This window comes from the organism of the source record quoted next, unplaced genomic scaffold (genome assembly GCF_019419815.1).
Source record: "Pyrus x bretschneideri cultivar Hongxiangsu unplaced genomic scaffold, Pyrus_bretschneideri_v1 Contig2, whole genome shotgun sequence".
NCBI lineage: Eukaryota > Viridiplantae > Streptophyta > Magnoliopsida > Rosales > Rosaceae > Pyrus > Pyrus x bretschneideri.
The window spans coordinates 14,217,499-14,359,705 of record NW_025999501.1 but is presented as its reverse complement, the minus strand read 5'-3'; the positions used below and the strand labels follow the sequence as shown (position 1 = coordinate 14,359,705).

Below are 142,207 nucleotides of genomic sequence, written 5' to 3'. Positions count from 1 at the left end.
AGGTATAACATTGGACCAAATTCTAAAGATGAGGTATGACATTGTCAATTTTAAAATATGAGGTATGATAGTGTCATAAGACCAATAGTTGAGGTAGTTTTTTGTAATTTACCTTATAATATTATATTTTGTTAATTATTCTGTTTCTTAGTCCGACACTACACTGAACACTTCACTAAGTCAGTCTAACTTAGTCTATTCTAAGTTAGTCCAGCTTAATCCCTGAAATCAGTTCAGTCCGAAATAGTCTAGTGGACCATACGACCATACTCACAAAATTAAGGTGGGATTAGGAATTAGTCAATTTTGTGAGTATGGTCTATGGTCTTGTTAATTTCTAATCTTAATTCTAAGACCATACAACCATACTCACAAAATTAAGGGCCCCTGTTTATTCCGCTCAACCTAATTGTGATATATAAGACGTACATGACCACCTATTGTTGGATGTGATATCAAATGTGAAAATTATATGCATGTTTTTTTTTTAATGTTTTGATCTCAAACATTAGTATCAAGTTTGCTGTTGGATGACCATGTATTCCTAGTCACCAAATCACCAAAAAAGGGACTTATACATTTATATATGTTGTGCATGTATCTATGGTTGCAATCATCTCAATGGTATTAATGTTCTAATCATCACACAAAATTAACTAAGCTTTAAAGGGTAAACAACTAAGAAGCAGACAAATTTGTCTACTGAATTGCCTCTACCAATCGAGCCAATTTTTACCTATGCAGCACAATTGAAAATATGAAGGCAATTGGAATCTGCCCAGCTGCTCCAAGTAAGCATAGAGGTTAAAGTCCAAAAACCTCCATGTGTTTTGCCAATGAGCGTAGGAATATTGTCCAGGTGCCCTTGCAAGCCCTAATATATTGAGCTCAAAAGTTTGTGACATCTGGAAAATTCTAGAGGACCCTTGTCATTCATCCAAAGAAGCATAATAACACAAACAACATATCCGGTCCGAAGAAATGTTGACGTTGTGTACCACACACTTTACAGCTTACACTAATTTGGGAAACTGCAACATCTTTATTAATAATTTTAACTGTTGCTAAAACAAATCAATGTATATATATAATTGGAACTTTCTAACATCGGATTAGGTTAAGCAATTATCAGTATATATAGTACTCTTCCTGAAACTGCAACATCTTTTCTATAATTTTAAATTTTGCTAAAACAAATCAATATATATATATATAATTGGAACGTTCTAATCCTCGGATTATGTTAAGCAATTATCAATATATATAGTACTCATTCTGAAACTCCAACATCTTTTCTATAGCAATTATCAGTATATATGGTACTCTTTCTGTCGGCTTAATACCTTTCGGCTTCTTCTTCTTCTCCCCCATATTTGCGAACACTTTGCGCCATATTTAGCCATCCTACAAGGCTACAAGATTGCACGCCAAATTGAAAATTCTTCTGAATATTCCATGGCTGTGAAAATTAGGTTACGGCCGGACTAGACTTAGCATGGTCAACGGCAGATATATATGTGGCAAGTCTCAAACCCTTGTTTTAATCGTGTTGTGTCGCTTCAATTATATTCAAATTGTATTAAAAAAGATTATAAGAATGGATTAAACGAGTTATATAAATCTGACACGAAACATTCATGATTTTAATTAAATATTGTGACTTTTTACTAATTTCTTGTGTAAAGTGTACTTTATCTTAATAGTTGCATGCTAGCGTCACGTAATTTGGAAGGATTGTGAAATATACATGTCACTGAGGCAAATACCCCAACAGTTTCGTCATACTAATGACCAGAAAATCTGGATTATGGAAGATTCTATAAGGATAAACACTCGACCGGCCTTGAAGACTTGCTACTGCGCTCGTCAAATGAATATAATATTACGTGTGTTGCATTAAGACAGGCCCTAATATTTTTACGTTCTTAATCAAAGATTGCTTCGGATTATGTACACAGAGGACGAAAATAATGGATGGTTACTTTAATATATTACTAATGACTGCTTTAGAAGTACCAGCAAAAAAAAATAAAGGCCATGACAGCTTTTGAAGTTAAAACTACATGAAAAAAGTGAGCTATCCTGACTGGAAAAACCATTACGAAGGCAACATAGAGTGGAGCTTTTACAAAGTTTCTTATGGATTGAAGTAGTTATTGTTATTTCAGATATGTTAGGCCTTAATGTGACATATATGTATCGTGTTTATTAATAACATTAGTAATCATATTTTTCAAATGGGCAAGACCAATTTGATATATATAGTCATTTGAATTCTCCTCTCATTTATTAAAAAAATTTGATCAGTGCATAGTCATTTGAAGTTTTGTAGTATAACATTATATTTCTAATCACTAATTTCAAGTACATTGTATGTGAAAAAATAAAAAATACATAAACTCTATCTAAGGAGACAAACTTAATTCATATTTTTTTCAAACTTGATTTATTAAAATTTAACATTGTATGCGAAAAAATAAACAATACATAAACTGTATCTAAGGAGACAAACTTGATTCATATTTTTCTAACTTGATTTATTAAAATTTATCTTCATTCTACATGGGTACAAAGCAAGCTTGTTTAATTTAAGAATGGCACCGATTATGGAAGAAACAATCAAGGTGATGCCATCAGAGTTCCTATTGATGTACACTCTCTTTGACCATTTTCCTCTTACACTCCATTTTTTTATTTCTCCAGATAAATAAATCCAAAAACCTCCAGTGCACCATGCTTCCCATCTAATACAATTTTTAAATTAAATCATCTTCCAGCGTATTAAGTTAGGTTGCGGGCAGATTTTATCGAATATATCTAGCCACAGAGTGCAGGCCACACAACCTAGGCTTTCAACTCAGTCGGGACACCTTGCTCACAAGCATTGGCTTTTATTCTACCTTTTTATTTCAACAAATAATATATAACTTTAAACTAATCCATAGCGTGTTAATTCAGCGGATTAGTGCGGATCTTATTGCATAATCTTCTACCAGTTTTATCATGCTAATATTGACCAAAGCATTAGGAGTGGCACGTGTTCGAACCCATTTAAATTGGTTACTGAGGTAGCTGTTGCTGATTACCTATTGTCGCTGTGGTAATTTGCTAGTCAAATGGTATGAAACGCCACAAATGTGTCTTATTTTATAAGATAATGGTAGATACTATTTGATGAGCTGGACAAGTACGAGTCACTACACTTGGCAACAAGAGGAACTGGCCAAGTGTTGGGTCAGTAGAGGCTGCTGCTCCCACCTGAATTGTAGAGGGAATCGATCTAACAATTTTTGTTAAATAGTTAATTTAGTAGATAATGATGTAGTCGTTTTGCAATTAGAAGTCCTTTTAGATCAAGACTTAAAGATTTAAATTTTTAAGTTTTTTTTGCAATTCTAACTTAAATTAGAAGTCATTTTGTAAAATTAAAGGTTTAAGTTTGTACTATTAAAAAAAATTTTAAGTTAGAATTGATTCAATCAATAATCCGAACTGAAATTAGAATTGACTATACCAAAAATAAATTTAAATGACGTGTAAGTTGAGCTTGAGTTAGAGCATCAATTCAATCAAATTTGGGTTGAGGTATGAATTTTTGTATTACATTTATTTTATTTTATATATAAACGATAGCGTTAGTGGGTTAAATAATTATTTGTTTGGGGTAGGTATATCGTTCGGAAACACGCACCAAGGTGCATATGTATAATTGCTTTGCACCGCTGCTATAAAATGGGATATGCAATTAGGTCTATTTTTAAGGGATATTTTGATATGGGCGCCTCAGTTTTGAATTTTTTTATATCAAACATCCATACCTTTTAGTGATTTGATTAAACTTTTTTGTCATAATTTTGGTGCTATGTGCACATTATATTGTAACAAATTTCCTATAATCTAGCCTTTTGATTACGCTTTCCACCGTTAGAGATAATTGTTGAAAAATAAAAATAAAAAATAAAAAAAAAGTTAGATTCAATTTATTTTCACAATAATGCTACAATTTAACAATAATTATCTACGATTAAAATATTTTCTTTTCAAAATAGTTTAAAATATTTTTCAATCCCCCAAAATCAAACGTACCGAAATAAGTTTTTCTTTTGGTACGTTAAGTAAAAATAGGATTGAGAATAATATAAATGTACCGATACACAATGTGTACAAAATAAAACATACCAAAATAAAAATAATGTACCAATTAATGATTTTTGTAAATTCAGACGTACCCGCAGATAATATATGTCACATCCCGACCAAGACCCCCACCACATCCCGGGTTCGACTCCAGCATAACACGATATTGTCAGCTTTGGGCCCTTACCACGCCCTCACAGTTTTGTTTCTGGGAACTCACACGAGAACTTCCCAATGGGTCACCCATCATGGGATTGCTCTCACGCGCACTCACTTAACTTCGGAGTTTCTACGGAATCCGAAGCCAGTGAGCTCCCAAAAACTCTTGTGCTAGGTACAGATGAGAATATACATATAAGGCTTACATGATCTACTCTCCTGGGCGATGTGGGATGTCACAATCCACCCCCCCTTAGGGGCCCGATGTCCTCGTTGGCACACATCCGCCCAAGGATTGGCTTTGATACCAAATTCTCACATCCCGGGCCCCCACCACATCCTGGGCCCGACTCCATCGTAGCACGATATTGTCTGCTTTGGGCCCCTACCACGCCCTCACGATTTTGTTTCTGGGAACTCACGAGAACTTCCCAGTGGGTCACCCATCATGGGATTGCTCTTGCACGCACTCGCTTAACTTCGGAGTTCCTACAGAATCCGAAGCCAGTGAGCTCCCAAAAGGCCTCATGCTAGGTAGAGATGGAAATATACATATAAGGCTTATATGATCCACTCCCCTAGGCAATGTGGGATGTCACAATATATACGTAATGTATTGTACCTAATAATAATTCATCAAGCTCCCAAAAGGCCTCATGCTAGGTAGAGATGGAAATATACATATAAGGCTTATATGATCCACTCCCCTAGGCAATGTGGGATGTCACAATATATACGTAATGTATTGTACCTAATAATAATTCATCAACAACTATACTTAAAAAAAAAAACAAAAAAAATATAATTTCACAAAAAAATTGAAAAAATTACACGGAGCTTTTATGTTGATCACCAACTATTTGGAAAAAAAAAAAAAAAAAAAAAAACCATTTGGAAAAAAAAATAATATTAAATGTTTGCATAACAAAAAAAAACATATTTGGAAGAAGAGAAAATATAGTTTAATTACTAATATCTCCACTAAATAAGAAAAAGTGCATCATGCAGACAAAAAGATAAATTCAAATATTATTTTAATTTTCAAAAATAGAGGTGACTATTGGTCAAAGCACTTTAATCAAATTTTAAAAAGGTAAAGATGTTTAATCTAAATTATATAAAAAAATTGTGAGGGATTCTAATTTTCCTTTTTCTTTTTTTAAAAAAAAAAAGTAATTTATTTTTGTTCATGTTGAATTTGTGGCTAAACTCTCGGGTTACACGAGTTAATAAATTATTTAAGTCTAACCTGATTAATCTGGACAATTCAAACTCAATCCAATTATGAGGTTAACCCCTATTATCTAACCAACAAATAAAAATTGAATATGTTAAGTTTGATTTCATTTCTTGTTACATGGTGGGAATTGAACCTGTCCAAACCTGATTCGAATTCATTTCACTATACACTCTAACTTCTGAAGCTTGACTCTATAATTTAGCCTACCTTTGGAATTTAGCTACAAAACTTATATGTATATAGTACAACCACTTTCTTGACAGCCAAATTTTGATTGTATTAAATAGATCAATTCATATGAATTATTTCTGACAATCATATGGTAATTGTATTAAAAATATGTAACTATTGCAGTCAATCTCTTAAGTTTAAGGCTGGTTTATTGACTCGACCAAATTGAACTAGGGTTCTATCGATTGACTCATGCTAGTTAATCTCCCAACCTGTCTTATTTGCACCCTACAAACACGGAAAAGGATTCTTGCCAGATCCTTTTTCTGGGTTCCAGGAATCCTGTGTTCATAATAGTTCATCGTGCGATCATTTTTCGTTAGGTACTATTTATATTTAATTTTAAATTTTAAATAATTTCTGACCGCATAATGTACGATGAACGATCATGATTACAGGATTTCTCGGATTCCAAGAAAAATGATCCTTTTCCTATAAACACTATCATTTTCTGTACTATGTGCCTAACGTATGTTTCACCAGAAATGAACAATTAAACAGACTTAATGCGCAATCATGCATGAATATTGATATTGAACTTCACTATCGTACAGCTGTCCTTTTCATTTATTCCAGTTTTTAGAATTGAAAAAAAACTAGGGTTTGCTGGTTCATGGTTGGATCCTAATTGCGTGCACCAGTGCATTACTGCTGGTTAGAAAGCTGCTGCAGCTACTCCCTTCATGAAAGTACTTGTCAATTTGACCGAAAGACATAAGTACTTATTATTAGATCTATACTGCTTGGCAGGCTAAATTTGATGCGTAGTGACTTATCTACTAAGTGTCACATCAATATATATATCTCGGAGTTGTAGAGGCCTGCAGCCATAATTTTATTTAATTAAAATGTAAAGCTCCTGCAGCTACAGAGTTCTATGTCAGTGTCTTGATCATTCTTCTTCCTCTTCCCGCGCTCCTCCTCGTCGAGTTTACTATGACCTAGACTTACGATCATTTTCCTTTCACGGGTTCGATTTGGATTAATTACCTGGAGTGAACCCATTCGTCATCTGAAATCATTTTTTCTACATGCAGCAAATTTGAATTGAACTGTGAACAATGCTTGTCTCCTAAAAAATGAAAAGGAATAACTTCTCCAATATTTGATTATTTATTTATAGAATTTTGTGTTTATAAGTAAAACTGTTCATAGTATAAATAACTTGTTTCAAATCAAATAAAATCAAGGTCATTTAAGCAACTTGTAGCTAATAGATTAAAAATTTGTAATGCTTTTACCAATTTTAATCACTTGTTTGTATATGATTCGATAACTAAACGATCTTTTATTTTATTGATTTTTTGTAGAAATAATCTTTACATAATATTTATAATATGAAGGTTAAAGTTCTGTAAGTCAGCCATAAAAATGTTTTGAGTAAGAGTTATTTCTCATATTTTAAGGATGCAAGTTAATTTCTTATGTAGATTATTGATAACTGGATTTTCTTGTATATATGAACTTTTAACTGAAAATTATTTGGTCATTGATCGGGGCATAATAATATTTTCAATCAATAATTTAATTTATTTATGAAAAACAAAAAATTACTTGAATTGTATTCACTGAGATTATGTTTTGTTATGCAATTAATGGATTATGGATGACATGTGCTCAGTGAACATACGAATTTTATTTTTTTCAATCAAGGATGACCTATGGTTATTTGAATAATCATTTTGAGTTGCATTTTATTTTGTCGATTAATATGATAACATCATCAATTATTCTTTCTTTAGACTCTCTCCAACCCTGAGCTAAATACTAAATTTCTCCTCTATTCTCCCCCACCCCAAACCCAACCCAACACAACCCAAGCTAAATCTTTGGGCTAAAAGTCAAATGTCAAATAAGGGTCAAATTCCCCCCAAGAAATAGCCCAAAAACACATGGACTTTCCCTTTCGCAGCCCACTCTCGCCCCGGTCACTCGCGCCACTTGCCCCATCCGGGCGTTAGCCTTCAGCGCCCGACAAGGTGGGACCCACTGTCAGGACCGCTGTCGGAAGCAATTATGAGCCCAACAGCTCTTTTGTTCATCGGACGGTTGGCATTATTGGATCGTTGGTTGATCCAACGGTCCAAATTCAAATTTTTTTTTAAATGTTATTTTAAAATACATTGAATCCAACGGCTAAAATAATTATAAAAAAAAAATTGAAGGCTTGATTTGTGGAAAGATTTAGTGATTTTTCAATATTTAGTGGAATTTAAATATTTTTAGATTAAAATGTTCATAAAATTAATTTGCAATAGTTTACATAATTATTTTGTTTAAAAAAAAGTTAATTTAAGAAAAAAAAATTAGCCTAAGTTCATTCTTCAATAATCTTGAGCTAAAATTTTAAGCTAGAAGGATTAGAGAAAAAAAGCTATTTATAAGCTAAAAGCTAAATTTTCTAAATTAAAACATTTAGCTTTTAGTCTAAAAGTTGAAGATGATCTTAAAGCCCTGCTAGCACCTGAGGCACACATATCAATGGCGAGTCTCATTCTGTGTCTAATACTTTTTTTTTAATGTCAAGCCTGTGTCTAATACTTGACTATTGCTTTATTTTCAACGTATTTTATTACTGGTTTTATCAACAATTTTCGCTAAAACACTGTGACAACAAATGAAGCTTACATCCTGCATACGATTTCCACCAACTGGGGGAAGACAGGCAATGCATTTGGATTTGACAAGGGCAAAAAAATTACTAGCAGTTAAAAAAGTCAGCAATAATATTTTTCAATTCAAAAGTTAAATCTGATGTGGCTTGATATAGATTTGTAATTTTCAACTTCAAATATGCTTTTAATTAATTATTAAATACATTATTATTATTATTATTATTATTATTATTATTATTATAGTTTAATGTAGTAAAATAATAGTTTAATTTGACATATTGTATGAAGAGTAAAAACTTAAAAGATATTAAAGTGTCACACATACGCTGTTAAATTTAAATTTTATGTTTAAAATTTGATATTTTCTCTATAAATGCCCGGATTGGTGAGTAAAGAAGGCGAAAAAAGTAGGTACCACGCATTTAAAATAGGATCATGTTTAGGCATTTTTATATATGATTAACGTATCTTTGTAGTATAAACCTTATAAAACCGTTAAATCTCTTAACCTTCATTTGGAGCTTATCTCTATAAATAAAAAAAAAAAAAAAAAAATAAATAAAAACAAGACAAAACAAAAAAACAAAAAAAAACAAAAACAAAACAAAAACAAAACAAAAAAAACAAAAAAAAACAAAAACAAAACAAAAACAAAACAAAAAAAACAAAAACAAAAACAAAACAAAAAAAAAAACAAAAATCATTTGAATAAAAAATCTTTTAGTCATCCAAATGTATCAAATAAATAGACAATTCATCACAAATATATACGTTAGTTGTTATCCACACCATCAATTTGTTTTACAACACTTGGATGCATAAATGATATTCGATTGTAGATGGCACTTTACAGCAGCAACAGAAAGCAATAATGCGTATGTACTTTGGTGCGTGTTCAATCCACACCGACTCCCCTCACCTTAACAATTAACAATTAAACCAACACTATCATTTGTCCAAAAAAAGATATATGATTCAAATAATTTTTTGTATGAATGATCTTCAAGAAAGATTATGAACTTAAATAGTTCTGATTTTAAAATTATACGATAAAGATAAAATATTTGTAGGAAGTGATATATTTGCATGCATTTCCTTCATCGGGGGATACGAGTATTTATCATTCTTATATTCTTTCAATTACAGTTAATATGTGAACAATTTTTTTGAGAATTGTTATTAGCACTCCAAAAATCTTATTCTACACTCCAAACTTTCTATATTAGGAAAGAAAAATACACTTGTGAAGAGTGTAAAATGAAATTTTTGGAGCGTCAATAACACTTCCCATTTTTTTTTTTCTCTTCATGTATGTTTTAAGAAATAAATTGACACTTCATTCGTAAAAAAGACTAAAGATTACAATTTGATGAAGATCATGACTTCAAGAGGAGAAATGCAAGCAAAAATCTGAATATAATTGTAGCAAAACTCTGACGGAGGAGGAATATCTATAGAAACTAATACATTCAATGTTGCAAGATTATGTTAGAGATGAAAACTTTCAAAACAGTTAATCATAGAATAGATAAAAACTATGCTTCTATCAAGACACTGTTAAAAAGGACATCACAGCTCCATGGGAGGTTTCTTGCTTGTATACTGCAATCATTTCGCAGTTTGGTTAATACTTTGACTCCTGACAAGGCTGAAATTTCTACTCTTTGCCGATGGAAGGTTTAAAGTTTGACTTTCATGAATCATAGGTCTTAAATTCAACTCTTATTAAATTATAAGTTTACATGTAAATTTACTATTAATTCATTATGTGACTTAATTCAACCTTAAATCTTGATATGATTGTGAAAAAAAAAAATACTCAACAATTTATTTGCTCAAACTCTTCTTTATTTCTTGACGTGACTAAAAAACCTCGATCGATCTTCTTTACAATTCATCGTTTTGCACATACCTTCCCTTGTCCAAGTTACATATCATGGCTTGATGACACGGGGGGTGCAATCTTCCTCCTTGTGGGATGATATATTTCATAGGGTTTGGACTGGGGTGGGACCCAAGAGTGGGTACTATATGTAATTCACAATGGTTGGGTTCTTGGCTTCATGCACCCGAGCCAGGGGCACCAGACTGAGCTCTGGAGAGAGGTACGACAGACTCTTAACGGATTTGACCATCCAACAGTTTTTAATTTTTAAAATTTTAATCCTTAAATAAGATGAAGTGTAGAAAAATATCTTATATAAGATTAAAAATTGATTTTGGTCCCTAGACTTTATGTAATGCAAGTATAATAAATCTTTTTTATTTATAATTTAATGGTGTTCATAAATTAAATTTTATGAAAATATTATAAATTTTAATTCTCATTATGGTAAGTATCTTATATAAGAAAATATTTTCGTAAAGATTTTTCGGTACACATGTTTTTGCATATTTTCTTATGTGTCATTCATGACAATATATTTAGGTACAAACATGTATCATATATTTAGGTACGAACTTTTTTGGTACACTTATGTTTTTGCATATTTTCTTATGTGCCACTAATTCACTACAATATATTTAGATATAAACATTTCGGTACATTAATTTAGTAAAATATATTATGATACGAAAGTTTAGGTACACTAATTAGAGGGAGTAAAATAAATATAATAAATTAAAATGTGTATAATAAAAAAAAAATTAACTTTAGTATCATGACATTAAATAAGATATCTATTAAATATTAAAACAAAAATATGATATAAATTTGAATTAAGTACACATTCGAGGACTAAAATCAATATCCAATCTAACACCATATTTTTATTTTATTTTAATCTTCTTAAGGGATTATAGTTCAAAAGCCCCTTTAATTTTTTGGATGCATTTTCCCAAATATATGATCTCTTTATTTTAATTTGCTCATTTTGCTGCCACCAAGTACCAACCAAGCATGCATGTTTCTTAAATCTTATGATCTCATCATCTATTATCTATGCGTGCTGCTGCACAATGTTTCTGGTCTGCTGCATTTTATTTTTATGGAGTTTTTACTCAAATATATACACACACTTACATAAGCAACTGTATGATTTTGAATTCTGGATCTCTCTTGCATCGATTGTGACATTATATAATGATCAATGCGTTTAAAACTAAATTCCATCCTTTTATTTTATTATTAAAAAAAGCTGGGGATATTGGACTCAATTTGTGAAGGAATAATACATCATAAGTTTAACTTCATTTCCTGTGCCCTATTCACTCTCTTCCTTCTCATTCATTGATCTAAGACAACTCTTGCTTGATTGATACTATATCATCATTTATTCCTTTATATTTCGTCTTCTGTTCAAAGTATAAAAATAATTCATAAAAATAGAAATATAAAGATGATATAATTTTGGATAAGAGTTGCATGATTCTTGCTTATCTTAAATCTTATTTCAAGTGCCACCTTTTTATTTAGGAAAAACTAATGAAAAGGGTTTGAAAACTTTGAGTTTTAACGAAAATAACAAAATAAAGGGTAAAGTGAATCGTACCAAGATTGACTTTTTAGAGTTAAAATGTGGTTTTTCGTTAGAGTGAACAATACCGGGAATTTTTCATTAAAGTTCCCTTTTATTTATACATGATGTATTTTGCACTATGAGATGATGTAATATATTAGTATAAAACTCAATATTCGACCATAAATTCTACCACTTATAAAGTTATAAATAAAATAATATTCCATTAGATTATAGTACTAAGTTTTATTTTCTATTGTCAAAAAACAAGTGATATAGTAAAGTGAAAAAAATTATGAAGGGAAGTTTACCGGTGCCTGGAGGAGCCTTCTGTTTTGGGCATGCAAACGCATATTCACTTAAAAAGCTTATCTTGAAGAAGAAAAAAAAATTACTCTAAAATCTTTTTTGAATCTTTGACTACTATGAATCACATGATTGAATCTTTTTTTACACAATGGCCACTCTAAGTAGAATTAGGTTCCACTAACCTCTTACCACACCCTCACGTATGTGTGACAATTTACTCTTTTACATGTTATTCCATACTTGTAATTTTATTTCTTTTATTTTTGTTTTAAATATTTTTTTATATTTTTATTTTTAAAAACTAAATAGAATCTTAATTTGGGAGGAGTACTTTTGAGATTAGGAATGATTCTTTTTATTTTTTTTTTTTTCCCTTCTGGCTTCATATATAGATTATTTTAAAATCTTAATTAGAGAAGGGTATATTTTAAATTGTGAACGACATTTTTTTTTTTGCCTTTTGACTTTATATATCAATCAATAATTCAAATCCCATGTTATTGACACCGTATAAAGTTATTAACTAGTTGGTGTTTCTTATTAAGTTCAATTCCAACATTTGGTTGACTTTTGATCCTCACGTTGGCAAATCTAGCAAAAATCATGAAAAATTAACCCCTCACAAGATTTACTTAATTTTAATTTATTATTCGGGCCATATGATAAAAGATTCCTTAGTGCCATCTCATGTGAACGTCTTGTCTGACATAATTTTAAAGTAAAAAATGGACAGAGGAAATAATTAAGAAGAGCACCCAAAATTCAATTCCCGTGAAAAAAATCCCATGTCCCAAGCTTATCCTATTGATTCAGTTTGTGATTAGATCTTCATTTCCCATCATGCACATTACGTCTCAAAGGCAAAATTCTTCGTGGAGGGAAAATAAAAATAAAGACGAAAGAAATGAAAGTTCAAAACTCAATTTGAATGGATAAATTTACAATTATTAAAGAATTTTAAAATGATGAAAATTGAAATGACGGAATTATATTTTTTGAATTTTTTTGTTTAGTTAATTTAAAAGAGTAATGAAATTTAAATACGTAATTTTACTATTTTTAAGCTCTCACGCATAAAAATGATATCTATTTACATATAATTTAAACTTAGGAATGAAGATCCTAAATTCCAGGTTTTTTTTCACATGAAAGTTCTAAATTTCTATGCTTATAAATCCAAACAAGGGAATTTGCGCATATCAATTTATAAATTCTAGTTTTTGCAAAAATTTCAAGTTTATTTCCTTCATCCAAACATAGTGTAATTGTTACAGTAATTACTGGATAAATTGCGACGATGCCGATGAGGTCTTGTGTTTGAATTCCTTCGTTCAATATGTTTGTCAATCTTTGTTAGAAATTCCATTAAAAGTTATCAGGTGTTACACACGTGACCATTTTCATTCGTGTTTTGATCACTCCTTGACCTCTAAATGCTTGGGGCTAAGTCATTGGCTACAATTTGTATTTGTGAAAATGAAAAATATGTCCCACAAGCTTTAGTTAACTAAATTCTTATTTAGAGTTATATGGAGTTTTAAGTGTAAAAAATACATTCGAAAAAAATGAAAAAAAATAGAGTATTCACACAGTTATCAATTTACATGAGAAATTGACGATTTGGAGTTTTGGTGGTAGGTTAGGACAATACTTGGTACTTACTAGAGAATATTTTATGTAGTCACTTTCTGATTTCATCCAATAAAAAAATGACACGTGTTATTTGTTTTCAAAAACTGAAAAAATTTAATAACATGTCCATTATTTTTTAGAACAATAACATGTGTTAGAAAAGCATGGGACAAAATAAAAAGGTAAGTACTAGTTTACCCAAGTAGAGGAGGAACCTCTTCAAATTCGGGGATCAACAAATCCTCATCGTTCAAAAATGATCTTACAGTCAGAAATTTTCTCTACTTTTTCACACGGCACACTTTCACATCCCAGAATTATCTCCCCTTCTCGCCTACGGTGGTGTCCAGCATGCCACCACCGACCAAGTTCGCAGCGGCAAGGAGTTCGACGGCCAAATTGGGCTTCCTCAATCTTTCTCATTCACTTTCACAACTTCACCAGTCACCCACCTCCATGATTGTTGTCATTCCACCCAATCCACTCCTCCTTCCTCTCCCACCATTATGACTGCCATCTTCACACCCCAATCCCCTCTGGTCATCTCACCCCCATCCCCTCCTCCTTCGTCTTCCATCGCCTGCACCTTTTCCCTCTGGTTTTATGGCCGCACGATTAAATTTAATGACCAGTATTGATGGATTCATTGGGTCTGCAGGCAAAGCTCTGGAGATGATCTTAGTCGGTCCCCAATAATTATTTTTTTTTTAACTAACGATATTATCGATGATGGAATAGGTGTAGCCTCACAATAGACTAACAATAAGCTAATTAAAACTCACTTTTAGCAAACTTATAGCATCTCCAATTGAGATCTTAAATAGAGTCCCTAAATATAAGGACAAATGACTTCTAATGGGCCGGAATTGAAGTTTTAAAACATTTTAATACATAAAGACTCATCAAATACCTCAAAAAAAAATATCAAATATAAGGACTATATATAAAGACTCAAATAGAAAACTCTATATTAATTTTGAGTGGGAAATGATGCTGCTCTTTATGCTTTTTTTCCTATTTTTTTTAACAAGGCAACTTCTCATTTGCCTTTTTTTTTTTTAATTCTTGAAAAATCAATGATAGAGATAGTATTTTTATTTTTATCAATGGTTACAATATTTCAATAAAATGAATAATAATTTTTTAATATTTAATCTCTATATTTAAGGATTATTTTATAAGAAATTTTCATTATAGACTATTCTTTTAAGGACTCAAATATTCCTTTAAAACTCCTAAATAAGTCATTAAAAGTGGTCGTGTGAGTTCTTAAGTAGAGACTTTCATTAGAAATGCTCTTAAAACATTTTATTTATAAATGAATAGTAATACTGTACTAAGTCGGTAGTAAAGTATTAACTAAACATAATAATTGCACTCCTCATGTTTTAACAAAATGACTAAAATACCCATAATGGAATGTGTGTGCTTTTTAAAAGTTGGACTTCAACGTTGAAGACCTTCGTCTAGTCTCACTCTCACACTTCTTTGCGAGCACCTTTTCCCTCTCTCTCTCTCTCACCTTTTTATTTTTACGAGGAAAGCCTCTTGATGTCTATAAATTTGAGAAGCCATCGTGTTGCCATTTTGCTTTTACGAGGAAACGCCCACAAATTCCTCTGCATTCTTTCTTCTCTCCTCCTCCAAGCCAACCAAAACAAGCAACACATCAGGCCTCGGCTTCTCTGACTTGTCTCTCAACCTTCTTTGCCTGATCAACAACGAAAGCTCCACAAAAGAACTAGGGCTCTCCTTTCAAGTTTTCAACCTCCCTCAATTTTGCCATCATCTCCTTTGGATTCATTACTGTAAGCATTCTATTTCCCCAGTAATTCCTCTGCATTCTTTCTGTAATTGTTGTGTCTTGCTTGTTTTAGTCATTGATTTGTGATGTAAATCCATTTTTTATCAGCAATGCGATTGACAGTACGTCCCACAGTTCTTATGTATCTCTCTCCTCTCTCTCTCTCTCTCTATCTCTCTGTTTCATTGTCCCACTATTTCTGTGAATCTCTGTTTATCTCAAATCACCAAGATCTGGTGACTCCTTCCCCATATTTACAAAATCCAAATCCCAAATTTCCCAGATAAACAAAAGATTCCGGTCCCAATCATTTCTCATCATTCTTCCATATTTTGGTTCTCAAAGTCCAAATCTTTTTTTTTTTTTTTTAATGTAAAACCCAGCTCCAAACTTCGACAAAATATAATCTTTTGTGACATATTTATTTAGATTTGATCCGTTGATAAAGATCTCAAACCCAAAAGGGCCAACCCTTTTGGTCACTATTCTTTTTTTTGTTTAAGGCCTCCCTCTCTGTAAAGGCTACCTCCCTTGCTTGTAAAGAAATATTCCTCCTCCCAAAAGGATGAACCTGGCCTACTCTCTCTCTCTCTCTCTCTCCCTCCCCCGCTTATTTATTAATTACCCCAAAAACCATTTTCTCCAAATATTGTAATTTTTTTAATTTTAATTTAATTTCTTCAAGCTTACGTTGATTCCGAAGCTGTCTCCATATTTCCTGCTACTGGGTTTTTTATTTTCGGTTGAATGCTCCAGTTGACACTGATTTAATCTCCGTTTTCGCCTTCTTTTTTCTCTTGCCGTAAAAAATAAAAAATAAAAAATATTTTTTTTCCTTTGATTCAGCACCCATTTTGTTTTTCTTGACGACTTTCACTTCTCTAGTCATATTTGTTTTCTTAATTAAGTAATTATTAATGTGTTTTTGGATTGGATTTATCTTAACCCACCTACTACACTCGCCTTCCTCTCCGTTCAGATTTTAGAGTTGTGGACTGGATTTCGGTCCGGTGATCGGACGGCAGAGCAATGAGGACCAACGGTGGGAAGATATCCAAGGTACCCAATTCATCTTTTGGCCATTAAATTTTCGTTTGTCGTAAATTTGTAGTAGATCGGGTTCTCGAAACCGAAACAGAAATTAAATCCAATATCCGAACTGTTTGGCTACAGCCTTCGTGGCCGAAAGTGGTGGCGAGGAAATGGCTCAACATACCAATCAAGGGTGATGAGTTTCATTCCGATTACTCTCCGAAATGTAAGATTTCGGGTTTTTTCCGGTTTATTCATTTTTGGCGGTGTATCGTTTCGTATCGGATGCGTTCGGTGTTTCGGCGATTCCAATCTGAAGTTGTTTGTTTGCTTGTTTGCTTGTTTGCTGTGTCAGATGAGACTGGGAGAAGGAAGAGCTGCTCGGACCAAGACCGCTACGTCGTCGTACCGGACGATTTTTCAGGTAATATTACCATGCAGCTGCACTGTACTTGTACTTGGTTCACCTTTGGCTCTTTATCCTCCAGCTGGAACGGGCACTCTGATATCCTCTGAGCCGTCCGATCCACGGCTTTTGTTTTTAACTTTGATTACACACGAACTGGGTCACGATGGGCTCCCTTGATTCTAGATGGGACCCCCTTGGGATGGTTTAGTGCGAGGATTGTTTTAATTTATCGGAAACACGAACTAGGATGTCATGATAAAGTGGTTGGATATTTATAAAAAAAAAAAAAAAAAAAAAAAACTGCCAAACCAATTTTACCGTGATATTTTTGTACCGGAGCGTATTTTAGACACACTAAAAAATCCTTAGAGGTTATTCTGGTTGTGCCACGTGGACGGGGAGGATCTTAGGCTGATGAACTTGAGCTATTGTAATTTGTGCTACAGTAACATAGGTGTCCTTTGCTATATTCTTTCTCAAGTACTTGAGCTTTTTTCAGTTTTGGGTATTAATTTTATTTTATTTTGTGTTTATTTTTTCAAGATGGATGCAAGTTGATGGGGGAAACAACCCAGAGACAAAGTTGTGGAATGGAGCCGGCGACTGTCACTGATGATCTCAATCTCAAGTAAGTCTATATCACGATTGTGTAAGCGATGTTTATAGGGCATAATTACCTGTTAAGTGCGAATACCTACAAATAATTAGCACACCATTGTATGTGTTACTTAGTGTTATTCAATGAGCCGTATTTTCATGTGTTTCTATTGTAGCCGGATTTGCTTATGTAAATAATTGCCAGCCAATTACAACAATCAAGTACTTAGTTCGATAAATACGCGGCCGTAACTTTTCTTATATTGTGTTGTGTGATTTTGACTTTACTAATGTATTATTCAATTTTGGATAATTTTCTTGAGAATAATCTGACTAGGTCTTGGCCTTTGAAACAATGCTTCTTTTCACACAAGTTTTTCTAAACGAAGTCGTTTTGTCTATGTTTAGTATGTTCGTAGGGACATGGAACGTTGGAGGCAAATCACCCCAGGACGACTTGAACTTGAGGGAATGGCTGAAATCTCCTACTCCTGCAGACGTCTATGTTCTTGGGTAACGGTCTTTGCTTTGCATCTCTCTCTCTCCTTCTCTCTCCTTTCTTCTCTCTCTCTCTCTCTCTCTCTCTCTCTCTCTCCAGGAATTTGCATACCAAGGTTGACTCCTTTCTTGTTTTTTGCTTTGTCTTGAAAATGGTAGTAGTCTAAACATCGAAAATAAGACTTTGTGCCAATGAGTGGTTCTCCAACCTATAATTTACACTTTATTAGATCCAATCCAATATTCCTTTTACATTAGGGTTCTTGTTTAATTCGATGTTTGTTCTGTATGCACGTTTTAATTATGTAAAAGGATACTGGTAATATTTTATTATCAGACAATCTAACGTGTTATGTTGGTGAAGTATAAATTAGTTGATCAGTGATTTTCTTGTCAAACAGTCTAACTGGTTATGTCGTCATAAGTTAATTAACTAGTGATTCAGATTAACAATCTGACAATGTTTTATGTAAAAGTTATCTGACAAGAGAACTTTTATTTGTCATGCTTTCATCAAGTTACTTGAAATTTATTTGAATTTGGAACTTTTTTCTTAATTAGGTTCCAGGAAATTGTCCCTTTGAACGCCGGGAACGTATTGGGCGCGGAAGATAAGGGCCCAGCTGCCAAGTGGCTGTCCCTGATTCGCGAGGCACTGAGCAAGAATGACCCTGGACAGCTTGACAAGCAAGGCAAGCCTAGGCTCAGCTTCTCCGACTTGCTTTCTTTAGAAGATGAGCTGAGCAGTGCAGATTTTGAGAGGCTTCTCAATTTGAATCCGGCGTCGACTTCAAGTGGAGAAAACTCACCGACCTCGCCGGTGATGTGTCAGTGCAAAGGCAATAGTCCAACGGAAGGAAATCGTTACTGCCTATCAGCAAGCAAGCAGATGGTTGGAATTTTCATGTGCGTGTGGGTTCGTGCGGATCTTTGTAGACACATTAGCAACACGAAGGTCTCGTGTGTTGGTAGAGGCATAATGGGATACCTTGGAAACAAGGTTAGTTACTTTAAATTTCAAAACATAAAATTTATACCACACGAGAATAAAACTATTTGTATGATGACGTTGTTGTTTAGATGGTTGCTCTAAGCTATATGATTTTTCATGTGACAGGGTTCAATATCAATCAGCATGACATTGCATGGAACAACGTTTTGTTTCGTGTGTGCACATTTAACCTCTGGGGAGAAAGAAGGGGATGAGATGAGAAGGAACTCAGATGTCATGGAAATCTTAAAGAAAACAAGATTTTCTCATTCATGTAGAACAAAGGGACAACGGCTTCCTCCCAATAGCATTTTAGACCATGAGTAATTCATTGAAACTAAACCTCTTATTTTTGTTCATTTAATTGCCATTGAGTACACACTATACATTATGGTTGTTTTAATCCTACAACTAAGACAATTTTGCCTGTTTTTAATCTAATGCAGCAAGGTTATTTGGCTCGGGGATTTAAATTATCGGCTAGCAGTTGCTTGCTGCGGCGACACAGATGAACTATTAAAGAAGCATGATTGGCAGGCACTTCTACAGAAAGATCAGGTAAGATACTGATGTAAGAACTGTTTTTCCCCCAAACATAGGGGAATAGGTGTACTGGCCCGAATCGAAATGGTATCTTTGGTATTTCGCATCTTACGCTCGGATTTGTTGTTTCTTGGCAGCTAAGGATAGAACAACAAGCAGGTCGAGTTTTTAAAGGGTGGGAGGAAGGGAGGATATATTTTGCTCCAACCTACAAATACCTAGCTAATTCTGATCATTATGTTGCCCAAAGTTCTAAATCTAGAGATAAGAGACGCACTCCAGCCTGGTAAGATTCCAATCAGTTTCCCTATGAGCTTATGAATAATTGCATCAAATTTCATCACGCATTCATCGAGTTTATTGAAACGAGGAACAACTAGTGATCACCATCATTACACAGACATAATGTAATTATATGTTTCGTAATCTTCATTATGAATTTTTAATTACATACGGTGAGACCTGTTTTAACCTATATTAGAGATATTATCATTGATTAGCAATGTGGTCAGTAAATGTAGTACATCAAGTAATAGCGTCTCATCGTTAAAAAAAATTTCTAGACTACGCGTTGAGGTGGACCCAAACTGTTGCTAGTTAAGGACAATCAACTTTATCAAGCCTCCATATTCAATTAGGGTAATCGTCCTCCTACTCCAATAACCGACCTGTCAACTTTATTGAATCTGTGTTGACTCCAGGCTGCAGTTCCGGATTTGTTTAAAATATTTTTAAAATTGTTTGTAATTAGTACCGACCTTTTTCACGTTTTTATTAAACTGAATTAATCCAAATAAAGCTTAACTTTTACTTGCTACACTAATCTTTTTTAATTGGTGTTGTGGGTGGTGGGATTTAACTATTTAAGCATCATAAAGCAGGGACCATAATTATTATTTTTGTCCACATGAAATCAAAATATTATTTTTTGGTCATCATTTATGTTTTACGTTAATTGATGGTTTAATTTAGGAGTTGGCAGGGGAAACAAAGAACTCTTTCCTTCGTCTAATTTTTAAAAAATGAACATGTGACATGTACAGACTGTCATGTCTGTATTATCATATTTAAAACAAGTTGCTTGTGTTTAAACCTTTGCTACTGCGGTCCTGCGGGCGTGGGCATAGCCACATTGGTGAGCAACGATGCTCTTTATTATGCACCCGAGTTCAAATATCTATTTCCGTTGTTTACATAAGTTTAAGGTATAACATCTGCATTGTTCTAGTTTCTCGCTTTCATAGGCTGAGTTTATGTTTGTCGTAGATGCATTTATATTCAGTAAATGTGGTTCAAATAGTTTTCATCGATGTTACTTTAGTTCGGAAAAGAGACTAATGTGGTTTGATATATATGGCAGGTGTGACAGGATTTTATGGAAGGGGGAAGGGCTTAAACAAATGTCTTATGTGAGAGGGGAGTCAAAATTCTCAGACCACAGACCGGTTTCTTCGTTGTTTTCAGTCCAGTTAGACTTGGCTGCCAAGAAAAAGCTCAACTCTTGCATGCTCAAGTCATCAGCCAAAGTGCAGGCGGAAGAGCTTTTGCTGCTCACGGAACCAAAAGCTGCTTAGACACCACCTCAAGGTTCTGATTTAATTACTGCCGAACACAGCCCACATTTTTGAAGACCAAAAGCTGAAGCAGCCAGCCAATGTTCAAATTTACAGCTAAGTGCTGTGTAAATTGGTTTGGTTTTGACCGACTGACAAAATCAGAAGCTGGTGTCCCTGGCTTTTTTTGACAGTTGTTGGGACTAAAATTTTAAGCTCTCAAAGGCGTGCTTAAATTTTTGAAGGCATGATGATGATGAAATGGTGTCGTTGGTGGAGCAGAGAAGTGAAGCAGAAGCATATAAGCTGCTGGGGACTGGGAAAGTTGGGATGGAGAGTGAAAGCAGCTTCTGTGAAAAGTTGAATTGTAAATGGTTAATCAGCTTTTGGCAGAAGAATATATCTTTGTTTGAGATTAAGTTAGGGGGAGAGGGGACACAGAGAGAGGTTGATTAAAAAGTTGAAATGTGTAGAAAAAAAGGACAGTTTTGATTGAAAGTTTTCTGTTAAGGGAACTGGGGGAGATGGTGCCTGTCGTTTGCTTTTACAATTTACTAATGAAATTCTTTTATATTTCCAACCAGGTATAAAGATGGTCTTACGACACCTACAATGCCGTTACGGATTCACTTAAATACGTTTATTTATTCACATTATATACCTCCCAAAGTTAAACTAGCTTTTTGTCACGAGTTATAATTTGAGTAAACTTGCAACATTAAACAATAAATGAATGGTTTTGGAATTTTGATTCCAGCGTCTGGAACAAGATTGAAATCAATTCCCATCCAATGTTTGGCAAACCCCAGGAATGAAACAAATGCAATCCTTATTCACTGAAGTGAAAATCCTAAATTTCAAAACATGTTAAAAATTGATTTGAAGTTATATATGTTTTAATTATAAAGTAATTACTGACTATGTCAACGACATAATAAAAGTTGTGTTAGTCCAGCCGTATTTGAATTCATCAACTTGTAGCTATATCCCTATCCAAGTTGACAAACACCACAATCTGCTTTATCAAGAAAACATTGTACCGCTATGACTTCAAATTCGGATCTCCGTGCGCATGATAAAAGACTATTGAGAAAACTCCACGTTTGTTAAAAGTAACTCATAAAATTTCTCTTATGTTGACACATAACATTGTCTCGTGCTATAATTTCAAGTGAATCACTTTCAATACTAGCACACCCAATGGCAAATAGAAGAGAACAAGACAAATGCCCACTAAAACACAAATGGAAACACTTTGAACCAAATTTTTTCACCCAATTTTGTTAGCAAGTCCATTATACTTTGGGCCATACCCCTTTAAAATACAGTTTTCCTTTAAATATATTGAAAACAGAAAAGAAAAAAAAAGCTTCCCCCACTTTTTCCCCAAACACTCCAAAGAGTCTGACTAATTTCCAGTTTCTAATCCTCCAATCTACCAACAAAAGAATTATACCATTTGATCCCTTTATCAGCTAAAACGTTAAAAAAAAAAAAAGCATCATGTAAGGATTTTACCATGAATTTTTTTATTTTTTTATTTTTTTTTACTTCACAAATTTTACAAAAGGGCATGCTTGCTGGATCATGCATCTATGTTTTATATATATATATATATATATATATATATATATATATATATATATATGTAAGTGTTATTGGCACTTCAAAAATCTCATTCTACACTCCTCACAAGTGTATTTTTCTTTCCTAATATAGAAAGTTTAAAGTGTAGAATGAGATTTTTGGAGTACTAATAACAATTCCCTGCATATATATATATATTTATATATATAACAGATAGACCTATAGATTCACATCCGATATCTTTCTATAGATAGCAATGGTATCAATTCACATGTCTATGTGTATATGGGGTGGAACAAAAATAAAATAGAAATGATATTTCAGAAAGATGGCTAAGTGGTTGATAGCTCCTGTAAGATCCCACATCGTCCATGGGTGTGGATCCTGTAAGCGTTATATGTATATTCTCATCTCTATCTAGCACGAGGTCTTTTGGGAGCTCACTGGCTTCGGATTCCATAGGAACTCTGAAGTTAAGCAAGTTCGCGCGAGAGCAATCCCAGGATGGATGACCCACTAGGAAGTCCCAGAAACAAAATCGTGAGGGCGTGGTCGAGGTCCAAAGTAGACAATATCGATGGAGTTGAACCCGGGATGTGGTGGGGGTCCGAGCCGAGATGTGACAATTTGGTATCAAAGCCAATCCCTGCTCAGAAGTGTGCCGATGAGGACATCAGGCCTCTAAGAGGGGTGATAATCCTGTAAGTCTTATATGTATATTCCCATCTCTACCTAGTACGAGGCCTTTTGGGAGCTCACTGGCTTCGGATTCCGTAGGAACTCCGAAGTTAAGCGAGTTTGCGCGAGAGCAATCCCAGGATGAGTGACCCACTGGGAAATTCTCGTGTGAGTTCCCAGAAACAAAACTATAAGGGCATGGTTAGGGCCCAAAGCGGACAATATCATGCTACGGTAGAGTCGAGCCTGGGATGTGGTGGGGGCCTGGGTCAGGATGTGACAACTCCGGTCTTGAAAACCAGTATAGTTCGAAACAAAGAACAATTGAGGGTTCAAATCCCTCTCTCTCCTTTATACTCAGTGAACAGATTTGTTGCTTTTCTTTATTTTATTGGTTTTGCCCGGCTCAGTTGCGTAGCATAAAAGGAAATGGCTTGGCTAAGTGGGATAATCGAGCCATACAAAAAAAAAAAAAAAGATTAGAAGATATAAATGAGTTGAAAAGAATGAACTTGATCCATCTTACATATTAAGTTTGGTGGAATCAATTTGATTTCTACTTCAAGCCGGGCACGAGATGCTAAAGGTATTTTAGCTCACTTTTGTTCAGTTAAATAGAACCCGTGTGAAATCCTATTCCTGGAGTTTCACTATTCTTTACGTATCTCATCATTAAAATTTGGATTTCACGTTTACATTATTTTTATTAGTTAATTTTAATTCCGTTAATTTTAGGAATTGAATCGTTTAGTTATTGAGTTTGAATTTTCGTAATTAATCTTTAAAATTTCTTGACCTTTCGAGGTCACAATTAATGTTTTTGAATACATTTCGAAACCACGTGCGCATAGGCGCAAGCCGTGTGCGAATGAGGATTATAAAGAAAAATTTATAGACATTCGAAGTTGTTTTCCTAATTTTTTTATTTAAACCTTAATTCTTTAGTTAAAAGAATTTGTTCGGCCCAATCACATAAAGGAAAGCTAAGGGAACCAATCAGAAGGGGGAACTAATGACCAACCAAATTAAAAGGACCAATTAGGAGAGGGAGGACTAGGGATGGGCAAAATAACCATGGGTTTGGGTAACTATAGTTACCCGCCTATTTAAAGTTCACGGTTACGATTATGGGTAATCGTTTAGATGAACAAACGATTATGGGTATAACCGTTTATCCGTGAAATTTAAATGGGCGGTTTTGGGTATTACTCGCGGTTATAACGGGCATCCATTTACCCATTTATTTTTGTTTTTTACTTTGGAGTTATTGGTGATACTAATTAAATTTATGCATATGGGTGTGTGAAAAATCATGGAATTTAAACCTTTTATTTATGCATATTGATGGATGGTGATACTAACTCAATTGATTTGGTACTCCGCTTTTGTTTGCTTTTTTTTTTTCTTTCTTTTTTTTTTTTTGCCTTCTAATAACCGAGTGTACAATGTAAACCTTCTGTGATCACTTACCTCTGTTGGATTCATACTAATTGGTGTCGGTGTTCCTAAATGGGATACTAATTCAATTTATACATTTATTTTGTGGGTCTCTTTTGGTGACAACAAGTCGATGAGACTTTGTGATTGAACGTGCTAAATCATTAGTGTTCGAAAGTGTTTAGTTTCAGAATATTTTGAAGTTTTGAATCATCTAGTATTCAAGATAATGAATACTTTTTGTTTTTAAAAGCTTTACTTTGTCATCATATGCATTATAATTAAAGACTTGTTTGGGTGTAGCAAAAAAAGATCGTTCATAAACTATTATTTCAATTATTAGAATTGTATGAGGACTTAAATGATTAACATAGGGAAATGCTGTTGGAAGTATGCCCACAAAGCCACTCATTTGATGTAATAGCTTTTTGGAATACTTATTGTGTTAAACTTTTATATGTTTAATAGAAGGGCAAAGCTTATTGTTAATCACTATTTATAGTATCTTGTGTTTAAGCAATAAGGGAATCCAAGGAATGTATTTGATCTAAGAGACAAGTGATTTAAGTTAGTTAAATTAACGAGACCTTTCTCTTATGTTCATTCCTAAAACGTTCCTAGCCATAGGATTGCCAATTGGGCATTGACAATCTGCTAAGGTTAGTATGTGTTATGTCGACTCAAGCGTGAGTATGAACTAGTCTCAAGTCATTTGGTGTTGGACACTAAGGCAAACACATAGGTGCTCGAAAGAGTAATCGAGTACACTGAACAACGATCAAACAAGAGTTCGAACATACATGTCATGTGAGAACTCAATAGTTGCAATATGCAAAGTAGTCCTTTGACCTGAGGCATCATTGATGTCTAATGGTTAGGTCCTTGATCTTTGATTATGTCAACGGCATTCCATTGGAGTGTCCACGACATTGTTGGGGTCAAGCTATCTAGTCATGTAGGCATATGAATGTACAACAAGGGATCTCTAACCTTCCATGATGGAAGGAGAATACTCTAAGATATGATTCGAGAGTCTTTGGCCAAAGCATATGAATATGACTAAGGAAGATGTTCCAAATCTTATTCAATTGGATCATATAGAGAAGTATCACATTGGATATTAGACATGAAACAAACTATCACTTAAACAATGTGATTAAGAGTATTGTATTAGAGAAGGACCGTATTGCATTGTAGTTGTAACTGGATAGGTTCTCCAACCACTTCTATTTAGCTTGGGTAACCATGACATGCTGCTAGGCGTCACCCATGGTTTGTGGAAGCCCTAAAGATTAGCAAACACTAATTTAAGGGAGAATTGAAATGTGGTTTCAATTCACAATCGATCGTTAAGAGTAACATCGCCCACTACCTCGCTAATTGGAACCTAATGGATCGTACACCGAGTAAAGATATAAGTGAAGAAATTATATGAAATGGATAAGCAATTAAATGGTTTAATTGAAGAATGGTCAAGATTAATTAAATAGTTAATTAATTATACGAAACGTTCGTATTGGGCGTTTAAGTTAGTTTTGGGCTTCGGGGCACAAAAACGTTTTGGTCCACAAGGCCCATTATGTTTAAGTTGTATGACAACTAAAACAAAATGGGCAATTAAGCCCAAATACATTATATGGCCGGCCATAACCTTAAGGGTAGTGAACTTGGCTTAATTGCAAGTTTGCCACTCCATTGTGAGGTGGTATAAAGACATCTTTATAGCCATTTCACCCTAAGGGGTTTTCTAATTGAATTTGGGTGAAACCTATTCTCTCATTACCTTAGGTGAGGAACATCTAGCAATCTTTCTTCCCTAAGTCATCCATTTCATCTTCACACAACATCTTTGGTGTGGAGACTTAGAGACACCAAACTTTTGGTGTTTTGGAGAACAAATCCTCAAATCCTCAAAGAAGAAAAAGGAGCACTAAAAGGGAGAAAATCACAAGGAAGATCCAAGGAGCAAGGAGGTGACTTGAAGGCCCTCCACTTGGGTGAATCCCTTGTGCAATCAAGGATGAGCTTCAAGGGTAAAGAATCTCTAAAATTCTTATTCTCTTTAATATTGTTAAAGAGTCTTATGGTTCACCATATACTAGGCTTTGAAAGTCATGGGTTTTATGAATTGTTTTTGAATGCATGCCTACTTTAAAGAGTTATTAGTTTGCATATGTATTCAAATGTTCTTACATGTTCTTAGCTAGGACAAAATTTTTCCTTCAAATGCATGCTAAAATGGACCTATAACGATGTTTAATTGTCAGAAAACGAAAATTATGACAAATTTTTCTTTTGTAATTTTCAAGTTGTTAAAAAAAAAAAACATGTAGACGGGTGAAAAATGGGTAAATGGGTTAAAAAAAAGGATAAACGAGGTTCAAAAATGGGTAAATGGTTATGATTAAATGGGTAAACAATTATTGTTAAATGGGTACACAGTTATAGATATGGTTAACCGTTTATAAACGGTTATGGGTATGGGTATGGGTATAGCCATTTATGCAATTACCCAACAGGTAAACGGTTATGCTGGTATGAATATAAACGGTTATGGGTAAATACCTGCGGTTACCCGTCCGCCATAACCGTTGCCCATCCCTAGGGAGGACCAATTAGTGGAGGGGAAGGAAACTAATTTCCCATCCCGTACACCGACACACCTAACCCATTTGACCCAGTTAGATTCTAATGGTTCCTAGCCATTTTTCAGGCGAATTGCACCCAACCATCACTTGCAATCACCACCACACTTCTTCTCCACCATTGTTCATTCAAGATTGGATGGAAATTGGGCCAATTTGTGGCGTTTTGTGACGGGACACCTAAAGGTTTCATCGGCGGAGATCCGCAATTTTTGAATGTAATCCCGTCAATCTCCTCCACCGTTAGACTCCCTTGAGCCCTTGAACAAAGCCCAATCAGTTTTAGGGGTGGCAGAACACCGAGGAATGAGAATCGAAGCACACCCATTTCTAGGGTTCTGGTGGATCGAGGAGGTTTTCAGGCGTTTCCCAGTCAAATTGGACTTTGGCCCAGGTACAAAAGTTGTTCCTCTCATTGAGATCTTCATTCTTGTAAAATTTGAGAATTTTTAGAGTTAGTCAGGTTTCTGTTCGCTGGAAACTGCCACCCGCAGAGGCGCTTGGCTAGTGGGCCGACGTTGCCTTTATAAGTTAAACTTAATGTTCTATTTTCATATTTTATATCTGTTTGATGTGGTTCAATAGTTTGAATCTAGTATTGAATATTACGCCACTTGATCATTATGTGATCCGACGATTCGACCGTTGGATCGTCACCAAACCTTAATACATTATAGTACATGATACTTGAGGACCATAGGAACTAACAGATTGGGAATCCAACCTATGGATGTTCCCAAATTGATTTTCTAAGTTTGTAAAACCAAACGTTGATAGCAACCTAATTCCAACAATTAGCGGAAATTCAATCGTTGGATCGTTCTGAAATTTTAGAATATTGTTTTAGAAGCATAAGGAGACTCTTGGGAAGCTACGGATTTGATTGGCGGATCTTCCATATTAGGTTACTAGGGTTGTGGACCTTACCCTTGATCTTGATTGACAGTTGACTTTTTAGTCAAATAGCCCTAGTTCTTCTAGCATGCCGTTGAGCTTAGAGTGTTGCTGAGATTCCATAGAGCTTATTAGGCTAAGCATGATGACGTGTCTTCCTCAATTTATGTGCACCTCGATTTACGTACTGATGGCATCGCATTGTGTTATGCTTGTTGATTTTATGTGATTTAACTTGTGTATTGAACTTGTTGTGGAGTGTGGTTGATTTATATGTTTGGCCTGATGTGATGAAATGTGAGGGCTAATAGTACACCATGAAACCATTGTCATGGGGTTTGTTGCTTCGAGACTTGTTTCACATATCGTATCATTATTTTATTTCTCGTTTCGTTGAGCCGTTCTAATTGTGTACCTTGTGCTTTGTTCCATTTCTTGTTTCGTTGAACTTTTGTATTTTGAGTACTTGGTTCATGTATTGTTTCCTCGAGCTGTTGTCATATTCTTGTTGGAAATGTGCCCTAAAACCAATCATATGATGATACTTTATGGACATTTCACATGTTAAACTAATCTAGTTTAATATTAAGGGCAAACATTATTGTTTGAGCCGTCTCATATAAATGTTATATGCTTAAATGATAAGTCCAAGGAATATGTGATTGGAAGAATGCGATCTAAAGAAGTTAGATTCATGAGACCATTCTTTCGTTGACACATCCTAAACGTTCCTGATCATAGGATTGTCAATTGGGCATTGACAGTCCGTTAAGATCAGTACGTGCTATGTCTTCTCTCAGGGAGAGTGACTAGTCTCGAGTCATTGGTGTGTGTGACATCAAGACAAGTACGTAGGTGCTCAATAGAGAATGAGTTCACTGAACACGGTCAACGAAGAGTTCTCATATTCATGTCACATGAGAACTCATGGTTGGGATAATGCAAATTAGTCTTTTGACCTGAGGCATCACAGTTGTCTTGTGGTTAGGTCCTTAATCTTTGATTATGTCAAAGTCACTCCATCAGGAGGGTGTCCATGGCATCGTTGGGGTTAAGCCACTTAGCCATGGAGGTAAGTGAATGCGCAACAAGGGATCTCTAACCTTCAAACTGTTTGAGGGAGAATACTCTATGATATGATTAAGAATCTTTGGCCAAAGTATGAATGAGATTTAGGAATGTGTTCCAAATCACATTCAAGGTAATCATATAAGCACAAGACTCACATTGGATAGTAGACATGAATAAACTATCAAACCAAACAATGTGGTCAAGAGTATTGTATTAGAGAAAGACCGTATTGCATTTGTAATCCTAAAACTGAATAGGTTCTCCACCTCTTCTGATTAGCTTGGGTAACCATGACATGCTGTTAGGCGTCAACCATGGTTTGTGGAAGCCCTAAAAGTGTATTATCACTAACGGGAGAATTGAAAGTAAGTTTCAATTCACAATCGATTAGAAAGAGTTTTAATCGCCCACTGCCTCGCTAAAAGGAACCTAATGGATTGTTCACCGAGTAAGGTAGAGTTTGAAGAAACAACGGAGATGAGTAAGAATAATTAAATGGTTTAATTGTTTATCTAAGGCTAGGATTAATTAATATGTTAATTAATCAAACGAATAAGTTCATTAAAGACCTCGGGTTAGTTTTGGGCCGCAAGGCCCAATGGGATTTGAATGTCAAGCCCATTAACTCAAGTTGTATGACAACTTGAATAAACAAAGGGCTTGAAAGCCCAATAAACCCTATAGGCTTGCCATGTTAGAAGAATAGGGCTTTTGGTCCATTAGGTCACTTATTTGAAGGGACTATATAAAGGACTTTATAGCCTAAAATTTACATATGGTAATTTTTGGGGAAAGGATGAGAACACAAGCTCTCATTTCTCTCTAAAATTTAGGCCACCTTGGAGGGATCATCTAGCAATCAAACTCCTCCAAGGTCACTCATTTCTTCTTCATTATGCCTTGGTGATGAATCATTGGAGGTTCTCAATTTTGGGAACTTTGGAGAAACCTTTTCATCCATCCAAATCCATGGATCTAAGATGCAAGGAATGAAGGCCCTCTCTTTGGGTGATTAGCCTTTGCTTATGCAAAGAGGAATCTACAAAGGTATTGATTTCTCAACTCACTTTGTTTTGAGTTGAGTCTTGGTTCACCTATCTACTAGGCTTTGAATTTCATGGGTAAATGTTTTGTTTTTAAGTGTATACAAGCATGATTCCGCCTTTAATTGTTAATTGCATGCTATTGATGTTGCTTAAATGAACATGTTTTTCACAAATCTTCCTTCAATTCTTGGACTTCTGCTCAGTTCCGTTGAGGGATCCGAAACTGAGTTCAACTGGGGTTCCTTTGAGTGGTCTGGTTCCTTGCTCCGTCTGGATTCCGTTGAGAGGTCCGGAATCCCTCATGCTCCGCGATTCCATTGAGTGGTCTGGAATCCTATCTAGCTTAGATTTTGTTGAGTGGTCCGATATCCATTGTACTCCACGATTCCGTTAAGTGGTCTGGAATTATATCCACTCGGATTCCGTTGAGAGGTCTGAAATCCAGTTTAGTATTATGGTTTCGTTGAGAGGTCCGAAACCTGATTAATTGCTTTGTTGATTCTTCAGATTGAGTTTGGATTAAGATAGCTTCAGATGTGTAGGCTTCGGCTGAACTGTATTGCTCTAGCCCTGCATTTCGATGTATTGTATGTGTTATTGATTGGGGTGATTATTGGATGGTGTTGGAAAACATATGTGTGTGAATGACAAGATGACTAGAGAATATTATTGTGCTTCGTCGAATGTTCCTTGAGATGTTGCATGCCTAAATCGTGGTATTATGTTGGGACATAGTTGTTTATGTAATGAATGTTCGAGTATAGTGAATGACGAACTACGAATTGCTTAATCCTTGTTTAGGGTACATAGGCAGTCTAACGAGGTGGTTAGATGCAGCCATAAAACATACAAAAAATTACTATGCGATTTGATTCGATTCTTGAGTTGTGCTTTGCCCATATCCCGAATGAGGGGTATGTTAGATACGAATTTTTGGTGACGTCACGTGTCAATATTGGACGTATGTCGAGATCAGGATATGACAACTCGTCTCTCAAAATTCTCAACCAGGGAATTATCCGTATTTTTACTAGTTTTGTACCTCGAACCCAAATACAGAGAGCAAACCTGACTTGAAATTTTACCGTACTTCTGTTGGACCACTTGTCTTAGTTAAAATGTTTCTTCTAGATCTAATTCTTTTGGATGACAAGTCCAAGTTGTGGTTTTCTCACCCTTTACATATTTCACTTTAAGAGGAGACATTTTTATTGGTTGAAATTGAAAAAGTTAACGGAGTATCACAGACATATTGTGAAATACTCTAGCTAAAAAAATGGATTTAATCATAAACCCTAATATAGTAAGTAGAGTTTGATGTTTCAACTAAGGTTGGACGTTCTCTTCATCAATTCGAATCTCGAGACTCAAAAAAAAAGAGTAAGCAGAACCAAGTCAAGATGATATTCATCAACAATTACCTATAGGAATAGAGGAGATGCTTCCAATTGCATCAACCATAGAGTTTCAGATAATACTAATTCAAATGCCATAAACCTAAGTCCCAACAAATCAAAGCTCCAATGTCTATTTTAAGGTGCATGGTGATAGTGTTACTACTCAACAAAGTGTTTTTTTCCCGTTAAAGTAAATTTAAATAAATATAACGACTATATATAATTTAAGTGGGACAACCTTTTGCTTATAAATCCAATAAGATACGGACACATGTCCCTGAGTCAAGCCACCTTCGTGACATGGCACGTATATTATTACCATGGCGTATTGTGGTAATAATACAATGTTATGAAATTTGATGCCCATGTTAGTATTCAACACCTAGCATGCCAACTCTTTTTAGTTGCTTGTAGCTAGAAATTTGATGTTTGCATCTCTATTGTATTGTATGTCTCGTGATATTAATCAGGTCATATGTCTTCTTTTAAAATTGTTACTTTAATTTCTAATATTCATGTTTGGGTATGGATAGTTTTCTGCTATCCTCTATACTATCTATGTTGTTTAATAAATCACCCAATTAAAAAAAAATACGAAGGCCTTGTTTGGCACGTCGTATTAAGCGTCAGATAGGATTAATAATAAGGTAATAGTTGTTTGGTGCACTATCGTACTAAATAAGAACCCACTTAATTATATGATCCATGAAATTTAATACGATTGACACCAGACAATTAATACAACCCAAAAGCTCAGTATTATTAGTTGGGGGCGCTAACCAAAAACACCCTCACTTCTCCTCTTTGGTTTCACGCATCTGCTCCTTGGCGAATCCTCTCCATCTTCAAGAGTAGTTCCTCGACGAGTTCTCGACCCTAACCGCCATTCCTCTATAATCGGTCGCCAAACAATTTCCCATATCGTCTACCACTTCCTGCTCTATCATGTTTCAGTCGTTGACGTCAAAGCACGACGATGTGGACGAAAAGGAAGTTGAGATCAGGAAGCCCGATCAATGTCAACAATAATAGACTCAACAGCTCAATGATCTTCCGTTGCCGACAATGTTGGATTTAGCTCTGATGGCTCTGGTTAACTCGGACCTTTGTCATGAATTGATTTCTTTTCTTCATCAATTTGGATTTTCAATTTAATTAGTAGTTGTTTTGGTTGGTGAATTGATGTGGGTTCTGGGAGACTGAAGAAATGAGGAAGTGGGATCATATGGGAGGGTGGGATTTGAAGCATGGAGAAGATGGTGAAGAAAGAAAAAAACACTGTTCTAAAAATCCCCGACTAGCGCCGCCTAGGCGCTAGGCGGCTGGTCATTGCCCCGATTAATGCCTAGGTGTTTGAAAATTAAGAAATGGTGCCTAGACCTGCTGAGGCACCCGCCTAGACCACCTAGGCATCCACCTAGCCTGCCCAAACCCGCCTAAGCAGCTACCTAGGTTGTGGCTCACTTAGACAGAAAATAGATAACTTTTATTTTACATTTTTTTTCCTTCAATAAATTGTAAAAGACTAGTTGTAGACTTAAATGAACACACATTATATGCTTGTTCTCTATGTTTTCACTATATTCCAATATTTCAAAATATATATATATATATATATATCATTCTATTTTGTAGTTTATGATGAAATTGTTTATATTTTAAGTATAAACTGGCACTTATTTACACGAAATATTATAAATTTACATAAATCCGTCTAGTCTGCCTAGGCACCCGCCTAGCCACTAGGCCCCAACCCGCCGTCCGACTAACGCCTAGCGTCTTTTAGAACCTTGAGAAAAAGCTACTGGGAAGAGACCTAGGTTTTTCACCTTTTTTTTTATTTAATTTTGTTTGTAATGATGTTTAATTACTTTTTTTTTCCTTTCTGTTTTTCTTTGTTTTTCTCCCTTTTTATCATTTTAATAATTATTATGTGAATTTAAAAAAATTTACTATAGTCCGACGTGTTATACGATGAATAAATTAATTCAATACAGCACCAAACGTTTGACTAATTTAATTAATATTATATGAAGACTATTTATCATATCCAACTTAAATAATCATTACAGTCCGAACTGCCAAACAAGATCTAAAAGGCTAGAAGAGGTGAGAACAATAATATACTCATTTAATATAAGTTGTTCTTGTTCAAACGCTTTCAACTTCCGATCTCCAACTGAAGCTCAGTCCAACCGGTTTCAGAACAGTTCGAGTCCCAATGCCACGTGTACGGCCGCGATGCAATTTCCACGCAAAGAGAACGTGCAGGGCACCCACATCATCTTATATCTTTTTTCGCTCGACTTCAAAATCCAAGTCGCTCTCACACTGTCAGATCTCACCACGATCTCCATCCGTACATTATCCGGCTTGTTTTCCGGCCGACGCCGGAAACTTCATTGATCATCGTCTACGGATCCCACAGTCAGGTTTGCATTGAAAATACCGCTGCTTTTGATGATACGTTACAGAGTAGGGTCTTAGGGTTAAGAGTCTCTCTTCCTATTTAGCTGATTAAGTCCCTTTTTGGTTGCACTGCTATTCAATAAGTGATTTTCAATCCTGGATTTTCAGAAAGTGGTATTCTTTGCATGACAAGTTCGATTTTCGCTTCGTTTTTCAACATTTTCTCGGTTGCCAGACAAAGCATGACTCATGTATTTTTGGTGGATCATCATTGTTTAGTACTTTAATTAATTATGTTTATTGATGTATTTATTTGTTTAATTTTGTCTGGCAGATAAGTGCTTAAAGTTTTGAGCTTGAGCAGTTTGGTATTTATAAAATTGGACTATCAATGTGCGTTGTTGGTGGAAGGAGACTTGTATATAGGAGTGTAAATAGTTGTGCAACCAGGTCCCCGGCAAGTGTAACAGCCTCGGCGGAGTGGAGTTCGAAGTGAAGCGGCAGAAATGGTATGTTTGAATCAAGTTTCATGTCTCTTTAATGGCGTTTTGCTTTCGAAATTGGCTTTTTTCATGTGTTTTTAGCAATGTGGTTTCAGTGATGCCTTGGTTTGTATCTTTTTGTTATTGGTTCGGTTGTTAGGTTTTCGTATGCAAATGTGTTCGAAGTTTTGGCTCTCATAACTGATTGACGTGTTTCGTTGTCGATTTAAGGTTTCTAGTTTTAGCTTGTTATTTATTTACAACCACCATAGAGCTTTAAATTTTCTTATTTTCGTATATGTAAATTAGTTATGCAGTGAAGACGTCTTCCTGAGTAGTATTTGTGACAGTCTTTTCAGAATCACGGCCTTTGGATGGCAAAGGGTACTGGGTGTCTAAACGAAGGTGAGGCACTGTATGATAATTCTTCTCGAATTGAGCCTAAGCGTTCTCATCAGTGGTTCATGGATGGTCCTGAGGTAGGGATATCCCCCAACAAGAAACAGGTTGTTGAAGTTCCAAACAACAATCTGTATTCAGAAATGTTAAATGCAAATGTTTCTCCGTGGGGAAATGTTCCTGGTTTTCACTCATTCTCTGGCCAATTTGCTGAAAGGTTATTTGATTGTGAAATAGACCGGGCTGTGAAATTTGATGACACGAACATTCCGTCTGTTGGAACGGAAAAGATGAATTTGGCTAGAAAAGTTAATGAGGATCTATTTGGGAATGACTCCTCATTTGGTCTATCTATGTCCAATACACTAGAAGATCCTAGATCCAGTCCTAATTACGGTGGATTTAGAAAAGTCAAAGTGAGTGAGGTAAAGGACTCTGAGAATGGCATGCCCTTTTCAATAGGACAAACTTATATTCGGGCAGATAATGATGCCATGTTGGCGTCTCACGCTTACAAGGCCAAAGACAACTCAGCTTCCACGGGTCCCATTTATAAGAAAGGGGATGACAACTTCATATCCATGAGTGATACCTACAGCAGGGCAGATAACAGCTTCATATCAATGGGGCAACCCTTTAACAAAGGGGATGACAGCATATCGTTTGGTCAATCGTACAAGGAGAGCAATAACACCCTGTTAATGGGTCAGACATGCAATAAGAGTGACAATAATATCATTTCTATCGGCCAAACCTATAAGGTAGAGGAAAATACCATATCAACAGATAATTTCTACAATAAAGGGGAAGAGGGTACCATATCCGTTGGTCATGCGACTCATGCCTACAGCAAGGGTGACAACAATATGTTGTCAGTTGGGCACTCTTATAATAAGCGAGAGGGTACTATCATATCCTTTGGCGGATGTGATGATGATGATGTGAATACCTCTGCAGTCTTTGGTTATGAACTTCTGATGGGTCAACCTTTTGTGAAAACAGAAACCGTGAATGAGAAAGAGTTGGGAAAATCAAATTCCGGTGCATTTGTTAATGTACCTCATATAACTGCTGGAAACGAAAATGCCCTGAAAAAGATAGTTGAACAGAAAACGTCTAAGAAGGTTCCTCCGAACAACTTCCCTTCAAATGTGCGAAGTTTGCTGTCAACAGGTATCCTGGATGGAGTTCCTGTAAAGTATACAGCCTGGTCGCGGGAGGTAAAATCCTAGTACTCATGCTTTCATTTTCAGATTAGATTATGTTCGGTGATACATATGTCCTTCATATGCATTTCAGAAGGAGCTGCAGGGTGTTATCAAAGGTTGTGGGTATCTATGTGGCTGTCAGTCGTGTGACTTCTCAAAGGTGAGTTTGTTCAGTTTTTGCTTTTAACATATTGAAGCCTGGTTTGATGTCAATTGGACTCGACATGCTTATCAGGTAATCAATGCATATGAATTTGAGCGTCACGCTGGTTGCAAAACGAAACACCCAAATAATCACATATATTTTGAGAATGGTAAAACCATATATGGGACCGTTCAAGAGCTCAGGAGCACACCACAGAATATGCTGTTTGAAGTTATTCAGACTATTACTGGTTCGCCTATCAATCAGAAATCCTTCCGCCTTTGGAAAGGTGATGCACATGATCTCTTTATTACTGCTGGACCCTTGACTTGTCCGTACACCGTTTGACACTCCAAATTTCCCATTTTATTTCTGGTATACCCGCTTTATGTTACGAACACTGTCTTCTCATGCGTGCTCCTTTCTCCTTTTCAGAATCCTTTTTGGCAGCAACACGTGAACTTCAGCGTATATATGGCAAGGAAGAGGGGAAACAACTTAAATGAAGCAAGCTTGTCCGGAGGCAGGACCATCTTTTGTTTTGTGAATACAAGTAATCGTTTTTTGGCTGTACATTGGTACTCATTTGACGGTGACTTCATCACTAACGCAATGGCTCGGCATGGTTATGTGAAGGACAAGGTGTTCTTGTAAATCTTTGAGACAAACCTTATGTCAGAATAGAACCTCCGTTTTTAGTCGTCGGACATACGATGACGGGTTGTAGTTTGTATTTAGTAAGAGTCTTGAAGGAAATGAAATTTTAAGATAATTTGGCACTAAAAACAACACTACAAGAAAATTGATCTTTGGCGTGACCATTATACACTAGTCACAAGCAGGGCCTGAATTAGCGACCAATTTTGCCAACCGATCACAAATGTTCACGTTGCTCAGTGAAATTTGTTTAGGCTATGTTCGGGTGAAGGATATATACATTTTGGATTCCTTTTATCATTTGTTCTTTTCGATTTCTCCTCGCTTTTCATTTGCAAGATGCGATTGTGATGGCCTCAAGATTGAGATTTTCTTTTACATCGCGTGCTTGCTTCGTTGGCGTTAATTCATCTTCGATTGCTTTGTCCGCGGACTCATAATCTTTCGCTTTTACCCCATACAACAAGATATAGGCCGGCGATTATGACCACAGCACCCAGCAGCCTGTAAAAAGATAAAGTTAGAGTTGTTTAGAGTATCGCTTTGTCAAAACAAAAATTACACATAAAGCATGCAAGAGTGAGGGAGCTTATGCAGAATGAAGGAGCTCATGACAGCAAAAATAACCATGCTTAGGGGACTGAATGCTGTCAAAAATACGGGACCTCTCTTTCATTACTACTCCTTGAATGTAATAAGCTAGTCCTGAACAGAATATTTCCTGCATGGATGTTGTATAAATTATTATATATAAAGAGGTGAATTATAGACGGAAATATGCACAAATACAACGCTTATGAACTATTTAATAAAATAAAAAAAGCTAGAAGAACACTAGACATACAACTAACGGACTTTAAACCATAGTTTATATACGGTTTATTATTTGAAGGTCTAGTGATTAGGCCTTGGGCAAGATTTATAATGTGGACCCTCATTAAAATACAACTTTGCATGTATAAACACCACTTTGATCTCTTATTTCGGAGGTTATCTTGATGCAAGTAAAAGGCGGAAAAGAAGAAAATTGCTATTTACACTTACAAAAGTAACCATACACTCTTTCCTCTAACTACTTGTGCCAATAACAGCTCCGGAAAAAGGAAGATAAAACCATCACTTGCAGTCTTGCATCATATCTTCTCGGTCCTCCTCTACTCCAAGAACAAAAGCTCATGCCCATTTTTTTTTGGTCGATTCATGTCCTCATCTTGTCGAACTAAATATGAATGGTTTAATCGGTGGAATACATATCCCCTTAAGTATCAGCAATTTCATCTTATGGTCAAATTTCTTAAAAAATAAATAATGCAGCTTTTTGGTGTAGCTCTATGGGCAGCCGCAACATCAGGAGGTATACCCCAACGTCCTCAGAAATCCAAGCAAAGTTGATTCGATCCCTGTTTCGCAGACAGGACTTGTGCCAAACAGCGTCAGGAGATTACATATGTGTGATTCATGCCAAATGCACCAACAAAAGTCTTAACACCACCCGCGAGGCGAACAAAATACGGCCGTGTTTCGGAGCACCTAAACTACTTGCGTCCGGAACAAAAACAAACTACCGTAAGTATGATGAGATATGCTAGCGTTAGTTGTTAGTTGTCCATGCTCGTACGTGACCATAAACCATTGATTAGCATCGCCTTCACTTCCACAGCAATCAATGGTTACCACCACGAGCAGCAAACCCAAACGGATCGTAAACGTATGATAGTTGTCCGCATAGTCTAATAACTTAACACAAAAAAGTTTAAAACAAAGGGTAGGGAATTTCACATATTTTCTCCAGGAAAATGAAGGAATGCGCGGGAAAGGAGAAAGAGAATGCTCAAGAAGATAAGCCTAAATGAAAAATCAACTTATATATAATTGACTTCCCAAAATATGAGGATCTACCATTCACACCCAAATCACAAGTACTTATAAAATAATGATAATAGAAAGCGATGCAAGCACAAGTAACATAGTTGTGACAAATCAGTTTTTCTCCCCAGCGTATTCGTTGCGTTTGCCTTAAACATTTACCCATCACATCATGTTCGACACAGTTTTCTTAAGAACCGCAACACGCTGAATTTTGGGCAGCTTGAGCAGCCCCAGCTCCCTGGTCTGGTTGGTTAATCTTGATTGTCTGAGGCTGCCAAAATCCAACAAAAGTAACCTCAGTATATCATCAGAGCACGAGATGAAAGATTGGGTTTAATCAAACGATCGCCAACCAGCTCTAGTTGGTAGCAAAGACTTGATAATGAAAAAAACAATTCAGCACTATAGAGGGTGACCGACTTCCAACTGATATATGCGCCCACTACGCACTTTCATTTAATTATTGAACAGAAAGAGTTTCTTTAAGCCTGAAAAGGCACTCTGTTCCGTTTAATTATTAAAAAGAAAGCGTTTCTAGAGCTTAAAAATGGATACCATATATTTCAAGTGTTAAGTTAAAAAGATCAGATAAGTACCAATAATTTAGTTATAGAAAGGAAAGCAAGCTATGTATGTATCAGAAGGAATGTAGTAATATCAGTGACATGGACATTATACCTCAGCCCTCGAGTCAGTATCAGCGAGTCTTTGCTTGATATCCCTAGCTATTGAAAAGAAGACCTCTTCCACATTCAAATTTGTCTTTGCACTCTGTAATTCACAATATCTTTTCAGCAAAATGGGAAAAAACCGAACTACATTGTAAGTAAGAAGACATCATGGGAAACTCACGGTCTCAAAGAATTTGATGCCATATTCATCAGCAAGGGCTTGACCCTTCGATGTGGGGACAGCCTGAAAGAGGTCACTCTTGTCAATACAAGATTGAAGAACACTGAATCACACTCAAGAAACATACAAAGAAGGGACTGGAACAAACCCTTTTGCTTTCATCCATGTCAGCCTTGTTACCCACAAGGATCTTGTTGACATTGTCAGAAGCATGCTGTTCTATGTTACGAATCCAATTCCTAATGTCTGAATACAGGTAGAAATATAGCTTGATTACCATGTATATGTAATAACCAAAAAATGTAAAAAAAAAAAAAAAAAAAAAAAAAAGACCCTAAAAAAATCACATATAATTCCAACAGTCCAAGTGTACAACCCTCATATCAGGAAAAACATAGCCTTTTTTTCATATTTTTTGGAAAAGGAGAAATATACTGTAATCAAGTTAACAATACATAGATCAATAAAGATCTACAAATCTAGGGAGCAGACAAATGATGAATATAAGCATAGGGTGATGTAAGTGATGAAGAAGTTACTGTTAAACGATGACTCGTCAGTGACATCATACACGAGCAAAATACCCATGGCTCCACGGTAGTAAGCTGCAGAGACAGAATACTTGACAAGGTTATCAAAATTCTTAGGAAATGAAGGCAAGAGTCCAAAAACTATCAATCTAAAAGATAATATGAGATCTCAGCACAATTAACAGCTTTGATGTATTTTGGAGCCACTCAAAAAGGCAACCAAATATTATGACTCATAAGACAAGGTAAGAGTTACTGCATAAACTAAATGTGCTGAACCCAGTTCCAGCTCTGACCATTCACTGTGCCCACCGGCCTGACCCACAAAAGTTGAAAAATGAGATAAAAATAAGGCATGCAACCAACATACTGAACTGGCCCTAATCATTAGGTTTACATAATTCTTCCATGCATGTCTCACAATTGTAGCAAGAAGGCAACAGAGAAGCCCTGGAATTGTACAAGACCCTCGACATTCAGATTGCCACAAGCCAGCAATATAGAAAATATGGAAATATCTTAAATTTGGACCAACAACCCGCTTATCCAGAGTATTAAGTTTCTTGCTAGTGGTCTTGCTGACAGATTGGTGAACACCTAACAAAACTGATCCCAGTGGACTAGTGGAGTCAAACCAAACATAGTATCAATACAAACATACAACACTACAGCAACACCATGCCACTTTTTTGACAGGAGACACTAGTAGTAACAGCTTCCAACCTACTCTTTAATGCTCCACTTGATCAAATTTACAGCTCCAAATTGAATTTCGGAACCGAATACAAGCCCTGCTGAGCTTGAAGATATTGGGTTCTTCTAACTTAAAAACATTTAAGATCCAATTTCGGTTAATACATGCTCCTTCATGAAGATGCATAATTGATAAACAAGCTTGCAAACACAGCTGTAAGCAGCACACAATCAAAATTATATTTAGGAGAAAGTTGGACTTGGACATGGTTACACATTCAAGTTCAAAGGGAAAACAACGCGAAGCCACAGAACTAACCAGTTGTAATTGTTCGAAACCGTTCTTGACCAGCAGTATCCCAAATTTGCAATTTAATTCTTTTCCCATCAAGCTCTATGGTCCTTATCTTGAAATCAATACTGTCAAAGAATTACAACCTAGCAAGATTCAGAAACCATTGCAGAAAAAAGAGATAACAAAACCTTAACACATTCAAGCACAAAAAATTCCTACCCAATGGTTGTAATGAAACTAGTTGTAAAGGACCCATCAGAGAAACGCAGTAGAAGGCAACTCTTACCCACACCTGTAAAGTCACACAACAAAGAAAACAAAAGGGAATTAAACTCAAACTAATGGTTGTGGTACATACAAGGAAACATAAACCATAACTGTGAACATGCTTGACATCCTTAATCAATAAAGATACGTCATCTGATCCTAGTAACCCTTGAAAGGCATTTGAAAACAATAAAATCATTGGTAGCCTGATGGTATTAAATAGAACTAACCAACCCAATGCAACAAACATTCCCTTAAATTTGGAAAAAGTTCAAGGTGTTAGATTGAACGAGAACTTCAGAAATATCAATGAACTAGCAAATACATGTTTACGAAACTGCTTCACACAGCTAGTGCGTTTAGGCTCAACCATTACTTTATGTTTTTAGATTGAAGAGGTGTCTCAAATATGCATATCTTGGCCTATTGGAAACTCCCAAGGTGTGGGCCCCTATAAGTAGTCACCCATTAGAAAAGTTCAATCTTGCAACACTTGCCAAAAGTAATGCACTAATGACAATTTCCTTACCACCGGGAACACATTATCAAAGAAATTATGCTAAGTGACTCCTAAGAAAGTAGAATTCACTATATAGATTGACCTGAACATGTGCTTCAAACTCCAATAGTCCCCGAACCACAACAGGATTACTTTGAAATGCATAAGGACTATACCTCAAAAATACAGATACCACCTGAAATTCTGACTCAAAGGAAGCTTACTTAGAACTTCAATGAACTAAATCAATCACAAATCTAACAACTCAGACCACCTATTCGGAACATACATCATCTGATCTTAGTAAACCTTGAAAGTCATTTGAAACAATCCAATCATTGGTTTCCAGATGATGGAAAATAGAACTACCCAACCGAATACAACAAACATGCCCTTAAATGTGGAAAAGTCCAAGGACTTCAACGGAACGACACCTTGGGAAAATCAATGAACCAACATACACATGCTTAAGGCACCACATCAAACAGCTAACAGGTTTAGGCTCAACTATTGCAGACTCCCCAATGGTGAAGTTCAAGCTAGCAACACTTGCTGAGAATAATCCACTGGTGAAAATCTCATTATCAAATAAATAAATTATGCTTAGCACAGTCCTTCAATAGCGCCATTCGTTTAACACAATCACCCGAACATATGCTCCAAACTCTTATAGTCCCCGAAAACAATGAAACTATTTATTTTGAAAATGCATACAAAATATACCTGAAATACACATACCACATGAAATGCTGCTCAAAGGAAGCTAAACTAGAACTTCAACTAACTACATCAATCACAAATCTAACAATTCCAACCGCCTACTCGAACGAAGAGGCTAACCAAACCGCAACCTAAAACTTTCACCTCCAATAAATTACGCACATCAATCACGTACCTGGAATTAACAGCAACAAAAATACGATCTACCAAACAAAAATCGAAATCACGTATATCCTAAGTATGCACGTCATTAGCCCTAAATCAACCCTCACATTAGAACCTAAAATTCCCAAACAACATACGATCAAACGACGCAATAGCAGATTTCAGTCCAGGGGATCAGAAATTTCCTAGAGATGTAAAATCGTACCGCTGTCGCCGATCAGGAGGAGTTTTATGAGGTAATCGTAATCAGCTCGAGCTCTGGCAGGTGGAGCAGCCATGGCAAGAATCCCAAAGCCACAGAAAAATTACCAGTGACGATAAAACCCTAGAGAGGAAACCGATGATTGGTGAATAAATTACAGAGAAATTGAAACCAAATTTCAGACCAGAAAAATTAGAGAAAATAATAAAAAATAAAAAGGAGAAATTTGATTCGAGGAAAGAGAGAATTACCAGATCAGGAGAGAGAGAGAGAGAGAGAGAGAGAGAGAGTGAGATCTAAGGAGATGTGAGAGAAAAGAGGAGGGAAGCGGAAGCAGAGTCCCTGTTACGTCAGCAGCACCAGTCGGGCGTTGATTTTCTGTTTTTTGTTTTTATTTGTTTCGGTTTTATTAGAGAGAGAAGTATTGTGGTGGGGTACGAGAGTTCCTGGCTGTTGGATTGTAAGGGTCATGTTCAACCGAAGATTGGTCAAATGGGTAGTTTTAAAGGTTATCCAAGAAATTAATATTTTAATAAATAGTACATGATCATATTTGCTTCTATCTTCAACCGAGGGTCAAATGATCATAAAGCTCGTTTCAGCTTAGTCATAAAAAACCATCTCCAACCGAAGATCAAAGGGTCATAGGACCAAACTTAATTTATTATTTAAATTTAAAAACTACAACAACTTAAATATTAAAACAACAACTTAAATTTAAAAACTACAACTTAAATTTAAAAACGACAAATTAAATTTAAAAACTACAAATTAAATTTAAAACCAACATTAACTTAAATTTAAAAACTACAACAACTTAAATTTAATATCCATAATCAACATCATCTTTATCATCCGTTATTGTAGAAGTATAGTTAGAGGTAAACAAATGCGGTTGGGTCATAATTTCTTCTTTTTTTTTTTCTATCAAAATAGGCCTTACTCATTGGAGTGTAATTCGAAGTGTTCTTTTCCATGTTCTTATTATCCATCTCTTCTTGTATTTGTTTAGCCCGTTCTTCATGCCTACGATTCCCTTCTTTAGCCTCAAGGGCAGTTTGCTCTACCATTAATCGTAATGAGGTCACCATTTCCTGTTGAGCGGCGTAATCATCATTTGCCTTGCCCTTTTCCTTCAACCTTCGTGCCTTGTTTCGTCCCATAGCCCTAGGTATGGAACCTTCACCCGAAGACCGATTTTCTACCCTTGTTTGTTGAATGGTAAGAGATCCATCTTCATCCATATCTATCATGCCCTGATCCCAACATATGTCTAGGATCGACACGTGACGTCATCAAATACTCGTCTCTAACATACCTTGCCTCCGAAAAAAGGGAAAACATAACTTAAGATCTGACTGTACAATTATTCTTCGTAGACTTTATGGCTGCATCTAACATCCTCGTTAGACCGCCTACGTATCCTAAATAGGAATCAAGCCATTCGTAGTTCATTACTTCAATACATTCGAATATTCATCACATAAGTCGTTATGTCCTAACAAAATATCACAATGAATATCATGCAATCTTTCAAAGAACAAACGACGAAGCACAATCATATTCTCTCGCTGTATTTATCAACAAGTCAGTCATAACAATAACAATGAAATCCAACATAATAATCCCACAAGACGAATAACATTTCCACTTCATCTATCACATAAATCATCACGTTCCCACATAAAATCACATTTCATAGCGCGTAACATATTCAAGAATTAACAAAGCACAACATTATTCTCCAGAAATATTAATCAACTAAAATAATCATAATAACAATACTCATATCCAACGTCACTCCACAATCCCGTCAATTAATCAATTCATGAATCAAGATGTACAATCTTAGCATTTAATCACATTCATCAAGCAATGCGATAACAAAACATTTCACGAATTAACCAAGAAACTCTATATAATTCCCCACTTGGATTATGGGTAATTAACATGGTAATTCTAATTTATTTTCACAATATCTATTGTGGGTAATTCCCATCCACTCGAATTTAGGATTCTAAGATCACCTTACGGAATAAACAAGAGCAAGGATTACAGACCACTCAATGAAATCCAACAACATCAGATTCTGGACCACTCAACGGAACCAAAATATCAAGCAATTTCTCGTAATCTACCCAAACTTTTCATATGTAAAGTCAATGCCTACATTATGGGATTGATGCACTGGAAAATCAGGCATTCAAATAAGCTGCGAGGCTCGGGTGAGTGACAATAATATAAGCATGTGATACAATAATTAAACCAGCCATCAATCACAATTTATAAACCTTGAATATAAATCATTCATAAGAAATCAATACCAAACTTTTGAAAACTCCGAAGGAGTCACCTAGACATCCAACGGTTTGCCTGGAACAATCACAACATCTCACAACCATATTATCACACACAATGAAAAATAGGGTTAGAGCAATACAGTTCGACCGAAGCCTACATCTTTGAAGCTATCTCAATCCAAACTCAATGAACCCAAGGTGGATACGATCTCGGACCATCACTCAACGAAATTGTGGAGTAAGAGAGATTCCGGACCATCACTTAACAGAATCCTAATAGATACGATTCTGGACCATCACTCAACGGAATCACAGAGTGGAGTAGGAAGGATTCCAGACCATCACTCAACGAAATCCAAGTGAATACGATTCCAGACCATCACTCGACGAAATCCAAACTAGGATACGATTCTGGACCATCACTCAATGGAGTCACCCAGACATCCAACGGTTTGCCTGGAACAATCACAACATCTCACAACCATATTATCACACACAATGAAAAATAGGGTTAGAGCAATACAGTTCGACCAAAGCCTACATCTTTGAAGCTATCTCAATCCAAACTCAATGAACCCAAGGTGGATACGATCTCGGACCATCACTCAACGGAATTGCGGAGTAAGAGAGATTCCAGACTATCACTTAACGGAATCCTAATAGATACGATTCTGGACCATCACTCAACGGAATCACAGAGTGGAGTAGGAAGGATTCCAGACCATCACTCAACGAAATCCAAGTAAATACGATTCCAGACCATCACTCGACGAAATCCAAACTAGGATACAATTCTGGACCATCACTCAATGGAATCGTGAAGTACAATGCATAACAACCAATCAATGAAACAACACATGAATCAAGTTACTCAAGTTATAAAGGCTCAACGAAACAAGAAATGAAATAATGAAACGAGGGATGAAACACGTTTCGAAGCAACAAACCCCATGACAATGGGTTAACGGTCCATCACTAGCCCTCACCTTTCCTCAAATCAAGCCAATCATACAAAACAAACCATATTTCCAATATGCATGTCAAATCTCACTTCATAAAACTACCTCAATGGCTAAATATAAAAATAAACAATTTATAGGAAACATAATTATAAAACCAATTCATATTCATATATATTAAAGTCACTCACATTTTATCATATCATACCATCTATGCAAATCAACCACCTTTCAAATATGCATGTCAAAACACATATCACGATCATCATCAGTAGACAAACCAAATCATGTTTAATAAACATAGGTCTATGGCTAAATATATATGTGTATATATATATATATATATATATATCTATATATAAATATAATCACATTATAAAACCAAGTCATATTCACAGATGATACCAATATAAGAAATCAATGTAATAACATATCACATATGTTCTAGTCACTCTCTAACCAATGTAGGCCACTAGACTTCACTTAAGTCTCCCATGGTACTAATTTTATTATTTAGAACGTAACGAGACATGTTGACAACAATTCAACTCTCCGTCAACGATAGGGTCCATCATTCTACGTAATTCGATCTTGAAGATCCACACATCGGATTTATGATCCATAACTTCCCAAAGTCCACATTATGTTTCTAGAATAACATATTAAAATTTCATTATGATCCAACGGTCGGATTGTCGTCAATCACACAAACAAGTGGCGGTCCAAATTGATCACCACACCAAACATTTGAATTTTGGGAAACCGAGCTAGGCATAGGTTCACAGGGTCACTAAAAGGTATTTGGAACCTAGACAACACTCATGAACGATCCCACATACCGCCACACGTAGTGGTAGTCAAGATGGATGGTTTAGAAACCCCGAAATTTTCAACATTAACTAGATGAACTCAAATTTACGTGGTAACTAGAGCTCAACAAGGGAAAACTTTTCACAATTAGGCTGACGGTAATTCTAACCGGAAACCGTCCAAATTCATCGGAGAAAAATCGGATTTCTAGGGTTCTAAACACCCAACTCTAAAATGAATACGAAAGCACAAACTAAGCATACCAACTTGAAGATTATGAAGAGTAGATGAAGTTTCATACCTTACTCGAAGGAAAGGATTGCTAGAATCATCGGAAAAATGATAAAACCGCCGGAAAAGTCGCGGGCTTTATGGCTTCGAACTACAAAGATGGAAAAGAAATTGGAAAATATAACACCACAGAGATGCAAGGTTCGTCAAGAGCTTTCCATGGACACCAAGATCACCCAAAACGGAGCTCAGATGAAGAAGATAAAAGCAGGTCAAGTTTGTGGGTTAATGGGTCCAAATATCCCCTAAAACGGTTAGTAGCAGCTATCCCTTTCCATTTTAGAAACCTCTCCCTTTTCTGGAGGTTTCACTCTCATTTATAGCATTTTGGTAAAATTACCAAAATGCCACCAACTACAAACGACTCTAACTTCTCCGTTCTGACTCGGAAATAAGATCCGTTTATGCCTACGCGCTCATGGAATCGAACTCTACCTAACGAATTCAAGAGCTGACCAAAAAGGTCGAGAAATTTGAAATGACTAAAGTACCCTCACTTTGTTTTTCTCAAATTTGAAGAATTAACAAACTAGTTCCAAGCAAATCTTCGAAATACATCAAGAATAAAATAAAAAAATAATTTTAAGGACGGGATATCACAATATCTGCAGCTGAGGATGCAGTTCTGAACACCAGCATAGGACCTACTCTATGTTGAGGTGGATATTTAAATAACACCCACCCTTTACAAATTTCCCAACAACTGTGAAACTGAAAGGGTTTCGAGCCGTCCTCCATATACAATTCCTCCGCTTGGTGTACTTAGAAAATATAATTACAAAAATTAAAGGAAATTAAATTATGAAATTAAATGTAATATAATTAAATGTATTTACAAAAACTAAAGGAAAGCAATTCATGAAATTAAATGTAATATAATTAAATATTTAATTTAAATTGTGAAAACACTTACTTCGTCGTAGTAATTAGCGCCACTTTCATGTCTACTTGTAGCTACTAACAATGCTTGATGCCATTTGTTCAAACTTGGGTGAACATGTTTCTTCCATCTTGAAGAACAACTCTCGTGGTTTCGAACATTCAGTGAAGTGGCACCTTCGTAGAACTCTAAGTATTTTTTGGACACACGAGTCCAAACACCTTCACTTGTTTGAGAACTCCCCCTCACACTATCTTCTGACACCCATCTATAAGCCTTGCAAAGAGCTTCATCTTCTTTTCGGGTCCAAGCCCTACCTTTATTGCAGACAAGGCCATTTGAAAATTATTGAAATAATTGAAGGAAATATTTTTGAAAGAGGTAAGAAAATATGAGAATTGAAATGGTGTATGAATGGTGAAAATTTTGTGAGGAATGGTGAATAAATGATTTAGATATTTATAGAAAAAAAATTAGAATTTTTAAGAATTAAAAAAAAATGGCCCAAAAAAAGAAAAGAAAAAAGAATCCAATGGTAACTGGCGTCCACGTTGGATTCAAAGATTTGTTTAAGAATTCATGTCGGATATAACCGACAGGATTAATAACAATGATGTTGGTTATATCCGACAAGAATTCTTAAATTCCTGGCCCAACCTGAGGCTAGCTGACTGGCTCCTTTGGGCCAATCGGTTGGCCCTTTCAGATTTCATGGGGCCCACGAGCCCTTTGGCTTAGCCTTCGGCTGGAGACGATTTTTGGGCTATTTTTGGCCCTCTGACCCTTTAGACCATTTGGTTGGAGATGGCCTAAGGGGAACGAGATATGAGCAGATGAAAAACGCATCATTGTACTCGTGAAGAATGTCGGAGATGTTATGAAACTTAACAAGAAGTTATTTTGAATGTGCATGATTTGGCTGAATATCAACGACATGGTAAGGACATTGATATCAAGTAAATATTACATTGATATTTGATTGATACATATGACGTAAATACTTAGTATCAAAACGTTAATATGACGTTGAGATGATATTGATATCGGTTGTTATATTGATAGTTGCGTCATCCACGTCGGGTTATCCTAGGTCCATGTGAGCAAATAAATCATGCATATGCATTATGGTACATGATCAATCTCCACCAATCTCTCTCCCTCCTACATAACAACTAACAATATAACTCACTAAACGCTAACGTTTGTCAAGAAAAAAATGTTCTATATAGAAAATTATGGTAATACCAAACTAATCCCTAAACTAAAAAGTTCCCTTCATCTTATTAATCAAAAAGCAAGATGGTGTTTCACAAACCTATGGAAGGCCGACCTACCAAAACTAGTTTTGATTATTTGCGAATTTGAATCATATTATTGCTAACTCATTATGAGGCTTAGTCCACTGTTCTACCCTCTTAAAATAGATAATATCTTGTTCAAAAAAAAAAAATCACAATTTGTTGAAACAAAGCTTCCTCCTAATCCGAACTTGAGGGCCATAGGTTTAGGGTTTAAGGGCTCATAGTTTAGGCCTTTCAATTAGTTGGGTTCATCATCTTTTTTTGGAGTCCATGGGCCTTTGACAAAAAGGCTTCAATCGGGTGGCCTGCTCTTGCTTTTTGGACCAGACACCCTTAACAAAATAACTTCAATTTTAAGTTTTTCTTTTTATTTCTATATAATTTAATCGTGAACTTCAATTTTAAGTTGTTTTATTATTATTATTATTATTATTAATTTTTTTTTTTTTTTTTTTTTTTGTGCAAAGATCGAGTTGTCATGTATGCAGTATGCCTCCTACCAACTAAGAGTGTGATTTGCACATTCTAAGAAGATTTCAGATCAAAATCAACATTATAATATAAAATATGCCAACTAACTAATAATTTAAAAACAGCCTAAAAATCAATCTCAGGTACCCTTCCACTTGAATTCCAAGACTTCTGCACACCTTCCAACCTTATTAAAATACCAACTATAAAAATTAGACCTGGATTGTTTACCATCCTCATCCCATACCCTTCTCATCTCCTCTTATTTTTGTGGTCACGGTTAAATCACATCAACATTTTATATTCCTATTGCTTTTTGTCTTATTATTTCTATAAAAAAAAAATTCAATTTAAAATGTTGACGTAGCTTAACTGTGACCACAAAAATAAAAGGGGATGGGAAGGGTATGAGATGGAGAGGGCAGACAATCTAGTTCCATAAAAATTGGCCACCTATGTATTCAGACAATATGTCACTTTATATACATACATACATACACATACATACACATACATACATACATACATATACATATATATATATATATATATATATATTTCTTAAATGCCTTAAATTGGAAAGTGAGGAATTATTTTTTATTTTTTAACAAACAATGTTTATCTATACTAAGAGATAAGGGGATAGGCTTAGCTCCACAATGGACTAGCAATAATGTGGTTCAAATTCGCTTCTGGCAAACATCAAATCTAAGACTTTTCATTTACAAGTGAATGGGAAAGTGAGGATTTAAACGTAAAGTTATATTGCTACTTAGTACTACGGTTTAGTGATATTTTTTTCACTTGTAAGTTAGTGGTCTTAGGTTCAATTATCGCCAAAAGCGAATTTGAGCCACATTATTATGACTAGCCGAGTGTGAGGCTTAGCCTCCCTCCCCTCACTCCTTTATCGTAAATACTGTTGTTTATTAAAAAAGAAGGTATTCATACATAAATATTGAACTCATCATCTATACAAAGCAAACTTTAGACATTTACTTACAAATAAAATAAGAATACTAACAAACTATAAGAAGAAAAAAAAATATAAGAGTACCAACAAAATATAAATTATAAAATTAGCAGTTTTTTAATTATAAATATTTGATACTTGGAACCACTCTTCTAAAAATTCCCGTCTAGCACCGCCTAGGCTTTAGGCGGCTGGCCATCGCCCCAATTAATGCCTAGGCGTTTGAAAATTAAGAAATGACGTTTAGACCTACTGAGGTGCCCACCTAGACCGTCCAGACCCGCATAGACACCCGCTTAGGTTGCAACTCACTTAGATAGAAAATAGATAATTTTCCTTTTGCATTTTATTGTTTCCAATAAATTGAAAAAGATTTATTGAACACTTAAATAAACGCATATTATATGTTTGCTCCCCATGTTTTCATTATGTTCTAATATTTCATAATATATATGTTATTCTATTTTATAGTTTATGATGAAATTATATATATTTTAAATATAAAAAAGCACTTATTTACATGAAATACAATATATTTACTTAAATCCGCCTAGTCTGCCTAGGCGCCCGACTTGCACCTAACATCTTTTAGAACCTTAATTAGAATTAGAAGATGATGGGGGTGCCATGTGTCAATCCTAATTCTGCTAAATATCTTAAAGCCATCTTCTTTCTTATTGTTTTTATTTTTTTTATTTTTTTTTGTAAAAACTAGGAATTCACATTCCAAGGGCAAAGAAGTCAAACAGGACAAGAGAGCCTACCTAGAGGCAAAGAAGCCATCTTTTCTTTTTGAACAAATCTGAAAGGCTGAAAGCCATCTCTCTTAATGGCACTTCCACAAGTGGAAGTTTGTTTTCATGTGGGAATTGTGATGGATGGTCGGTCGGTTTTCCTACCAGTCAATTTGCTGTGTCGGCTGGCTGGATCCTTCCAATCATACTTTTTCTTCCGCATAAAGACCTAAATGCAGGTTTCCAAACAAATAAAAATAAAAATAAAAATGCAATTCAAGACGCATCTGCCAATTTATGGAACAATTATCACTTCATCAAACGGACAATAATTAGAATTGTAGTTTAGAAGTTTAGCTGTGGTAAGGTTAGTTGTTTATGCAATTTTTTTACCGTTGATGCATGTGAGGTTTGCAGTATATTAATAGTCTGAATTCATCTACATTATCAATATATAACTGACTAGGTTTACTCGTGCACAAGTAGACCACTGAAATTACAATTTTCCTTTAGATTTCAATACATGACAAATACGTATTTATGTCGCTTTTTTTTTTTTTTTTTTTTTTGCATGAATACAATTGATGTTACACATGTAAAACAAGATTCTTAGTGCAATATTTGTTGCTATATGAGAAAGATTCGAGCAAATTTTAAATTTTCTGATTTAAAAAACAAATGAAGAAAAAACGATATGAAATTGGTCAGCATATTTAAAAGCATAAAATTAAAGTGGAATATTGCATGGCGTAGGAATTCCGAAGTATTGATTCTCTAGATGAGGATAAATCAAAGTTAGAAATTTGCAAGTAAGATTCCTCACCAAATTCCGATCCCTTTGTTTTTGTATTGCTGCAGGCCTGTTCAAGTTAAGTTTTTCAAGGAATCCTTCTTTAGAAAAATTTGAAATTTCTAATTGGATAGATGTCTCAACAGATAACAACTTACATGGAATCAATTTATTATATTTGTGGTGTCTCTAATAATGCATTGTCATGTAGAAAAAAACTTACACATGACAATGAAGTATTGAACTTGAAGACGCCATCTAATAGTAAATTCATTTCATTTAAGTGTATCACACCAGCATGGCCACCAGGGCCAGTTTAGAGATTTTTGAGGCCTGGGGCAATGCCGAAAAATGTGCCTTCACTTCATATAAAAAAATTATTTGTTTTTACATGTAAGACATCGATAAAATTATATTTAGAAAAACACTTTAAACTCAGTAATTTAGAAACGTGAAAAACTAATTTATTTTGTATCGAGAGAAAGAAACAAAAAAACTTCAAGCTTACAAGCAGATAGATTATGAGTTTTGTATTCCATCTGAACTTTTAAAGTGTTTTTGTATAAATCCTGAAGTATTTTTTCTTATATATTAACCTCGTCAATATAAGACTAAAAAAATAATGATATTTTCAAGTTTTTAAGGATATGTATAAGTAATGAATGGGCACCAAATTAAACCTTTTAATGACATGTCATATGATTTGCAAATTTGGTCTAAAAATTTAGTCTACGCATTGTTGAAGATTAAACTTGAGGGACGAATGTTTAAAAATAGCAACCCACATAGTTATTAGCTAGTAATTAAAAATAAATTAACAAAAAAACAAAAATTCTTAAAAATTGAAAAAAAAAAAAACATGCACATAGCATTTTGAACTTAGGACCTCTTGTTAATTTTAAATCCAAAAAGCATTGCTTCTAATTAAAGTTCTAATTATTTGGCCAAATTTTATAAATTTATACTGTTATGAAAAAAAATTTGTAAAAATTTAAATTTAAATAAGCACACATGGTGTTTTGAACCCAAAACCTCCTCATTAATTTCAAACAACAAAAACACTGGTTCTAGTTAAATTTCTTTGTCATTAAACCAAATTTTATAAATTTATACTTTTATGAAAACGTATATAAATATGCCACACTAATATTTTTGATGGTCCTAATTTTTTTGGATCCCAAACGGTCGCCCTACCTGCACTGAGCTTAGACGGGCCTGATGGTCACCATTTAGTAATATCATTTTCAGGTAAAAGTCTAATGCTATATATGGATCTTCACATCGCTTTCATGGTAACTTTACTACATCAATAAAAATGTCATCTTGACCTAAAGCATGCGATGTGTCGTAGTGTCTGATAAGTAATAAGAGAGCATTTTTCATTTGGTCACATATTTTGTACCACCATTTGTATTATCTCTAGTAGACGTAGAGGACTTACCAACACATCTCTATCAAAGAAACAATACAAAGGATGATACAATAAAAAATTTCCCCTTGCTCGTCCACTTGACCTACAAACAACTTTTCTTTAAGTTATCTCTTATACCATTTTCTTCCATATGAATGAAGCTTCATTTGGACAAATGAAAAGATATTTGAGACGGACATTTGTTGAAGTTAAACGACATCCTAGAAGCTGTGAGTTCGATATTCTAAATTGACATTTGTAGTTTGAGTCCAAATCGATAAAATACAAAAGTTCATGCATAATCAAAACAATATTTAAAAGAGAAAAACTTATATAGATAACATAACGGCGCACTCGGCCGCGTAAGTGTTTCTCAAACCAAAGTGAAGAAGAAGAAATAAAAAAAAAGACAAATGAACAAACTGGGTGCGTAATGGCTGGCCACGAAGAAGTCCTTGAGATTGACACTGTCTGTGTTTGATCTTTCCTAAAATCTACTTCTTGAACCATTCGCCAGCAGGTCAATTAAAATGACCTAATTTCAAGAGCCCAAATCTTATGTACCGAAATTTAACCATCGTGTCCTCGACCGAATCTATAACGTAAATTTTGACTGTGTCCACGAAACAGTGGCAATAAAAATATCTGAAAACTATCCCAAGTTACGAATAAAGAAAGAAGAGTGGTTGGTATTAGTAAAATCAAAAGTCAAACCTAACAAAAATGTGGCGTCGGAGCTTTTGGAGAAATGGATAGGCATTCCCAGTCATCTCTTACGCACCACCCACATGCCTAAGATAGAGGAAACGATGATCCCCCATTGGCTATAGTTGCTTCAACGTCACCTCTTTCATAAATGACTTTTAACATTTGACTGTCTCACTGATACGTAGTGTTATCAATCAAATTGTACATGTATATTTTATTATTTTATGTGTGACTATTGTATCGTTACTGCTGTTATTATGATGTGATATGTTAAGCATTCAAGTAGCATACATTCATATTTGATGAGATTAAAATTAAAATTATATAGCGGTTACAATCACTTGTCATATTATGTACTACATAAGGATATGAAAATGTTAGGAATACCATATTTTTGTATCATATTAGTGTATCATTTGGTGTGACAGTGACATATACATGTCACGTCAATTAATGAGTTAATTTCATTCAATGTTAGTTGTATGCATCACTTGCATATGTGATAGCACACTAAATATGTACAAATGTGTGGTCTCTCTAGCAAAACTCATAAAAATATGTACAAATGGCTAAATTACACTCAGTGTTCAAAATATTGGCATGCGTGAAAATATTGATTTGAAATTTGTGAAAATAGCGACAGATATATCGAATATCAAATATTGGTTTGGACGAAATATAATTTTTTTAATATTTAACAGATGTGTTAGAAATATCGACGATATATGTCGATTTTAACCTAAACATAAAATTTTCTCTGATATAAGACTTCACCCTCCATTTCCATATCTTTCTTTAATTTTTTAACAATATTGACCATATCAAAGAAATTTTAAACACTAATTACACGTGAAGATATAAACTTTATTTATTTATACCTTATACTAGATTCATAATATATTAACCATGCTGCCCATATCCTTAATATATAAAAGTAAATTATAATCACGCACTATTTTTCTATTTTTGCACGCTCTTGTGTATTTGGATTGTCATATTGAATAAATTAAATAAAAACAATATTAAATAAGAGTATATAGAAAAATCATCTAATTGCAATTATATTGTTTGTATTTAGATCTTATCTTTTTATCATTTTATTTCCTTTCACGATCTTGCAATGTTATCTGATCATCAAAATTATCTACTTTTACCGTTAAAGATCATTTTTAAAAGTAATCAAATAAAATTTATTTAAGTGCTGAATTAGACATTTTCTATAACTTTTAACGTTTATGATTCTTCTATTCACACGTAGAACATCTCCTTTTCCACCAATCCAATTCTCCTGGGATGGTCGTAAAACGACGTGGCAACAAACTTCGTTGTCGCAAATGGCCACACGGGATTAGCGTAATCCGTCAGCTAGACCATCCCCACCCACCTAAAAAGCATTTTCCCGGATACGTTTTGTCTCATGGAGACTACTCACCGTCCGATTCACGATGTCGCGGCGAACCCAGAAAAAAAGCCCTCACGACCGTTTGGAATACCGTCTCTGTCCGTCTGTGGGACCAAATACCACCAATAAGCACCCGCCACGTAGCACATCGATGCCAGCTGGAAACACTTTAATTTCGGTTGGACAGAATATCCGGATTCCATGATCACCAAAACTTGGGAAATTTTTCACTTTAATATTTCATTTATTTTATTTTATTTATTTATTTCCTTTAAATGGGAAAGCACAAAGAGAGCGGGAACACGTACAGCTATTTATTCCTTTCCTATTCTGCTTGAGCCCCATTCACTCCTCCTCCTTCCGCTCTTTCAATTTTTGAGATCTACGCTCTCTTCCTCTCGAAGCTTCCTCCTCGCTCCGCCGACGGATTTGCAGCTCCGTTCCTCCGCCGGTACGTTCTCTCCTAGCTTTTCCGACTCCGTAACCGTCGTTTCGTTCAATTTACGCAGCGTTTCTCGCTGTTTTTGGCGTCCTTTTGGTCAACCTTACTGTCGTTCTAGCTGATTTTATCGTCGTTTTGGTCAACCTTACTGTCCTTCTAGCTGATTTTATCGTCGTTTTTGTTGTGTTTGTGGATATGGTTTTCTTCTCTTCGGTTTTCGGAGGCAGAATCCGTCGACTTGGTCAAATTAATAATGCATTCGTAGCTTTTTTTTGCCGTCGTTTGGTCAACTGTGCATTGTAGCTGATTTTGGCATCGTTTTTTTTTTTCTATTCGCGGATCTGATTTTTTCTCTTCGCTTTCGTTATGCTGCTCGTATGCGTTTTCTTTCGCTGCGCGCGCTCCATGTTTGCGTTTTAATCACTGTTAATCGCCATTTAAAATGAATTATTGTGCTGAATTTATGTAAATTTCAGAGATCAATCTTTCTAGTTGTTAATATCTAAAATTGCTATTTGTTATCGCCCTGAATTGTTCATGTTCTCTGGCTTCTGGATTACTTGCAATTTTCTTAATTTTTCAGCAAAGTTAGAGTTACTGTTTGGCAGATCTAGACGCGGATTTTCGGTATATTTAGGTCAAAACGTTTTCCGTTCCGTTTCCCTTGCTTTTTGAAATAAAACGCTTTGCTAACGCGTTTCTGGAAACGTTTTCCTTCACAGTCAATTTTGCGAGGCTATTTTTGGATTATTTTGTTGAATTTTAGCCTCCTGAATTGAAGAGAAAATTGAGCTTTTACAAAATTTTAGAGCTTTGGGCATTTTTGGATTTGTTGTGAGAAAGTAATTCTTTTACTTAGTGCCTTTTGTCATTTGGATGATTGGAATCTCATAGTTTCGGACCTTTAAATTGTGAAATGTTGCATTAGTTTCATGTGATCTTGGTCTTTAATTTCGAAGGAAAAAGTTTCAATTTGTTTTAATAATTTAGAGCATGTTTGATATTTTATTTGAATTTAATTTTTTAATCTCAACAATAATTTTTAAATTTTAAACTTTAAAAACTGGTTTGGTATGACTGTTTTTAAAAGCTAAACTCAAGATTAACTAAAAAATATAGTATATTATCTAAAAACACAAAAAATGAGTTTTTAAATTTAAATTCACTCATGTTTTTTTCTCTCTTCTCCCTTCTCACTCCAAAACTATTCTTTCTTTTCTTCTTTCTCTCTACCTTTCTCCTTTTTTTTTTTTTTTTTTTACTTTTTTCGTCTCTCCTTTGATACGCAATCATTATTTTCTCGGTTTTTTTTTATTACTCATCTTCCTTTCTATCTCATTCGATCCTCTCACTTCTTTTTATTTTCTCCAATCATCTATTACTTTATTTCCTTCTCTCCCAACCCTCTATTTTTATATCTCTTTGTCCAGTTTAAGTTGTAAAATTTAAAATTTTTAAATCGCATACCAAACAAGTTTTTGAGTTTTAAAAAAAAAAAATTTCAAGAAAAATTCTTAAGAAATATTTTGAGAAATTATAAAAAATTTCAAATAGAATACCAAATAAACCCTTAGATTTTCAATCATAACTTATAATCGTTATCGTACCTGACGGTCCTCAACATCATGTTTTGATATAAATGATTATTCTAGATCTTAGCTTTTGAGACTTGTGTTTAGTGCCTGTGTGGCACACTCCATGAAACATTATCGAAAAATCGCATTCAAAATCTTTTGTTTTGCTGACTTCGTGTGGCTTTTGTACCTTGTAGATATGGCTCCACCAATTGAGACGGTTCAGAAAGTTGAGCCTCCTCAAAAAGTTGTTGAACCCCATGTCACCTATCATCATGATCATTCCTCACATCCGCCTCTAAATGAGAGGATACTTTCATCCATGACCAGGAGGTCTATCGCTGCTCACCCGTGGCATGACCTTGAAATCGGTAAGCAGTGTCTCTCGCGGCCATCTTCGTCGTGCTACATTTCTTTTATTGTTCTTATAACCTGTGTCTAACCTTTTCTTCTTTCTTTTTCCATTTCAATGCAGGACCTGGAGCTCCTAAGATTTTCAACTGTGTAAGTATATTGAACCATAATAACTATATGATGCTTTAAATTTTTTGATGATTTATCTATATGGCTTTGCTCAAATTTTGGATTCTCTGTAGTCTGTACTTAAGTTGAACTTATAGTGATTATATCTTGAACTGAATGACTGCCCAATTGAAAAAGGTAACTTAGGAAGTCATATTAGATTAAGTTGAGTTGATCAGCTATCCAGAATCTGGAGACATTCTTGACATTTACTCATATTTAATTTATCTTCCGGAAAATTATTGTTAACATTATTCTCTAAATAATCAGTTTCCATGTTACAATTCTAATAGTTATGGCATCAATAGTACTTATTCACAAGAGTGTTCAATTGTATTTGTCATTCTACTGACCATTGTTCTTGTGGAAATCATCCAGGTTATCGAAATCCCAAAAGGAAGCAAGGTGAAATATGAGCTTGACAAGAAAACTGGACTCATCAAGGTAAATATCTGTGCCAAGCTAATCTTCCTGGTAACTTCAGTACGTTAAGTGTGACTGCTAACGGGTGTTTTTTCTATGTGTAGGTTGACCGAATATTGTACTCATCTGTTGTCTACCCCCACAACTATGGCTTCATCCCCCGTACCCTTTGTGAGGACAATGATCCCTTGGATGTCTTGATTATTATGCAGGTATTTTTATGCTTCTTTCTGCTGCAAATGCTATATTGGAACTTTATTTCGTGAATATCGGGCAATGAAAACCTGAATATGATATCAACCTGTTGGGCACATACTACCCATGTCCTATCATTCACTCTGAGACAATCATATGCATGTCTCATTAAATAAATAATAATCATATAAAAAATTTGGGCTTAATTTTCCATATTTGTAAGGAATCGTGTTTTTGAAAGTATTGCGTTATATTTGTACGTAACTTTACACAGCTTCCAAATCCATTTGGTTTATTTTAAAGCTGAACCTCTAATCTGATTTGTTTTGACACTTGAAAAATCTTACAGGAGCCAGTTGTTCCTGGGTGCTTTCTTCGTGCCAAAGCTATTGGCCTGATGCCTATGATTGATCAGGGTGAGAAAGATGACAAGATCATTGCTGTTTGTGCTGATGATCCTGAGTACCGACACTACAATGACATCAAGGATCTCCCACCTCACCGTTTGGCTGAGATCCGGCGCTTCTTTGAGGACTACAAGAAAAATGAGAACAAAGAAGTTGCAGTTGACGACTTTCTCCCTGCAGCTACTGCCTTTGACGCAATCCAGCATTCCATGTAAGTGTCAATGCTCTCTGACCTTCGCACACTCATATGATTACCTCTTTGTCTGTGAATTAAACTGTCGATAGTCTTACAAGAATGTCGTGGATACAAGTTATGACTCCGTCTAAATTTCTTTTGATGTCAACCAGTGTCCATGTGCATAACATTACTCATTCTCGTTGGTTTGTTTAGTTCTACGAATGGAGTATAATCTTAATCTCTCTCTTTGTTTCGTTGTGATAGGAACCTCTATGCGGACTACATTGTGGAGAGCCTCAGGCGGTAGTTGTTCGTGCAAGTGATGAAACATGGTGCTATCACTACTCTTATATAGGGAACGTTATATATTCGTTTCTCTGTTATGAAAAATAACTGTATTATTTTGTTGTTAATGCAGACATTTATGCCTTATGCTCTATACTCTAGTTGGGATTGTGTCTTAAACCTTTTATATAGTGATGATCTTGACGAAAATGATAGGAAAAAGGAGCAAGGAAAATAGTCTGGGTTGATATATATTGGTTTATGCCTTTATTTTTTCATTTGGTATGTGACTCTTGAGTTGAGTAGCCTTTCTGTTTTTGTTGGAGAAACATTTTTTTTTACTTTCTTTGTGTCCATGTAACGGAGCAATTCATTTTGTAAAATGCTTAATTTCAAATGTATCATTTGTTACCAATTTCAAATTATGATTTTCCGATGAAATAATCGGTTCAAGGAAAGGCTTAAACTCTTTTGCCGAGATTGCATCTCAACATTGACCCTTTCATGTGATCCCCATCAGTGTCTTACTTGCCAACCGTGCAGGTTGAATTTGAAACCTTCCATTTGTAAGTAAAGTGGAATATTGAGGAATATCTAGTTAGTGGTCAAATGTCTCATGCCGAATGAATTCACTCAAGTTTAGATTTTATCTAAAAAAAGGGTGATTCTATTAACAACAAAACACCTACTTGTCTTCTTCAAGAGAAAAAGACAAAAAAAAAAAAAAAAAAAATCCCACTTGTAGTATGACGTGGAATCAAGTCTACCCAGATCCGTTACTTGTATCAATCCACACAACCGCAACTAGTACATCCAAGCTGTCTACAAGTTGTCTCCGTTCAACACCCTTACTCTCACCATACTAACAATGTTGTGCAAATGCACAAATTGGACGGTATAACTTTGTATGTAATCATCACGCTGTCATTGTTTTTTTTTTTTTACCCTCACGAGGGATCCAAATCACACTATCATTGTGGTATCATCCATTCATTGCAACATCCATTCATTTGTTGCAACACATTTTAGTTGGAGCGGTATCATGTCCACTCACATGAAAAAATAATACAGAGTGGACATAACAGTACTATTATATTCGTATTAATATTCATGTCCTAATTGTGAATTTATCTACTTAAATTATAACACGTGGGATGGTAGAATCGCATGTAAAGATTTGAGGTTTGGAATCTAAAACTTAAGTCGGTGATAAAACATTTTGGACTTGATACCAAATTAAGTTGCTCATTGTACGGTTTATCTGAACTTTTCATCTCCTAATGTGAAAGTATCGACGTATGAAAAAAAAAAAAAAAACCAAAAAACCATTTTTGAACTTCGATTCCAACGCCAAAGAAGGCTTGAGCCAAATTGATCAGACCTATTCTAATCACAGTCAGAGCCCACAGGTTGATATTGTGATAAACGTCCAGGTCACAGCCACGAATGTGCTTATCAACGAACTCCACGTGCTTCCATCGGAACTCTACACGTGGCAGAAACCCATCTTCAATCGTCAACATAATAAAATAAATAAAATCCTTTAAATATTCCAAACTCCAAGCTTAAAGGCATAAACCCTTCCGTTCCCATCCCGCGAAAACCCAAAACCCAAAACCCCTTTCCTTCCAAAGGGCGATGTCCTAAAACCCTAATTTCCCCAGTCCGAACCCAAATCCAAACGCCATGAGCTCCTTCACCAACACCACCAATTTCGACAACCTCATGCTCCAAACCCTAATGGGCAGGCTCCAAATCCGACCCCCCACCAACAACTCCTTCCTCTCCCAAACCCTCGAGGAGCTCCTCTTCGACGCCGCCAATCTCTCCGACGACGACGACGATGAGAACAAGACCCAGCTCGCCAAGGAAGAATCCCGCCTTGAGAAGGAGATCATCCGGGTTGTTCTCAGCGGCAAGACCGATTCCCTCAAGCCCAATTCGGGTCAGGCCGTCACGATCGGGGAGCACCACATTTGCGTTGGGTTTCATGAGGAATCGGGTTCGGAATATCGGGTTTGGGAGTGGCATGGGCATATCATGCTCTTTGATGAAGAGAACGGGTACACCCCTGAGTATATATATGGGAATTACTTTGAGAGGCTGATTGGTAAGGCTCGTGGAAATGGCGGCGGCGGAAGTGGTGGTGTTCGTGAAGAGGAGACCAAGGAGGAAGAGGAGGAAGATAAAGAGAAGGTGACCACTTTGGGGCTCAGGGAGTTGATTGATGGTGTGGATTCGGGTCAGGGTCGGATTCTTCATCGGAATATCAATGCGGGTTCTACAAGGTTGATATGAATTACCTCCTTTATTTTTCTTGTGTGTTTTCATATGATGTGCTTGTCATTGCATTGCTTTCACATTTGTTGGTGCTTTGGGTTTTTAAAGTAGTTGTGATTTCAGAAATGGTATATTGCAATGTGATTACGCTACATTTTGTGTTGGAACTTATATTTGGAGAGACTTCGGGGCTGCATAAATTGCACTTTTGTGCTCATTACCCAAATTGTTTAGCTAACTTCTCACATTGATGTTCGGAGTGAGCACAATCCTTCCTTCGAATATTAGGGTAAAGACTTTATGCCTACTGTATTTTGGAAAGATGGCACATGGGAGGGGCACATCTATTTTGTTGTTAGAAATGTTAATAATTTTGATTTTTGTTGGTTTAAAGTTTATTGTAATTTTACCAAATCAAGTTGGAAGCTCAAAAATAGATTTCACCGGCACTGTAATGAACATTTATGCTGTGGTTGGAAGAACATAGCCGTTGGTGGCTTTGCTTTCTGATAGACAATTCTAGTGATGAGAAAACGTTTGTGATAGGACTGTTCAAGATGTTGACTTAAAAGCTTAAGAAGTTTTGCATATCTTACCAGATAGGCTGAAAAAAAAAAGAAAAAAAAAAAATATGGCCAAGCCTTGATTATTTCGCGTATTATCTTGAAATTGGTTATGATATGGCTACTAGCAGCTATATGAGGAAGGCCGGCATCTCACAAGGAAGTAGAGAATGATTCTGCTACCACTTACTCATACCATCAATTCTTCACCTTATTGGAAGTCGATGTAAATCCCAACATCACACAAGGACCTAGAGGAGCTACTGCTACTCACTCTTACCATCGATTTGTTATCATGCTTGTAGTCTTAACGATATCCTGCCAGCCACCTTGAATGTGGACCCTTATGCTTGTTGAAACCAATCTGGCATAGGCTGATTTAAGACGAGGTTTAAAGTTCTCTTAGAATATAAATGTTCTCTGTCTAGATCTAGGAGACTAGGATCTTGTTTCAACTTGGGTGCTCTCCCCCTAAATACTGTTTTCTTCATCCCGTTGTCTGTAATGGATTTGAGACACATCACGTGAAAAAAAAAAGGAGTTATAGAAGTAGAGTTTAATTCTTTAGAAAATTTTGAATGATTTTTCTGAAGTCTTTCTCCGATTCCTTCACAAAGCGTTATGTAAGTCTACCTTGCATGTGCTTTTTTCCGTGTAATAAGTTTCTAACCGCATCTTCATGTTTCACTGATGTTTATAGTAAGTTGTGATTCAGAACTCCGAAATGACGGGATTTTTCTTAGGATTCTACATTCATGTCTAGCTGGGATTTAACTTTCAACCTCAGTATTTAATACCTATACGTATAAACCCAAATAAAGATATGGTAGTATGTGCTTTTGTGTATAGGATCCTGCCGATCGTGTCATTTGCAATGATCTACATGTTTAACCTGATTATCCTTCTTCTTACAGGATTAATTAAAAGAAAGACTTTTGGTTCTTAAGAAGTTTCTGATGTTAAAGAAGGAGCTGCGTTGAACTTTTCTTTTCTTTGGTACTTGGTGTGGGAATTCAGGACTGCTTATCACTTTACATGGTTGTAAGCTGTTTTCTTTTTGTTGGTTTTCGTTTGAATTTCCACTACGTAAGACGGTACAGAAGAAGGAATGTATTGTGAGACATCATTCTGTTAAAAGTAGTTTTTGATTAACTTATCAATGGACTAAAAATGGTGCATCGACTCTTTTATATTACTTGGTTGTAAATTTTAGTTATGCCTGTAAGCTGGCTGGTACAAATAATTGAGTTTCAAAGTTTCTTCATCAATGGACTTACAAATTTTGTGGGGATTTTGTGCCGTTTACTTCATCATTCTTGTATTCCGATTCGAGGTTTATCAAAACAAGGGAACTAGGCATATTTGACGTTTGGGATGGCTTGGCTTGGACAACTTACTAAACTCAAAGAATAGATGTTGAATGAAATTTGAATGTTGATGTACGTATTTTGTTCAAGTACACGTAGAAGATGGAGAAGTCATAAAGAAAACTATATCTATCATAACTCCCGTAGAAATGGCAAGATTGAGAGGGATAAGTGCTTTTGTAACTTCTCCATTTTCCACCTTCACATGAACAAGATATATGAAATCTACAAAGCTATTATTCTTCTCATTTCTTGAAATTTCATGCATATTGTCATATACCAAAATTCAAATTTATTCAACAAAACAACACAGAATTTGTAAATTCTCTCCTATTCTCTATAATTTTTTTTTTATTGTTTGGAATTTTCAATCGATTCTCCCTATATAATTTAATAGTACGTATAAATGATGAGGTTTCCATGCAACGGTTTATGAATAGACAAATGATCAACGCTTAAGTTTATTATGATGTTTTGGTTTTATTTTGCCTCACATTAATCTTGACTCCACCACTGTTCAAGTACCTGTTATATTATCTACATTATGGGATGATGAGTGAGTTAAGCTTGATAATGGGCTAATCATAATAATTTGGTTCGAATTCACTTTTAGCGATAATCAAACCTAAGATTTTACTTACAAGTGAAAATGAATATCAATAGACCGTAATACTAAGTGGTAAAAGGTAACAAAATTTTTTAAGAGGTCTTAGGTTTCAATCTCATGGATGGCAGGTTCTTAACCAATTTATTCTCTTACCCCTTAGTGTAAATATGTTGTTGCATAAAAAAAAAAGTTAGCAAATTCAAAGGTATTCAACCAAAATTCTAAATAAATTCATGAAACTCTATGGATACTCACCCAATGTGTTGAAAGAGTTTATAAAACTCCACACAAATCTAAGTGTATTTAGCGGAGTAGGATTCTCTCTCCTCCTATTTCCATCATATTCTTCCCCCTCCTCTCACAAATTGTTTTTTGTCTTCTTCTGACTATTAAAAATTAACACAACACGTTAACGTGGCTTAACTGTAACCGTTCAAATAAGAGGGGAAGGATAGGGAGGAAGACTAGGAAGGGAAAGAATCTTACTCCATGTTCAATATGATCTTTAAATAATTCATAAAACTTCATGTGTAGTCAATTAGGTAAAAATGTTAGGGATTTTTATGAATTTGGAGGGATTATATAATGTATTTTAGGTTTTCGGAAATCAAGCCTCTCCCTCTTAACATTTTGAATGATTTTAGTCGGGATATGAGAGCACTCATCTTGGATGGGCTTACTACTTAGATGATTTCAGCAGTTATCTGCTCTGCTCTGCTCTTGATTCGCATAGACATTTAGGAACTATTGTCCTAGGTGCTAGGGTTACGAACTTATAATCTATGATGATCTAGTCGATTAGGAAATAATCGAGTTAAGAGTTGTAGCTATGGGTGCTACAGATGGTTTAAAGAGAGAAATAAAAGTGATTGACACCGAAGCTCCTCTAAGTGTTTCAGTCGGCAGAACAACTCTAAAACAAATTTTCGAGCCTTTTTTCACGTTTGTCTGGGTCTGGAGAAAGCTGCAATCATGAGGATTTTCCTAATCCTCCCTCCCGGATTCAATTGAAAAATATAAAAATTTGTACAAGTTATCCTTTCCGTTCTCCATTAAAACTCCTTCAAACTCCGTTAATCGGTCTGACCACGACTCCAGTAAATCCAACCGCCACCACATGTCCAAATCAATCCAACGGATGCCCAATCATACACGTCACCGATCCTCATGAAAACCAATCACCCAATCACAACTAACCACCCCTCACTATATAAACAATTCGAACTACCAGCACCTCCACCAAAATCCCTTAATCCACTCCCTCTCCCCGCACAAATCCGTTTCAACTTCCCTTCGAGTCCGTTCGCACAACAAACCGCCCGAAATGGCGCCGACGAAGGCCGAGAAGAAGCCGGTGGCGGAGAAGGCACCGGCGGGGGAGAAGAAGCCGACGAAGGCGGAGAAGCAGATCCCGAAGGAAGGCGGAGGAAGCGTGGAAATGAAGAAGAAGAAGAAGGTAAAGAAATCGACGGAGACGTACAAGATCTACATCTTCAAGGTGCTGAAGCAGGTCCACCCGGACATCGGGATATCCAGCAAGGCCATGGGGATCATGAACAGCTTCATCAACGACATCTTCGAGAAGCTCGCGCAGGAGGCGTCGCGTTTGGCCAGGTACAATAAGAAGCCGACGATCACGTCGAGGGAGATCCAGACCGCCGTCAGGTTGGTGCTTCCTGGTGAGCTCGCCAAACACGCCGTTTCCGAGGGCACCAAGGCCGTTACCAAGTTTACCAGTTGTTAATTTTTCATTCATTTTTTGCGATTTTTTTGTTTCTTAATATTATTTTCGTCGTGAATAATATGCATGCGGTTGTATGGAATTGGTTTTGGATTTTTCCAGATGACGAATCTTGAGTAGTTCTGTTTATATAAATTTATTCGGTTTTGATGAATCAGTGAAATAGTGAGCAATCCGCAGTTCCGCACCGTTGTGGGATCGAAATCTTTAATAATTTGCAGATTTCAGTTGGTGAAAAAGGAATACACATTTTCCTGATGGTTGGCGGATTGATGATTCTAATTACGTTCCATTCTTTTGGTTTTTTAAATAAACTATATTATTTATGTGGAAAAGAGGGCTAAGCCTCACAATGAAATTGTAAAAATGTGGTTCGTTTGGCTTTTGACACTAAACCTTATTGCAAAGTGGTTAATCTGATCATCTTCTTAGTATGATGCTTCAATCATGGCCCATTGAGATGTTTCTCTACAGTGTCTTCATGAAACGCTATCGTGTGCTTGCCAAGGTTGCACATACAAAATTTTACTTTGTTTTTAGTAGAAGCAGTTTTACGAAAACTAGAAATATAGCCAACACGTTGTTGCGGGATTAGAAACTTTATGGAAAAATATGTTTCAAATCTATAATATATTGTTACAAAATGTTAATGTTATCTACATTGAAAGATGTTTGAGCTTTTTAAAAGAATTTTTACATGAAGAGTATAAAGTGGGTGAATGAACGCTCTTGGAATTCTTTGAACCACTCTATGAATATAGCATTACCTGTGAATGCTTGATTGTGTAACAAAAATTAGTAAAAAATTGTAATATATGAAACTTTCATATGTATAATTCAAACTTCTACACATTTATCCGTACCTTACCAATTGTTAGAAATTGCTAACATAACAATTGGTATCACATAATTGGTATGCTATTAACATAATGAATTCCGTGAAGCAAAAAAATGATATGCAATTTCAATTTACGATGCTAAAGAAGCTCTATAAGAGTAGCCGGGTCCTCTGTGCTTTATCCATCAAAGGCATTGCAACTGTAGATCTTGGAAACTATAAAAATTCATCCAGTCAAGAGACAAAATTCAATAGTTATAGGTAAGGTGAATATGGAACCACAAATGTAAGATATACTTGACAAATTTACAAATTCATTACAATTTCATAAAAAAATACTAAAACTCAAGATCTTAAATTCATAAAATATCCAAAATTTGATAAGTTTGTCAAAATAAGTATTCATCACAACAATAGCACTGAAATTGAGTTCTTTTGTTTGCCAACATTTTTCCAGCAACCAAACAGATGAAAGTATAGATGATGAAACAATCAATTCAATCAAAGACATTGAATTCAATCTCTATGACAACACAGAAGACAAACAATTGATGTCGTTGTAGGTCATTTTAAACGAAACGAAGAACGTTGTCTTACATAGTTGGACGCAGGTTGCTGATACAAAATCTATCTATGTATCTCGCAAAACATTACGGAAGTAGTAAAAAACAATCCTCACAGATGACAGTAAAATAATAAGAAGGCAAACTTGTACCAAACGTACAAACAGAACAAATACATATTAAGGCGAAAATAACCAAGAATAAAAAGATGAGGCTTTTCAAAGCCTACCAAATAGAATAACCAAGGAATTTTCCAAAGCATTAAGTGATTTTTTGTAACCCTTCTTCGTAATTCTACAAAAAAGCACATGAATAACTATATAAGCTCCTAATAAAAGCTAAAAAGCTGATATAAATTGAAATTAAAAAAACAAAAAAAAACAAAATTAGCACAAATTGAATGATTCAAATATCTGTATATCTATAAAGTAATGATAGTGATTTTTTTCTATTTGTCTTTACTATAGACTAATTCAAAGATCTGTTCTTCTTGCATATCTAATGTGGTCAATGCCGGTAGCAAATAAAACCATCCGTTCGAATCCTAAACCAAAGCCACAATGTTTGATGGTCCCAAAGCGCGGCAAGTCAACGTGCCACTCATACGGCTCAGCAGGTAGACCCATTTCCTCAATCCTGCAATAACACATCCATCGCACAATACAAACATTAGTCAGTTCATTCAAATATTATACAATACTATCCACTCGGAAGTATGGGAGAAAAATTGTGGAGGAGATGACTCCACTGGAAAGAATAATAATAATAATAATAATAACAACAACAATAATGATAGATAAAGTCACTAAAACATACAAAAACCGAATAATACCTGCTTATAACAACATCGTAATGCTCTTTCCTTTACCTTCTTCCAATCAACTCTCCACATGAAATATAAGAAAACCGTAATAGGTAATCAAAAGATACACAATGCTCAAGTATACAACAGAGCATTGAACTCAACGGTTCAAAGTTCAAAGCATAATACCCATAGCAGCCACTGTCTTTAAATCATCGTTGAGCTTTCTATGGAATGCTTTGACCCCTTTATGATAGTTGTAAACAGTAACAGGCTTTTGAAATAATACCTCCGTCAGGTATCTGCATAAAATCAGAACAACGAATCGATAAGCTCTATTTAATCAGTAACCATAATAAGAAAAACCAGTAGAATAATTCTAAGGGATTACCTTTCGTGCTCAGATGCCAAATCAATCCCCCACTCTACATGGTTCTCAAACTTCTTACACTTTTTCACATCATCAATTAGTAAATCCACTGTTTCTGTATAAGCAATCCGTTTAAAGGGTGTTTTAGCAAGCATTGTTAGACGATCAATGCAAGTTTTATGAAATTATTGATTGTTTTTCATATTTAATTTTCACAAAAACTTGCTACCACCTGAGAAAAAATCATTTGCAACACAACATGAAACACCAAGTCATCCAACACCATCTAAAACCATAAAACAACATAACAAAGACACCAAAATCTAAAAAAAATCCCACATATTCGACTTTCACACTATAGAAAACACAACTTCACAATATTTTAAAAAAAAATTGTTGCAGAAAATGCTAAAAGGAAAAGCTGAAATTGTTTACCTTGAGCATAAACGGCTTCGAAGCTGCACACAGAAACCCCTAAAAATGAAGAGCAAAGTGTCCTGAAGAAAAAAAAAAAAAAAAAAAGAAGCAAATTATACAACCAAACAATAGATCTAAGGATATAAACAAAACAACCAAAATTACAAAAACTAAATTCCAAAAAATATAGAGCAACGTGTTCTGAAACGAAAAACACAAACAAATCATACACCCAAATTTCAGATCTAATGATATAAAACACCCAGAATTAGGAAAAAAATTCATACGAAAATTCCACTTGAACATGGAAAACTACAAAATAAATTAAAACAACAATACTATAAGAGTAAACAGTCGATTTACCCCCTGAACTTTCACCTAACTTTCAATTTCCCCCCTGAACTTTTCTATTGGAAAATTAAGGACTCAAACTAATTTTTTTAGCAAATTTGCCCCCTACCATTAGTTTTTCATATATTCCATCCATGTTTCTGTCAAGTGAGACCATGTGCACAACATGTGAGGCTAGTTAAGTCAATTCACTCTTAAAAATGATTAAAAAACTGAAAAAAAAAAAGAAAAAAAACTTTCCCTCTAATATTTCCCGCTAATTCTTATCGTCAATTATATTTTTCCCTCTCATTCCTATGCATGAGAAATGACTTATGGTGTTATCATCTTCATAAGTAACAAAGTTCATCTTTTTCTTGAAGCATGTACTACCATTTTTATTTTCTCTAACAAATTAATAATTTGACAAATGCTCATAGTGTTATTGTCTCCAAAGCAGTGCATTAATATAAGAAACGTGTTCATAATACTCATAAAAAAATGCTCAAGATAATTACATATTTTTTCATAATGTCATAATAATCCTAATACAATTCCACAAAATGATCCTTAAGAAGTTGGAAAACATAACACCCTCAACCTTACTCAGCCATCAGAAATGAAAATAGGTTTAGGTACAAGATTCCAACCAAACGAGGAAGGCCATGGAAAGTGTAGTTGATATCCACGTGTCATGTGCATTTCAAGCAGAATGTTTGTGCTCTTGCTTTGATAACTAAAACCTTATTTTGCTTGTGTTTGGTTAACTGGAATGCCCATATTTTGTAATCGAGATTCTATGAGTTATATACCTTATGGATGGTAAAATCTCTTATGCTTTCCAACTTCTTAAGGATCATTTTGTGAAATTGTATTGGGATTATTATGATATTATGAAAAGTATGTAATTATCTTGAGCCTTTTTTATGAGTATTATGAACATGTTTCTTATATTAATGCACTGCTTTGGAGACAATAACACCATAAGCATTTGTCAAATTATTAATTTGTTAGAGAAAATAAAAATGGTAGTACATGCTTCAAGAAAAAGACTAACTTAGCTACTTATGAAGACAATAACACCATATGTCATTTCTCATGCATAGGAATGAGAAGGAAAAATAAATTTGAGGATAGGAATTAGCGGGAAAAAATAAAGGGAAATTTTTGTTTTTTTATTTATATTCAGTTTTTTAATTATTTTTAAGAGTAAAATGACTTAATTACCTTCACATGTTGTGCACATGGTCTCACTTAACAAACACATGGATGGAATATATGAAAAACTAGTAGGGGGCAAATCAGCTAAAAAAATTAGTTTGAATCCTTAATTTTCCAATAGAAAAGTTTAGGGAGAAAATATAAAACCAGGTGAAAGTTTAGGGGTAAATCGACAGTTAAAAAACTCACCACCAAATGGAGGCGGACCTTGGAGGTAACAAATCCACCCAGATAAAATTAAAAAACCAATAAAATCGGTACTGACCCAGGGGTTTAAACGCAAGATGCAGCAACTATTTATTTTTCCAATGGTTTTAAAAGCAAGAAATTTACACAGATAATTTGGCTAAGAAAAATGAGAAAGATGAGGAGATTGAAAACAAATTAAAAGAGGGCTTGAGAGAGAAAGAAAGGCAGGCGGAAAAACAATGAAAATGAGGAGAGAGAAAGACAGAAACCAAAGCCAAAAAGAAGGGAAAATTTTTAGGTGTACCCTCACTCATTAATTTTTTTTTGGTGTACAAAAAGTGAGGGTGCACCAAATTTTTTTGGTATTTTTTTGGTGTACCCTCACCATTATGAGTGAGGGTACACCAAAAAAATTTGGTGTGCCGGGTACACCGAAAAATTGCTCAAAAAGAAGGAAGGGTCAAGAACTTATGGAATCAAACCTATACGTCAACATCCTAGAGGAGCAGGCCGACGCATGGATATCAGGGACAAACACGTAGTTCCAGTGTGATACAAAGAAAGAAAGCTGGAAACTGAGAGGCAGATTCGTCATTTCACTGTTGATGAACAATGCTCCCTCACAAGATGAACAGTGATTTTCTGCTGGCTTTTAGTAAATAGTCATGTTTGTGAGCAAAAGTATTTTTTAGAGAAACCGTCAATATCAGCATGACATAGGCTGGCTAGACCAATGTGAAAAGCTACAGAGAACAAATATTATCTATACTAAAGAGGAGATGGTGGGTTACTAATAATATGGTTAAATTCATCTTTGACGAGAATTGAACTTAAGACTTACAAATTAAAAAGAATACCAATAAACTTTAGTATTAAGTGACACTTTCGTGATTTAAATCACAAAATAAAAATAAACAAAAAAATTAAATCATGAAAAAAATATAATACAAAAAATAAAACCACAAAATAATACGAAAATTCGTGATTTAAATCACAAAATAAAAATAATACGAAAAATAAAAACATAAAAAATACGCTAGAAGGAGGGTTCGAACCTCCGACCTTGTGGTTAACAGCCACACGCTCTAACCAGCTGAGCTATTCCAGCTCTCTGATATGATGTTGGAACTTTTTACTTTTTAATTTTATTATTCGATTGCTCAATCCAATTCATTGTCTTTACAAGCTCTCACCGACATTTAGTTGGCAAACCTTATCGAAACGCCCAACGATTCTTTCTACCGTACAACAAATGTATGGATCATTTGCAGATTCAATGCCATCATTCTGTACTCTAGGAGGGAAAGATGATCCCGCCTCGTCTCGTGGTTAAAACAGCTAACGTATAACATACTGAATTGCTAGCTAATTGTGAGACTTAACTCACTCTCCACCTCTTTAGTGTAGATAATGTCATTTGTTCGAAAAAAACATACTGCATTGCTGTATGGTAAATTTTTCCCACTCAAGCATCATGAAGCAGATGCTCTCAAAGTACCTAGTAAGATGTAAGTGCAAAAAAACACCAAAGCTAAGCAATAGTTATATGAGGGGAAATGATTGATACAAACTCTTTTTCTCCTCCGCCACATCCCTTTTTTTTTTTTTCCCCTTGGCAATTGAATTGAACAAATTAAAGGAAAATCAAGGACCACAATTAACAAGGGTGTAGAAAGTTGAAAAAAAAGCGTGCAGAAACCACTCTCACTTACATAAGAAAAACTAACGAAGAGTCCTAAAAAACTTTATGTTTTAACGAAAATGACAAGATAAAGGTGTAAGTAAATGGAGAGACCTTTCAAGGTAAAAATGTCATTTTCGTTAAAAGTGAACAATACGAGTGTTTCATTAAGATTCCTTGTAAAATATCTCCAACTGCGCCATTGCAAAAGGCGAAAATTTAGAAGTCGGGTGAATTTCATTTCATATGAAACACAGATGTTCTAAGCGGATACTGAAACAGAGATTACAAGAGTCTTAAGTCCTAGTGGGATAACGAGGGAGATAACGACACATGAAGGCATCCTACTAACCATGTACAGACATGGAGACTCCATAGAAAGGTACTACCATAGACACTGCTAATTAGATCAGTTATGCCTTCTTAGGGGACTTGGTGGCAGCTTTGACGGGCGACTTGGGCTCCTTCGCAACCCTCTCATGCTTCTTTGGCAGAAGCACAGGGTTGATGTTGGGAAGCACACCACCATGAGCAATTGTCACACCCTTCAGGAGCTTTCCGAGTTCTTCATCGTTCCTCACGGCCAATAGCACATGCCTTGGGATAATGCGATTCTTCTTGTTGTCTCTTGCAGCATTTCCAGCCAGTTCCAAAACCTAACCAAATCACGTCATCACGATTAACACCAGTTCCTAACCAAATCATACGGCATATACTTGAACCCATTTGGCCGCTAATCAAAGAGATTGGGAATAAATTTGGGTTACCGGCTGTTATAGGACAATTATAAACTTGAAATAAGTAAATCAACACCAACCACATGATCAACACTAATTTTCATTGGAAACGTCTTAAATGCCCCATATATACCACTTAAAACTACACGATTAACACGTGTTGATCGACAGCCTCCAATCGAATTGATTCATCCTCAGAATGCAAAATTCTTATTGTTGATCCTGTCGATTGTGCCAATCGCGTTGTTTTATATGGTAATATACAGGAGGATTTGAGGCATGTCACATGTTACACTCCGTGTGGATCGTGTTGATTTTCTGATTTCAGCAAAAGAGATTTATAAAACTGTCCTATAACGGCCAACATTACAAAAAAAATATACCCAAGAAGACAATTTTAGAAACTTGAATTCTGAATTGAGGGAATGCAAACCAATGATCATAGGATAAACTACCAACCTCAGAAATCACATGCAGGAGCTCATCTATCTAACAGAAGTTAAGCCATGATTTAGAAAACCATGATTTCCTATTTCCTATTTCCATCTTTTTCTTACCGACCAAACAGATCCCAACAGTTAACAAAAAGCAAAACCCTTTTCACCAAAAATAAAAGCACAATTTGGTTTTCGTCACTAAATAATTTCATATTTTGGCATACGTCCATGTACATTTCATTTTCTAGCTGAGGTCAACAGAAACGATTTTCCCCTGCAATTAAAATCAATACCACTTGCTTAAATTTCACCTCTTTGACATGCACAAAATGCAACTAAAATCAATACTACTTGCATAAATTTCCCTTTGTCGACATGCACGAAATGTTGATTGACCCAATCCTCATATCGAAAATACTCTGTGATTCAAAAATATAATAGCAAAAACCCTAAGCAACTGATCGGCTAATGCAGAGACATAGAGGAAGCTGAGATTACCTCAGCAGCAAGGTACTCGAGCACAGCAGCCAGATAAACCGGAGCTCCGGTTCCGATTCGCTGAGCGTATCGGCCATGCTTCAAGTACCGGCCGATACGTCCGACCGGGAACTGCAGACCAGCTCTCACAGACCGGGTAACCGGTTTTTTCTTGGGACCGCCGGCTCTCCTCCCTCCTGCGCCTTTCTTGAACTTCCCACCGGCTTCCATCACCCTGCCTCCGCACTGGGATCAACTTCTAAACCGACCTTCCCGAGAAACAAACAGAAAATAATTAAATAAAATGCAGAAGTGAAATTTTGTGCACATGGAGCTTCAGTGAATGGGGCAGGTGGGATATACACTGGGTTAGGTAAGAGCACTAACTATGGTTTGGATATCGGCCGTTGGATTGGCTCAGATGGACGGTTGTAAGAAGCTGAGTTCGTAAATTGGGCTGACTATTGTTGGCGTTTACTTTCTTATACCAAAGTTCAAAACCCTTTTCAAATAAATTACGACATGTATTGGCAAATAGAAAAAGGCATATTGTAGATTTGTCTCCCGAATTTGTATAGAGATGTTAATTTCTTCTTTGAATTTTAATTTTACCCCATTATCTCTGAATAATTATAATTAACCAATTTCTTGAACTTCAATTTTAACCGATTATTCTCCTAAACTTTTATAAATAGTCAATTCTCCCTTTGACACTAGATTTAAAAGTTTTCATTCAATTTTCCTTCCATTTTGATCACTCAAATAACGCATGACAACTGTATGAGGGCAAAAATAATGGAAACTTGATGGATGAAAATTTTTAAAATCTAATGTTGGGGGAATTAGCTATTTATAACATTTTTAAGGGGGTAATTGTCACATCCTCGTTCGGACGGGACCACTTCCCGGACCCGACTCCACCATAGCACGATATTGTCCGCTTTGGGCCCCCAGCACACCCTCACGGTTTTGTTTCTGGGAACTCACACGAGAACTTCCCAGTGGATCACCCATCATGGGAATGCTCTAGCGCGCTACTCGCTTAACTTCGGAGTTCCGATGAAACACGAAGCCTTTGAGCTCCCAAAAGGCCTTGTGCTAGGTATAGATGGGAATATACATATAATGATCACTCCCCTGGGCGATGTGGGATCTTACAGTCCACCCCCTTAGGGGCCCGACGTCCTCGTCGGCAAAACACGTGACCAGGGTTAGACTCTGATACCAAATTGTCACATCCCGCCCGGGGCCCCCACCATAATCCGGGCCCGCTCTACCACCGTAGCACAATATTGTCCGCTTTGGGCACCGACCACGCCCTCACGGTTTTGTTTTTGGGAACTCACACGAGAACTTCCCGATGGGTCACCCATCCTAGGAGTGCTCTCCGCGTTACTCGCTTAACTTCGGAGTTCCCATAGAACCCGAAGCCAGTGAGGTCCCAAAAGGCTTCATGCTAGGTAGATATGAGAATATACATATAAGGATCACTTTCCTGGACGATGTCGGTTGTTACAGTAATTGGTTAAAGTTAAAAGGAGGAAATTGGCTAATTATAAGATTTTAAAAAGATAATCAGCTAAAATTAAAGTTTAAGGAAAAATTGATGACTCTAGGCTGCGTTTTTTTTTTTTTTTTTTTCGTTGGGGGGGGGGGAGAAATGTGTGTGTGGTTTGTCAAAGAAAAAACAATTGGGCCCGTTGTTCACTCACAATAATTAAGGTAGTTTGTGTGCGTCCCATAATTAAAGTAGCTTAGGGTATCGTTTGGTATGCAGACGAGACGGGACGGAATGTGATGGGACGGGACGAGACGGGACATGACGGAACGGAACGGAGCGGGAGCAAAGATGCCCTCGGATGGAAACAAGGAGGAAGAAGAAGGAGACGGAGAGGTTATAATTTTGTGTTCCACGGATGTGGAACGAGTCGTTCCAGGGGGGGTGAGGTGGAACGAAAATTCACCTAAAACTCGTCCCGTGGAACAACTCGTTCCACCCATTTTAGGCGCACCAAACGTGGGACGGAACGCCTTGTCCCACTCTGTTCTGTCCCGTCCCACGTACCAAACGGTACCTAGAGTAATGTAGCTAATTTTTTTAATGTGAGTGTCATTTGATACCACCAAATTATACTAGGTTTTTTTTTTTATTTTTTTTTATTTTTTATTTTTATATTTATCTATTTATTATTATTATTATTGAAACCAAATGATACTAATGTAATGGGTAAACGATACAGTTATTCATGAACCTTGGGTATTGTACTAATAGAGAATATTGAGACAAATTCCTCTGGTCTGGTCATTTGATATCAACTATCAATATGTCATTTATATTATCGATCGTATCGATACTTCAATTACATAGTTCTTCATATGTTTGATCATGGAATTCTATATTTCAGGTAACTAACGGACTATTCAAACAATTTGACCTAACTTTTTTTTTTTTCTCTTTCTATTTGTGTGAACTTATAAAACCATATCATATTTGTGACAATACACTTAAAAGTTACTTGATAAATACAACATTTTTAATGCTTATTTTATTCTTCAACAAATGCGAACCTTTGTTACATACGTTTTCATAAACATGAAATTAATTTGTCCTCTAACTTTTATGATTTAGAATTACACTGTTTAAACGTCTGGTATTAATGATCGAAGTAACATTATTGTTAAAATTTGTGATTAAATAACTAGATAGTGTTGTTTAGCGATTCAAATTTAATTGTCACTTTATATATATAGTCAGCATCCTAAAATAGTGAAATTTTCAAATATTGCCAAAACGCCCTTTTATAGTTAGGGATGTCAAAATAAAATAATTTTATGAAATAGGGATAAAATGGTAAAATTGAGAACATTTCAATTTAGAAATAGAAAAATAAATAAACAAAAAAGGAAGCCTTTTCGTGCAAACAGCCGTACACCTTTCCATAAATATCTGCAGAAAAATGAAAAGGACAATACGTTAGTTGACCCGGCCCAACCCAATTAAAAATCTCCCACGACCGACTGAATGACCCGCAGTTCGCAGTGGACACGTGTACGTCCATGATCTGCTGGCCGTGGACCCATTGACGCAAAGTGTTACTGTCTTCCTCTCCTCCTTATATACAAACAAGGAAGAGTCCCAAAATTCCATCCATTCTGATCTCCATTTCTGCGATCTCTGAATCTCCTGTTGACTTTGACCCACCACCACATTCTGCCGTTCCTCCTTTCTCCGCCATGCTCCGCCGCTAAAACCCCCGATTTCACGACGACCCAGAAGCCGGTTTTCTCAGATTTCGCAGCTCTGGTTCACGATCTGGGGCGGTTTTGCTGCGACTTTCGGGTTTAGGGGTTTCGAAGGGCATACGATAATGCCTTCGGTGACCCCTCACCTCCTCCTACGACCCTCGGTCCCTAACTTGACTTCCTTCCAGAGCGGCTCTTGCTCTCATCGTCTGAAACGTCTCGAAAAAGGTGATCGGCGCGGTAATCTTAGTTAACATTCGGTTTTAATCTCACTTGGGTTCGTTTATCTTGTGGTTCTTGCTCAGCTTCCCAGTTTGTAGCAAAGGTTAGAGAGTTTTCGTCGAGATTTCTTCGAGAAATCTGAGGTTTTAGGGTTCGAAGAACTTTTTGTTAAGGCTTTAAGAAATTTGGAATCGTTTTGTTAGATCTTGGTGCGAAGGCTTCTTTGCTGTTAACTTTATTCGAGGTAATTAATTTTATGAATTTAATTTTTATTTATGTTGATTGGTATTGTTTTTATTTAGGTTCAGATTATGAGGCAGCTGGATATTTTTGGATTATATATATGTAGTTATTTGTAGTTTATTTATGATTTGGTGAACTGTGTTGATTTGATTTCACCGATGATGTTTGATGTTGTTAAAATGTGGATTTTGGCATTTTGTAGAATTTGTAATTGTAGATGGACATAAGCTTTCCTCGTGGGAAATCGGTGTTGCGAAATGTAGACAGTTTGCAAGGTTTGCAGCCCTCTGTGAACCAAGAGCAAATTCGTACTAGTTTGCTTGAAGATTATTCGGTAAGCGGTCTTGTAAGTGCTGTTGGCGAGTCCTTGAATATCAGCGTTGGAGAAGACTCGATTGATGTTAAAGATGTTGGAAAAGAGTCGACTGATGTCAAAGATGTTGGAAAAGAGTCGAGTATCGATGTTAAAGGTGTTGGAAGAGAGTCGATTGATGTCAAACATGTTGGAAAAGAGTCGATTGATGTCAAACGTATTGGAAAAGAGTCGATTGATGTCAAACATGTTGGAGAAGTGGAACTTGCTTCAGATGGGTATAATACTGTCGGTGTGGAGAAGAGAAACACACATGAAGATCCTGATGCACAGCAGGGAAAAGTCACTCGAAAATGCTTGAACAAGTGTGCAACCTTTCCTAATCCTACTGGTGTGCTCTCTCCTATTGCCTCTGCAAGCATAGTAAAGGAGGGACCTAAAGAAGCACTATGCGGGGATGAACACCATCACCAAGCCTGCTTGCGCTCGGTGTCTTTGCCTGTAAGTTATCTATATGCTTACTGGAAGAGCCTATTGTCCCCAGAGTTGTGCACTTTATTCCCCCTAATACTATGTTTTCTCTCTTGGATATCCCGTTAATCATTACCACTTTTGTTTTCAGTTGATATACTTAAGGAACCTGTTGTTATTGTAATGAGCTCATAGCCTTACGCGGACTATGCCTAGCTTGATATACAGCACATCAAACTAAATGGTGCATGTGGTTTAGAGTTTCCGGTCATGCTCCCCCTCTTGGCTCCACTTCAAGTGTGGGAGGCGGAATGTGTTTGTTTCTTTGTGTTTTAGCGAACGTTCATTTTTATCCTGTTCATTATGCCTTGTCCTTGATGTTGGATGGTTGCTCTGTAGTATATCATGCAAGGTATAGAAGCGGCATATTTTTTTTGTGCATCTCCTTTATTAGGTTATCCAGAAAATATAGACGTAAAATTTAGTGTAATTATATTTATGCATTAATGTACAACAACGTAATTTTGGCAAGTGTAAAATAGGTGGCAGAGTAGTATGCTGTCTTCTAGTTTTGGAATGATTGAACTGGCTACTTCAAAAGAAATGTTGTGATAGTCTAGTTTCTGATATTGTGCTCACTACGTAGGTCTTATGGTTCTTAATGCCTTGTGCAGGCTCCTTCGAAGCTACTTTCTGCTCTGAAAGGTAGCCGGGAGAAAGAGGGCTTATCACCCGGGAAACTTTCTGTCACTTGGGCTCCTGATGTGTACGATCCGCCTGCTACATCAATGTCGCACACAGTTACAGGCAAGAAACAGCAGAAGTCAAAGAACAAGAAGAATTGGAGGAAAGATGGAAAGAAGGGGCAAAAGAGCAGCTCTTCACGAGGAAAAGATAAGAAGCAATATCGCAAATCTGGGGCTTCTGAGAGGTGTCACAGATCTCTGGATCCCCGTGAAACATTGGTCGACACAAACAATGGTTTTGGTGAGCTTGTGGTGGGCAGCCCAGACCAGCATTCTTATTGTGGGAGCTCCTTCTTGAAAAATTCGCTCACTAACGTGCATTACCCAGTTGCAGAAGCATTGTAAGCAAACGTAATATCACATCCTACGCTGTGTGCATAAATAAGTCACTCGAGACAATGTTATGTTTATGAGTGTTTGAGAAAACTTGGAACAATGTGCTACTCTATTTGCACCCAGTGTGGTTATTTCTTTATATATTGTATTGTTGCTATGCTTCTTTCAGAGCAGCGTTTTGTAATTAGTATTGCCGTGTTTGTGGCACGCATTTCTACTGTGAACCGGCTTTTCGCTCGCAGAATGCTATCGTATTTGGTTGGCCCGATTATGATTTGTTAATTTTCTGCTTGGATTTTGTCTGCGTACTCTCCGTCAAGGGTTTATGAATTCATACATCAATAGCATCGTGGAACCCTAATTTATGTGGAAGTTCAGTTATGTTTGCTGTGCTTGGCGACGTTTTCATTTTGTAAGGTTGTGTTAAAGGCCATATAAATTGAGCTGGTGTTCTAGACCAATGGTTAAATTGAACATGGAATTGAAGAGTTAACAGCCTGAATAATCTCATTTGAAATTCCAGTTGGGGTTGCACAATGACGAAATGAGCACTTTATGTTGTGTACTCGGCATTAATTTTAACATAATCGTAACTTAGGTCACAACCCCATGCTTGACCTCGTCCCGGGCCATCACCTGTTCAAAAGTAAAGGGCATATCAAACACGAAAGATGTACAAAAATAGTTGAGTTTGCAGGTTTAGTAATCATGGTTCTAACTGAATATCTGACTTGAATCTCCTCCAAATGTTTAACTTACCTACGGATACACTAATTACAACTGTGCCGTGGATCTCACCAGCCTTCTTGAGGTAGTTACTAGCCGAACTCCTGAAAGAAATATAGCTAGTCAAACTACTAGGTTTAGGGTCGATCTCCTCGGGGAGGAGAAAGATGACGGGCTGAAAGGGAAATGTCCTTGACACAGAGCAAAACGATTTTGTTACCTGTCAAATAATTGTGGCTCCCCACCATCCATGAGCAGAATATCCCCTAGTAATACTTGGAGCTTGCTTTGGTCGAAAGGTATCCCTGCATAGCCTGCAGCAGCAGCGATGCGCCCCCAGTTTGGGTCTCTGCCATATATTGCAGCCTGATTGACATTTGGGAATTAAATTTAGTATTTGGTACACATGAGCATCAAAAAGGTAGGCAGAGTTCGGATATCATGCCTTTACTAGTGAAGAAGATGCCACCGACCGTGCTATTTTTGCTGCTTCAGCCTCATTGTCTGCACCAGTCACTGTGACCTGCACATCAAAGTCTGGATTAGCAAACATATCTTTGAAATCATATATGAAATACCTCAATTTCATCATCCTCAAAAATCAAAGTGCAAACAATTAGCATAGTCTCGTACTTAACCAGATCCCACACTGAGCACTTTACAATACTACGTCATACTTGTGAGATTAAAGAACAATTTGACTTTAACTTGAAAAATAAAATTAGAAAAACAGTGGAAATTAGCAATCTGGAATAAGGATGCAGACCTCAATTAAGCAGGTTGCTCCTTCTCCGTCCCAAGCAATTGATTTGGCAAGACCTTGCATTACCTACAAAATGACACAACAATTGCGATCCTAAAAATTGGGTCTAGACCACATACAACAGCTCAAATGGAAAACACAACTTATTTTTTCCATTTAATTCCTGAAATTTGGATCTCACCCTAGGAGATTTTTGGACCACGGAGGTTAGGTAAAAATTAAATGAGTGGAACTAACCACATCAAGGCATGCTTGAAGTTGGACTGCGTCGTTACTGTTGTAGGAAGATATCTTGGTTCCAGATAGTCCACTAGCTAACGCAATGACAGTATCATTGGTGCTTGTATCTCCATCTACCTGCAACGAGAAAACACCTTAAGTGGGTTATCATACTACAAAAGAAAGATGCAGCAGGTTGATTACACTACGTTAGGTGTTAGTCGCACTAAGTATGATATTTTGAGAAAAAGGGAAAATAGAAAGTTTACTTACTGTTATTTGGTTGAAGCTTCGGTTGACAGCAATTTGAACCATTTTTCTCCAAACATCACTGCTAACCATTGCATCGGTTGTTACTACCTGTTCCCGTATAAAACTCTTAGTAACATTACGTACTAGTAACAAACATCAGGAGTAACTTAAGAAGACATACTCCCAGCATGGTAGCCATATTTGGGTGGATCATCCCGGAACCTTTTGCCATTCCCCCAACTCTTATATTTGTCCCTCCAACCTGAGCAATCACCGGTTTAGTAAGGACCTGACTGATTTTTCAAAGTTGTTTTCATTTCCAATGTTGTTTACTTGGTAGTAATATGCAGAAGCTAGATCACAATTAAAGAATGTGACATGAGTTTACATTAAAGAGAGTAAATATACTTGGAAATTGTAATGCCAACGTTTTGGCATCGCTGATTATGCATAAAACAAAACTTCAAACAAAAGCAAGCAACATAAGAGTTGCTCCTGATTGGGTCAATGGTACAGTGTCTTTATCAAGACCCGTACAACACAAGCACTGAGCACATTAACAAAAACAATTCCAAAAAAAAGCAGATATCTCATGCATCAAGGATATAAATACTGGATACATTGAACACCTGAGACTGAATTGCCACACTCTTGCTAACGAGGTCGGTTGTTGTGATTGCCACTGCTGCAGCATTTGCCCTGCAGACCGAACGAAAATGGCACATCAGGGCGATGATTTTAAATTTTTTTAATCCCCATAGTTTCACAACAAAAAAGAATAGCATGTACTCAAAAAACAAGAGAGTTAGTTTACATCAAAGAGAATAAAGTACTTGGAAATTCGATGCCGAAAATAAATACAGTACATAAACATGACAGTATGTCATTTATATGGAGCTAAGTTTACAAGCATTAACATTTACCCATCAGTTGACGATGACAGTGAATTAACCAGTTTTGGAAGAGATTTTAGAAGTGCTTCCTGCATATGAGAATTAACGAATGAATCGTTTATACAACACTAAGAACATGTCAAGTTATATATCTGCCATAAAAATATCATGTAACATTTATTAGTCAATCTGTTAATATTCCAAGAAATACTGTGCAAATCAATATGATTAGAAATGAGCATAAGAAGGAAACAGAAATATGGTGGCTATATATTAACCTTCTTTATCCTTTGACCAATCACACCAGTGGATTCAATCAGCACTTCCTCTTGTCTCAAATGAAGCAGCTGCAGTACAAAAATTCATGTTGAACTTGATGATAAAAAAATCCAGCCTAAGCAAGAGTATCTATGAGATTCATGTGTTTGTCGCCCTCCACATACCTTAGCAAGGCTGCTGGAGCACTCTATTACATCTTGATATCCCGCATCACCCTGGACAGAATTGGAATGTATGTCATCTGTGCAAAACTTAACTGTAACAACATACTCGGAGAGTGATTTAACAAGCTACAAAGTTTGGAAGACAAAATAAATAGAAAATTGACTATAGGCATCGATAAATGTCCTACCGTTGCTGCATTGGCTTGACCAGCATTGATCAAAACTGCTCGTGCCTAGCAGAAAATCAAAAACACAAAAATGATATCAAACACAACAACAACAAATTTACAGTAATCCCAACATCATTAGCTAATAAGTAAAAGAAGCATTGAAACAAAGGACAGTCAAGCACACCATTTCTGAAGTCTTTAATACAGATTTGCAATACAATACCGGCGCAGCTGCTACCACATTCGTGGTAAACGATCCTGCAATTAATCAAACTTAAAAATCATTACAAAAATGAAAAATTACACAGAGTCAACTAGCTCAAGATGAGATTAATTACTCACCAGCAGAAGTGGCATCAACATCACAAGTGACAAGCGCAAGATCAGGCTTGTCCCCTTTGGCACGAAGACCGCCATACAATCCGGAAGCTTTGAATCCTTCTGCAGCTGTAACTCCGCCGGGAATCTACAGAATCATGAATAAAGTCACACGTCTTGATCAATATTAAAGAAACATGAAAACGAAATTGCACAGAAAAATGCAAAAAGTAAAACAAAAACAGCGTCGTGGAGAAGGTCAACCTGCTTCCAAGGTCCTTCCGGAAGAAAAATGGGGGCTGCCGGAATGTGAGCGGAGACTTCAATTGCAGACATGGAAATAGCGGGAATTTTGAAGTCCCGCCGAGACGAACCGAAACAAGGGATTGCTGAGAATTTGACGGAGACGGATTGAGGAGCGTAGAGATACATTTCGGCAGTAACACCTTGGAGTTGGATTTGAAAACGGTGGTTTTGGGGTTTTGCGGCCGTTAAACGTATTCTTTGGGCGGCCGAAAGTTTCAAACAGTATTGGGGTGGAGGTGAGAAGTAGAAAGTTTCAAAGGGTTAATACTTAGTACTCAATGGTGAGTACCCAAAAAACTGACTCTTTGAAGTGGCCCAATTAAAAGTTTACACCTGTTATGTCCAAACACTCCCAAACAGATTTTTTCAATATAACTATTATACAGGATGGTACATCTAATATTCTTATATAAATGATGGGTTATGTGTATTAAAAGCTTAATAACTTAAAAATTTTCCATCACTTGCATAAAAACACGTGATGTATCATTCGTATTCTCGTCACAACTAAAATTTTCTCCTAGATATGAAGAAATTTTTCATTGAGACGGAAACACACCATATGTTTTAATAAAAGTACAAAAAAGTTTTATTTTTTAAATTATTAATTTTTTCGTACATATATCGTACTATTTATATAATGATAAGTGGTGTATAAAGTTAAAATGAAAAATTTCTCCCACATATACTCGTACACAAACATCCCTCTTCTTCCTCACTGTCAACCCATCTCTTCTCCGTCCGCTCTGATCGTTTCTCTCCGACGACTCCAACCCTAATTCCTTTTATTTTCCAGCGACCACCTCTAATCCCTCGCTTCTCCGGCAACTGCCTCCGATTCTAATTTTTCCGGCAACTGCGAATAGACGGCCTCCCGCGATGGACGTTGTAGTTCCCCGCCGGCCTTAACCTGCTGCTCCCCGATGGACGCCCTTGATTTACTCAATCTTCTGTTGTGTGGTCATAATCCCGACCTTCAAGCCATGGTCAGAAAACTGCAGTGGTGGAGGCGTTGGGGTCCTACGGATGAAGAGGGGGATGTTTGGATGAGTTATTACTTATTACCGTTGTTTGGTTACATGTTTTATATAACTTAAACTTTAACAGATGTCTTATTTACACCACTTCAAAGAGTCGTGTTTGTGAACTCCACGGTGAGTACCCAAGTATTGTCCGTGTAAAGGTCTTGTCTTGCGTGTGAGTATTACCATCCATGCCACATATAACGAGTTCAAAGACAAGATAACAAATTTTTTTTCTTTTACTCTCTTAGTACTACAATTAATGGTAATGTTGACAAGTTTAAGGTTCGGTTTTTATGGAAGGTGAATTCAAACCAAATTATTCTGACTGATCTGTTGGGTGGCGCAGTCAAGTCTCTCACTCTGTTGGTATGAGTACATTATTGTACTAAAAAGAAGACAACTGACAATGTATGATTTAGTTAAATTACTATCTCAATGGTGCGTCAAATATAAATAAGTTCCTGCCATTTAAGTTCACTTTGCATTATAGAGTACAAAAACACATGTTTTGAAGTGATAGTGCAATTGTTCTTACAATCATTGTTTGTAACACTCATCACGTTAACATTGATTACTCAAGCAACATGCAGATTATTATAAGAAAACAACTATCCCATCACTCAAACTATCATATACTAACATTTCAGCACAAGCTCGCGCATCCGAGAGGTCATTTTTTGTGCACATGAGCTACACGCCCTTTAAAGATGGGTTTGGTTTAGAAATTTTTCTAATTGTTTAGCAGTGGTATTTCGTGAGAAATTGTTCATGAATTGTGCATGTGAGGGCTTTCTTAACATATTAGGCATTAAAATGTTCTTATGCTTTTCTTTTTCAATCATCTTCTTGAGATAATTTTTTTAACAGTTATGTTACAAACTATGACATGGTATCTAACTACCCAAGTAGTCAAGGTTTACTCTTTATCATGAAAAAAATAATCAACTCCGGTTTGTAAAGAAAAACACTCCTCAAAATCCATCTCGGTGGATATCTTCGTATGAAAACATTCTGTTTTGATAATTTGTCAAAGCTGAACAGTGGTGCAGCAAGATCACGGTGTTCCACCATTCGTGCCTAACAAATATCACCCCTAAGATTAAAAACTGAAAGAAAAAAAATCAAATTTTCGAAGTGCATGGCTTAACAGAATCAGTGTAAGTTTTTTTTTCTTCTTTTTCAAAAAGAAGACAACTAGTGGTAAATCATGGTTATCCATTCATTCCCGGCCCGGAGGGGCTATGGAGAATTTCATCCTGCCCGTGGCCATAGTCAAACAGACTTACCAGCTCGGAGCATCGAATTCGGGACCTCCCACATTTTTTTGTTTATTGGGGAGCCGCAGCCTGCCAACTTATCACTGAGCCACTTGCTGTGGTTTCGATGTAAGTTCCATAGGTAAAATGTGCCAGAAAGGTTAAAAGAAGGAAATTCAAAGCATGGATAACCGTATTTAAATAATTCAAGTGTTTCATATTTCTCAATACATATAACCAGAGTGGGATTAGTGTTGAAACTGCCCTCCTTTTCATCACAATGAGATTAAACCGAAGCAACTCATGCAGTCATCATCCACACCACCCAATCGTCTTGTTTGATCTGAAGCCGGTTTCCGAAGGGTCTTGCTGTGCTTGCGGTGGAGGAGCATATCTAGGCTCCCTAGGCTTGGCAGGGTCGACGAAAATAACCCACCCATCCAAGAACTTGGCATTCATTCCTTCTCTAGCTTTCTCAGCTTCTTCAACTGATGCGTATGTGATGAAACCGAACCCCTTTGATCTTTGAGACACCCTATCCATGACCACCTTAGCTACGTGGCCAACAAACGCAATGCGTTCGGGTTAAAGCATTGTAAGAAAGGTTGTTAGGACTTAGGAGAGCAAATGAACAAGCTAGAATCGACTTTTACCATCTACAATCTGCCCAAATGGGGAAAATGCCTCTCTGAGCTTTTCGTCTGTTGTTAATCTCGAAAGACCTGCTCATTGCAAATAACGAAACAACAGTAATGATTCAAGATTGAATATATTCGTGTCTTCAAGATTCAACAAATGGTAATGTAGTCTCCTCAGGAGCTCAACAGTTCTTCAGTAAACAGATGGCATATTTACAAGAGTTAAACACATTTGCAGCCATATTTGTTCTGTTTTCTTTTCGATAAATTAGTCGAAATATTCGAAAGTATTGGATTGAAGCTTTGTTATTAAATTTATATATAAAAAAAAAAAGAATCAAATAACAAAAAAATGAACACGGATTGAAGCACAAGGATATGCAATTACAAATTTACAAAAAAGGCCTAATCCTTTATAGGTCACAAACATACACTAAACTCTAAAGGAGCACCAAATTATATAAACTCGCATAATCTGGGTGGAAACCACAACCACTGATCCTAATGTGTCAATGTTTCATCGACATGTCGTCGATATTTAATTTCAGCAAGTGGGATCTGCTCAATTTAGCCAAGTTCCCAAAAAGATACAACCTTTGACAAAATAAGTGAAAAAGAAAGACTTTTCGAAACAAAGAAATGAAAAAAAAACATGGGTTTCTGCAGGATTCGATTGAATTTCGCAAAAAGGGAAGAACAGAAAGAAAATAACGAAGTGGGTGAGATCGACATGTACCGCTGATGAATAGCCTGGGGGATGTGAGAGTTGAATTGTGACGAATGGCGGCGAATTGGGAGTGGAGAGCGGAGGAAGATCCGCCGAGGACGCGTCGGAAGGTGGAGATGAACGCCATTTGAGGTGATCCGACTTCAATGGACAGTGTGGGATTTTGGGGGTTTAGGGTTTAATGAGCAGAGAGAAATATCAGGTTCGGGTCGGGTGGGAGCAGAGTTTCAGAAGCTTCTACACTTCGTTCAAAACCAATAGGTCCGACCGGGCTTGGCCCAATTGGGATTTTTCCACAAAAGTGAACGTCGCGACTCACAAATTTAATAAAGTTCCGATTACGTCCCCAATCACACATAGTGGAAGTTTAGAGTGTCGGATGGTCAGATGGTCAGATGGTTCGGTCGTCCTCACTTTAGAATTTCTCGACATAAAAGTTTATGGGAGTCTAATATTGGAGTCACCAATTACATTTTTAATTAGATTCATGGTTTTTTTTGGAATAAAGCCTAATCTAGCATCAAATAAATCTTAAATAATTTTAGAAAATATACACAAATAATACCGATCACTAGTTTTTAATAAAAATATAATTGGAAACACTAAATAAACAATAATTCTATATGAATCATGATTTATTGCCCTTTAATTGCTGTTTAATGTCCTTGAATTATTTATTTATTATATGTTTGTGACCGGTCCTATTTTTTGAGACGAAATGATAGCAACTTTATTGATGGGATTATAAAGAATTATTGTCTTGAAAAATATGGTTCTAAATAATATCACGAGACTCCTCAAATCAATACGAATCCAGATCTAAACAAGAGTCAATTTAGCCATTTTATGCACCACTAAATTAGTGGTTCTATGAATATGACAAACTCATGATTTATCCAAATTTTGCAAGCAAGCCCGAATGTCACCTGCCTCTAAACCCAGCCAAGAGCCTCCATCGCGGAGACTGCTCAAAGAGTTCACGGGAATTGGATCCCATCCGGATTCACTTTGAGAGGATCTTAAAAATTCTCACATCTTAACCATTCATCGTGTATCGTACGATCATAAAACATTTGACTTCTTTTATTTAAAATTAAATACAAATAGTATCTAATAAAAATCGACCGCACGATATATAATGAACGATTAACGGTTAAAATATGAAGATCCCTAGAATCCCCATAAAATGGATCCGGAGAGTAACTTTCAAGTACAATATTCGACCATCCCTTCTCGAAAGCCAGCTGCACATTTTCTAGCAGCATGGAACTCCACCACATCGAGCACTGTTACAGGTGGGATTTTCAGACAAAACCTCCAGCATAACTACCGGCTTTGCGACCAGTTTTATTCGAGAACATTTCACATATTCGTACTTTATGTTACATGAGTTACCGTCCATGGTGCTAAATCCAAAAGCGGTAGAAGCAAAGTGACGATTCAAAGTGAACCGAGAAAAATGTGAAACATTATCGTCATTCGGTGACCAAATAAAAATGTGGGATGCGTGCAGGTTAAAAGGTCAGCATGCACTTCTTTTTCTTCTCTTTTTACATACATTCTTCTTACTCATCTTCCTCCTTTTACTCTCGAATTCCAGTTTCTTCAATAATATTTTTCTTTAAAAAAAATCCTCAAACTGCTGCTTATTGGAGAGGTGAATCACTAGCGGGACCAAAAATAGCAGCAATATTACACGAGAATTGAAGCGCGAAAAAGAAAAAACTAACATGTAAAAGAAAAACTAAATCTAACTTCGAACATCACGGAAAATTGACAAGTTGTCAATCCGTCAACTTCACCACCTTTTCTAGCATTGACGTCCCCCTGAAAATTGTCAACTGCACTTCCCTCATGTATCTCGATAACTGGCAAATAAGAGAAGTTCAAGCGGTTAGGGATTGTTAACATTCACCAGCTGCTAACATCAAGAAGATTGAAAACAAGAACAGCCCGCCTTAAAATACCAAGTTAGAAAAATCATATTCTCTGTAACTGCGTACTATCTGCAGATAATATATGCAATTCAAGTAACTGTATTCACTTACTTGCTCGTCTCTCATCTTTCTAAATCCTAATTTCCTCGTCCAGATTGACTCAGCTTCCTCAGCCGCGGGGAGAACCAGTTTTTCCACTTTCAGAGAAATAAGTAGCCTCTCTATACATGAAAATAATGCTTGGAAACAACCCTACAAACACCCAAAAACAATGATGTCAAACTTCAAAAAACCTGTTAGTTTAATAGAAAAGGAAAACATTGAAGCATTATCAGATCACCAAAAGCAGATTCCAAAGCCAACTTACTTTTCCTTGATGTTCCCTACTAGTAGCAACAATAGGAAGCTCAGCAACCTCCCGACCAAAAACCCTAAGGAGACCAGCAGATACAACAACAGACCTGGACATAAACGAAAATTATTACTAGTGTAAAATGGTGTGACAAAATCATCAAGTACTAGAATTCGTACTAACACAGGAGGAGCAACGTACCCCACTATTAAAACTACACAGTACATGCCTCCAAACTCTTGACCTGAAATATTTCTCCTGAAAAATGCCGGAAAAAATAATTGATTCAATAATATTTTTGTGATAGAAATTATATTGGATTAACAAACGCTACATAAAAATACATAATTCCAAGAAGCAACAAATAACTAAAAAACAGCGGAACAAATTAAAAACCACCACTTACCCATATACCATAACAGGGATCAAGTCACGACCAGACTCTGCAACAATAGGGTCAAAGCACTCCTGCCAATTGAGCACAATCAATTTGAAGGTGACAACATCGATAACTATTCCATATAAATTTGTCCGCACAATCAATTTGAAGTGACAACGTATGAAAGATACACAATTGACAACTAAGAAGTGACGGAAAAATACATAAATAGGAAGCCTAATCTAGAACGCCAAGTGACATACGAGAGAAGCCATTCCCTCAATATATTCGTCCTGTATAAGCTTTTGATGACTGAAACATAACTTACCAGTTCTAAAAGTAAATTCTATTTCTTTGTGAATTTTAAACATACAATTGGGAAAGAATAAAACACCAAAGTCCAAGTTCAGTGCCATACGTTGAAAGGCATCAAATGAGCATGAAAGAATAAGGGTAACAATTCCAACGCACATATATGTACTTACTCGAAAAATAGCAGCAGCCCTTGAAAGGAAGGGTAGGTGTTCCGGATAGCGCTTCTTTCCACTGAAAACTCGCCATTGAACATCTGCCATTCCGTTAATAAATATACCTCTATCTGCATGCTTCCGGATTATTGTATCTGATAATGAAGCTGGAACACACTCTGCTTCACTGAGTACTAAATTCTGTAAAGCTGCATGAATCCTGTTACAGTCATCACAACAAAACCATTTATCTTTGGGGAGTGCCTGCAGTAAGACAGCAAAAAATATAAATTAGCATCCCAGAAATATAAAAAATTTAACTACCACAAGGTTCAGAACATACTTTTAAGTCACATAATCCACTGTTCCGTAAGCAGCCAACATGGAACTCCTTCTCACACTGAACAAGAATCAAGGGTAAGAATAAAACGATGATAACTAAAGAGAGAATTTTGACAACTCTCGTTGTATGTGATCAAAAGAATGAAAATGCAAGTCATACCTGATCACAGATTATAACAGTTCGTTCATCAAATAAAGCCACACTGAAATCATGGCTCCTAAAAATACAAAATAACATGTTAGCACCTATGAGTGATAACCAAATGGCAAAGATCAAGTGAAGAAATTATATCACAAGGGTCCTCAAGAGAAATTATATAAAAATATTGCAAAGAAATTGTGTAGAAACCAGGGTACCACATTTCCAACAAAACAGTTTGTCGCCATAAATGTTGACCATGATGTGAGAGACTCAAAAAATTTAACCAACTTAATTAAAACCTTCATTCACTTCAGGCTACTTAAAATGCATACAAGAAATTAATGGAATTAATACACAAGAGGAACCAACCTGCAAACAACGCAGCCACCAATTTCATACTCAGGTGCATTGAAGACCCGTGTCAACCGTATTACAATAGGTCTTCCAAAATTTGAAGATTCCCCAGCAGCAGCTTTTTTACAGGGTTCAAACTTATCTCTACAATCTGGACAATGCCAATCACCTTGAGGAACCCGTGGTAAATCCAAACAAGCTGCAATATAAACAAAGGTTAGACCCAAAATAAAATGAAACACCTAACAACTACTAACTTGATTGACTCATAGGGATATTTAAATTCTTAACAACCTGATCAATATATAAGATGACTTTGTTTCCCAACAAAAGAATTGAAATATCAGGTTTTTTTTTTTTTTTTTTTTAAGCATGAGTAATATTAGCTGTGCGGAGAATACATCCTATTATTCGATTGAGAAGACAGTGATGTGGAACAAAAAAAAGAAAATCATCAAACCATTAAATTGTTCGGTAATTTCAATTCAATAGCACTACAAAAGCATGAGGAGTGATGAGGAACAAAAATCATTCATCAAATCACTTAAATATTCAGTTAAACTGGGGAAAGAACAAAACGGAATGTATCAAATGTGATCTTAAAAGTTGATGAGCAAGCCTTAAGAACATAAAGCAAATGTATACATCCACAAACTAAAATCAAGTACCAAAAATTAGAAACAATATCAACCTGAATGATAAGCACAAGGGCATCCATCACAGAAAATCATATCCCCTGTATCATGTCCACATACAGCACACATATCATCATTGCCATCACTGCCACCAATTGTCAGGTTTTGGCCGTTGGCCAATGACATGGCTATATCGTGAAGCGTCAGTCCATTGGAAATATAGATGTGACGGTAGCTGCAAAATGAAATAAATTATCTACACATGACACACTGAACAACTAGAACAGCAGCCCGAGCTCTTTAAAAGCTACTCACGGTTGACGCCTTGCAGCCATTCCAGCATGAGCTTCAAACTGTGAAGGGCTTATCTGTTTTCACATAAAGAGTAAATTGACATGAGAAAAAAGGGAAGGAGGGGCTAGACCAATATACAGGACTCAAATTTGATGTGGTCTGTGCAGCTCAGTATTTACCTCTCTGTCACAGCAATTACAGACTATCCCATTTCCCTGCTTATAGCCGCTAAGTAATCTCTGGGAATACCACAACATCAAATCATGTAAAGATCAGAAGTTACAGGCATCCACACGTGAAAACAGCATTAACATGATAATTATATCCATAAATTACCTGCCCCTTGACATAGTATGCCAATTTAGCTCCATCTGGAAGTCCATTTGGCATAAATAATAACCGGTGGAGATCATTATCCCTGTCAACCAGGAATAATTTCCCAATCAAACAAAACTCACCCATTATTGCGCAGCATCTTATAAAAAACTCCTCACAGAGAATCACAATAGGAAAAGGAGGGGAAGGGATGATGCAAACCTTTTCCTATTGCCACCTTCTGCAGTTTTCTTCTGGTACATAGCTGCATACGGATTGTGGAAGCTTGGTCTGCACAGCAGATACAGTTTCAGTTTTCTCATGCAAAAGACTGTATGTTTCAGTTTTCCATTAGCCAGTAAATAAATGAAGTTAAATCACCGTTAAATTAATCTAACAAATTTAATGATGGACATATATTCAGTGTATAGAAAACAAAATTACGATGTGTTATGTTTATTACCTTGGAATTGGATGACGCAATTTAGGAAGCTTCACACGATGTCTTTTCTCCACTTCAGCCATTCCATCGCTTCGATTAAGAGTTTCTGCAGAATGTTTTATATATCGAAAAAGGAACATTGGGGTCTTAATAATACATTAACGTAATTTATATATCAGCTGGACACAATTTTGTTTCCTTTCCTCAATCACTTTTCCCTTATAGCATTTTCGGTCTTCCAACATAAGCATTTTAAAACGCAAAATTTATCAAATTGCAATATCTTTAGCCAACTTTCATCTGACTACATTACACTACCCTCAAAATCTCAACAAGCACATGACAAATGAGCTTCATGGATGGCAGATTTTCTAGATCTGAGATATATGGTATTTGTCCTAGGAAGTTAAGAAAAATGATGGTGAAATTAAAAATGAATTGGAATCAAGCTCAAACCAAGCAACGAAGTTTTCTTCTGACAAGCCCTCCCCTTCCTTCCTCGTTCACTTTCCTTCCCATCCCCCTTCAATTCCATAAAATAGTTCCCATCCAAAACAAATATACACATCATAATCATCATCTTGTTGGGCCTACTTGGGATCCTACCTAAGTAGGTCTGGATATCGTCTGATGTTATTTGGGCTACCGCACGTCCATAATCCTATGTGTGTTAGAGTCAAGTATTGGCTCGATTATTACGGGAAGGGCTTTTTTAAAACGCTTATTGAGAAAAGAACAATTTCGGAAAGGGCAAAAAAAAAAAACCTAAGAAACTTGTTGCTATTACCTTTCCAAACCCGGAAGGACTCTTCATTGAGAGCAGAACCAGCAATATCCTTTATCACTTCATCCAGACTGCTTAGCGGAGCAGTCTTCAGTTCTTGTATGATGCTATAAACTGCCCTCCCATTCTCCATGTATATGTGATTATTAGGATGCCGCGTCTTGACACCAGCATGCTGCTCAAACTCATATGCACTGAGTACCTGCTCATTGCATTGAATCAATCAGCCATATAAGCAATATTGCACTTAAACTCCAAAACAAAGTAAACAGTGAGTATACTTACCCTGGTGAAATTGCATGATGAGCAGCCGCACAAATAACCACCGCCACTTACAATTCCATGTAGCTCTATCTGCCAAAATTTATATTAGAACCTCCATGGAAAATAGATATTCATACTGCAAGCACATATTATATCCAACCGAGAAGAATATATATGTTCGATAAAATACCTTCGCCGGGGAGGAAACATACTTCACTCGAGCTCCATCAAGAATACCAGTAGACAATAGCTTCTTAACATTTGAAGGATAGCTGCTCGGAACTACATAGTTAGAACTTTCCAACTTTGAGTTAAGCGCACAAGGATGAAAGTTGCCAGTTTCAGCACATTGCCTCCAGTATGAACTAGCTGGAAACTCCCTACTTGTACTAGGCATCGCTTGAAAGTCCATTCCAGGCTCCTCGTGAGAACCTCCATGTGAAAAGTCTTGATTACTCGCAGTCTGATTCTCCTTTTTCTTACTGAACTTGAACGTAATCTTGCGAATCCCAGATGAACTGGCTAGCTTAGGAATTTCTACCACAACACGAGAGGTCAATACATCACCATTCGTCTCGTTCTCAATTTGACAATTATCATTCTCGGTACACTGTCCATTGCTCAAGTTCTCTGCACCTGAATTCCCCGAACATGAGGACTCAACTTCACCACACTCCGTTCCGTTACTATTTGCCAATTCCGCAGGCTGGCTAGTAATGTCCTGAAAAATGGAGCCATTCTCTTTCGGAGACACAACGGGGTTTGATACTTCCGATCTTATATCCTCATTGGAATGCTCCTTCACTTGCTTCTTGTTTGGAAACCCGTCTGCCCCGCTATCATCTTCGAGACACTCGTGCTCTCGCTTCAGTTCAGTTCTCGGGAAGTTTTCTGTTTCCACTTCCCCATCTCTCGATTTCCCCACACAAATTGCCTCTTCTCCCATCCAACTACAACTCCACTCCAAAATCCAAATTCGACAAATCCCCAAAAACCAACACTTAGAGACTGAGACAGCATTCAATCAGAAACCCAATTTCAAAAACGAATCGTCATTCGCCGAGCTCGAATCACAAATCACAGCTTTTCCCTCAGAATTCGAAAACAGTTTTTATCCAAAAAACAAGTAATCGAATCAAAACCAAACCACAAAAAATGAAAACAAAAACATTGGAACCATCAATTTAGGAAAAGATTCGAAAATAGTTAAATTTAATACCTTGTGGTACTCCAAATCTGAAAAATTCGAATCCAACAGGACTTGGAAATCCGATAGAAGAAAGAGGAGCTTGGAGATCTAAAGCGTTTTCGAATCGAATTCGGAAAGATGCGGATCTGAAATTCAAAAAAAAAAAAATCTGGGTTGTTTGTGTGGAGTGAGATATCTGAGAGGAAATAGCGCGGGATGCGAAAAGGGTTTTAAGAAAAGTGTGAAAACATGCAGAGCGGCAAAAATACCGAAATTAAAAGCTTGTCTCGCGCCCCAGATTTAACTTTTGAGGGACAGATAATCGGATATAGTCCACAAGAGACAAATATTATTATTTCTCTTTTTCTTTAAATAAAATAAAATAGAAATAAATTAAAAAATGGTGATGAATGAGTTTCTTTGGAATTATCGAGAAGGCAGGTGGATAAAGCATACGGGCCCACCTTTTGGGCGAACCGGATGGCGCCGCGTGGCGTACAACCATCGGGACCCATAGAAACATTGTGAAGTGTCAAGTCGATGACACGTGTGATGGGATTTGGAACCTCGAGTCCCGCGCCTTTTCAATTTTTTCGGGAATTTTGTAACCTTAAGAGTTTGGTGCGCGGAATGAGGATCCACTCCGATCCTCTTTGTAAGATCTTAGGAATTTTTAAATTGTGTTCATTTATCGTATATTGTGTAATCAGAAATTAAATATAAATAATACTGGCGAAAACTGATCACACGATATACGATGAACAAACGATTTGAAGATCCCCAAGATCCTTATAAAGAGAACCCTCTTAGTGGTGTGCGGAAGCAACCATGAGTGCGGCGTTTGATTGAATTTGAGCCGTGGGATGGTCTAGGTGGAGGCATTTGAGGGAGTGTAAAAAGTTTTTGAGGGGTCGAAACACCTAACTACAGTTTATGGTATTCATGTTCACTTGTAAATGAAGAGTTTCGATTCTCGTTAAACGGAAATTTGAACTACATTATTGCTAACTCATTATGAGGTTAAGGCTAAGCCCACCTCTCTCCCACTCAGTGTTAATAACATTGTTTGTTTAAAAAAAATAGGGTGGTTCGGTATGGCATCCTAAACCGGAAATGGATCCCGAATCCCAAACTAAAAATTTTCGAGACGGGAATTTGAAGATCAATCTTGAACCAAAATTTTTGGGTTGTGGGCTAAAATTTGGGCTTTTGGCCTAAAATTTTGTTACCCAATTTCATATCAATTGAAATTTAGGTTTTTTTACCTTATACCAACTTGAAAATTCATATTAATTCAATTACCAATTCATTCATACCAAGTCAAATTGACGTTCCAAAGTTTCAAACTACTTAGTTTCATATTTCTATTTCTAACATAGTCTACTATCAAACTACTTAAATTCAACATTTAACATGCATGCAACCAATATATATATATATATATATATATATATATATTTGGTTTAGATTCCTGAACCATTGAATATGTATTTCCGATTCTCATACCGAAAGGTTCGGGATTTGTTCAATATAGAATCTCGAAAGTTTCAGTGTTATCAGTTTAGAAATTTTTCGATATGAGATCAAGATTTTTTTTATTTGGTTTGGAATTGTCGAGAAAATTTTCCAAGCCTGCACCTAATTGTCATAAAAAAAGAGAAACACATAATTGTCCCCAATGATGGATTATTTTTTTCTTTTCTTAAAAGGAAGATAAAGATGAAGAAAATAGAGTGTGGGCTAGGTGCATAATACCTTAGTTAAGTGGGCTTTGGAAACTGGACCGATACATGATACCTAAGTGGGCCTCTTTCCTTTTAAGATGGCTTGGCTGAGGACCATGTTGATTTTTTAAGGAATTCTTTTGTTCTTTTTCCGTTTCTAGAAAACTTGCTAATTGCAAGTGAACATTTATTACAGTGGTGGAAAGGTGTTGAGTCTTTACATGTACATGACGGCATGGGTTCAAATTCCGTCAGTAACTAATCTAACTTATAATCTAACAAAATCTATCGTTTTACAAAAAAACATAAAAAATAAAAAAGGCCAATTCTTTTATTCTCTAGTTTTCTTTTTCAATATTTCACACTTTGGGACATATTGATCATATATTGATGATACAACAATGACATGATGACAAGACAACGATGATATAATAACAACATAATAAACATTAAACATTGTTCATTTCTTTAATAAATGTCAAAATATCTTTATTGCAACTAGTGGGCCCTTTTTTATACAAGCAATAATTGAAATTCAGAGATGAAGAAATTTCGGAGATGGACCTTGTTGTGAATTGCATGCATTTTTCAGTGGTCACCACTCAATGCCTGTATAGTTTCTTCTTGCTTTGTTGCAAAAAAAAAAAAAAAAAAAAAAAAAAGCGCACTTGCATATCATATGCATGTTGTGAAACTAATTGCTGAAAGAGAGAATATAGATACGACCAGAACGAGAAAAGAGAAAGAGGATAAGGGATTGAGGAGTTCTATGTGTAATTCTTCATGTTTAGTCTGTTTATCTATACTAATCATGGTGGGCTTTACTTGCTTTATAAGTAATACAAGTCATACAAGGAAAAAATCTTCCAAATTCTATAAGATTCGTACTTCTAGTTTACACTATCATACTAGTTATAAAATATTATTCACAACATTCCCCCTTAAGTGTGTACAACTTAAGAAGTAGTCGCATCAAGTCTTCATGATCAGGAGATGATAGTTGTTGTCATAAGTTCTCGTTCGGCACATGCAATGCATACACAAGTGTCAAAGTAAAGGTGCATATAAGGAGATAATCTCACTAAAACCTAGTCATGGTAAATCTAGTGGGGCAAACCCGTTAGCTAAGGATAAAATTGAGTTAATGCAATGTTGATACGTGACATCTTTAAGATACCTCAACTAGTAGAAAACGCACACAAAGGTATGACCAACCCGACATAGGTGCCTTGTAAAACCTCGTCAGGTTAGCAAAAACCCAATGAAAAAAATACTCATGATCTAAAGGAAAATAGTACGTTAAGGTCAAGTGAGTATACTTCATGATACTCTCATTGAGTTTGACAAAAATCTCCTTGAGAACTACAAGCATTGAAAATGAGATAGGACACGCAATCTAATCCTTGGTAAGCTTCTGGCAGGTAGACAACGGTAGCAACTTTGTGAAGAGATTGACGATGTAAATCAAACATGCTTGACTTCAATCTTCTGATGCTTTGTTGATGAGGGAAGAAAAACTTTGGCGCACGCAATATGCTTGACATTGACTTCTTAAATAGTCTGGTCGATATAAGCGGTGTAGTCTTCATAGATCATTATTGAAACTTAATGATGGATGAATGCATGCAGGATAGTGCTTCGAATGATTCTCATGTACATCGTCATGTAAGGAAACGAACTGGCCATGGTTCGAAGATGTTACAACTAAGGTTTATTGTGGGAACTTCCAAGATATTGTGGTATTCTTTAATAGTAATGACATAACCATCTTGGAATGTACCTTGTGCAGGTTGATAAGGAATTAGCATCAACATAACAAACAAGGCAAACATCATTCCGAAGATCAAGGGTAGATCCATTGGGGATGCAAAGGGATAAGTCTACATCCCTAGTACTTCGAGAGTAGTGGAAAAACTTATTTAATTAATGCCAATTTAGTGGTAGCATGTAGGTGCGGAGCTGCTACAAATGAGATGTTCTGCCTAATGCAACGAGCTAAGTTTGATAAAGCGTAAGTTGAACCTAGATATGGAACTTCATATTCCAAAACCTCATCAAGGGTCTCATTTGCACCTAGCCTATGGATGGTGATGGGTGTACCAAAAAAAAAAAAACACCTTATAGGTGCAGTTCAACTAGTTGACTAGAATATGTCATAACAATGCTCGAACTTTAGGTCAAAGGATATTAATATAACAAAAAAATAATTGAATTTATACATAAGCATTTGCCACATATTGAGAAAGAACAATAAGCTCCATGTACGAAAAAGTTAGTGAATATTTAAAAACACATAAATCATATGAATTTCCCATGTTATGAAACTTCCAAGATTACGTTGATTGAAAAATTGTGAATTTGAAAAATTGTGATCCAATCCAATTCGATTCCAAAATTTTAAAACAAGAATTGAAAACGTTATTTCCAATACAATCCGTCCAAAAAACACCCCTATCCTTTATTATCTTTTTCTTTTTCTCCTCCTTCCAAGTTGGGGCAAAACACATGCAGTGTGTGAATGAGCTTTTAGTTGAATAATTTACGCATACCAAGTTAGGGACAAACCGAATTAAAATACAACTTGTACTATAATGTTATACTACTAATTACATTGAGGACTTTTGATAACAAACAAGCCCAAGGGTTATATATGTAAGAATATGAACATGAGATTGGATGTTTTGACAGTGAATGGTTAAGTCCAATTGGAATAGGAAAGCCTTATGGTGTACAAATCCTTGTTTGTGATGGATTCTGTTATAACATTTAAACTGATATGGATTGGAAAACAGAAGTTGTTTTCTATAAGGATTGTAATAGGGAATCCTTATCAAGTTATAAGAAGGATATATATATATATATATATATATATATATATATATATATGTGTGTGTGTGTGTGTGTGTGTGTGTGTGTGTGTGTGTGTGTGTGTTGTAACCTTTGCTCTCACAAATGTATATGCTCAATTCAGAACCAAGTCCTATTCTTGGTAAGAGCTTAAAACAATCTAACAGAAAAGAGAAGGATTGCAGTGCGTTGAGATTGGATAGCAACAACTATGGCGTCTTCCAATGGAGGTTCATCAAGTTAGTGGAATTGTAGAGTTCTATATATAAGAGGTTTCACGCTTTCTTGATTGTGATTACTGCAACTTAATCTTGTTCTTGGCAATATAAATTTAACATGTGGTATCAGAGCCTATGGTTTTAAGTTCTTAAATTCAATCAAGCAAAGTCGATTGAAACATAAAAAATTAAAAAATTAAAAAAAATTAAAAAATAAAAACTCTGAAAATCCCCATTATCAGGTTTCGAAGTTGGTCCTAGGTCTCATGATAGTTTTCCTCACTAGACGGTGTGTTTTTAATAAAATAAGGTTGTTTAAAATTTTGACCGTTAGAAAACATTCAACAATGGGGGCTCTTCTGGTCCTGGAAAGAATTCTAAATTCACTAAGAATTCTAACAAATTCAATATATCTGCTAAAGTAAATGACTCCCCTAGAAAATCTATCAAATTTAAGGCTAAACCTAAAGATGTGTCTAAACTTAAGTGTTTTTGGCGCAAGAATAAAGGGCATTTGAAAGTTAATTGTGAAATTTTTAAAGATTATGTAAAGAGCAAAGAAAAAAAACAGGTACTTGTCTGTGTTGAGTCAAATATTTGTGAAGTATCTGTTGATTCTTGGTGGTTTGATACTGGATGCTCAGTACACATAACTAACTCTTTGAAGGGTTTTCAAAAACAAAAGGGAATTGGAAATGCCTTGTATAATGTTTGTTGGGGAAGGGACTAAGTTTGCAATGCATTCCATTGGGATAGTGAACTTGAAACTGACTTTTGGTTTTGTTTTACGATTGAAACATGTGCTCTATGTGCCTAAAATGAGAAGAAACTTGATTTCTGCTTCTAAGATAGTAAAATATGGTCATGCATTCTCTGCTGATGATGTATGTTTGAAAATCTTTAAGAAAAACTGTTTTGATGAAATTTTGGGAACTGCTCTCTTGTCTAAAAATCTCTGGTGTTTAGAGTGTCTAGTTAAGTATGTTGATCACTCGGTTTTAAATGTCAGTTCAAAGAGAATGCTAGAACATGATACATCTTATATTCTTTGGCATAAGAGGTTAGGGCACATCTCTAAAGAAAGAATTCTTCAACTCTCCAAAGCTGAGTTAATTCCAAAATTAGATTATGCCATTGCAACAGAATGTGTTGACTGCTTATAGGGTAAAATGACCAACTTTAGGAAATTAGATGCCAAAAGAAGTCAAGGGTTACTTGAAATCATACACACTGATATATGTGGTCCTTTTCCAATCAAAACAATATGTGGAAACAAGTATTTTGTTAACTTTATAGATGATTTTTCTAGACTAGGATACACTTTTCTTATTAGTGAAAAATCTGATGCCCTTACATGCTTTATAATTTACAAAACTGAGGTTGAAAAACAGTTAGGTAAAGTTATTAAAATTGTTAGATCGGATAGGGGAGAAGAATACTTTGGTAGGTACACTGAATCAGGGCAACAAAAGGGACCATTTGCACTTTATTTGGAGCAAAATGACATTATAGCTCAATATACAACACCTGGGGCACCTCAACAAAATGGAGTCTGGGAGAGGAGGAATATGACTCTTGTTGGTATAGTGAGAAGCATGATGTCAAAATTCAAGTTTCCTGGTTTCTTGTGGGGAGAAGCCTTGAATAGAATTCCAAGCAAGTCTGTTACCTCGACACCTTTTGAGTTATGGTATGGTAGCGCACCTAATTTTTAATATTTTCATGTTTGGGGTTGCAAAGCAGAAGCTAGGTTCTATAATCTTAATGAAAGGAAATAAGATTCAAGGACACAATCTTGTTACTTCATAGGCTACCCTGAAAAGTCGAAAGGTTATAGGTTCTATGTTCCCCAAAATCACACTCGGATCCAAAAGACACATAATGCAGCATTCTTGGAGGATCAAGATGTTGCAGACCTATCAAGGGAAAATTTTATTTTTGAAGAGATGGATCAGGGTTTTGATAACACTCCATAACCAAATTACAGTCAAGTACTTTCATTCCCTCAATTAAGGTCAGCTGCAATAGAAAATTCAAATTGGTTTCTGGCACTGACAACATCATGGAGATAGATCCAGTTCCACCATCATCTGAAAATATTACTGAATCACATCAGCAAGTGACAAATGAAATGGCATCTCATTTGGAACCAAGGAAGTCAACCAGAGTTAGGAAATCTACAGCTGTGAGTGATTATGTTTACTTACAATAAGCAAATTTTAACATTGGTGATATTGATGACCTTCTTTCATACTCTCAGGCCATGGAAAGTTCACAGTCAACTCTATGGCAGAATGCAATGAATGATGAGCTAGATTCGATGTACAAAAACAATGTTTGGACACTTGTGGAGTCTAGCCCTCAAATCAAGCCTATAGGTTACAAGTGGGTGTACAAAACCAAAAGAGATGCTCTTGGTTGAATTGAGAGGTACAAAGCTAGATTAGTTGCACAAGGCTTCACTCAAAGAGAAGATATTGATTACAGCGATACTTTTTCCCCAGTGTCTTCTAAAGATTCAATGCGAGTTGTCATGGCTTTGGTTACATATTTTGACTTAGAGCTGCATCAAATGGATGTGAAAACATATTTCTCAATGGGGACTTAGAAGAGTGTTTTTACTTGAAACAATCAACTGGATTTGTTGAAAGGGGGAAGGAAAACATGGTTTGCAAGCTTGATACGTCCATATATGGGTTAAAACATGCCTCTAGACAGTGGTATTTAAAGTTTAATCAGATTGTTTCTTCTCAGGGATTTAACGAAAACAAATTGGATGATTGCATTTACATTAAGTTTTCTAGTTCACAATTTATCCTTTTGGTGCTTTATGTTGATGATATTCTTCTAGCAAGTTCTTGTCCTCAATTGTTACAAAGAACTAAAATAGTGCTCAGTGAAAGTTTTGATATGAAAGATCCAAGAGAGGCACACTATGTGTTGGGGATTGAGATTGTACGTGATAGAAAGAAGAGATTGCTTGGTTTATCACAAGGGTTACATTGATAGAGTATTGCACCGATTTAATATGGAAAGTTGTAATTGTGGACAAGTTCCAGTTAACAAGGGGGACAAGTTCTTGAAGGAATCAATGCCTGAAGACTGATTTGGAGATTAAGAAAATGCAATCTAAGCCCTATGCTTCTCTGGTGGGAAGCCTTATGTATGCAACCATATGCACACGACCAGATATTGCTTTTATAGTAGGACTGATGGGAAGGTTTCAAGCAAATCTAGGAGAAGTACATTGGATATCTGCTAAAAAGGTTCTGAGATATTTGCAAAGAACCAAGAACTTCATGTTGGTTTATGGCAAAAGTGAAACTTTGGAACTTAAGGGATATACTGACTCAGATTTAGCTAGTGATGTGGATGATAGAAAGTCAACATGTGGTTATATTTTCATGCTAAATGGTGGTGCAATTTCTTGGAAAAGTGCTAAGCAAACTGTTATTGCTACATCCACTATAGAGGCTGAATTTGTAGCTTGCTTCGAAGGAATGAAACAGGTTGTTTGGTTGAAGAACTTCGTGTCAGATTTAAAGGTTGTGAGTTCAATTCAAAAGTCTGTGAGAATGTTTTGTGCCAATAATTCAGCCGTGTTCTTTGCTAAGAATAATAAGAGAACTTTTGCTTCGGTTGATGGATGTAAAGTTCCTTAAAGTCAGAGAACAAGTGAAGAAATGAATGATTGAAGTAGAACACATTAGCACTACTATGATGATTGCTGCCTTGACTAAAGCATTGCTCTTGGAGAGTTTCAGAAACATGTGTCTCGGATGGGAGTGTTGGAGAGTCTTGATCAGTGGGAGTAATTGGTTATGCTTCAAGAACTTAAAAGGTTCAGCTATGTGAGTGACTTAATCTGGAACTGTGCTTGCAATCTTGGTTTGCGTTGATTAATTTATGTCTAAGTTAGTTCAATTTTTATGTCTTCAATAACACTCGTTACTTTAGTTTTAAAGTTTTTGTAGTTTTGGATGGTGGACTTGTTGTGGAGAAAGATTTGTTTGATGCTTTGGAAACAGTTTGGCTGTTTTAAACTTATGGTTAATAAATCGTTTTCAGTCAATGTTATGTTGCTTTTCTATGGGATCAGTTTTTTGTTTTGGTCTTTTTGAAAAGTGGGAGCATATTATGTGATTGACTGTTTATATCAGTTTAAGTTGTGAGTCATGTTTGCAATTTGGATGTGTGTGAACTTAGAATCAATACTGCATTTTGGTTGTGGTCTATGGTTCTCAGTTTCCATGTTTTGAAGTGCAATAGAGTGATGGTTATAACATTAGATTCTCAGGTGAGGCTATGTGATCACTTCTTATAAATTGGAGAAGTTCATGTCTGCAATTGATCTCGTGTTCAAGTGGGAGAATGTAAGAATATGAACATGAGATTGGATGTTTTGACAGTGAATGGTTAAGTCCAAGTGGAATAGGAAAGCCTTATGAGAGTTGTGTACAAATCCTTTGTTTGTGATGGATTCTGTTATAACATTTAAATTGATATGGATTGGAAAACGTAAGTTGTTTTCTATAAGGATTGTAATAGGGAATCCTTATCAAGTTATAAGAAGGATATATATGTGTATGTATGTATGTATGTATGTAAATATATATATATATATATATATGTTTTGTAACCTCTGCTCTCGCAGATATATATGCTCAATTCAGAACCAAGTCCTATTCTTGGTAAGAGCTTAAAACAATCTGATAGAGAGGAGAAGGATTGCAGCGCGCTGAGATTGGATAGCGATAGCTATGGCGTCTTCCAATGGAGGTTCATCAAGTTAGTGGAATTGTAGAGTTCTATATATAAGAGGTTTCATGCTTTCTTGATTGTGATTACTGCAACTTAATCTTGTTCTTGGTAATGTAAGTTTAACAATATAAACAAACCTAGTTAAATTACAGACACTATCTTAAGTACATCGAGGACTTTTGTGCCCGATACCAAAGCTTTGTCTCCTGTAGTTATCGTAGAACATATACGAAACCTAACTTTTAATTTAGCCTTGCTTAGGCATGAAATGTGGGACCATCTTTCCTAAACCTTTAAACCGTAATTTGAAGATGATGGACTGATGGTAGCGTCGGCAAATTTCTAGTGGCTGAGGAGAACTTTTGTGATCTAATTGTGACGTTATTACGTAGTGTTACAATTAAATATGATTATTACACATATTTAATTTGTTAATACTAATAAAAAAAAAAAGAAAAAAAAAAAGCACTCATCATTCAGTACTCATATTACAAATTACAGAACATAAATTAATATCACCTATCATGCTGGTTAGGTATAGCAAATTAATGTAAAACATGATAGAAAGACATGAACACATAACAATTTACAACGTGATTTTGGATGGGGCTTGGAGTTTATATATTTGGGTACGACATGAATATCACATGACACAAAAACACACGACAACCAACATGCATACTGCTAAGATGGTACCATAGTAGCACTAACTCAAAATGGGATGAGAATCATTTTTTTTTTTTAACTCGTCACGCAATTTAAAGTCTCTCACTTATAAGTAAAGATAAATATCACACACATTTTTACTTCTCACACATCCCTTTCAATTTTCAATTGTCGGAACGGATAAATTGAAAAAGATCAATGATCAAAAATTAAAAAGGATGTGTGAGGTAAAAATAAGTGTGTGAATAACATTATCTTATCTTGATAGTGTAGTACTAAGGACAAACAAGAATCGAACTAGCAATTAATAAGATTAAATGATTTCCATAACTCACCAGATTCACTTAACCTAAGAAGGTGATTAGGTGCAGCGAACTTGCTTGCCTTAAAATGGAAAAAAGAAAAAAAAAAAACTCGATCTGAAACAGATGAGGACGACGGTTCCAAGTACCATATGCACGAACCCATGACCCGGAACCTCAATAATATTTTTCATCATATCACATGGATTCCCAGCAAATATTTTATCTAGGAGTCCAATCAAAGTTTTGTTAATTATTTTTTTCTAATTATTTGTCAATTTTTTTTTTTGGGCAAGTATGTAAGACATTTTTTAAGTCTCGGGATTTAAAGTCTAATATTATAATTTAAATGCGATCAAACAAATTATAATTTAATACCATGTTACACAAGTTTCATAAATCGAAAGCATTTTCTAGTTATAACATTATGTGTATTTTAATTTGATTACAATTTTTTTAATGTGGGGACTTGTAGCTTCAATAGCAATGAGCCATTAACGAAGTTTTTTTAATGCGAGATGTAAGTGTTGGTCGATCAGGGACAATACAAGATCGATCTAAATATTCGCATTCTGCAATTATCTCGTAAGATTTATTTTTCATTGGAGAATTTGTCTTTCTTCTTTAATTGTAAATCATAATCTGACAAGAATACTAATTGTTTATACGCATCAATCAATTTCTGTAATTTCTTTTTGACAAATGATTTTATCTACACTAAAGGGGTGGAGGAGTGAGCTAAGTCTCACAATTGGCTAACAATAATGTGGTTCAAATTCGCATTTGGCAAAAATCGAACCTAAGACCTCTAACTTACAAGTGAAGAGAAATACCAGTAGATTGTAATACTAAGTGGCTAGTTCTGTTATTTCCAAATTAATAACATATGTAAATCCCCTCGCAGATGCTAAAATCCTTTACTTATCAGTAATTTTGATATAATAAAGAGTGTAGTTAAATACAAATTTATGGACTATATATGAATACCCGTTCACACCTTCATGAGATACTTTTGGTGGTAAAAAACTTCAACCAAGTCTGCCCAAATAATTTGTTAATATTCAATGAAGTCTCACTTGTGTCATTAGTGCTACGGTTTAATAGTGTATTTTTTACTTGCAAGTAAGATGTTTTAGGTTTAACTTTCGTGGATGGTGAATTCGATACCAAATTACTATGACAACTCATTATGCTGCTTAACCAAAATTCTCCTCCCGTTACTGTAAAATGATTATTTATCCTTTAATCCCACAATATATTTTTTTGGAGGATTATGCTCTCCATATTTTTTGCAGTGATAATATCATTATTTATCCTTTAATCCAACAATATTTCTTATTATATTTTAGCCTTTATCGAGGAGATGTGCAATATGCTTGCAAGACCTCCACCATGAATGGCTGTGGTTTGCATTGGTTATTAACTTAATAATCTCATCTTTCCACTCTCTCTATTACACGGCATATTCATTTGAAAAAAGAAATCAATTACCTTTATTTGCTAATCAATTAAAAGCATATGACTTTCTATGTTATCTAACTCCATTAGAGCACTATGAATTTAAGTATTATGTCATTAAATTATAGGGTTTTTATTACAAATGGTTCTTGAAATTGACCCACACCATTAAGATGATACCTAAAATTGAAAATCGATCAATGTAATCCCTGAAAATAGGTGTTGCAAATCAATCTGATCATTCCGTCACAATTCTATAAAAAATTATGTTATGTGCTGATGTGACACATAATAGGTCCGACAAGTCTTTTTTTTATATATATATAATCACAAATAGTCCCTAAAATTGACTTGCACCATCAAGATGGTCCTTGAAATTGACTCACACCATCAAAATGGTCCCTAAAATTGAAAATCAATCAATATAGTTCATGAAAATAGATGTCTCAAATCAATGTGGTCATTCCGTCGTAATTATGTCAAAAAATTTGTTATGTGCTGATATGACACATAAATGAGCTCATAAGTCTAACTAAATAAAAAATAAATTAGAAATATGTGTAATAATTTAATAATTAATTAAAAAAGTTGTCAACCCAGAAACTTAGTCCTGCAATCACCTCTGATCCCAACCCATACTCTTCTACCTCCATCTATGGTAGCGTTCGTCGCCTTTTCTCTAGAAAAAAAAAAATTCTTAAGACACTCATTTTCACACCCTTCGACACCATTCATCGAATTGGACCAGGATCGAGATCACCTTTTGTGACAGCTTGGATTGGTGACCACTTTTGTGACTCTACGGTCAATATTTGGACGATTGACAACCTCACAACCTTAACCTTGGAGAGCTTGTTAGGTGCTCCCTTAATGATCTTGGTGATGCAGAGAATGGCAAACTCTGTCTTGAGATAATCTCATAGTGCAAAAAAGTTTTTTGACAACTTTTTCAATTAATTATTGAACCCACATTAACACATAATAGAATTTTTGACAGAATTGTGATGGGATGACACATTGATTTGCAACACCTGTTTTCAGGGACTACGTTGATTGTTTTTCAATTTCAGGATCATCTTGATGGTGTGGATCAATTTCAGGGACCATCTTGATGGTGTGAGTCAATTTCAAGGATGATTTGTGATAAAAACTCTTATATCTTGTGGACCCTATTTATGTGACACATTAACACATAATAGAAGTGTTGACCCTAAAAATTATAAAGCCTACATGATGCGCAAGCTGAGTAACTAATAAGCTAACTACGTCCTTCGGTTGAATGCGGGGCGTGCCAACTCGTTGGCCAAGCTCGGCCGAGGAGTAAAATTTGTTGATGTTACGTTAAGCGCGTTGTTGACTTCTTTATCTTGCAACGGCGGCTGAGGAAGGAACAAATCTCGGCCTTTGGATTCTTGAGCCTGAAGACAAGGCTGCTAGTTCTGCGAAGTTCACTAATCGTCGGCGTTGATTTCGGTCACAGTGATTATATTCGTGAGAGTATAAGCACATCGAATCGACACCAGACTATATGGACACAAGTATTCAAAGGTAATGTGTGTCTTGATGGTAAATGTGGTTCGGCCCTCAGAATGCCGAACTCTGAAACTCACTTGGGAGTATCCAATCATAAAACCACTCGGCATTTAATGCGCCGAATGTTGTAACTCGTAACACCTTACTTCACCGAAAAGGCTAATAAGATGACCTCTGCCAATAAGGACTCGGAAATCCTTCTCGACCGAGACTTGGATAGGTAACCAGTCGGCCTCGACGCAATGCTGTTTATCCAAACTGAAGGTGCTCCTCGGTCGGCTGATTCTACAACAACAATGTTGTTTATCCAAACTGAAGGTGTTCGCCGGTTGCTTTCACAGTGTTGTTTATCCAAACTGAAGATGTGTCGGTGGAAAAAGAAAAAAAAAAAAATTCAAGATGTTTGAGAGGTTTTGTGCGCAGGGCAATTGTGTGTTGAATTGAAGGTCATTTTTTCGTTGCCATTGCATCTGTATTTATAATTCACCAGTAACCCTAAGATTGCCGTTGCAAGTTGAAAAATAATAGGAATATTCTCTTTCAAATATGCATGATCCTGCTTGGCGCGGCCATGATGATTTCGTAGAAAATAACTGGGACTTAAACTTATCTGTGGCATAGACTTAAAGTCTATCTTCAAGTGGCTGACTTTTCAAAGCTAATAAAAACCCATCACCCATCCAAAAGTCTATCCGTCTGACAACATCCATCAAACAACCTAACCTACTTAGGTTTTCTATTCACCATTATCCAAAACTTGCAGATCCATGCTATGCCACGTGAAGAGTCCAAGCCAAGCTGTTCTAATTCACACAGTACACTGCTAACAAATCCAAATTAACTCGGACTATTCTGCTTGCTTCTACGTTGAGGTTGTGATTTGCATCCCATTTATTTTGTACAAGAAAATTGACATAATTTATTAAAAGATAATTATTATGATTAAAAACCATAATATTATCTCTTAACAATAGCAAATTATCTTATTTGACGGTTAAGAAACATGCTCACTCAACGGCTTCGATTACTTGGGCCGATGGTGTAAAATTGGGTCCAAACAAGAAGTTTTGACAGAATTGTGACAGAAATACCACATTGATTTGCGACACCTATTTTCAGGTACTACGCTAATCGATTTTCAATTTTAGGAACCATCTTGATGGTGTAGGTCAATTTCAGGGATCATTTGTGATATAAACCCTAAATCATATTATGATGATGAACTTTTAGGAGATTAGGACCTATAGTCTCTCTAACGTTCATTGTATGATTAAATCTGGACCTTAGTCCGTTGAATCCTTAATTCTCATCACAATGATGAGTGGGAAACCTACATCCATGTATATGAATTTAAAGTTCATATATAATGCAATTGGGAGCCTATAGCTCATTGCACCCATAACCTAATGGGTATATGAATATGTTGGACTCGATGGATAGTCGCACCTTGCGTATTTTTTGACACTAGTGAGAAAATTATTTTGGCCATTTTTGTAGGAATGAAATTGTTGATCTTAAAATGACAAATTATTGCATATAAGAGCATAGAGTTAATTGGTTCTAAATAATTGAGGGCTGAAGATTCTTGGTTTAATTAAAGGGTGGTGCTATTCACACACTTTTTTACCTTCCTCAATTTTCGGCTGCCAGGTTGAATGAATTGAAAAGGATCAAAGGATAAGAATTAACAGATGCTCTGCGAAAGGTAAAAAAGAATGCATGGATAACACCACCCAAATTAAATAACTAAATCAAATGAAAATTTTTGGTGCTATTTATGCTAAGCATTGAGCACGACTCTACCGCATGCCATATAGGCATGGAGCACAACTTTACCACATACCCATGATTTTGAACTCGATGGATATATCCCGCTTCGAGAATTCTAACTTGTTTTTCTTGCTACAAACGGAAATCATTTTCATTCCATTATTAGTGGTTGAGTGTTATCTCCCACTTTGAGCTTAAGCAAGCAATCAACAATTGTGTTATCTTCCAATGGCTTGACTCTTTGTTTTATTTTAGATTTTAGCACTTCCATTTTGTTGATTTCAATTTTATTTATTTCTTTTTCTTATATTACTATGGATTTATTTTTGTTGAATTCAGTTTTCCGAAGAAGCTCGTACTTTCTCTTATGAGTTGTATTGCACAATCATAGAAGTAGTGTACGCTTACATGAACCAGAGGATCTTTGATCAAATGGTGGCTGATTATCATAGCTATTCATGATCCACAATGATGTTTTGGATGAATACAAATCCATATGAACTTATTTTTAGGCCTCAACAAAGTGCATTGTGCACGTAAAGATTGCTCACATGAAAAATCAGTCATTGGACCATCTAAGTTAGAATTGACCTTGGATGCCCATATTGCTTCACACATTTGAAAGCATATTTTTGAGTTTGTTCAACATCGAACTAAATTTATATTGTTGCAACATACTCTTCAAATAGTTCAAATTTTTGTAGGATTATTGAAAACCCTATGAGGCTATTTTGTATTTATGGTCTACATTTAGCATGGAGTAAACTACTCTTAGTTTATTTTGAATCCTAGATATTATTATTTTTATTTATTTGTTCTTTGCATAAATACAAATGGCTATTGTCAACTCCCGATAAACTTCTGCACTTCCAAGGGTCAAGTTGTATTCAAGTTCAATTTCGTGAATAATAAATCACATTACTTTAAAGTTGACAATGATGACTAGTCGAATCAGGGCTCACAGTCATAAGGGGGAGTCTCTTATCTAACAGAATTATTCATCATGAGGAGTCTTTGACAATATGTATAATGGACACATAAGCATTGTGTTCTTTAATTTTCCTTCAACCAGACTTAATGCCACTGGAAATTTTTTTTTTTGGCAAGGTTTTAGCAACACATTATGCCCGTCAAATATCATATCAATGTTTCATAAACGTGGTGCCTGACTTTTCATCTTCGCTTAAGTTTTGTCCCACTGGATTTTCCAAGGAAGATTTTATTGAGGCAAATACCATTGATTAGTGGACATCCAAGGGAGAATGTTGTAAATATTATTAATCACGTGACTGTCCACTTGGGGACAATATGTAATATATAAGTAATTGGAAGGTTTTCTATGGTAAATCTTATGCCTATAAATAGGCTTCTAATGAGATTGAAATAACACCTTGATTTCTCCTCCTAATCTCTCGTCTCCCTATATTTCTCTCTACTCTTTCTTTCTCTATATTTTATTTCCAACAAAAAGTATTTTTATGGTAATTTTTTGTAATCACATCCTTTCGTTAGCATAACGTAATCCAAAATATTAAATGTGTAGTCAAATTAATATTTATGTATAAACCACCCCTTCACGCCTTCATAAGATTTTTTTTTTTATTTTTTAATTTTTTTTTTACAGTCATTTCTCTCATTAGCAGCATCCAAACAATAAGTAAAATGTGCAATCAAATTCATTTATGAGCCAACTACCCTTTCACGCCTTTCAAAGAAGAGTAAACTTTTTATGGATGTGATATCCACACACTCTTTTTTATTTCTCTCACACTTTTTTAGTTTTCGGCTGTTGGATCGGATGAATTGAGGAAGATCAACAGACATAAATTAACAAGGGGTGTGTGAGAAGTAAAAAGGGGTGTGCTATAACTTTTTATAAGTCCAATTTTGTTAAGTCATTATTGGGTTTAGTACTTTGTTAGGTTGGGTCCATTCAATGATTATCCACATCAGTTTTTATTTATTTTTAATAGATTGTCATAAATGTAATCCCCTTACTTATAAGTTTATCTTTTATTTAATTTTAGGATGAAATATAGAAATTAAACTAGTAAATATGGATGCGCCTTGCTGCGAGAACTGAATGCTACAGTCTTAATTACATGAATAAGACACATTTACCTGGAAAAAAAATTCAACATAATCATGAATGAACAAAGGAGCTAAATCGACGTTGTACTACCTAAGAGCCAACGAAGCAAGGTGCAAGGATGAAACTCCAACCAACCAAAGCAACTGACCACCAAACATGCCCTCATTAGGATACGATGAGGCTAACCCATCCTTAGGATGACCTCTGAACACAAGGCAACTAAAAAGACGTAATACCTAAGAGCCAACAAAGTCAATTTTTGCTTGCTATATATGGATATGCATGCTATAAGAAACATCTATTTGTAGATCGTATCGTGCCATCAATATCATAGTTTTAAGTAATCAGTCTGCTACATGGAAGAAAAACACAGATTAGGGAAAGTAGAAAAGTAGAAACATAATACTTGAGCATCTGGTAGGAATAGTAAGTTTCTGAAAAAATTGCTAAACCATCTTACAAATTGAATTGTTAAAGTTACATTGTAACCCAAGATAAAGATAAAGTATATAGTTTGTTTACAAATCCAAACGAAGTGTTGCTATAATCCGCAACAGCTATGAATCATTTCCACATAAAGATACTCATGACGGCACATCCAATAACCAGCAAGCAAAGCAAAATACGCAATGTGCTAACGCTAAACTAAAACAAAAGGAGGATTAAATATCGAAAATTTTCCATAAGGCATCAATTGACAAAATGCTTCTTAATGAATGTAGCCCCAAGAAATGAATGCAACTCCAAAACAACTCAAAAAACACCTTAGAAATCTTTATCACCCCAATCTTACTAAATAGAAGCATAAATAGACAGGATAGCTCCCTAATTTTGTAATAGAAACTCTAACAAAGAATATCAGGCTCCAAAGGCCCTAACTTCTTCTTGGCATAAATTTGTATATTGCAAGTTTAATTCCAATGAAACAAATATGTATGTAATGTAAAAGGCATCAACGCTACGTGTACTGCTTACAATCATCTCAAGTTGCTGACACAATGCCTAAAATATTCAAGATTCAAAGATTTTCATATAAATAGAAAACCTCACCTAAACAATAATCGAGGTTGTGGTATTTGAATCAAGCAGATGTTTTGCAAGGCCTTCTTCAATATCATCTCATATTCCTTTTTCATTTTTCCTATATGATACAATAAACCGTTCAAATTTAGACGTACATAAGAGAATCTGCCACACTTTACTATCACAGTTGTCAGTCCTGAACAATAATGCAAGTTTAGTTGCAAAAACCACCTCATGCTGCAGTGATAGGACATATTTTGACTATAAGGACATATATCCGCACATGCCCTCATTAGGATATGACGAGGCTTAAATTTGAAAATTCTTATTCAAAGCCAGAAAAATGAAACAATCTTCTATTCTTCTTGAACTATTTGAATAGAATAAGGAGTAACAAATATTCTCCACATTCAAAGATTAACAAACAAATTAAGTAGCAAAGAAACCCCTAAAAGAAAATAAAAAGCAAGAACAATTTTATCCAACAAGTGATTTAAATATTGATTTCATGCAATCCAGTAGCCAAATGCTTAACTCAAAAAAAAGAAAAAAAAATTAGCAATTAGATAAGGCTAGTAGCAATCTACCATTAAAATGACTTACAATATACAACCTTTTGTGATTTTACTACTTGTACAACATGAATAAACCATCATCAAATCACTTACCCCAACAAAAATCACAACTCAACAAATCACTTGCCCCAAAAATTCTCAAAGAACAAACCTGCATCAACATGCAGGCAAAGCAAAAAATTATAATAAATCAACGATTGCCAAATTGAAAAAAAATAATATTTAAGGTTGAATGAGAGCAGGCTTAACATTTTGTTTTTGCAATTATATTCCTACTTTTCCATGTATAGCAATTTTATTCTAACTCTTCCAAATAAGGTTGTTTTTTTTTTACTCAACACTCCTCAACATCCACTGAAGCATCCAGAACACCGTCATAACTCCTAGAGCTCTAAATGATTTCTCCTATTTTAATTAACTCCACATTCTTTAAACATAATATGATATGAAATGAGAAATTAATATGGAACAGAAATCTGTACTACATCATGAAAGTGCAAACACATGTTAAAGCTATGCAATGCATTGTACTATCCATTATGCACACCTTTGTTATCCATGTATCACATTCATAAGCATTTTCATTAAATACCCAAATCAATGCAAACAAAATCACATTAGATACTTATTCAACAATGTTACTAATAAATACTTGTTATCAAGAAGGAAACTAAAAAGCAAAGTTGTGTTCTCACCAAAACTAATAAGCCGCAACTAAACCCCTTTGCAAAATAGCTTATGAAGACGATCAAGCACCAACGTCTTAAGATTGTTAAGGTCCAGAAAATTCCTCTTCCTCTTCATACAAATAGAAGTTTCTTATGTGCGATTGTGTGAATGCATGATTTGCTTTCACCCTAAATCCAATTGTCTCAAGGTCAGCCCTGATAGACAACATGTTTGAAAATTCAATCAATCGAAAATTCGATATAAACCCAGTTCTCATAAATAGCTTAACTCTAAGTTGGAAGTTCGGCAATAATGTGCAAACTATAATCACTGAACTGTCATGTAGCACAATACACCTACCAATCACGAATCAATCAAAAGACAGGAAAGTGACTTCGGTGAAACATATTACAGTGATGATAAAACCACCATACCATCACGACTATTGATCATGTTGTTCGTAACATATCAAGATAAGAAAAAGAAGGGGAACTAACCTGCATAAAACCTTCCAGTGAGATTCTAAAGCGCAGCTTGATCTTCCTCCCTGAGTTGAACATACACATTCCTACCCTACACACACAAGCACAATAAATTAGTTCAAATAATCAGGTTAGCAATTTTATTGTAATCATTCTAAAAACAACTACAAGAAAAGTTAAAATAAATATACAGATAGATAAGCTTAAGCACTTATAGCATCATTTCCCTGAAACCTAGGCGTGGTAGAACATGAAGGAATAATTTGTGAAAATAAGTTCATTTGAGCAACATCTATGCATGCAATTAACAATTAAAGGCGGAAGCATGCTTGTATGCACTCAAAAACAAAACTTTACCCATGAAATTCAAGGCCCAATAGTTGTGGTGAACCAAGACTTAACTCAAATCTTAAAGAAAAGAGTTGAGAAACTTGTATACCTTTGAAGCACCTATTTGCTTAGCAAAGGATATTCACCCATGTGAGGGCCCTCTTTCCTTAGTATCCTTGCTCCTTGGCTCCATGGATGTGGATGGAGGAACTTTGCTTCTTGGCTTCATGACTTCTTGGATATGGATGAAGGAATGGATTCTCCAAGTTCCTAAGAAAGAGAACGTCTTAAGTTTCCACACCAAGGAGAGCATTGAGGAAGAGATGAGTGACCTAGGAAGAAATGGATGCTAGTCCATTCTTCCTAGGGTGGCCGGGCTCCTAAGAGAAGAGAGAGCTTTTTGTGTTTTTCTCTTCTCTCTAGAAAACCCTTATGAGGGAATGGGTTATAATTTCCTTTCTACAGCCACTTATATTGAGTGGCATAATTGAAATTAAAACCAATTCTCCCTCACACTCTCTATGGCGGGCCATGTGGGTTCATTGGCCTTTTATGCCTTTTGTGTTTTCAAGTTGTCATACAACATGAGTTATTGGACTTGACATTCGAAGCCCATTGGGCCTTGAGGCCCAAAACTAACCCGAGGTCTAAAACAAACTTATTTGTTTAATTAATTAACATATTAATTAATCCTAGCCATAAATAATTAAACCATTTAATTATCCTTACTCATCTCCGTTGTTTCTTCAATCTCTACTTTACACGGTGTATAATCCATTAGGTTCCTTTTAGAGAGGCAGTGAGCGATTAGAACTCTTCAAATCGATTGTGAATTGAAACTTACTTTTCAATTATCCCTTTAGTGATTATACACCTTTAGGGCTTCCACAAACCATAAGTGACACCTAACAATATGTCATGGCTACCTAAGCTAATCAGAAGAGGTGGAGAACTTATTCAGTTTGGGATTACAATGCAATACAGTATTTCTCTAAAACAATACTCTTGACCACATTATTGATTTGATAGTTTATTCATGTCTACTATCCAATGTGATTCTCTTATTTATATGATTACCTTGAATGTGATTTGGAACGAATTCCTAAATCTTATTCATACTCTAGCCAGAGATTCTTAATCATATCATAGAGTATTCTTCCTTAAACGGTTTGAAGGTTAGAGATCCCTTGTTGTGCATTCACTTGCCTCCATGACTAAGTGGCTTAACCTCAACTATGTCGTGGACACCCTTTGACGGAGTGACTTTGACATAGTCAAAGATTAAGGACCTAACCATAAGATAACTATGATGCCTCAGGTCAAAGGACTACTTTGCATTATGCCAACCATGAGTTTTCATGTGACATGAGTATGAGAACTCCTTGTTGATCGCATTCAATGGACTCATTCTCTATTGAGCACCTACATGCTTGTATTGGTGTCAGTCACACCAATGACTCGAGACCAATCACTCTCTCTAAGAAAAGACATAGAACGTACTGATCTTAACGGACTGTCAATGCCTAATTGGCAATCCTATGATCAGGAACGTTTAGGATATGTATACGAAAAAGAATGGTCTCATGAATCTAACTTCTTTAGATCACATTCTCCTAATTACATATTTCTTGGACTTATCGTTTAAGCATATAACATTTATATGAGATGGCTTTAAACAATAATATTTGCCCTTTATATTAAACTAGATTAGTTTAACATGTGAAATGTCTGTAAAGTATCATCATATGATTGGCTTTAGGCACATTTCTAACAAAACGACGTTGTGCAGATGCAGAGAGAAAAATGTATAGCCTGAAGCTAGATTTGCAAAGGTGCCAAAGACTGAGTTTGACCCGCTGAGTTTGAGATTGGACCGAACAGAAAGAGAGAGAGAGAGGTAGTGCGAGATTATGGAAAAAAAGAAAGTGGTTACGCCTGGGATTTTGGTAGAAACAAAATAAAACCGGGAGATCAGACATAGGGTGGGTAAAGGATGAGCACATATTTGTACCAACGGGAACTATTCACCCCCACTCATCCCACTTTCTTTGCCTTTCTCTCTTTCTCTCTGTAACATTTCCCCTCACCAAATCTCACACCTATCCCTCAATCTCTATTTTAACAAAGCAAATGGAAAACCAAACAATAAACAATGATTTTAAAACAGTGCATTACTTGTTGAATCAGAGGAGAAAATTGAAAACCCACACTCTCCCAAACCTCTGTCAGCCATTCTCTCCAATCCAGAGCTCTCATCTCTCTCCAATCTGTCTGTCCCTCTGTCCCCCTCATCTCCCCCCCCCCCAATGACCCTCTGACTGATGCATCAGCCATAGCCACACCCACCCTCCAACATGTCAACCCTTCTGTCCCTCTTCCCTCTGTCTCCCCGAGTGAAAGGCCAGATCCAGCCCAAAGACCCAAAACCTGTTCTTAAGCCCAGTGGAAATTTTGTAAATGAAGTGAAATTGGGCTGAAGGCATGATAATGGCAGTCTCGTAAATAAAGTGAAATTCGAACCCAAACACTGCACATTCGTGCAGTGCAATTTCTCTCCTTACTTTAGACTAAAGTAATGTTGTTTCTCTTTTTTTATAGGTAAATTATTTTTCATTTATTTTCGTAGATACCTATAACACAGGCTAAATGTGTTTTATCAACCTATGATATAGGTATTATATATGATGACAAATAAATTTTCTTTTAACTATTTTCTATGAAAGCGATTAGATTTTCATATTTAAATATTCAAATTGAAAATTTGAATATAGGTGCAAAACTCAAGAAATATAACTGAGGTTAAATAATAGGGAAAGTGAACTAAATTCAACAACTACTCAAACTTTTAGACTTGGATCAAAGTATCATTTTAAAGAAACTTTTATGGTAATTTGTAACAATCATCTCCTTACATGAGCAGCACGCAATCCAAACAATTAACGGTGTGGTCAAATAACATTTATGTACCATCAACCACCCTTTCACCTCTACCTAAGAATTTTCTTTTCCTAAATTTTTTTCTTACAAGTATCTTATTTCATGGGCAGTAACTGGTAAATATAATTGAAAAGACGTATACGACCGTCTCATCATAGAACTTTTACTCTCATACCCACTCATTATGAAGGATAAATATGGCATTACATAGTTAAATCTTCCCATTTTATTCCCAAGATAGTGTGCCCAATAGATCCCGGGGCATTAGATAATCCCAACCTACCAGCTTTTAACCATTGCAAAGCACTATAAAAACAGAGTCAACACTGTTTTCTACATGCCCATACCACCTAACTGCTTAAACACCAACTCTCCATACTCTCACCCCCATACTCATCATTCCTCCTCCTCCTCCTCCTTTTTCTCATCCTTTTTTCTCACAATCCCAATTCCAAAAAGAAGGTGAAATGTCTCAGAGAACGAATCGCCACCAGAGAAGGCCATCCCAGAGCTTGTTTTTGTCCCCTGACTATCTCTTGGCTCCCTTGTCTGATGATGCTGCAGCTGCAGCTGCAGACAAGGTGGCTGCTCCTGCTGCGGCTTCGGGTCAAGCTCCACCACCGCAGATGACCACTCCTCCTCTTCCACCGACCCCAAAAGCAGCGGAGACCAAGGAGGTTTCGACCGAGGAAAAAACGAGAACCACAGACGTGGATAACTAAACCCAATTGGTAATTGGAATTGTGTTGGTTATGTTGTGTTGTGTTACTTTTGTGTTTTGCTGATCGGTGTTGTTATGTTGTCTCAACACTCGAGCGTTTTTATGATGTTGAGAATCACAGATGAACCACATTAATGAAAAAATATAAATTTAATTTGAGTATAATTAGTTTTTAATTCCTTTTATTATTTATGATGTGTATTTCCGTGTTTGGATCCAATAGGGAGGCTCATATGAGCAATTATCTGTCACAAATTAAAATTAATGGAATAATTAAATAATGGAGTTCAATGGAGGGCATTGGGGCAGTGGATTGAAGGCCTTTGCTGCAAAATCCAAGAGTTGGTGACTGGTGCAGGTTGTCTTCAATATTAGCACATCGAGTGTAAAGTTTTGTCACAAAATATATCGCGTATCATTAATGAATTCATGAGATACATACTGTTGAATTCAAATTAATGAATTCGGGGTAGAGTATTGTTCTTGTGAGAAATGAAAGAGATTCATTCCAACAGGTAAGATCAAATTTATTTAGAGGCTAAGGGCAACAGTGGTAGAAGTGCTTCTCATAGAAGGGATTGTCATTAGGCTTCAAAGCAACCACAATATGAGGGAATTGCTTCTTTGAGAAATGATATATACTTCAGAAGAAAGAAAAAGTAATTTGCTTCTTGAAAGAGATAATGTTGTGGATTAATTTACAAGATGGTTTTAAACTCATCTTTTAAAGTGAGTTAGTTTAAGGTATTGAAAAGTTAGAGATCTTCCGAAAAATACCTCAAATGTTGAGGAGTATGAGCTAAAAGCTTGTAACTATAGTAGTCATAGTGGAAACCTAGTGGAAACCCAACTAAGATGACTGGAGATCCCACGATCTAGGTTCAAAAGGGACAATTAAACTATGACAACTCGGAGTAGCACTACGGAGATATACTCTCTTATCCATGTCCTGTAATGATAAAAGTGTTGTCTGCCATTGAAATTAGGTTAAGCCTTATGCTTTTACTAATTTCTATAGCTTGGAAGATATTCTTAATGGGAAGTCACCTATCTTCAGTGTGGAATAGGATTGTTCCTATGAGAATTTTCTGAAAGGGCTTAATTCTCTAGAGTACTCATGATAAACCAAGAATTGTTCAGGGGCGAAAGGAACTGAACCGAGCAACCACGATGCGTTTGGAAGGATATTGTATGATTATTATTATCTTGGTTTACACAAACAACATATCAGTTAAGATATTGTGTTCACTAGATAGCAAAGTAAACTTGGTAGCAATTCACTACAAAAGGTTCAAAGCCAAAAGTTATCTATCACGATGCGGTACTTTTCCCATTGAATTCTCTCTTTAATGTCTGCATTGTAATTTGCATAGTGTTGTGTCAATTTCTATTCATGTGGGGGTTCGAAACCATAGGGCAACACTCATCTTCACCACTATGATGGATGACCACTTGCTATTATATTAAATTTATTAGTTGAATGAAAATTAAAAGTGGTGTCTTTTAGTGAAAAGATGTGTCTATCCCAATTCAAATGAAGAGTTGCAACTTTTGACAACTCTTCATGAATAATCACATGCTTTCAAAAGACGTATCTCAAATTCTATAAATAAAGAAGACCCCAATAATCGTTATATAAATTTTCATTGTTTACATCATAGTACATAGAGTGCACTAAATATTTGAGTCTCATTAAGTCCATATGAGATAGTTTTCAATACAATCGTGGTTCATTGGAGCATTGTGATTTGAAATGCTACTATTACAAGAACATGATTATATTCTAAGAGATAAGCGCCAATTAATCATGAGCATCGTAGTGGGGCGTAAACTTGTCTTAATGATAGAATATCTAACATCTGACCCGACCAATAATGTGCATGCTTTAAATTGTGTATTTACTTGCATTCTAATTTATGAATTTTATATGTTATTAATATTGTAATTAGATCCTATTTTTTCAAGAACCAATTTATAAGGAAAAGGTGTACATTCCCATTGATTTCATATCCTTTGTCTGCTAAAATCAAATGAATGAATAAATAAGTGGGTCCTACATAGATTTTGATATAGGATATATGAAAAAGGTAGTGCTATAAACATACTTATTTTTACTTTTCACACACTTTTTTAAAATTTTTAACATTCAGATCGAATGAATTGAAGAAAATCAATGACAAAAAATTAACAAGAATGCATGGGTAATAAAAATAAATGTATGAATAACATTATCCATATGAAAATTTAAGATATCCCATTAACATGAAGGAAGTTGTTTATTCCATATCCAATCCTTCTCATCCCTAGTCCTTCCAATTCTCATTCTTTGTAACATACAAGTAAGAACTACTTAATGAAATACTTAGCCGGATAATACTTATTTGCTATAAACGAACCAAAATAAGATAATGCATGGGTGTAGGAAAATATGATACTTAATATAAGCTTCAAAATATCTAATCCAACGGTCCTAGACCAAGAGTTTTCCTATACCGTGTGATGTAGGAAAACGAGACTGTATATTCTGAAGGAGGATTCTCTCCGGATCCTCTTTGTAAGGATTTTGAGAATCCTTAAATCGTGTTTGTCTATCGTATATCTCGTGCGACTAGAAATTGTTTTAAATACTTTTATTTTAAATTAAATATGAATAATACATGACAAAAACTGATTGCACGATATACAATGAACGGACAGGATTTAAGAATCCTCAGAATCGTCATAAAGAGGATCCTCCTAGGTATATTCTAATACAAAAAGTCAGGCGTAATAATTGCAACACAATACATTTAAAATTACTAAAATACTTTGTACTTAGTACTACAATTTAATAATATTATTCTACCGTTATAAGTAAAAAATCTTAGCCTTAACTCATATAGATTCAAACTTAATACCAATTTATATTGACTGGTCCATTGTAATGCTTAATCTGAATCCCCCATCTTTTAGTATAAATATATCACCGAATTAAAATTACTAAAATGCTTTGTAAGTGAGTAGAGGAAGATGGAAGAATTTCAATTGCACCAGGCAATCCACCATTTGCATCAATGCTTCTTCTTCCTTATGGTGAGCATATTTGATGAATTCTTATTTGACTTGGCCTCGAAATGGTCCCAATTTGGATAAGAATTGACTTGTGTGGTCAATTTACATGGCCAACATGAATAGTATGTGCATTCGTTCGGTTTTGTTCAAGGGCATGCTATTTTTTGTCAAGATATTGTCCCACATTATAAATTAAAATAGTGTTTTAGTTTGTAATACTTGTTTGTTTTAATTGTATGTTATTCCGCTCCAAGTTAGATCGTTGTATTCTCGAGTAATATGTCAATTCTCCCTGTGACAAATTTTTTTATTTGTAAGAAATTAGTGATGCAAACTATCAATTTGGGGTCAATAACAAAATATAATACTTACAATATTAAATACGTATAAGTATTATAGTTTGTCCTCAAATTTAGTTAGTAACTTCTTACCGTTAAATTTATCGATGCTTGATCCTATTTGCCGTCAATACGAGAGAAAATAGTTTGCTTTCCGCAGCCACACAGACCTTCGGCTACGACTCACCAGTGAAGGATCTAAAAAGGGATTTGGGAGGTCTCAGGACTTCGGAGAACCTAAATCGTGCTTTGAAATTTTCTGAGAACCCCTCGTACTTGAAGATGACGGCCAGTGCAGTTACGGCGACAACGTCTTCTTGGAGAAGACGACTGCGCGAAGAAGAAATTTTTTTTTTTTTTTTCTGTTTTAAGACTTGGCCCATAAAGCTCGTTTAAGCCAATTGTTTGGTTTTGTTCGATTTTTGCTGTTTGTTTGTGGGCCTAATATTTTGCTTAGCCTTTTGGTGAGATGGTTGGTGTGTTGCTTGTTTTCTTGTTTTCAAGGCATTTTTTCTTTGTGTTACTTTTTTTGGGTCTTTATTTTGTAAAATTTCTTGGTAACTAATGACAAATCTCTGTACGTTTAGTACGAGTCCTTTTGGTGTCCACCTAATGTTTGATGTTATGTCTGCTAATATATCTCGACAGATTGCGTTGATAGCACTCGACAGATTCTCTTAATCTCACTCATTAGATTACTTCGGTATATGTCGATATTTGTTGACATATGCACAACATATTTAGCTAACAACAATAAGCCCACCAAGTTTCGACGAAATGTCTTAGTGAATAAACTGAATCTTTTTTGCATTGGATAATGTTATTCAAACACTTATTTTTATCTCTCACACATTCTTTGTTAATTTTTGAATATTGATATTTTTCAATACTTTAGATTGAACTATAAAAAATTGAATGAATTGTATAAAAAATAAATATGTGAATAACATTATTTATAAAAATTATATATAACAGAGCTCGGTAACAAAGAAGAACTGAAAATCAATAGGGATTTTATATCAAAAAAAAAAAAAAAAAAGGCAAAAACAAAAAAGAGGAACTAAACTCGATGCACACACTCAAAAGTATTTTAGTATTATTAGTTGTTCAATTATTGAGATCACTTGTGTTTGTGTACCTCATGAGAAGAAGAAGGGATTTCAAAACTAGTTGATCATGATCGTTCATGTGCTACTGATTTTTCTTTTTCTTTATTTTTTTTTCTTGATAAAAGTAGTGGCAAATTAATAATTCAAGTTCATATCAAAAGGTGGTGTTGCGTTGTATCGATGCGGAAAAAAGAATCTGTGTGGACCCCCCGGCCCTGTGTCATTTTGGTTATTAAAATTTGGACAAGGATCTTCTTCAAATTCTTTTTGTGGGAATATGAGGATCGATTAATCATATCCGTTTATCATATATCGTACGGTTAGTTTTCGTTAAGTACTATTTATATTCAATTTTAAAATAATTTTTAACCATATAATATACGATAAATAAACACGATTAATTGATCATCTGGATTCTTACAAAGAGAATATAGAGAGGATCCTATTCCTTAAAATTTAGCCCTTTTTTTTCCTTGTGAAAAATATCTGAACATATGGCACTATTAATTCAGTAATGATCTATTAACACTATGTCAACCCCCAAAATACCTATTAACATGTTAATTACAAGCCGAGCTAGCCCAGCCAAGCTGAGCCGTTTTTGAAGAGAGGAACTTGTATGGTTTAAGTTATGTCGTTATGACGACGATATATATGTTCGTCTAAGTTATTGTTGTCTTTGTAAGGGCTGACAATTTTATATTTTGATAATAGTTGGTTTGAAGTAGTTCAAACTTGTATTGGCTTCGGTTTTTGAACATCAGTGTATTTGATTCGCAGAGCTTGTGACAATTCATTTTTTTACGAGACAACTAAAAGTACATTATATTCAAGAAGTTTGATTGAAATAAATTGTCACCTTTGATATTTTGCTTTTCGAGAATTTTGTTTATTTTTTTCTCTATTTAAATTCACCATCTTCAATTTGAATTTTTAAAGATGGAGATCCCTTCTTCTTTGTTTATGAAGAAATTACAGGCTTTTAAAAAGACATTTATGCGCTAGCTTAAACTACTATGTTTGAAAATTTTGGTCTTATATTGTCTATTTTTATATATTAATTTTAAAATATGTGCCACTAATAAGTTGCAAATTACAATTCAGGCTGACTTATCGTAGTAAATGACCCTAAACAACTTGAGTTTAGTATCAAGCTTGAAGTTTTTAAGCTTGCTCGAGCCTAACTTGGTTTGCTTTTCAATTAAACAAATATAATATTCAGTATGGCTCGACTTGTCTACAACCCTATAGTTTAGTGGTATTGTTTTTACATGGTAACTGAGATGTATCATGTTGGACTTACTTGGATAATCATAATAATTGAAAATTTTTATTGAGTTTGATACCTAATTTGCGTAACTTACCCAAAACATCACCTCTTAAAGTAAAACATTGTTAAACCAAAAAATAAAAATTAGACACTAACCACAATAATATAAGGTCCAATGTGCATTAAAACATTGTTTAAGTACTATTATATTAATAAAATAATACAATTTCTCTGGTTTAGGAGAAGGTCTTCTGTCCGAACACCAAATAAGACCAAAAGAGTGAGACGATAGGTCAGAAAATGGGGTAGTGGTGGGCCTCAAAATTAGAGGGTGGGCCATGATAGCGCTTTTGAGTCTGGGCTGTTGGAAATTGGTGGTCGGATGCCAGACACTAGAATTTCTTTGTTTTCCACTTAGCATTACAGTTTAATTAATATTCATCTCCACTTGTATGAGAGAGCTCTTAAGTTCAACTATAGTGGGATGTTTATTTTTCTTTAAAAGTGACCAGTTAGTAGCTTCATCATGATGGTCTACCATTATAGAGACCGAAAGACTCACAGAGTACGAGATATACACCTCGTATATTACTGTGATGCATTCATGTTCAAGTATATCATAACGAAAACCTACATACTCATTCATATCATTTAGTTATTCTTTTAATACACCAATATATATTTACACCAACAAATTTGTTAAAATGTGGAATAAATTATAGATTAAGTTTTTAGTACATCAATATATTTACATCAACAAATTTGATTTAAGTCACAAGTAATCCGCGCACTATAAATTAGTGTCCAACTCGTCATCAACTGTACCCATTTCTTCCAAGTCTAGTAATAACCATGTCTTAAAATAGGAAATTAGTGCATATCTCATAAGCCGAGTCTGGAGAAGCCGACTGAAGCAAAGCCACTCCCGCATCCACACACAAAGACCCGTACAAGTCGTGGCGGCACGCCATTGGCCGAACCGCCCATCACCCGCTCATCTATCATACGATCAGTTCCACGTTGTCAATCCTCTGGCATCCAGAGAGCCACCAATATAAAGGGCCCTTGGACATTTCTTGTGCGAGACACAGATAGCCGAGTCGTCATCGGAGGAGACCCCCTTTCCCTATATCTTCTCCTCCTCCTTCGTCGCCAACAGAGAACCGAACAGCAGCGAAAATGGTGAGTTTTTCGCACTCTTTTAGCTCCGTTTTGCTCGGATAGGGTTTTCTGGCTGTAATTTCTGTATGGCTGCCGAGAAAATTTAGAGAAAATAAAGTAAAATCACGGATTTATGTCCGATTGCGATTTCTCGGCTGGTTAATCGATCATCGTTTCTGTTGATTCGATTTTCTTGCCTCCGCTGTGTCGATCTGATAGTTTTAAACTAATTTGGCTCCAATTTGTAGCTCATCTACTCTTATCTATACATCTCGTGCTTTCAGATCTGTATTTTTGTTGAAATTTTGATCGCGATTTATTGTTTTTTTTTTTAAGATTGGATTTTGCAGTCTATGTGTTTTGGGCCGGGAATTTGATCTGGTTCTTGCTGATTGGGAATGTTGTGGATCTACTATCTGTAACAGATATTTGGGCCGGGCCGGTCTGGTCAGGTGTAATTTGTATATTTGTTCTTAAACATATAATAAAGTAATGAGGACTTGGTAGATACCATGAAAATATTGTTGAGTACTTAGTATTTATGTTTGTTTATGTATAATTTGCCGATCTTGTATTGTTGGGCTATTAGTGTGTGTGCATGTTGTGTGAGAGTCAATTTGATACGATTCGGATGAAAATTAAACATATAAGGGTGCAATTCGTATCAGTTTTCTCTACGGCGCGAGGGAAAGAAGTTTGACATTGGTTGTTTTTGTTGTGTTATTACTGTACTTAAGGCATTGTAGAGGACCAAAAGATTATAATTTTTGGATCATATCATGAAAAGACATTCTGAGGATAAGAAAAATTGTGCGCATTTCACCCGAGTTATGCGGTTTCCTTGGAAATAAGACATGATGGATTGGTTGAGAACTTGGGACTGCATGTAGAGATTCCTTGTGTCAAATTTTTGTTTGATAAAACGTCTTTTCAATCTATATTCATTTCTCTCTTGAAAAGTTGTAGTGTAGCCGTTTGATCTTTGTTAATTGCATGCAATTTACAGGCCAACGCAGCATCTGGTATGGCTGTGCACGATGATTGCAAACTGAAGTTTTTGGAGCTTAAGGCAAAGCGGACCTACCGCTCCATAGTTTTCAAGATTGAGGAGAAGCAAAAGCAAGTTGTGGTGGAACATGTTGGTGAACCAGCAGAAACCTATGAGCAGTTCACTGAGAAGCTTCCTGCTGATGAATGCCGTTATGCTATTTTTGATTTTGACTTTCTTACACCTGAAGGTGTCCAGAAAAGCCGGATATTCTTCATTGCCTGGTAATGCCCGGTTTTTTAATCATTTTCAAACATGTGTGTACTCTGTTATCTAATCATCCGTTCTCTAAATTCAATTGTTTGTTTCCCTCTCCTTTCTATGAAGGTCTCCTGATACATCAAGGGTGAGAAGCAAGATGATCTACGCAAGCTCCAAAGACAGATTCAAGAGAGAGCTCGATGGAATTCAGGTTGAGTTGCAAGCGACTGATCCAACTGAGATTGGTCTCGATGTCATTAAGAGCCGAGCCAGCTAGATTATGAATCATAGGCTATCTGGTGGGCAGTTCGTCCCTGCACCCTTTGTTACTTGCGTGATATGTTTATACATTGTGGAATTGGCGGCTTGGCAAATGATGGAATCAATTTCCAAGTTTCGCCGTTGTTTCTTATTTATTTTAAACAAGCGTCTGTGGTTTCTGGTATATCATATGATATGTTTATTTGATAGAACCTATCTTTGTTGAGTGGCTGCTTTGGTAGCTGTATGTCAACAAACTAATATGTAGCTGTTTGCGGGGTTTAGACGGCACCTTTCCGCCTTCCGAGTGTTGTATATGACCCTTGTCATTTTACTTTGGAGCAGTATAAAAGGAGCATGCTTTTATGGCCTTTCCTTGTTGCTAATTTACTGGCCTCCTCTGTATGACCTACCTTGGCATCTTATTGTATTTTTGATCTTCTCTCATCTTTTCTAGTTGGTAAGAGATGCTTTTACTTATGGTTGCGGCAACGCTTGGGCTCGCACGCTCCCTCGAGTAAAATGTTGACTGCTTCAACGAATCATTTGGTTGTGGTTTTGAGATGATGATCTCCCCATTTTCCGTTGTTGAGTTGTGATTCTGTGCCTATTTTCGGTTTTCATGTACATGCCTATCTGTTCGAGGGAAATAACTTCCCTGCTGCAGGTGTAAAATACAACTTTGGTCGATGTTGGCCTAGACCTAGTGACACATGTGGCAGTCTTATTGGGTGGTTTGTCTGACACATGTTGCCACATACAAGATGTTTAACGAAGTTAAAAGAAACAAGGAAATAAAGTGACGGTTTTTGAGTTTTAAGGGCGAAGAAATCATCCCATCTATTGTGTCTTATACGTCCTATTTTGTGGGACGGGAATATACATGACGTGCTGGAGTCAATTCCAATCTTAACTAGTTCTAGGGACACCAACACGAGCGATTTTGACCCACCTTCAGCGAGACACATATTCTCACAGCCCAACGCCATCAAATGCACTTATTTATCGTGCAAAGCACTCCCGTGTGAATAGTCAAACGAAAGAATGCTTCTTTGTCAAAACACTATTGATAAGTGCCTCCTAAAAAATGCCAAGGAATAAAGTGCTTTTTGAAAAGCAATCTGCAATAAGCTCTCGATCTATATTTGAAGCAAGGAAAGAGGAATGAACAGTTGGGATTCGAGGCAAAGACAGAGAGAAGAATGGTCAACTGTCAACTACACGTATTAACTCGCCATACGGCGTCGTTTCACTGAAAGAAAGAAAATCCCATAACCAGGATACAAACCGCAACTTATCCGTCAATCTCTTTCTCTACTTCAGTAGTTCAAACAAATTTTCAGCTCAATTTAAAAGCTGCTTTTAGCCTTTCTTCTCCGCCATGGCCTGAAAGCACCCCATCCGTTTGTTGAATTGCTTCAATGGCGTTCTCCTTCTCTCTCAAATGCTATCCATGGTCTCCCACCCACACCATACCCCAAACCCTGCCACCGCCGCCCTCCTCCGCTCAAAAACCCTTCACTTCTCTTTCCTTCCCGCTCTCTCACCGCCACGACCGGCTCCTCATCCATTCTTCCCTCTCCTATTCAACCCCTACCTCCACCCACCACCACCACCACCTCCCTCCGGACTTCACTCCGCAGCAGCTCCTCGATACCCTCCGCCGCCAGAACGACGAGTCCTCTGCGCTCCGCCTCTTCGACTGGGCCTCCAAGCAGCCCAATTTCACCCCCGACTCCACCGTGTACGAGGAGGTCCTCCGCAAGCTCGGAAAGGTGGGGTCTTTCGAGTCGATGAGGAGCATCCTTAACGAGATGAAGCACGTCGGCTGCCCTATTAGCTCAGGTACTTTCTTGATTTTTGTTCAGAGCTACGCAGCCTTTGATTTGTATGATGAAATTCTTGGGGTTGTGGAAATGATGGAAGGCGAGTTCGGGTGCAAACCCGACACTCATTTTTACAATTTCTTGTTGAATGTTGTTGTTGAGGGGAACAAACTTAAGCTAGTCGAAACTGCGAATTCGGGCATGCTTGGTAGAGGAATTAAGCCGGATGTTTCGACATTTAACATTTTGATAAAGGCATTGTGTAGAGCTCATCAGATTAGGCCTGCCCTTTTGTTGATGGAGGATATGTCGAACCATGGTTTGAAGCCGGATGAGAAAACGTTCACGACAGTAATGCAGGGGTACATTGAGGAAGGTGACATGAAAGGGGCATTGAGAATGAGGGACCAGATGGTAGAACATGGGTGCCCGTGTACAAATGTGACTGTTAATGTTTTGGTTAATGGGTTTTGCAAAGAGGGTCAGGTCGATGAAGCGTTCAGTTTTATAGAAAAGATGGTGGATGAGGGGTTCTCTCCGGATCAGTTTACGTTTAATACGTTGGTGAAGGGTTTGTGCAGGGTGGGGCATGTTACGCATGCTTTGGAGATCATGGACGTGATGCTTCAAGAGGGATTTGAACTGGATATTTACACGTATAACTCCTTGATTTCCGGATTGTGTAAGTTGGGTGAAATTGAAGAGGCGGTGGAACTTCTTGATCAAATGGTTTCGAGGGACTGTTCTCCAAATACTGTCACATATAATACTCTGATTAGCACATTGTGTAAGGAGAACCGGGTTGAAGAGGCAACCAAACTTGCTCGTGTTCTTACTAGCAAGGGAATTTTGCCTGATGTTTGTACTGTCAATTCTCTGATTCAAGGTCTCTGCTTGAACAGTAATCATAAAGCTGCTTTGGAACTATTTGAGGAGATGAAGGCGTCAGGATGCCAGCCTGATGGGTTTACTTACAGTATGTTGATTGATAGCCACTGTTCGAGAGGGAGGCTAAAGGAGGCAATGAGCCTGCTGACAGAAATGGAGTTGAGAGGTTGTGCACGTAATGTGGTTATATACAATACTCTCATTGATGGGTTGTGCAAAAACAAAAGAATTGATGACGCAGAAGAGATTTTTGATCAGATGGAACTGCAGGGGATTTCAAGAAATTCAGTGACCTACAACACCCTTATTGATGGCCTTTGTCAGAGTAAACGTGTGGAGGAAGCTTCCCAGCTTATGGACCAGATGATAATGGAAGGCTTGAAGCCCGACAAGTTCACCTATAATTCCATGCTCACGTATTTCTGTAGAGCTGGGGATATAAAGAAGGCGGCAGATATTGTTCAGACAATGAGTTCAAATGGGTGTGAACCAGACATAGTCACATACGGGACACTGATTGGGGGGTTATGTAGGGCAGGTAGGGTTCAGGTTGCAAGCAGACTCCTCAGAAGTCTGCAGATGAAAGGGTTGATCCCATCTCCCCAGGCTTATAACCCCGTACTACAATCGCTATTTAAACGGAAGAGAACAACAGAAGCCATGAGGCTTTTCCGAGAGATGATGGAGAAAGGTGATCCTCCTGATTCTATAACGTATAAGATTGTCCTTCGCGGGCTTTGTAATGGTGGAGGACCAATTGGAGAAGCAGTTGACTTTGCAGTTGAGATGATGGAGAAAGGTTATTTACCAGAATTCTCATCATTTTCTATGCTGGCTGAAGGACTCCAAGCTTTATCCATGGAGGATACCTTAATTAACCTTGTTGATATGGTCATGGAGAAAGCAAAGCTTTCAGACAGTGAAGTTTCCATGATAAGCGGTTTCCTCAAAATCCGCAAATATCAGGATGCATTGGCCAACCTTGGTGGTATCTTGAATAGAGAAAAGCCCAGAAAATCTTATTGGCAAAGATGATTTATTCTGAATCAGTTTCAACTTTCAAGTATCAGCTTCTGGTCCAACAGAAGATGCAACATAGATGTATTAAACATGATGAAGGAATTTTGGAGGATGATATGCGTAAAGCTAGGAAGCATGGAATCAATACATTACAGCACTGTTCCCCATCTACAAAAGGAGAGTTCAGGTACTTCCATAGTTACGGTAATATTATACCACCGAAAATGAATCCATCCTTCTTTTGATACTCTATCTTCTAAGCTGATGTAGCAGATAATGTAAACGTATTGCAAACTTTTTTCAAATGTATTAGCCGTTCTCCCTGATGGTGCTTGTGTATTATTCTAGAGTATAGAAAAAATAGCTGGCGTATGGACTAAGTTTTTGGAAACAATAGTACATGTTTATCATGATATTAATTCGAATGCATACGACTGCAACTTCTCACTTTATGTTGATTCAAGTTGGACTTTACGTGTATAGAGAAAGACCCAAAAGAAGTGATCAAACATTAAGAATAGAGCTATAGGTTTTTCTGTAGTCTCACAAATTCACGTCATGCATTCATATTTGTGTAAAATGTGACCCCCGCTGTGTGTAACGGGTTTAGGTTCTTCTTCGAATGTAGCACATGTTTGATGGGAGTATTGAGTTGTCACTCGTGCTGTGCCACGCAGATTCTGGCACAACATATTTCAAAGTGAACCTTACTGGAAATTCAAGTCTGTCTTGAACTTATGAGTGTATAAGAAGAAATTTTCTTCATTTTAGAATCAGATCCTCCTCTTCTTAGTCTCAGGCGACCCACGATGGAACGTATTTTGACTCTCTCTCTCTCTCGCTCTCTCCATCTCTCCATTGGAACTTATTTCGTGCTCTCGTGGTGTATTCTTTAACTATGTTATTTCTCTTTGATCTGGTACTTATGCACCTCATTCAGTCGCACAAAATATTTAGCATTTAGATTTGCCTTATCTGGTGGACACTTTGATGATCCATTATCTTATCTGGTCAGGACAGAATTCAGTTTGCAGTGCAAATGGCTTTTTTGTTGATCAGGGACGTACCAGTCGAACACAAAGACGAGTGATTAACATTACTCTTGAACTAAACCCTTAGTTTTTCTACAAGTGTTTGGAAATGCTATCTTAAAAAACATTTCTGCTTAGAAGCACATCAAGATTTTTAATTAAAATGCAAGTGCTTTTTGGAATCTTTAGGCCTTGTTTGGCAGACTTTTCTAGACACCGGATGGTACTATCTAGTATGAATCCAGTGTTTAGCGCCGTTTGTAGTAAATAAGAACTGGATAAATTAATCTGGACCCACTTATTTTATACGGCTTACAATATCTAATTGGGTCTTGTTCCTGTATTTTTTCTGCAATTTCTTGTATGTACTTTGGTCGAATTGGGTCTTTCTATTGATAACCGTATATGTTCTTAATGCTTCAATTTCTCTCCAGATAGGAATCAAAACTATATAAAAACAAGTGACTTAAAATCATTAAAACAGTTACTTAGTATTACACTACTACGGTCTAGTGGTATTCTTCTTCACTTGTAAGTGAGAGGTTCGATTCTCGCCAAAGGCGAATTTGAACCACATTATTGCTAGCCCATCCCCTCCCCTTAGTGTAGATAATATCATTTGTCATGTTAATGACATATGAAGGTTTATCATTTTGTCTTTAAGTTACAATGCAGTGTCAGTTTAGTTGGTCTTCATCTTCACGTGTGTAAGTGTGAGGTTTTGGGTTTGACTTATGTAGTTGGCGAGTTCGGTAACAAATTATTATGGCCGACTTATTGTGTGACTTAGCTTGAATCCGCACCCCTTAGCCCTTAGTATAGATATTTTTTTGTATTATTATTATTATTCTTTTTACAGTATACAGTTGTTAGCAGGTATTACAAGCAATTCAATTAAATTTAGTCATTATTATTAAAAGGAAAATGATTTTCGCACATTTTTTTTTCTCTTGCATAGTGTACACTCTTGTTTATTTATGGTCTTATATGAATAAATTATAGGAGAATCAATAGACAAAAATAACAGAATTGTGCAGAACAAAAAAAGGGTGTATGAGAATCATATCTTAACTAAAATATGAGGGGTAAGCAGTAAACCCAATACGAAGGAAGGACCTATACTGCCACCGGGGCAATATCTCAAACAAATAATGCATTATCATTGCTTCATTTTGCCAACTAATAGTTGGTTATTAGTTTGGATTACTGTCATAGTCGTCCCCACCTCAACTTTATGCAGATCATCCTTAACAAGATGTGGGGATCCTTAGGATCTCCACAAAGTGGATCCGGATGGGATCCAATTCCTCTTAGAAAGATGATCCTGGATCCATTTTGTGGGGATCCTAGGAATCTCCACATTCTAACTGTTCATCGTATATCGTGAGATCAGTTTTCATGAGATACTATTTGTGTTTAATTTTAAATAAAAAAAGTCAAATGATTTCTGACCGCATGATACATGATGAATGATTAGGATATGGGGATCCCGAGAATCTTCACAAAGTGAATCCGGATGGGATTCAATTCCCCTTGACAATCCAGGATTCCCAAGTAAGCCAGAGTGGCTTTTGACTAAATCACCAACCATAGAATTGTAATTTAGCTTTAATTGTCTATCTACCTATGCCATAGGTTTTTGTTCATAGTCTACCTATAACATAGATTAATTGTATTACATTTTTCTTTATAATATAACTTTATCACAAAAGTTAATGAATTTAAAATTTTTTATCTAAAAAGACAAATTGATACAAAAATATGTAATTAGATAACTGGCCAAATCCTAAAAATAACCTATACTTTTGGACCTAGATCAAAAATCCCCCAAAAAATAAGGCTTATTTTAGCTATGTCCCCTGAAATTCAATTTTAATCTCACTTTGCTCTATTTAACTCAAAGTCGTTACTTTACTCCCTGAAATTCAAAGTTCGCTCAACTTTGCCTCATGAAACTGGATTTTGATCTTATTTTGCCCCCTGAACCTTGAAAGTTGTTTATATAAAACTCAAATTCGCTTCACATTGCCTTAAATTTGTTAATTTCTTATGTGGGTTTGATTTGGGAGCGACAGGCTAATCAATTTCTTTTTTTTTTTTTTTTTTTAATCTTTTTCATCTCTTCAATTTCTTTTAAACTTAATATTCTTTGATTGTTGAATGTAAACACATAATGGAGATTTATAATCAAATTTATTACATGTAACATAGTCTTATTAAATGTTAGGTCCTACATATGTTTCCAGAGGCAACCTATAAGTTTGATGGAGAAGAGAGTCCACAAGTCAAAGTGATACGAATTTTCATTTTCAGGGAGTAAAATGGTAATTTTGGATTTACAGAAAGCAAAATAAGATCAAAATGAAGCTCCAAAGAGCATAACCAAAAATAAGTCAAAAAAAAAAAAAAAACAAATAAAAGGAACTTATTCTTTACTTGTAGAGACATTGCACATTGACATCTCAGTAAATGTAAAAAAAATCTTTGTTTCTACCAAAGCCATGAAAATTGTCTACTACCATTTCACTAGCATCTGCATGCTAAAAGCAAACAAATATACACCGGCAAATTTGTTTTAAGTCGAATCTAGCTTTGCTATGCTAGCACATGACTATATGATACCATATGATCTCATTCAGTTTTACATGTGAACTTGGAGACTCACAACACTCCGGCATCAATGGTTCCGGCCAGCAGGACGAGCTGGACCTGTGCCGTGTGGTGCCTAAGGCTGCGCTCAGCATTTCAAACCATCTTAGCCTGCACCATAGTCTAGACCACCACTCTCTACGGTCCACAGCCTCTCAGGCGTTTAGTAGCTTACCCTGGATACTCTTAACTCACCACAATCCTCATCCTCTCAGACGCGACACTTGGGGAGGCGCTGAGAGGCTTCTGGCACGCGCTTTATGGTTGTATTCAGGTCCTGATCCTTACACTCCTGAGCCTCCGGCTGATAGGACCCGCACACTTCAGTTATTTCGTATCCGCCCTTGCAGTGGCACTGTGCACTTTTGTTGTGGCACTGCCGGAAGCAACTCACTTGATGTCTAAGCGGATTGCGTTTGGTCAGATTGTGATTGTGTATGTAGGCACTGCCATTCATTGTGCAGAAGCTGATGAGTTGGTACTTATGCGCCCGATTCAGGTGTGTTTGAGTACTGTGCTTGGAGCTTCGGCATCTGTTGGGGCTATGTTGTTTCCCAACTTGTTCTTCTACCGAAAGCCATCTCTGGCAGCTGTGTTGTCTCCTTACCTTGCCTACCACGAGGTATATATACATCTACACACACACACACACACATACATTTACAACATGTGTTGTTTGTCTTCCATATGTTTGCATATCATTTTGTACGGGATTCATAGATGTTGGTTAGGCCAGTGCGTCCACCTTCTTGCATGGAAGTTCGCAACCCATTGGTTGTAGATTGGAGTAGTTCACAATATCAGATTCTTAAAAACTTCACGATAATTCAAATCATGTGGTCCATTCTTTCGTTTTTTCTTTTCTTGTTTTGGTTATAAAAGGCATTCTTGAGGTTATAAAATGGTAAAGGTACAAAATTTAACAGAAATTTTGAATAAACTGAACTAAAAATTAGGAACAAAAATGGAAAAATAATATTATAGAGGATCGAGTTTTAAAAGAAAAAAGAAAAAAAAGTGAAAACACACCCAAAAAAAGAAGGGTCAGTGGAAGAAGAGGTCCTTAAATTCTTGTCACTGATGCCTGAAAATCAGTCTATTCCATATTCCTTCGGTTCAACTTCACATCCACCACATAATTCCTTTCTTTTTGTAGCAACTTACTCCGTCCAAATTCGAGATTTCAACATTAGTTTTACTGAAATTTTGATAAGATTTGAAATCGTTATATGATGTGTGCGTAGAATAAATATGCAAATTGAGTGATATAACCTTCAACTTGTTCTTTTTCTTGTCACACCTCAAAATCACATGTCACGATGAACCTAAAGGGAATGCTTGTAACATTTCAGGTGAGACAAATGTGCCAAAAATATGCCGAGAACGCTAGGAAGAGGTTCAACTTCTATTTAGATGCAATCTTGTCTCAAGACAGCTCTGCTGCACTTGACTTTATTTTACAGGCCAAACCCTTGGCTGAAGCAGGAGAAAAGCTCCTCCGAAGTATCGAACATAAACAGGTAAAACTACCTTCTGTACAAGAGTTTGGTTCCTCTGCTCAGGTTTTCTCTGCTGACATTGTGATTTTAAGTTAAACCAATGTGGTTTCCTTTTGGACAGGAAGCCTTACTGTGGGAAAGACCAACAATCAGAAATATCCTCAACCCTAGTCGCTTCTATGTTCGAGAAAAATTGCAGGAAGTTGAAATACCCTTGAGAGGGATTGCAATAGCTTCAACTTCATGCCCTTCCTTTCCAGTTGCCATGATGAAGAAACTGCAAGCGGACGCTTTACACAACCTGAAAAGGCGAATACATGACCAGCTTGAGCAGCTCGAGCGCTTTGCACCTTTCTACACAAGAAAGAAAAAGGAAAGATCTTTGAAAGAGGCCTTCTGGCCCCTTGAAACCATTTTTCATGAAGATTTATTGGCTTTCTTTTTCGTTGATTGTCTGAAACTCCTCCAAGAAAATACCGAGTCTATTGAAGAATGCAAGCGAGAGAGCTCTTACACTGAAAGCTCGGGCGGTTCACAAATCAAATGGAGCTGTGACATTTTGTGCATTAAACCAAGCAAAACAAGTCTATATTTTGCAGTTAAGTGCTCACTTTCATTAGGCCTTGCTGTGCTGTTGGGTTTGCTGTTCAATGAGAGAGAAGCATGTTGGGCAGGACTAATAAATGCAATAAGCTTTGTTAGGGGAAGACAAGCAACATTTACTGTAGCGAATGCTAGAGCACAATCTACGGCAATGGGATCAATCTACGGGATCTTGTGTTGCTTCATCTTCAAGGAAGTCGAGGACTTGAGTTTCTTATCTCTTCTACCTTGGTTAGTTTTCACAAGCTTTCTAAGGCACAGCAGGATGTATGGCCAAGCCGGTGGAATATCAGCAGCTGTAGGGGCACTACTAATACTTGGCAGGAAAGATTATGGCCCTCCGATCGATTTTGCAATTGCTCGAATCACAGGGGCTGTCATTGGATTGATATGTTTCGTCACCATAGAGATTCTCACATCCCCTGCAAGAGCAGCAACTCTGGCAAAACTCAAACTTTCACTTGGATTGGGTTCCCTTCAAGAATGCATCGAAGATTTAGTTCTTTTCGACAGCCAAATCGCTTCAATGAGTCCAAAGTTGAGAAAGAAACAGAGCAAGTTGAAATCCCAAGTCAAAAAGTTAGCGAAGTCAATTGAAGAAGCTCAGCTGGAGCCTAATTTCTGGTTCATCCCTTTCAACGGTGCCTGTTATGGCAAGCTCCTGAGATCTTTATCAAACATGGAGAATCTTTCGCTTTTCATGTCCAACATAAAAGAATCTCTATCACTCATATTACAGTGCTTCGACCTTGATTTGGAAGAACTCCGAAAACCCATGAAGGGCCTTGAGAAAGATTTGAAGATTTTCAAGAAAAAATTTGGGAAATCTCTGCACTGTCTTCAAGAACTGGCTTCCAAGAAGTCTGTTGCAGTTCATAACAAACATGACATTGAGTTTGGAACATCAGCAAGGGAAAATGATTCTAGGGGTTTGGATTCAGAGAAGGAAGAGACTGAAAGCATTGTAAACTCTTTTCTTCAAAATTCCAATGAATTATCCTCAAAAATTGCCGCCATGACTGGATTAATAGAGGATCATCAGAAGCTTAGAGGGCAAGTAACTGTTTGTTTGGGTGGATTAGGGTTTTGCATCAGCAGTCTGCTGAGGGAAGTAAAAGAGATGGAGAAAGAGTTTCAAGAACTTATCAAATTGGAACACCCTTCAAGCCATGTAATTGTATGAAGACACATACTTTAATATCCTAAAATCTTACTCTTCCTAGCAAGTTTATTTATTAGTCAGAGGGTTTTTAATTATTTAATTATAGAAAGAATATTGCTTCCAACTTCTAATATATACTTGAGTTTGTCGAGAATGGATCAGCTCAGAGCATAGAACATGATTCTAGACCGGTGATATGGATCAGATCATTAGTCTCTAAATCCTTACCCTTTAGCTAAGATTTGAACTATCATGTGATATGGTAAATCATAATCATATTACTGTTGAATCCTTAATTAATGAATGTTTAGCTAAGAATCAAATGGTTATAAATCTTGATGCATGTGATGATAACCAGAATTCTTGGCTGTTGAATCCTTAGTTCATCTTTATAGCCAAGAATCAAACGGTCACGCACGTTCGAGTAAACCAAAATCAATAGTTGTTACATCCTTAATCGTTAAATGGTTTGGCTAAGAAATGAACGGCCATATATCTCGATCCACGTCATGAACCCTCCAGAATTTTCGCCGAATCCTTCCAATTTGCGAGGGTCCAATCTGTCTTTATCTGCATGCATGCAGTTACGTGATATTCACCAGAAAAATGTAGACCCCACATGTTGTGGGAACTTGGTCGAGTAGTCACAAGTATATCACGAGAGGGTGGTGTTGGATACCTAATTGGACTTGACTAACATTATAAGTATATAAATCTAAGTTGCCAATATGTTACAAACTGACTAAAAAGTTGTAAGCGTGTAAAACTACTTCCTAAAAGTAAGGATGCATGGATAACATGCAGCAAGTGCTTATCCATTGCTTTGTGAAAACTGCCAACTAGTAAACTTGGATATTAGACTTGGATCCAATCTATCTTACTTTTAATCATCATCTGCTGCAATTGCAGCAGAGTTTTGTTCACAGATACTTTACACACGCATGCAAATAAACAAAACAACTGAAAGTTGCATCCTTGCTGTCTATGAATCATCAGTCAGTATACACATGCAGTGGCCTTGCTGTCCACTATGCATAATCATTACATCCTTAAGGTGGGAACCATATTCCAATCTGTAAAGCACAGTGCACTGCATGTGGAGCATCAAATCATGCTGTGGATGAAACGGCAGATTGACTTGGGTTAACACCAACAACTGCAGTAACTGATTTCCACGATAGATGGAAATCAGATGAAATCTGTGTATATATATAATCCAATTCCCTACTTGTGAAGCATCGTTCAGACATTAAGGGTTCTATCACCTTTGAACATAAGGTCTTAAACAAGTAGAAGAATTGCATTTCATCAAAGAAGGATGACTGCTCCAGGTATCATATATAAACTGCATGATTGTAATCTGGGATACTTGTTATACATCAAGTTTATATTTATATCAGTTTCTAACATTTGGTATCAAAGCCAAATAACAAGTCCCAGATTCGTTTTACTGCTTTATTATTATGATAAATGTATGATGATATATTTGAAATGTATTTTATATATCTCTCGAGTAGTGCAGTACTTGATGTACTTCTGATATTCATCAAAGTGAATATTGTTATTGTATTCCGTGGCTATTAAGGGGTCTTAAAAGATTCATAGCATGTTCATATATTTCTCAAAAGGGAAATATATATAAATTGCATGAAGGTTAATAAATTGTATGAATCATTCCCTATAAAAGTTTGCAATTGTCTAGTCCAAAGACTTGATGTATCATTGCGATTGTGGAATATTATGGCCAATATATGCAATATGGAAGGCAGTTTATGATTTTCACTCAAAAGTGCGATGTAAACTTGCAGCAGTAACTGCATACTTTTATTTGTAACTAACATTTCTATGACTGCTCCAGCGAATTCGTCTGCTCTCAGTCTCTCATCTGTTGAACCATTAAGTGGTGGCAATTTCAAGAAATGGAAGCAAGATATAGAGATCTTGCTGGGACTAATGGATCTCGATCTTGCACTTCGTGAGGATGAACCTGCTGCACTGACAAATGCCTCAACTGCTGAAGAAAGGCACAAGCATGAGAAATGGGAGAAGGCTAACAGGATGTCACTAATGGTTATGAAAAGAACCATGAGCGATACTGTTAGAGGTGGTGTTACTGGATGTGATAAGGCGAGAGATTTTCTTGATGCCATCGGAGCAAAATTCAAGGAATCTGAGAAGGCTAAAATGGGAGAATAGATGACAACACTTACATCTCTGAAGTTTGATGAAGGAAAGGGTGTTAGAGAGCATATTCTGAAGTTGGTGAATACTGCAGCCAAATTGAAGGACTTGGACGTTCCAGTTGATGAAGCTTTTGTGGTCCACATGGCACTAACTTCTCTGCCTTCGTGTTATGATCAGTTGAAGGTTACTTACAGTACTCAGAAAGAGAAATGGTCCATGGATGAACTGATTTCAATTGCTGCTCAAGAAGAATGCAGGCTTAGGCGCAATGTCAATCGTGCTGCAGTAAACTTTGTGCATGCTGACAAAAGGAAGAAACCATTTTTTCATTCTGGTAAGGCTCCTAAACTGACCTCCAATAATAAGTGCTGTCATAACTGCATCCTCCTCCAAAGGACCTGAGAATTATAAGGATATAATGGACAACATAAGGTGCTATTTTTGCAAACGAACTGGTCACATGAAAAGGGATTGTGAGAAACTCAAAGATCTGAAAACTAAGAAAGGTATTTTAGTCAAAATTTTTGTGTGTTTTGAATCTAATCTTGTTGAAGTCCCTTC

At 36.1% G+C, this 142,207-nt stretch overlaps 16 protein-coding genes and 1 non-coding gene across 21 annotated transcripts; 11 read left to right on the top strand and 6 right to left on the bottom strand.

The window, feature by feature from the left end:
- Positions 1-15,260: 15,260 nt before the first annotated feature.
- LOC103963549 (type I inositol polyphosphate 5-phosphatase 8) lies at positions 15,261-21,788 on the top strand. 3 transcript variants are annotated; one of them, XM_009376374.3, is made up of 11 exons: positions 15,261-15,589; positions 16,565-16,644; positions 16,759-16,843; positions 16,973-17,041; positions 17,570-17,654; positions 18,032-18,136; positions 18,683-19,121; positions 19,239-19,435; positions 19,559-19,670; positions 19,793-19,941; positions 21,016-21,788. In XM_009376374.3, the coding sequence occupies exons 2-11, from the start codon at positions 16,615-16,617 to the stop codon at positions 21,227-21,229; spliced, it is 1,485 nt and encodes a 494-aa protein (XP_009374649.2). In that variant the 5' UTR covers positions 15,261-15,589; positions 16,565-16,614; the 3' UTR covers positions 21,230-21,788. The 3 variants fall into 3 exon arrangements, with proteins under 3 accessions (XP_009374649.2, XP_048438840.1, XP_048438839.1); XM_048582883.1 differs by lacking the exon at positions 16,759-16,843; XM_048582882.1 differs by lacking the exon at positions 15,261-15,589 and having other exon boundaries at positions 16,626-16,644; positions 16,724-16,843.
- Positions 21,789-34,168: 12,380 nt separating this feature from the next.
- Positions 34,169-37,392, top strand: LOC103963550. Of its 2 annotated transcripts, none has more exons than XM_009376377.3 (6): positions 34,169-34,395; positions 34,707-34,881; positions 35,164-36,473; positions 36,553-36,621; positions 36,697-36,895; positions 37,042-37,392. In XM_009376377.3, the coding sequence occupies exons 3-6, from the start codon at positions 35,229-35,231 to the stop codon at positions 37,110-37,112; spliced, it is 1,584 nt and encodes a 527-aa protein (XP_009374652.2). In that variant the 5' UTR covers positions 34,169-34,395; positions 34,707-34,881; positions 35,164-35,228; the 3' UTR covers positions 37,113-37,392. The 2 variants fall into 2 exon arrangements, with proteins under 2 accessions (XP_009374652.2, XP_009374650.2); XM_009376375.3 differs by having other exon boundaries at positions 34,171-34,395; positions 35,205-36,473.
- A 1,711-nt stretch (positions 37,393-39,103) lies between these two features.
- Positions 39,104-43,761, bottom strand: LOC103963551 (ras-related protein RABE1a). Its single transcript, XM_009376379.3, has 9 exons — positions 43,607-43,761; positions 43,359-43,478; positions 41,722-41,794; positions 41,527-41,627; positions 40,524-40,589; positions 40,133-40,230; positions 39,985-40,047; positions 39,811-39,903; positions 39,104-39,403 (listed from the first exon to the last, which is right to left on the bottom strand). The coding sequence occupies exons 2-9, from the start codon at positions 43,429-43,431 to the stop codon at positions 39,320-39,322; spliced, it is 651 nt and encodes a 216-aa protein (XP_009374654.2). The 5' UTR covers positions 43,432-43,478; positions 43,607-43,761; the 3' UTR covers positions 39,104-39,319.
- A 12,914-nt stretch (positions 43,762-56,675) lies between these two features.
- Positions 56,676-60,663, top strand: LOC103941606 (soluble inorganic pyrophosphatase 4). Its single transcript, XM_009351812.3, has 7 exons — positions 56,676-56,836; positions 58,599-58,772; positions 58,877-58,905; positions 59,302-59,367; positions 59,451-59,558; positions 59,891-60,159; positions 60,391-60,663. The coding sequence occupies exons 2-7, from the start codon at positions 58,601-58,603 to the stop codon at positions 60,431-60,433; spliced, it is 687 nt and encodes a 228-aa protein (XP_009350087.1). The 5' UTR covers positions 56,676-56,836; positions 58,599-58,600; the 3' UTR covers positions 60,434-60,663.
- A 1,327-nt stretch (positions 60,664-61,990) lies between these two features.
- On the top strand, positions 61,991-64,446 carry LOC103963554. Its single transcript, XM_009376382.3, has 2 exons — positions 61,991-62,699; positions 64,169-64,446. Exons 1-2 carry the CDS (start codon positions 62,098-62,100, stop codon positions 64,176-64,178), a joined length of 612 nt encoding a protein of 203 aa, XP_009374657.2. The 5' UTR covers positions 61,991-62,097; the 3' UTR covers positions 64,179-64,446.
- Positions 64,447-66,453: 2,007 nt separating this feature from the next.
- LOC103963555 (histone H2B.9) lies at positions 66,454-67,051 on the top strand. Its single transcript, XM_009376383.3, has one exon. The coding sequence runs from the start codon at positions 66,553-66,555 to the stop codon at positions 66,970-66,972; it is 420 nt and encodes a 139-aa protein (XP_009374658.2). The 5' UTR covers positions 66,454-66,552; the 3' UTR covers positions 66,973-67,051.
- A 5,682-nt stretch (positions 67,052-72,733) lies between these two features.
- TRNAN-GUU lies at positions 72,734-72,807 on the bottom strand. Its single transcript has one exon. It is a non-coding gene; the product is annotated as a tRNA-Asn (tRNA).
- Positions 72,808-73,598: 791 nt separating this feature from the next.
- On the bottom strand, positions 73,599-75,360 carry LOC103963556 (probable histone H2A.2). Its single transcript, XM_009376384.3, has 2 exons — positions 75,053-75,360; positions 73,599-74,036 (listed from the first exon to the last, which is right to left on the bottom strand). Exons 1-2 carry the CDS (start codon positions 75,260-75,262, stop codon positions 73,794-73,796), a joined length of 453 nt encoding a protein of 150 aa, XP_009374659.2. The 5' UTR covers positions 75,263-75,360; the 3' UTR covers positions 73,599-73,793.
- A 3,217-nt stretch (positions 75,361-78,577) lies between these two features.
- On the top strand, positions 78,578-80,876 carry LOC103941610. The gene is made up of 3 exons (XM_009351817.3): positions 78,578-78,740; positions 78,942-79,553; positions 80,198-80,876. Exons 2-3 carry the CDS (start codon positions 78,957-78,959, stop codon positions 80,612-80,614), a joined length of 1,014 nt encoding a protein of 337 aa, XP_009350092.2. The 5' UTR covers positions 78,578-78,740; positions 78,942-78,956; the 3' UTR covers positions 80,615-80,876.
- Positions 80,877-81,086: 210 nt separating this feature from the next.
- Positions 81,087-84,977, bottom strand: LOC103941611 (arginine biosynthesis bifunctional protein ArgJ, chloroplastic-like). The gene is made up of 16 exons (XM_009351818.3): positions 84,654-84,977; positions 84,414-84,537; positions 84,256-84,329; positions 84,090-84,134; positions 83,902-83,952; positions 83,737-83,805; positions 83,489-83,547; positions 83,195-83,264; positions 82,747-82,827; positions 82,587-82,673; positions 82,332-82,451; positions 82,098-82,160; positions 81,777-81,854; positions 81,552-81,697; positions 81,365-81,435; positions 81,087-81,241 (listed from the first exon to the last, which is right to left on the bottom strand). Exons 1-16 carry the CDS (start codon positions 84,819-84,821, stop codon positions 81,159-81,161), a joined length of 1,389 nt encoding a protein of 462 aa, XP_009350093.2. The 5' UTR covers positions 84,822-84,977; the 3' UTR covers positions 81,087-81,158.
- A 2,160-nt stretch (positions 84,978-87,137) lies between these two features.
- On the bottom strand, positions 87,138-88,540 carry LOC103941612 (organelle RRM domain-containing protein 2, mitochondrial). The gene is made up of 3 exons (XM_009351819.3): positions 88,351-88,540; positions 87,630-87,698; positions 87,138-87,530 (listed from the first exon to the last, which is right to left on the bottom strand). The coding sequence occupies exons 1-3, from the start codon at positions 88,466-88,468 to the stop codon at positions 87,289-87,291; spliced, it is 429 nt and encodes a 142-aa protein (XP_009350094.1). The 5' UTR covers positions 88,469-88,540; the 3' UTR covers positions 87,138-87,288.
- Positions 88,541-89,795: 1,255 nt separating this feature from the next.
- Positions 89,796-96,161, bottom strand: LOC103941614. Of its 2 annotated transcripts, none has more exons than XM_009351820.3 (18): positions 95,239-96,161; positions 95,070-95,138; positions 94,788-94,986; positions 94,022-94,106; positions 93,781-93,849; positions 93,580-93,661; positions 93,423-93,482; positions 93,265-93,317; positions 93,006-93,184; positions 92,330-92,513; positions 91,979-92,036; positions 91,820-91,876; positions 91,495-91,740; positions 91,037-91,098; positions 90,832-90,888; positions 90,646-90,739; positions 90,390-90,530; positions 89,796-90,209 (listed from the first exon to the last, which is right to left on the bottom strand). In XM_009351820.3, exons 1-18 carry the CDS (start codon positions 95,992-95,994, stop codon positions 90,126-90,128), a joined length of 2,535 nt encoding a protein of 844 aa, XP_009350095.2. In that variant the 5' UTR covers positions 95,995-96,161; the 3' UTR covers positions 89,796-90,125. The 2 variants fall into 2 exon arrangements, with proteins under 2 accessions (XP_009350095.2, XP_048439629.1); XM_048583672.1 differs by having other exon boundaries at positions 92,330-92,465.
- Positions 96,162-104,148: 7,987 nt separating this feature from the next.
- Positions 104,149-104,688, top strand: LOC125476880 (secreted RxLR effector protein 161-like). Its single transcript, XM_048583449.1, has one exon. The coding sequence runs from the start codon at positions 104,149-104,151 to the stop codon at positions 104,686-104,688; it is 540 nt and encodes a 179-aa protein (XP_048439406.1).
- Positions 104,689-127,136: 22,448 nt separating this feature from the next.
- Positions 127,137-129,155, top strand: LOC103963562 (actin-depolymerizing factor 2-like). The gene is made up of 3 exons (XM_048583670.1): positions 127,137-127,295; positions 128,281-128,546; positions 128,650-129,155. Exons 1-3 carry the CDS (start codon positions 127,293-127,295, stop codon positions 128,798-128,800), a joined length of 420 nt encoding a protein of 139 aa, XP_048439627.1. The 5' UTR covers positions 127,137-127,292; the 3' UTR covers positions 128,801-129,155.
- An 821-nt stretch (positions 129,156-129,976) lies between these two features.
- Positions 129,977-132,968, top strand: LOC103963563 (pentatricopeptide repeat-containing protein At3g53700, chloroplastic). Its single transcript, XM_009376393.3, has one exon. It carries the CDS (start codon positions 130,206-130,208, stop codon positions 132,531-132,533), a length of 2,328 nt encoding a protein of 775 aa, XP_009374668.1. The 5' UTR covers positions 129,977-130,205; the 3' UTR covers positions 132,534-132,968.
- A 2,685-nt stretch (positions 132,969-135,653) lies between these two features.
- LOC125476942 lies at positions 135,654-139,595 on the top strand. The gene is made up of 3 exons (XM_048583634.1): positions 135,654-136,820; positions 137,551-137,718; positions 137,819-139,595. The coding sequence occupies exons 1-3, from the start codon at positions 136,596-136,598 to the stop codon at positions 139,481-139,483; spliced, it is 2,058 nt and encodes a 685-aa protein (XP_048439591.1). The 5' UTR covers positions 135,654-136,595; the 3' UTR covers positions 139,484-139,595.
- A 1,712-nt stretch (positions 139,596-141,307) lies between these two features.
- On the top strand, positions 141,308-141,658 carry LOC103963593. Its single transcript, XM_009376426.2, has one exon. It carries the CDS (start codon positions 141,308-141,310, stop codon positions 141,656-141,658), a length of 351 nt encoding a protein of 116 aa, XP_009374701.1.
- The last annotated feature ends 549 nt before the right edge of the window (positions 141,659-142,207 follow it).

What these genes read in the sequence shown, in the direction of transcription:
- LOC103941610 (XM_009351817.3), top strand. Translation starts at nt 78,957, where the DNA reads ATGGACATAAGCTTTCCTCGTGGGAAATCGGTGTTGCGAAATGTAGAC. An exon ending in TGCGCTCGGTGTCTTTGCCT is followed by an intron (nt 79,554 to 80,197) that starts GTAAGTTATCTA and finishes TGCCTTGTGCAG; the next exon opens with GCTCCTTCGAAGCTACTTTC.
- LOC103963593 (XM_009376426.2), top strand. Translation starts at nt 141,308, where the DNA reads ATGACTGCTCCAGCGAATTCGTCTGCTCTCAGTCTCTCATCTGTTGAA.
- LOC103963562 (XM_048583670.1), top strand. An exon ending in CGGATATTCTTCATTGCCTG is followed by an intron (nt 128,547 to 128,649) that starts GTAATGCCCGGT and finishes CTTTCTATGAAG; the next exon opens with GTCTCCTGATACATCAAGGG.
- LOC103963556 (XM_009376384.3), bottom strand. Translation starts at nt 75,262, where the DNA reads ATGGAAGCCGGTGGGAAGTTCAAGAAAGGCGCAGGAGGGAGGAGAGCC. An exon ending in TCGAGTACCTTGCTGCTGAG is followed by an intron (nt 74,037 to 75,052) that starts GTAATCTCAGCT and finishes TGATTTGGTTAG; the next exon opens with GTTTTGGAACTGGCTGGAAA.
- LOC125476880 (XM_048583449.1), top strand. Translation starts at nt 104,149, where the DNA reads ATGCAATCTAAGCCCTATGCTTCTCTGGTGGGAAGCCTTATGTATGCA.
- LOC103963563 (XM_009376393.3), top strand. Translation starts at nt 130,206, where the DNA reads ATGGCGTTCTCCTTCTCTCTCAAATGCTATCCATGGTCTCCCACCCAC.
- LOC103963554 (XM_009376382.3), top strand. Translation starts at nt 62,098, where the DNA reads ATGAGCTCCTTCACCAACACCACCAATTTCGACAACCTCATGCTCCAA.
- LOC103941614 (XM_009351820.3), bottom strand. Translation starts at nt 95,994, where the DNA reads ATGGGAGAAGAGGCAATTTGTGTGGGGAAATCGAGAGATGGGGAAGTG. An exon ending in CATACTATGTCAAGGGGCAG is followed by an intron (nt 93,483 to 93,579) that starts GTAATTTATGGA and finishes TGGTATTCCCAG; the next exon opens with AGATTACTTAGCGGCTATAA. An exon ending in GTAGGGAACATCAAGGAAAA is followed by an intron (nt 90,531 to 90,645) that starts GTAAGTTGGCTT and finishes GGGTGTTTGTAG; the next exon opens with GGTTGTTTCCAAGCATTATT.
- LOC125476942 (XM_048583634.1), top strand. Translation starts at nt 136,596, where the DNA reads ATGTCTAAGCGGATTGCGTTTGGTCAGATTGTGATTGTGTATGTAGGC. An exon ending in CTTACCTTGCCTACCACGAG is followed by an intron (nt 136,821 to 137,550) that starts GTATATATACAT and finishes GTAACATTTCAG; the next exon opens with GTGAGACAAATGTGCCAAAA. An exon ending in GAAGTATCGAACATAAACAG is followed by an intron (nt 137,719 to 137,818) that starts GTAAAACTACCT and finishes CCTTTTGGACAG; the next exon opens with GAAGCCTTACTGTGGGAAAG.
- LOC103941606 (XM_009351812.3), top strand. Translation starts at nt 58,601, where the DNA reads ATGGCTCCACCAATTGAGACGGTTCAGAAAGTTGAGCCTCCTCAAAAA. An exon ending in CTCCTAAGATTTTCAACTGT is followed by an intron (nt 58,906 to 59,301) that starts GTAAGTATATTG and finishes GAAATCATCCAG; the next exon opens with GTTATCGAAATCCCAAAAGG. An exon ending in GACGCAATCCAGCATTCCAT is followed by an intron (nt 60,160 to 60,390) that starts GTAAGTGTCAAT and finishes TCGTTGTGATAG; the next exon opens with GAACCTCTATGCGGACTACA.
- LOC103941612 (XM_009351819.3), bottom strand. Translation starts at nt 88,468, where the DNA reads ATGGCGTTCATCTCCACCTTCCGACGCGTCCTCGGCGGATCTTCCTCC. An exon ending in CCCCAGGCTATTCATCAGCG is followed by an intron (nt 87,699 to 88,350) that starts GTACATGTCGAT and finishes TGCAATGAGCAG; the next exon opens with GTCTTTCGAGATTAACAACA. An exon ending in ATTTGGGCAGATTGTAGATG is followed by an intron (nt 87,531 to 87,629) that starts GTAAAAGTCGAT and finishes TTGGCCACGTAG; the next exon opens with CTAAGGTGGTCATGGATAGG.
- LOC103963550 (XM_009376375.3), top strand. An exon ending in ATACAGCCTGGTCGCGGGAG is followed by an intron (nt 36,474 to 36,552) that starts GTAAAATCCTAG and finishes TATGCATTTCAG; the next exon opens with AAGGAGCTGCAGGGTGTTAT. An exon ending in ATCCTTCCGCCTTTGGAAAG is followed by an intron (nt 36,896 to 37,041) that starts GTGATGCACATG and finishes TCTCCTTTTCAG; the next exon opens with AATCCTTTTTGGCAGCAACA.
- LOC103963555 (XM_009376383.3), top strand. Translation starts at nt 66,553, where the DNA reads ATGGCGCCGACGAAGGCCGAGAAGAAGCCGGTGGCGGAGAAGGCACCG.
- LOC103963551 (XM_009376379.3), bottom strand. Translation starts at nt 43,431, where the DNA reads ATGGCTGCTCCACCTGCCAGAGCTCGAGCTGATTACGATTACCTCATA. An exon ending in GTTTCGAACAATTACAACTG is followed by an intron (nt 40,590 to 41,526) that starts GTTAGTTCTGTG and finishes CTGTCTCTGCAG; the next exon opens with CTTACTACCGTGGAGCCATG. An exon ending in ATACTGACTCGAGGGCTGAG is followed by an intron (nt 39,404 to 39,810) that starts GTATAATGTCCA and finishes GGATTTTGGCAG; the next exon opens with CCTCAGACAATCAAGATTAA.
- LOC103963549 (XM_009376374.3), top strand. Translation starts at nt 16,615, where the DNA reads ATGAGGACCAACGGTGGGAAGATATCCAAG. An exon ending in ACTGATGATCTCAATCTCAA is followed by an intron (nt 17,655 to 18,031) that starts GTAAGTCTATAT and finishes GTCTATGTTTAG; the next exon opens with TATGTTCGTAGGGACATGGA. An exon ending in TGGGATACCTTGGAAACAAG is followed by an intron (nt 19,122 to 19,238) that starts GTTAGTTACTTT and finishes TTCATGTGACAG; the next exon opens with GGTTCAATATCAATCAGCAT.
- LOC103941611 (XM_009351818.3), bottom strand. Translation starts at nt 84,821, where the DNA reads ATGTATCTCTACGCTCCTCAATCCGTCTCCGTCAAATTCTCAGCAATC. An exon ending in TTGGTCAAAGGATAAAGAAG is followed by an intron (nt 83,548 to 83,736) that starts GTTAATATATAG and finishes TCTCATATGCAG; the next exon opens with GAAGCACTTCTAAAATCTCT. An exon ending in TTCAAGCATGCCTTGATGTG is followed by an intron (nt 82,161 to 82,331) that starts GTTAGTTCCACT and finishes GTCATTTTGTAG; the next exon opens with GTAATGCAAGGTCTTGCCAA.